Source organism: Pristis pectinata, chromosome 34, assembly GCF_009764475.1.
Source record: "Pristis pectinata isolate sPriPec2 chromosome 34, sPriPec2.1.pri, whole genome shotgun sequence".
NCBI lineage: Eukaryota > Metazoa > Chordata > Chondrichthyes > Rhinopristiformes > Pristidae > Pristis > Pristis pectinata.
In genome coordinates this window covers 3421132-3563160 of record NC_067438.1, presented here as the reverse complement: position 1 = coordinate 3563160, position 142029 = coordinate 3421132, and the positions used below count along the sequence as shown (strand labels likewise).

Genomic DNA, 142029 nt, shown 5'->3' with positions numbered 1-142029 from the left:
TGCTGAATCCGCGGAGCCCGCGGGAATGGCGATTGTTTCAACCTTTGTATTTTCACAAAAGTATTTCTGTTCCGCTGACGGATGCGGTTAACGCGTGAAAATTAATGGGTCGACAGTTCTAATGTCAATTCGTGTTCATTTCACTCTCCATACATTTATATTTACACTGACTTCCTCCTGACACTGGTCCCGGGACCCGACCCGGTTACAGACCCGGAGCGGACCCGGAGCAGATTCTCAGCCACTTGTTTTCATCCCAAGTCCAGAAAAAAGGATAAAGTTTCTCCGTGAATTTATTCCCAGTGAAGGTGTGGAGATGGGAATTGGTGTCCGCGCTGTAAAATGACACTGTCCCGGACTCGTAACTGAGATAAACTCCCACCCTCCCGGGGATGGGACCGGCAGGGAGAGGGGATCGGCGCGGGGTGTTCACATAAAACTCGTCACTATCCCGCCAGATGATCCATAATCCGGTCTCCGGGATCAGTTCGGTCCCTCCCTTCCTCTCCACAGACTCTGCGGCGACTCCCAGCCTCCAGATCTGATTCCCCGCCACCTCCACCTCCCAGTAATGTCTCCCCGATGTGAATCCCTCCGATCCCATCACACAGGACCTGAATCTGAACCTGCTCCCGGTGTCGGGGACGTCCCTCCGTGTCCGTGTCCGTCTCACACTCTTCCGATCCTCAGACACCTCCAGCCACGGGTACGCCGATTCCACATCCAGGGTCACAGAGACTGGGCGGAGAAGCAGAGGAATTAGAGAGTCGCCGGGGGTCGGAGGGAGACTCGGGCAGCGCAGTCCGGCGACCGGGGAGAGGCCGCTCGGCCTCAGGCACAGTATGCCGTCCGACACAACACTTTCCCGGGGTTTACATCGGATGGACAAGAAATGCTCCTTTCGACGTTTAACCTCAGCTGTTCGTCTTTCCACAGATTGCGCCTCGCCTTTCAGGATTTCATGCTTTTATTTGGAATATCGTCAATGATTTATTTTTGGGCTTGAGAGCAGGAGTGAAGAGGCGCCGGCTGTGGTAGAGGACAGAGGGCAGGGAGAGAAGTAACGAGAGAAACAGGGAGTGTCCGAGGAAGCGATGTAGGGCGTATTTACCTCCACCCAATGCTGGATGTGAGTGACAGAGAGAGAGAGAGAGGGGGGGGGGGGGGGGAGAGAGGGAGAGAGAGAGACAGAGAGAGAGGCAGAGAGAGAGAATGTGTGTCCGTGTGAGCGCCCACAATTGCAATAGAGTGCGGCTAGAAGCAGAGAGGTTGTACTGGCTATTGAGATTTTGATAAGCGCTCGGACTTATCTTTGCATCTTATCTAGACTGGGCACCTAGTTATGAATAGGATCAGACACAACTCTCGACAACAGCGAGAGTTCTTAAAGAGAAATTGACACACAGGGATCCAGCAGAGAGGCTGACTGAGAAAACTTCGGAAAATTCACTGAGGATTTGAGGGAGACATTCTGGGGATCCTGAAGAAATGCCTGGTGAATTTTGGGGAGCTGTTCTCAGCCCAGCAGGAAACAGCGAGGCTTCCACAATGGGAGACAAATCATAGGATTACCATCAGATCACTGGCACAGGTGGATTTCTATGATAAATAAATCTATACGATATTTACCAGGATGAATGTCATCGAACATTTCCCGCCACACTGGGAAAGGTAAACGTCCTGCGAATTCTTCCATCGGCAGAGCCCCATCCGTGACTGTACGTGTCTGGTCATCTCCAACCCTGAAAATAGTAAACAGTTTAATTGAACGTTGACAATTTCCTGAGTTAATGTTACAAAGTTCTGAAGGGCTTCAGCTAAGAGTATATCCTACCTCCTCTTCCGACAGGATTCTTCCTGAAATAAACAAAACAAAAATCACAATAGAGACACTGGCCAAATTTGGTACATGAAATGTAATGTTATAATATTATATACAAAATGTACTTATGCTGTCAGTGTGGTTGATATAGTTTACATGGACTTCAGTGAGGCCTTTGATGAGGCATCACATGAGAAACCGGTCCAGCAGCTCACGAGATCCAAGACATGCTGGTAAATTTTGTCCAAAATTGGCTCAGTTATTGGAGGTTGTGGGTGATGTTTGAAAGTGTAATGGGTTCATCAAAAGGAAAATAAGGGATGTTTTTTAGGTTTGGAAACCTGTGACAATTTTTTGTTATATAGATTAATATTTTTTCCAAATGTAGTAAGTATTATTTGTAGTTCAGAAATCTTCGTTCCACGAACTCTATCACCTGGATTCTCCCGGTTCCCCTTGTTGTATAAAACAAAACTTGTATTGTTGACAGCGAGGAGGATGCAGCATGATATTGATGAGTTGGTCGGATGGATAGAGTGATGGTGGATAGATTTTACTCCAGTATGAACGACGGGAAAACCAACACAATGAACTCTAGGGCCTTCGTGAGCAATGAGGAACAGAGGGAGCTTGCTCCACGAGTCCAAAGATTGCTCTACTTTGTTACTGAACAAAGCACATGGGATACTGTGTCATTGGCTGTGGCAGAGATTACAGCAGATGGGAGGTCGTGGTGAAACTTTATAAAACGTTCAATAAGCCACATCTGGAGGATTGTGAGCAGTTCTGGTTATCACAGTATAGGAAGGGTGCATTTCACCTGGAGATGGTGCGGGGAGGAGATTCACCAGGATGTTGCCTGGGATACAGAGATTCCGTTTTGAGAAAAGATGGGATTAGTTGTCTTTGTTGTTGTTTGTGTACGAGGAGGTTGGGTGTGGGGTGACCTGAGAGAGAGATGTAACATTAGTAATGACTTGATTTCTGGCAGAAACTCTTCTTCTTTACAATGTCTAATACTAGTGGCAATATTTTTGGTGAAGATGCAAGAGGTTCAGAGGGGATCTGAGGAGGATATTTTATTGCACCTTGAATGTTCTGCTTGAGGGATAATGGAGAGAGGCACTCGGAGTACATGTAAGACGTATCTGTTCAAGCTGCTGAATGGCTATGGAACAGAACGCCACAGATAATGTGTTTGGAATTGGGATTCTTCTGGATGCGTGTTTGATGGTCAGCATGGACATAGTGGGCCGAAGGGCCTGAGTTGTGTTCTATAATTGTATCGCTCTATGTTTACTGACAGGTAATCCCTCACTGCTCAAGAAGTCTCCAGACCAGATCGTGAATGACAAAGCCAGCGAGGGCTAAAAACAAAGTGCTGGTCAATAGCATTCGTCTGGGTGGCTACCTGTTATTCAGCACGATCGTAGATTCTCGTGGGCTGAAGTGCCTGAGCTGTTCTCTGCGATTCTATGACTCCATGACTTACTGTGTAATTTCTCCAGGCAGCAGGAGTTATTCCCGAGAAGTTCTGCACAGTTGACAATTACAAATTCTTTCAGCTGCTGACACGCAGACAGAAAGCTGACACAGCAGAGAGGACACAAAGGCACAGGGGAAAGTGCAGAGAAGATTTATAAGAACGAGGCCTGAAGTGAGAGGGGCAACGAACAGGAAGGACTCTGCCGGCTGGGACAGGTTTATCTGAGGGTGGGCAGGAGGATGGGAAGGAAGTTGTCTCACCTGTTCTGGTTAACAGCAGACAGAGCATAAGAATAATAAAAACTGTTCCTTATTCTCACCCATCACCAATGTCTGCGTCCACTTACAGTGAACTGAACTGAAATATACTTCCTCACCTTCAGAAATATCACTCCATCTTTCTGCTCCATCTGTTTCTGCAACATTGAGATTTCCTCCTCAATGGAAGTTAAATTCTTCTGAATCTCCAGTAGATTTCTCTTCATTGGATCTAGAACTCTTTCTTCTCGTTTTCTGATATCTCCGATTAAACGCTGCTCTTTCTCCGTGAGACTCTGATGGATTTTAGTGAACTCGGATGAGATGTGGGACTCCAGACTGCGTGACTGATCCTACCGAATGAAATGTGAATAGTTTTACATAAGGCAATACTGGAACAAAACTAACTGAGATCGCAGAATGTCAGAAGGCGAGACTTTACCCGAATCCCAGAGATTTTCTGTTTCTGCTGCTGTTCCATTTTGAGAATTGCAAATTTCCTCTCAGTGAGCGATGTCAGGGAAGATTTCACCTGTTCCTGGGATACGGTAGAAGATCATGGAACAAAAATGTTAGAGGATTGAAATTCATGATATTAATTGGCTGATCAAATGTGTCTCCATTTTTTTACCTTGTAGAATTCAACAGCTTCTTTAATCGGCAAGAAGCGGTGCTCTCTGTGTTCCCGCGCACCGGCACAAATCACACAGATCAATTTCTTGTCCGTTTCACAAAACAGCTTCAGTTCTTCCTGATGTTCCTCACAGTGAAGTTTACTTTCCTTCCCTGTCTGGTTCAGCTTCAGTTTTCGAGCTTTCTCTGCCAGTCTCGCTAAGGCCCGATTCGCTCTGAGGATTATATCCTGAATCTGCTTTCTACATTCCGGGCAGGAGTGTTTCCCCGTCCTTTCCCAACACCGTGTGATACAGGAGCGGCAGAAGTTGTGTCCACACTCCAGTGACACCGGATCAGTGAAGAAATCCAGGCAGATGGGACAAATTGTCTCCTCGGTCCAACTTTCGTCATGGTCTTTGGAAGCCATGTTAACTCGCAACACTTCCTGGTCGAAATTGCTTTCACTTTCAGGGAGCTGCTGACCCCTGCAGTACTGCGACTGTCCACCAAGCGCGCTGCAGTCTGCGGGAATATCCCTTGACTACGATCCGTTCGCTGCAACAGTGCAGGGTGAAGGTTCTAGTACTTTTGCCAACGAGCGTCGCATTGAGTCGGGTTCCGATGTCATTAAGCAAGCCTAAATATGAATGAGGGAGGAAAATAACTCAGCAGGGATGTGTGGAGTATCCCATGAGAAGAGACTGAGCAGTTCCAGCAGCATTTATGTCACCCGGAAAATTGTAAAACATGCTTCCCGACTTTTCTAGAACCAATGAAATATTATTGACCTAAATATTAGCTCTGCTTCTCTCTCCACAGACGTTGCCACAGCGCCACTCACCATCCTGGACACAGGTGCAAAAGCTTCCTGCCAACCGACCTTGTGGATCGAGCTGCTGTTTTGGAAGCTGCCTGATGATCAGTGTCAGGCCGGGCGGGAAGTGGGGAATTTATCCTAGTGTACCTATTCTCAGGGGCTGAACAGTTGAAGGAACAGGCAGATGGAAACCATTTCTACACACGGACCCAGAATAAGAGAGAGTTGGACCTTACGTTACAGGTGACCATGCAGGGATGAAGTCAGGAGGTTTTTTTTTGCTGTAGCCTAGGCTTAGTCACCCCAATTATATCTGGCAATATGTCATGCTATATTGCTTTTAGATCCTCTGATTTATTTTGAAAATTGTTTGCAGTACTGTACAGACAGATTAATTATTTCAATAGAACTTCCTCAATTTTTCCATTTAACTATTGTTTACACATTTTTCCCTGGCGCTTTATTGTCCTCAGGTTCGTCCACCCGTTATTCTTCAGAACATGGGAACTCGAGTAGGGAGAGGGCATTCCTCGTTCCTGCTTCAGGGTTCAATAAGAGCATGTTTGTTCTTTTTAACTTAGCGCCACTTTCTTGTACTCACTCTGTAACATCAAGTTCATTATCAAAAAAAATCTACCAGTCTCCGTGGAGACACAGGAGACTGCAGATGCTGGAATCTGGAGCAACAAACAATCTGCTGGAGCAACTCAGTGGGTCAGGCAGGATCTGTAGAGAGAAATTCACAGCCAAGGTGCTGGTCGAGACCCTTCACCTGGGCAGTTAGTTTGTTGCTATCAGTCGCCGTGTTGTGCATATTCATCAGCTGAGCCGCCACAGCCCTCCTATGTGAAGTGCCCTCCGAGTGAAGAAATCGTTTTGCAATCTCAGTCCTGAATGGTCAGTCTTTTTGATGGATACAGTGACTCCTCTGGTTCTCACCCATGCATTAACCCTGGTCTGCTTAATCTGTCCAGTGGGATTTTCCCAAATACCCTGGAACCAATCTGATTAATCTCTTCCTGCTTCATTTCATGTTTGATTGTGTTTTTTGATGATGTAGCTAAGCAGGTCGATAAGGGCAGGGTGGTAGATGTGGTTCATATGGACTTCAGTAAGGCATTTGATAAGGTCCCACAAGGGACTGCGTTGGAAGGTTAGAAAGCATGGAATCCAGGGAGAGATGGCTAATTGGATACACAAATGGCTTGATGGTGGAAAAGCAGAGGGCGCTGGTGGAAGATGGTTTCTCAGACCCGTGACTAGTGGTGTGACTCAGTGATCGGTGCAGGGCCCTTTGCTGTTTGTCATCTGTCTCAATGACTTGGATGAGAATGTACAAGGCATGTTGAGTAAGATTGCAGATGACACTAAAATAGGTGGTATAGCGGAGAATGAAGAAACTTATCAAGAATTACAGGGGGATCCTGATCAGCTGAGTAAGTGGTCCGAGGAACGGCAAATGGAGTTTAATTCTGCTAAGTGCGAGGTGTTGCATTTTGGAACGTCAAATCTAAGTGGAACTTTCATAGTGAATGGCAGTGCCCTGGGGAATGTTGCAGAACAGAGGGACCTTGGAGTACAAGTCTATGGTTTCCTGAAAGTGGAATCAAAGGTAGATAGGGTGGTGAGAAGGTTTTGGGGACCGGCAATCATAAGTCAGGGCATTGAGTATAAAAGTTGGGAGGTCACAGTGCGGTTGTACAGGACGCTGCTGAGACTGCACGTGGTGTATTGTGTTCAGTGTTGGTCGCCCTGCTGTAGGAAAGATGTCATTAAACTGGAAAGAGTGCAGGAAAGATTTACAAGGATGTGGCCAGGAATTGAGGGACTGAGATATAGCGAGAGTTTGGACCGGCTAGGAGTTTATTCCTTGGAGCATTAATACTAAGAGGTGATCTTATAGAGGTCTATAAATCACGTGGGGCATGGATAGGGTGAATGCACTCAGCCTTTTCCCCAGGGTCGGGAATGAAGAACTAGAGGGCACAGGTTTAAGGTGAGAGGGGAAAGATTTAGTAGGAACTTCTGGGGAACTTCTTTTCCAGAAAGGGTGGTATGCACGTGGAATGAACTGCCAAAGGAAGTGGTTGGGGCGGGTACAATAACAGGTCCATGGATTGGAAAGGTTTAGAGGTTATTGGCCAAAAGCTGGCAAATGCGATGAGCTTGGATGAGGCATCTTGGTCGGCATGGACCAATTGGGCCGAAGGGCCTGTTTCCGTGCTGTATAACTTTATGAAGCTATAAAAATATTGTGACTTGTTTTGTTTTTCCCCTAGTTCTGATGAAGGATCCTGGACTTAAACTTTGACTTTGTTTCTCCTCCCACTGATGCTGACTGACAGCCTGAGTGTTTCTCTTTTTAATACAAATTTCTAACCTCTGCAGGTTTTCTTTTAAATCATGCTGCAAAGTTCGGATGGACTAAATAAAAGAGTTTATTCATGTTAGTTTGCGGAAAGTAGGCTTCGAAATGATTCACCGGTTTTTAGGACCCGAGGGACCCTGGTACCTCAGGACCCGCCGCCCGAGGCTTCTGCTGAATCCGCGGAGCCCGCGGGAATGGCGATTGTCTCAATCTTTCTATATTCACAAAAGTATTTCTGTTCCGCTGACGGATGCAGTTAACGCGTTAAAATTAATGGGTCGACAGTTCTAACGTCAATTCGTGTTTAGTTCACTCTCCGCACGTTTATATTTACACTGAATTCCTCCTGACTCCGTTCCTGGGACCCGACCCGGTTACAGACCCGGAGCGGAACCGGAGCAGATTCTCAGCCACTGGTTTGCATCCCCAGTCCCGAAGAAAGGATAAAGTTTTCCTGTGAATTTATTCCCAGTGAAGGTGTAGAGATGGGACTTCGTGTCCGCGCTGTAAAATGAAACTGTCCCGGACTCGTAACTGAGAAAAACTCCCACCCTCCTGGGGATGGGACCGGCAGGGAGAGGGGATCGAGGGGACGTGCTCACATAGAACCCGTCACCATCCCGCCCGATGATCCAGAATCCGTTCTTCGGGATCAGTTCGACCTCTCCCTTCTCCTCTCCAGACTCTGCGGCGACTCCCAGACCCCACCACTGACTCCCCGCCACCTCCACCTCCCAGTAATGTCTCCCTGATGTGAATCCCTCCGATCCCAGCAAACAAGACAGGACTGTGAACCTCTTCCCGGTGTCGGGGAGATCCCTTCCGGTCTGGGACAATCTCACACTCTTCCGATCCTCAGACACGTCAAGCACCGGATGCTCCGTTTCCACATCCAGGGTCACAGAGACTGTGGGGAGAAGCAGAGAATTAGAGAGTCCCCGGGGGTCGGGGGGAGACTCGGGCAGCGCAGTCCCAGCACCGGGGGAGAGGCCCCTCGGCCTTAGGGACAGTCGCGCGGCCGACACAATCCTTGCCCGGGGTTTACATAGGCTGGACAGGCAATACTCCTTTCATCGTTAAAACTCAGCTGCTGGCCTTTCCACAAATTGCGCCTCGCCTTTCGCGATTTCATGCTTTTTATCGAATATCGTCAATGGTTCCCTTTCAGGGCTCCAGAGCAGGAGTGGAGAGGCGGCGGCTGTGGGGACGACAGGGGGCAGGGAGAGAAGTAAAGAGGGAAACGGGGAGGGTCAGAGAGAGGGAGAGATCCTGGGAACAGCGAAGGGGAGGCCGTGGACGATACGACCGAGAGGGTGAGAGGCACTGAGGGAAATTAGGTAGAGGTGATTTATTTTGGAGGCCGATTCCTAGGTGGGGATGACAGGGTGGCAGGAAGCTTGAGGAGTCTGTGAAGGAAAGGGATGGAGGAAGGGGTGAAGGGCGTATTTACCTCCACCCAATGCTGGATGTGAGAGAGCGAGCGAGGGAGAGAGAGAGAGAGAGAAAGAGAGAGAGAGAGAGAGAGAGAGAGAGAGAGAGAGAGAGAGAGAGAGAGAGAGAGAATGTGTGTTCGTGTGAGCGCCCACAATTGCAATAGTGTGCTGCTAAGTGCGGAGAGGTTGTACTGTCTATTGAGATTTTGATACGCACTCGGACTTATCTTTGCATCTTATCTGGACTGGGCACCTAGTTATGAATATGAACAGACACAACTCACTATAACAGCGACAGGTCTTAAAGAGAAATTGACACACAGGGATACAGCAGAGAGGCTGACTGGCAGAATTCGGGAAAAATTCACCGAGGATTTGGGGGAGACATTTTGGGGATCCTGAAGAAATACCTGGTGAATTTTGCGGAGCTGCTCTAGCCCAGCAGGAAACAGCGGGGCTTCCACAATAGGAGACAAATCATAGGATTACTATCAGATCACTGGCACAGGTGGATTTCTATGATAAATAAATCTATATGATATTTACCAGGATGAATGTCATCGAGCATTTCCCGCCACACTGGGAAAGGTAAAGGTCCAGCGAATTCTTCCATCGGCAGAGCCCCATCCGAGACTGTAAGTGTCTGGTCATCTCCAACCCTGAAAATATTAAACAGTTTGATTGAACGTTGACAATTTCCTGAGTTAATATTACAAAGTTCTGAAGGGCTTCAGCTAAGAGTATATCCTACCTCCTCTTCCGACAGGATTCTTCCTGAAATAAACAAAACAAAAATCACTATAGAGACACTGGCCAAATTTGGTACCTGAAATTTACTGTTATAATATATAAAAAAATGTACTGATGACGTCAGTGCGGTTGACGCAGGTTACATGGACTTCAGTGAGGCCTTTGATGAGGCATCACATGAGAAACCGGTCAGCAGCTCACGAGATCCAAGGCATGCTGGTACAAAGGCTAAAAACCAAGTGCTGGTAGATGGGATTGGTCTGGGTGGCTACTGGATAGTCAGCATGAACGTAGATCGCAGTGGGCTGAAGGGCCTGAGCTGTTCTCTACGATTCTGAGTCCATGATTTACTGCGTAATTCCACCAGGCAGCAGGAATTACTCCTGGGACGTTTTGCACAGCTGACAATTACAAATTCTTTCAGCTGCTGACAGGCAGACAGAAAGCTGACACAGCAGGGAGGACACAAAGGCACAGGGGAAAGTGCAGAGAAGATTTATAAGAACGAGGCCAGAAGTGAGAGGGGCTACGAACAGGAAGGACTCTGCCGCTAGGACAGGTTTATCTGAGGGTGAGCAGGAGGATGGGAAGGGAGTTGTCTCACCTGTTCTGGTTAACAGCAGACAGATCACAGGAATAAAAAAAAAACTGTTCCTCATTCTCACGCATCACCAAAGTCTGCGTCCACTTCCAGTGAACTGAACTGAAATATACTTCCTCACCTTCAGAAATATCACTCCATCTTTCTGCTCCATCTGTTTCTGCAACATTGAGAGTTCCTCCACAATGGAAGTTAAATTATTCTGAATCTCCCGAAGATTTCTCTCCATTAGATCTACAGTTCTTTCCTCTTGTTTTCTGAGATCTCCGATTAAACGCTGCTCTTTCTCAGTGAGACTCTGATGGATTTTAGTGAACTCGGATGAGATGTGGGACTCCAGACTGCGTGACTGATCCTACCGAATGAAATGTGAATAGTTTTACATAAGGCAATAACTGGAACAAAACGAACTGAGATCACAGAATATCAGAAGGCGAGACTTTACCCGAATCCCAGAGATTTTCTGTTTCTGTTGATGTTCCATTTTGAGAATTGCCAATTTCCTCTCAGTGAGCGATGTCAGGGAAGATTTCACCTGTTCCTGGTAAATGGTAGAAGATCATGGGAAAAAAATGTTAGAGAATTAACATGCCTGAAGTTAATAAGGTGATCAAATGTGTCTCCATTCTTTTTACCTTGTAGATTTCAACAGCTTCTCTAATCGGCATAAAGTTATGAGACTTGTGTTCCCGCGCATCTCTGCAAATCAAGCAGATCAGTTTCTTGTCAGTTTCACAAAACAGCTTCAGTTCTTCCTGATGTTCCTCGCAGTGAAGTTTTCTTTCCTTCTCTGTCGGGTTCAGCTTCAGTTTTCGAGCTTTCTCTGCTAGTCTCGCTAAGGCCCGATTCGCTCTGAGGATTATTTCCTGAAACACCTCTCTACATTCCGGGCAGGAGTTTCTCGCTTCCCTTTCCCAATACCGTGTGAAACAGGAGCGACAGAAGTTGTGTCCACACTCCAGTGACACCGGATCGGTGAAGAAATCCAGGCAGATGGGACAAATTGTCTCCTCGGTCCAACACTCGTCCTGGGGTTTCGAAGCCATGTTAACTCCCAGCACTCCCTAGTGCTGACCCCTGCAGTACGGCGACTGTCCACCAAGCACGCTGCATTCTCCGGGCATGTCCAGTGACTGCGATCCGATCGCTGCAACAGTGCAGGGTGAAGGCTCTCGGGCTTTTGTCAACGCATGTCGTATTAAGTCGGGTGCAGATGTCGTTAAACAAGCCTAAATATGAATGAGGGAGGAAAATAACTCAGCAGGGATGTGTGGAGTGTCCTATGAGAAGAGACTGAGCATTCCGATCCATGTTAACCAGGATTCAAAACCAATGAGGGGAGACTTCATTCAAACGTTCAGAATTCTTCTGGACCTCGACAGGGTGGATGCAGTAATGATGTTTCCCCTGGCAGAGGTACTTAAGGCCAGCGATCATACTCTCAACGCAGGACTTCAGCACTCAGGACTAGGCTGTAAAGAAATTTCTGTACCGGCTGCGAGTGAACATTTGCAATTCCCCAACCAGAGACAGGTAGGCGGTATGTGGACCCAGCTGGGAAGGGGATAGTGGGCAAAGAGAAGCAGGTGGGGAAAGGGGAGGGGGCCCTGAACAAAGGGAGAAACATACTATGTGCGAGGGTGAGCGTATGAGGTCGAGGAAGGCCGCAGGTGTGGGTGACCTGCAAATGGAAAATTCATTGATCATACCATTGTCTTTTATGCTCCCCAAGCGGAAAATGTGCTATTGCTCTGCCGGTTTGCTCTTTGGCCTCTCCACAGCAATGGAGAAGACCGAGGTCAGACAGGTCAGTGTGGGAGTGGGAAGCATCCACAACTGGAAGGGTAAGATGGCCGTTGTGGACAGAATGCACGTATTCTGCGAAACAGTCGCCTCGTCCGTACTTGGTTCCTCAAATGTCCACAACGTGACCAGTGAATGCCGTAGACCTGGTCGGAAGAAGTGCTGGAGAACCACTGCCTCACTTTTTCGTCGCTGGATGGTGGTGAGGGAGTGCTGAGCGGCTAGGTACAGCTCAAACGCCAGCTATAAATTCGCCGATGACACCGCCGTTGTTGGCAGATTCTCAGACGGGGTTGAGGAGGCGTACAGGCGTGAGATAGATCGGCTGGTTGAGTGGTGTCTGTCTGGGGAGAGGGGCGGTGAATGCAGATGTGCGGGAAATGGAGACAATGCGTATGAGGGCTCCGTCCATTTTCGCAGCGGGATGACACATTTGTGGAAGAAGGAGGAGATTTCTGAAGGCTCAGATCAGAAGGCCTCATCTTGAGATTCAGTGCAGTCAGAAATATTGAGTAAAAGGGATGGCATCCTTGCAGGAGGCAGAGTGGGAGAAGGTATGGTCGAGGTAGCTTGGATTCCGTGGGTTTTATAGAAGATGTCAGTGGCAAATCAGTTTTACTGCGGGAGGCCACTTAAGAGATTTGGTTTGGGAACTGACAGGCCGTCGCTTCTATTGATACTTGTGAACCGATACTCTATAAACAGTGTAACATCCCCTGATACATCAAGGCCGTCGAAACCAGGCACGGAGCGTGGGATATCCTGATTCTGCACCATTGTAACAAGGCAAGAGAAGAGAAGAAATAAATCTTCATGTTAATTGGTCCTCATCAATATTGCAATGTTGTGGAAGTATGGTTATCGTGTGGAATGATTTTGTATATTTTCCGACTTAGACAAGATCGACTCATGGACGTCTGCAAAAACGGAACTCTTTTGCAACATGTTGAGGGCCTGTCATGTGATTGTTCTGCCGGGAGCTGGCATGGACTCAATGGGCCAAATAGCCTGCAGTGTTGTAGTCAGTGAGCACTGCTGTGGCTTCAGAACGTGGCTCACCACCACTTTCTCAGTGCAACGAGGGATGGGCAGGTTGAAGAATTAGGGGGAAATAGAATGAAGGAAATTTGCAAATAAACCAACAGGAGGAAAAACATCTTTCAGGCAGCGGGTGGTCGGGGTCCGGAATGCACTGCCTGGTGAGATTTAATTGTTAAAAGCATTTGGGTGAGTATCTACATGGAAGGAGTTTGCAGGGATGTGGGGAGAGCGCAGGGGAGTGGGACCAGGGCAAATGCCCTTACATCGAGGCGGTATGGATTCGACGGGCTGAATGGCCTGCTTCGGTGCTGCAATCATCCTGTCATTCTGTAGGGAGAATAAGCCTTCAGCACGGCGTGAGCATAACTCCTAGACAGCAGTGTTAGTGTTGGGCACTCACAGTAACGGGGGATTCATTGTTGACCGGCGAGTTTAAGAGTTCGCTCTGACCCTCACCCAACAGAGCAATTCCTGTCCAAAACCCTAATAACCAAGTAACTAACTGAAAGGCGAGGGCTACCCTGTGCAGAAACGGAAGACGGACATTAAACAAACAAACAACGGACATTGGAAAGCGTTTCTTTGATGGGGAAAGAAACGTGAATGCTATGTTTACGTAAGTTCAGACCAGGACTCTACTCGGCTGTCCGGGAATTAACCTTCGACTCCCGCACACTTCTGTGAGAAATCCTGAGAGAAAATACTTCGGAATTTTAGGTCGTTTAGTCCCAAATTTGTTCTCTTTGATTTACCTCTCCCGGGAGCTTTGTAGGACGGTTTGTGCGAAAGGTGGGTCATTGGAACTTAGGTCAAGATGGGGATAGAGAAGGACTGAGCGAGTCCCGCCCAGTCTTTACGCTCCGTTCTCCTCCAGGACATCACTGAATGTATTGACCATGAACGTAAAATGTTTGAAAATGTGTTTATTCTTTTGTATATATATTTATTATGAATAATGTATGGCGTTGAAATAAAAACGGACTCCTACCAGCTCGTTCACTGCCTGCCTGAACCTTCTAAATCCGCAGCCATATCCTTAACCTTTCCTGCACTAGAGACAGGGGAAAGATTCCAAGATTCGGCAATATCTTTTTTTTATTTCCCCAAAATTAACTTTATTCATAAAGTTACCATTTAAATAACACAACACGGGAACCGCACAAGGCACATTGTTCGATTTGCTTGCATACTCAGTACAAAAGCAACTTTTCTTTCATATACATTAGCAATAAGTGCGAGGTGTTTATACACAGGTCTCAGTTCATCAGTATCAAATACAGCTGTGGATCAGGATGGATTTCTGATCCATGTGGATTTTAGATGCCGAGGAAACAGGTTGGAACATTAATGACCCTCTGCTCAAGCTGATAATTAATTCTCCATAACTTGCTCCCAGTAGTCTTACTAACAAACGGTGTCTGCCTCCACATTCGCGTCAGCTTCTGAAATGCTGTGGGGTGCCCGCTCAAAGGACATTTTCTAAACGTTATATACGACGTACCTTCACATTCTTAACACACCAGCTGTCCTTCATAGTGACACATTGATCCATTTCACGTTATTGCCACACGGAGACTCCTGCAGTCTGTTCAGACGTTGGATTTACTTCAGGCCGTTCACAGAGTGGCGTCTCCTTTTTATATTAAGAAATACACCCTTTGTTCCCCAAAATAGACACAGGAAATAAAGTACAATTAGCACACGTCTTTCCTTCCATTCACGGGGCCATCAACTCAACACATTCTATGCGTCAATGCCACTCATGTTCTCTCTTGAAATAACACACAAATGAAGCAGTTGGTCACACACAGCAAAGCGACGGGCTACACCCCCAGAGTGAAACCAAGAAATTTCACTGTTGAAGGTACGATGAACCCGTTATACCGACAGACACAAGAGACTGCAGATGCCGGAATATGAAGCAGAAAAAAACGAGCTGCTGTGGGAACTCAGCGGGTCAGCGAGCACCTGTGGGGAGAAATGGACAGTCGATCTTTCGGATCAAGACCCTCCAAGTTCACAAGAATTCTAAGAGCATGTATGATTTCTGCTTTATTGAACATAAGGACTAACTCCACGGGTTCTCATTCATGCTGTTAACACACTGTCAACGTCACATTGTTAATATATAGAGTCTTTGGACTGTTAAGACTTTATGTATCCTTTACGCTTTTAACGCACAAATGTGCCCCTTGACGAACAGCAAGGTTGTACGTGTATTAATGAGGAACAAACATTGTCACTTCTGTGGCATCAATCCTGTGGCATTCTGTGGCATGCAGTACTTATTGGGGGACTGAAGTGGGGAGACTTAGGTTTTAACTGTCACATCCTGCGACAGCTGACCAGTGGGTGTTTACCTTAGGTGTAAAAGCCACCTCATCACCAGCACTGCCCTCCCCAACATGGTGATTCACTTGGGTCAACTAGAGACAAATCGCTGCCTGCCTTTACTTGACTGTCTCCTGTAATCTATAATGAAGTATCGCAAGGAATATGTGGCTCTTGAGATACTTCATGGGGAGAGAATTCAAAAGATTCGCCAACCTCAGGGTGAAAACATTTCTTCTCACCCCACCCGAATGACCAGCCCCTGTGTTGAGAGTGTGACCCCAGTCAGGGTAAGAATTACAGTCTCCCTGCTTCACCCTGTCAGGTCCAGTAAGAATTCTGCACGTTCTGAAGAAAACTAATAAAGGTCAGCCATTTTGACCTTTTCTTCCCTCATTTCTTCATTGCCCCAGTTTAAGGGCCTCATTGAGAAGAAGCGCTCCAGAGATTTGATTTCATTTATTGCCCTCTTTCTGATGCCTCGATTAACTCTCCTCCAGACAGATCAGTTGTGATTCTCCCGCATCAATCTCCCTGTCTGACGTGGCACCAACAGCATTTATGTCACCCGGAAAATTATAAAACATGCTTCCTGACTTTTCTAGAACCAATGAAACATTATTGACCTAAAAATTAGCTCTGCTTCTCTCTCCACAGACGCTGCCACAGCACCACTCACCATCCTGGACAATGTTGCAAAATCTTCCTGCCAACCGTCCTTGAGGATCGAGCTGCAAGCTGTCTGACGATCAGTGTCAGGCCGGGCTGGAAGTAGGTATCTCTCCCAGTGTGCCTACTATCAGGGGCTGAACAGTTTAGAGAACAGGCAGAGGGAAAGAATTTCTAAACACGATCCCAGAATAAGAGAGAGTTGGACCTTACGTTAGAGTTGGCCATAAAGGGGTAAAGTCAGGTAGTTTTTTTGCTTCAGCCTAGACTTAGTCACCCAAATTATATCTGACTATATGTCATGCTATATTGTTTTAGAAAATTGTTTGCTGTGCTGTACAGACAGATTTCAACAGAACTTCCTCTATTTTTCCACTTAACTATCGTTTACATCCCTCTGTTGTCCTCCCTCGGGTTCGTCCACCCGTTGTTCTTCAGAACATGGGAACTAGAGCAGGGAAATGGCATTCACTCCCCGTTCCTGCTTCAGAGTTCAATAAGAGCATGTTTGTTCTTCTTACCTTAGTGCCACTTTCTTGTACTCACTCTGTAACATCAAGTTCATCATCAAAATAAAATCTACCAGTCTCCGTGGAGACACAGGAGACTGCAGATGCTGGAATCGGGAGCAACAAACAATCTGCTGGAGCAACTCAATGAGTCAGGCAGCATCTGTAGAGAGAAATTCACAGCCAAAGTTGCGGGTCGAGACCCTTCACCTTGGCAGTTAGTTTGTTGCTACCAGTCTCCGTGTTCTGGCTTTTCATCAACTGAGCCGCCACAGCCCTCCTCCGAGAAGAGCTGCAAAGTTTTAGTACCCTCCGAGTGAAGAAATCGTTTTGCAGTCTCAGTCCTGAATGGTCAGTCTTTTTGACTGATACAGTGACTTCTCTGGTTCTCACCCGTGCATTAACCCTGTTCTGCTTCATCTGTCTAATGAGATCCCAATATCCCAGGAACCAATCTGGATAATCTCTTCCTGCTTCATTTCACGTTTGGTTAATATTTATTATTCCACCCCCTATCCGAGATTAGATGCAATTTGCCAAGATAAATTCACGCCGTTGTAAAGTGATCGTGTTTGGTGCTCATTCTCTCAGTATTACAGCGTGTACAGAGGGCAATCGCGGCAGTGAAGGAGTTTAGAAGCTCTCCGGAAGTGAAAGGGTTGTGAATCAGGAAGTGCTGGGAGTTAACATGGCTTCGAAAGGCCAGGACGAGAGTTGGATCGAGGAGGTAATTTGTCCCATCTGCCTGGATTTCTTCACCGATCCGGTGTCCCCGGAGTGCGGACACAACTTCTGCCGCTCCTGCATCACACGGTGCTGGGAAAGGGAAGCGAGAAACTCCTGCCCGGAATGTAGAGAGGAGTTTCAGGATATAATCCTCAGAGTGAATCGGGCCTTAGTGAGACTGGCAGAGAAAGCTCGAAATTTAAACCTGAACCCAAAAGAGAAGGAAAGTAAACTTCACTGCGAGGAACATCAGGAAGAACTGAAGCTGTTTTGTGAAACTGACAAGAAACTGATCTGTGTGATTTGCAGAGATGCGCGGGAACACAGAGAGCACCGCTTCCTGCCCATTAAAGAAGCTTTGAAAACATACAAGGTAAAATGGAGTTCAGTCACTTGAATACTCTGCCACATTTTTATTCTTTAACTCTTTGTTTCGATGTTTTTTCATACTCCAGGATCAGGCGAAATATTCCCTGAAAACACTTACACAAAAGATACTCAAAATTCTAGAAGTGGAGAAGCAACAAAAAGTGAAGATATCTGAGGTTAAGGTAAAGTCACATTGCTGAGTTTCTAGGATCTCGGTTGGTTATTTCATTTATGGCACTGCGTTATAATGTTTGCGTTTTATTTCTAGGGTCAGTCACGCTGTCTCCAGTCCCACATCTCATCTGTCTTTGCTGAGATGCACAGGAGACTATCTGAGAAAGAACAACTTTTGATCAGAGATCTCAGGAAACAAGAGGAAAAGATTGTAGATAAAATGGAGAGAAATCTTCGAGAAATTCAGGAAAATTTGAATTCCATTCAGGAGGAACTCTCGTTGTTGCAGGAACAGATGGAGCAAAAAGATGGATTTGTATTTCTGAAGGTGAGGGATTATATTTCAGTTTAGTTGAGTAAAAGTGGGCACAGCTATTCTATTAAGGGTGAGCGTGCAGAAATATTTTACTCATTTTTCTGCTGTGGGAAGCTCTAACAAGGCCCTTTATTGCCCTTGTTTTGAGTGGCTGGTTGGGCCATTTCAAAGAGCAGATATGAATCAACGACTGAGGATCACAGTCAGCAAATGATCAAAACACATCAGGTTTGATTTTCCCCCAAACATTTGCTGTATTTATCTGTTTTACAGTAAATACAATTGGGGCATATAATAATATTCATTCACTGCACCATGATCTGCATCCATTGCCTTATAATATCAATGCCACCAGATTTCTTTCCCCAAAGGATGTGATTTTACAACAGGCTGGCAATTTTGAGGACAAGTCGTGTAGGACTGGAGTCTCCCCTCCCTTTGTTGTTTAGAACGTGTCAGTAATATAATATTTGCCAGCTGTCTAAAAGTCCTGATCAGGATCTTTTTAAAAAATGAGAACAAATGCCTTTTATATGGGGTTGAAAGATTACAATAATCTTAATGTAACCGTTCCCATTTCTCTGCCTCTTCTCGCTACGAACTAAGCCCTATTTATACTTGTGACTAACCAGGGGTCAACCCACCAATGATCGGATGAGACACAACTCACAGTGAGTGAGCAGTTCACCTCCCTAGTTCCAGTCTTTGTCCCACTGGTCCAGCTGCTGACATCTGCTGGTGACTGACCAGTTCACCATTCCAGAGTGGCACAGCTCGATGCCTCCCTGCTCCAGCAAATCCTCCAATTCAATCTTTACTTCCAGAGCTGTCTGTGTGGAGCTTGCACATTCTCCCTGTGATCCTGTGGGTTTCTGCCATGTCCTCCAGTTTCCTTCCTCATCCCAAATACATGCAGATTGGTAGGTTAATTGGCCACTGTAAATTGCCTCTCATGTAGCTGAGTGGTAGAATCTGGGTGGAGATGATGGGAATGTGGGAGAATTAAATGGGATGGGACTAGTCTAAAAATGCATTTGACTCTGTGGGTCTAAGGACCCGTTCCCACACTGCCTTTCTCAATGACTCCATGACATGAACTCTGTGACTAATGTAACTCTGCCCTAAAAGCAGTAATCCTGAACTGACAATAGCCTCTGTCCTGACTGCAGTTACTCTGTGGCTGAGAGGTCCCAATTTTAAGGTAAACTCCCACTGCCACAGCCTGTAGAAACAGTAGAATTCCTTTCGATCCAACAGTCTTTCACACTCCTCCTTTCCTTGCTGACGTGAGCAAACAGTATTTCAGCCCCTTTTCCATCTGGGACCTGTTTCAACTGATTGATACAATATCACTACTTACAATGGGAGTACATTGCAAGTGAGGAAATAAAAGCTTTTATAGTTCCCAGGACCTCCTTTATACTGTTGAGCCAAGCCAAACTCATACCACGTGTAGACAAAACATTGGGCATGTCTATTCCTGGACAAAATTCAAACATAATGCAGCTCTATTTCACAGCCTTACTGTGCAGGCTGTTTGGATAAGCAAACACCCCAGGTGGCCAACCTTGTCGATCCCCAGTGTCACATTGCTACTCTGTTTCTCACCGCCCATAGCTCCACTCAGAGCCTTGTAAAAGTTTGGTTCTTTCAATGCATGATGCAGAGCTGCTATTTTTCTCAATTTCAACCACAAGCTTGCTTTAACTGCACAATATCTGCTCAGTCTTCCAGCCCTGTTATTGTGGGTACAGTCCAGTTACTATTCCTGCAGGTATTGCTATGTCATCAGATATGCTGGCCTTTCTGAAACCAGATTTATTCAATTCACAGATTTTCTATTCCCCAGCTCTTGCAGTGGGACTTGTACACATCACCAAACCATTAACTCAGATTGCGAGGTTACCATTCTGTAATTTATCCACTCTGCTGCATGTAAACGTCCACATCTGTGCTATCAACTCTATTTATAATTTTGAAGTCTTCTATCAGTACATTAATAAAACTAATATTTCCTCCCTTAAAAATGTATAATCCTGTTAGTTGTATTCTCTAACTTTCAATATCATTCTTGTAAACCTTCCTTACACTTTCTCCTGTCCTTCTGTATCTTTTCTGCAGTATTCCAGTTCTATCTGTGTGTTGCTGGCAGAAAGCATTTGGGACGATCAGCAGCTTACAACAAGTACGGTGTCATTCCTGCTGCCTGGATGTGGCCGGTCTATACACACTTATTCCAGTTCGTGTTTTATTTATTTCAGGGGGAATCCTATCAGAAGAGAAGGTAGGACATGTTCTTTTTTTTGTACTGTGAATCTGCATAACTTTGTAAAAAAAAGTCATGGAGACAGGAATCTTTAGTTTATAGCCAACTGTTTTCTATTTTCAGGATCAGAGATGGCCTGACAGAGACAGCCACAAGTGGGGCCCTGGCTGTGGAAAAATCCATTGATCCTCCATCTTTCACAGCTTTGTGGGAAATACTTGATGACATTCAGCCTGGTAAATATCATGGATTCGTATCTTGCAATATAATTTATTTTACTTAAAACTGTCATATTGAATGTTCATGCATTAATTTGTTAAGGAATGTAAGCCAATCCTAATTGGCATTGATAATTTACTCAGGTACCTATTCCCCCTTCAGTTGAGCAGGTGGAAGTTTAATTCCTTCAAGTATCCAAGATAGTGGATAACCAATAAACCACTGATCTGAATGACCTTCCTTTCCCAGTGATCTCATGGCCACATGATAACGATTGCAATAATATCAAAGTCACTGTATGATCTGTCTGTCCAGCTAATTTTATTCTCACTATGATTTATTGGTTGCTCTCTGTGGAAGCCCCAGTGCATTGCCTTTGGGATGAGAACATCTCTCACAAACTCCCGGAAAGTCCATACCAGATCCCCAAAGATTTTCTCCCAGGTACTCAGAGAGTCTCTGCTGTGTGCCTTTATTTCTTCAACAAGTTTTGACCCTGAATTATAAAAAAGAGTTGAGCCCATTCATATTCATAAATAGTGAGCTCAGTCCAAATTTGGTGCAATGAAAAACCTCTGCATTATTTAAAGAACAGGAATAGACAGCACAGGCTTGCTGAAATGAGAGATTTTTTCAAGTTCTTTCTTGTAAAAATTGTGTTTATTTTATGTTTAATTTACGTTTTTCGTGTGAATGCTGCTTACCTGATGCTGTATGCCTGTGATGCTGCTACAGGTAAGTTTTTCATTGCACCTGTGTGCACATGTACTTGTGCAAATGACAATAAACTGGACTTCAAAGTTGAAATGACAAATTCCCATTAAATTCCTAGAAGACAGGAGTCACATGATCTTCCCACTGATCAATGACACCAAGATTCTTTGGTGACGTCAGAGAGCTGTGACATCTTTGTTTTTTATAAACGGAAACCCATCAATAAGCTTCAGGCAGTTTCAGCAGCTGCTGACGTTCACTAAATTTCTTTCTTTTCTTTTTCAATAGTTTTATTAATTCCAAATAGAAAATACAAAGTACATGAAACAAAAGACACAATGTTACAAAATACATTGCATTGAATCACACTTGAAATCACAATACCTCATATTCATAAACAGAATTGATATCTAATTAATATTAATAAATTGGAATAACTTTATTATATAAAAAAATCTAAACCCACAACCAAAACTGAAGCTGTTTGGTAAGAAAAAGGACAAAAAAAAGCCCTAAAGACATAATAGTATTAGCCAGTATCTGTATTTTCAGCACCAAATCAATGGTTTTATAGTAGTTCAAAAAAGGTCCCCATAATATTTGAAAGTTCTAAATTTCTTCTTGCCTTGGAGTGCAGAAGGCTGAGGGGTGATCTTACAGAGGTGTATAAAATCCAAAGAGGGATAGATAACATGAATGGTGATAGTCTTTTTCTCAGGGTAAGAGACTCTAAAGCTCGAGTGCATAAGTTCAAGGTGAGAGGGGAAGGATTTAAAGGGGACCCGGTCAACTTTTTTTCACACAGAGGGTGGTGGGTTTGTGGAACGTGCTGGCAGAGGAAGTGGTAGAGACAGGTACAATTACAATGCTTAAAAGATATGTGGACAGGTACATGGATAGGAAAGGTTTAGAGGGATGAAAAGCACAATGATGCTGGAGGAAATCAGCAGGCCAGGCAGCATCCGTGGAGAAAAGCAGGCGGTGAAAGTTTCAGGTCAGGGTCCTTCTTCAGGACTGAAGATAGGAAAATGGGAAGTCCAATATATAGGAGGGGAAAGCAGACCAGTGACAGGTGGACAAAAGAGGGGAGCCGGGGTGGGCACAAGGTGGTGATAGGTAGATGCAGGTAAGAGATGGTGATAGGCAGGTGCAGGGGAGAAGGGGAGAGCAGATCCACCAGGGGATGGGTCAAAGGTAAGGAGGGAAAAGAAAAAAGGAGTAGAAAAAAAGAGAGAGGCTGGGAAAGGGAAGAAGAGAAGAAGCAGGGTGGGGGGATTGTGGGGAAGAGGGGTGGGGATTACTCAAAGTGGGAGAATCCAATGTTCATGTCATTTGGCTGCAAGGTTCCAAGACAGAAAATGAGGTGCTGTTCCTCCAGTTTGCACTTGGAATTAATCTGACAGTGGGGGAGGCCGAGGACTGACATAGCAGTGATAGTGTGGGAGGGGGAGTTGAAGTGACTGGCAACTGGGAGATGCAGATCACGGTTACAGACAGAGCACGGGTGTTCTGTGAAATGGTCACCTAGTCTGCCTTTGGTCTCACCAATGTAGAGGAGGCCACACTTGGAGCACCGAATGCAGTAGATGAATTTAAGGGAGGTGCAGTTGAAGCGCTGTCTCATCTGAAAGGACTGTTTGGGTCGCTGGATGGAGGTGATGGAGTTGGTGTAGGGGCAGGTGTTGCACCTATGGTGGGGGCAGTGGAATGTTCCCGGGGTGGGAGTGGGATGGGTGTGGGGGGTGAACTAGGGAGTTGTGGAGAGAGTGGTCCCTGCAAAAGGCAGAAAAGGGTGGGGAGGGGAAGATATTCTTGGTAGTGGGGTCCTGTTGGAGATGGCGGAAGTGGCGGAGAATGATGTGTTGGACATGTAAACTGGTGGGACGAAATGTGAGGACAAGGGGGACCCTATCCCTGTTGGGCCTGGGAGGGATGGGGGTGAGAGCGGAGGTGCGGGAAATGGCAGAGATATGGGTGTGAGCTCTCGACCACAATCGGGGGTGGGGGGGGGGGTGTGAGTGGGAAGCCCCAGTTAGAAAAGAAGTTGGACATCTGCGATGTTCTGGAGTGGAAAGCCTCATCATGGGAGCAGATGAGCTGGAAGCAGAGAAATTGAGAAAAAGGGATAGCGTCCTTGCAAGGGACAGGGTGGGAGGAGCTGTAATCGAGGTAGCTGTGGGCGTCTTTGGATTTGCAGAAGATATTGGTGGATAAGAAATCTCCTGCGATGGAGATGGAAAGATGGAGGTAGGAGAGAGAGGTGGCAGAGGTAGTCCAAGTGAATTGGAGACCGGGTTGAAAATTAGTGACGAGATTTATGAAACTGTCGAGTTCCGCACAAGTACCAGAAGTGGCACCAATGCAGTTGTCGATATAGCGGAGAAAGAGTTGAGGAACGGGGCCACAGTAGGCTGCTGAGTTCCTGCACGGATGCTGCCTGGCCTGCTGAGTTCCTCCAGCATCATCTAGAGTCCAGCATCTGCAGTCCTTTGTTTCTCAAGGTTTAGAGGGAAATGGGCCAAACGCAGGCAACTGGGACTAGCGCAGGGAGGCAACTTGGTCGGCAATGGACGAGTGGGGCGACAGGCTGTGTGACTCCGTGATTCTAATCCAAGGGTCAGTTTATCGTCGACGGCGAAAACCGCCCCAAAAAGACGGCACTCGTCTCAACCGCACGACCACGCAGCTCCACCGTTCCTTCCTGCACTCGGCACCCCTCACCCCTCTCGGCAAGATTGCTGCATGTGGCTTCTCCCCCGGTCTCGGGGCCGCGCTGCCCGATTCTCCCCCCCCCCCCCACCCCATCCCAGGGGACTCTAATTCTCTGCTTCTCCCCCCAGTCTCTGTGACCCTGGATGTGGAAACGGCGTGTCCGGACCTCGAGGTGTCTGAGGATCGGAAGAGTGTAAGATGGACCCGGACCCGGAGGGATCTCCCCGACAGCGGGAGGAGGTTCAAAGTCGGAGAGTCTGTGCTGGGATCGGAGGGATTCACATCGGGGAGACATTACTGGGAGGTGGAGGTGGCGGGGAACCGGGGCTGGAGTCTGGGAGTCGCTGCAGCGTCTGTGACGAGGGAGGGAAGTGTTCACCTCTCACCGGAGATTGGAGTGTGGACCATCGGGCGGTGTGGCGATGAGTTTTATATGAACACCTCCCCCGAATCCCATCTCCCTGCCGGTCACATCCCCGGGAGGGTGGGAGTTTATCTCAGTTACGAGTCCGGGACAGTTTCATTTTACAGCGCGGACACCAAGTCCCATCTCCACACCTTCACTGGGAATAAATTCACGGAGAAACTTTATCCTTTCTTTTGGACGGGGGATGGAAACTGGCTGAGAATCTGCTCCGGTTCCGCTCCGGATCTGTAAACGGGTCGAGTCCCGAGGCCCGCCTCAGGAGCGGGGCTCAAGGTCTGTGGGGCAGAAACCCCGTTGACAACACGTTGGCGCTGAACGGGTCCCATTTTATCCCCAAATTCCGCATTGTAAAACCCCAATGATCCTGGAAATAAAATTAGGAGAATGTATACGTGGGAAGTGAAATAAACAATGAACGAGATTAAGGCGATCGATGCATTAATTTTAACGCGGTAACTGCAAGGGAACAGAAATACTTTTTAATGAAAATAAAGCTATACAGCACGGAAACAGGCCCTTCGGCCCAACTAGTCGATGGCGACCAAGATGCCCATCCAAGCTCGACCCATTTGTCCGCGTTTGTCCCATAACCTTCTGAACATTTCGTATCCACGTCCCTGCATAAAAATATAACGTTTGAAACGATCTCTCTTCCGGCGCGGATTCAGCAGCATGCCCGTTCCGAAGCTTCCCGACTCCCCCGGGTCCTAAAGACGGTAGTTCATGTGGTCCATCCAACAGATGCGGCATAAATTAGATAGGTGTTGGAAAACTGAAAAAAAAACACAAGCACTCAGCATGTCAATCGGCATCTGGGGAAAGAGAAATAAAGTTAACATTTAGTTCCAGGACCCTTCTTCCGATCTAGGGAAAACATGTTGCAGTAGTTTTGCGTTGCAGTGAGGGTTGGGGAGGGAGAGACAAGTCATCTGGAATATCCCTGATGGGGTTCCCTTGGTGATACGTTGTAGTTGAAGTCTTCTGGATGACAGGTAAATGAGGGCTGCTCCTGAGAGAAAGGAAGTGCAAAGGAATATGAAATGACGGCAGTTGGTGTGGGGGGGGGGGGTGGTGGGTGGAAGAGACAGAACATAAAAGCTGGGTCTACGCTGTGAAAGGCAAAGCTGAAAGAAATGTGCAGCAGGTCAGGCTGTCCTAGCAGACAAAGAAAAACTGAGCCAATGTTGTAAATGGATGTCCTGCAGTCGAACCGGCCCGTTTGATACAAACAGGGAAAGCACGTTGCCTGAAATTACAGGCTTGCATATTGATCCCGGAATGCTGCCCCGTGCCCCGATGAGGAGCTGGTCCTCAAACTTACATTGGGCCTCATTATACTCCTGGAGTGTTCGAATATCAGATGTACCATCCGTTCCTCGTGCCTTCGTTGTATCCTCCTCACACAGGCCTGAGCTTTGAAATAAATCCGTGAGATTTTAATTGCAGCAGCATCACAGGCACACGGCATCAGAGACACAATGTTCACAAGAAAAATAAATTAAACATAAATAATCTGAAATTACGCAAGAAAGAACACAATTAGAAAGAAATGAAGTCCACTGCAGTGCAATGGGGCCATGGCGTTGCTATACTGAGGCAGTGATTAGGGATGTGCAGGTTAGTTCAAGAACTGAATGGTTGAAGGGAGTTAACTTTTCCTGAACTCGATGGCGTGGGACTTCTGGCTTCCGTACCTCCTGCCTGATGGGATTTTCGAGAAGATAGCATGGCCCGGATAGTGATCTTATATGTTGCCTCCTTGAGGCAAGTAGATACTACCGATGGTGGGGAGGGATGTGCCAGTGATGTATTGGGCTGAGTCCACTGCTCTCTGCAGCTTCTAACGTTTCTGTGCTTTCGAATTCTTGTACCAGACCATGATGCAACCAGTCCGGATACTTTCTACAACACATCTGTCGAAGTTTGTTAGAGTGTTTGCTGACCTCCTTAACCTTCTAAGAAATTAAAGACACTGGTGCCCCTTCCTTCTGAGCGCGTCAATGTGCAGGGCCCAGGACAGGTCATCCAATATGTTAACGCTCAGGAATATAAAGCCGCCGACTCTTCCCACCGCTGATTCACCTATGTAGAATGGCGCATGATCGCCCTCCTTCCCCTTCCTGAAGTCAACAATCAGTTCTTTAGAGTTACTGACATTGAGCGAGAGGTTGTTGTTGCGGCACCACTCGACCAGGTGACCCATCTCGCTTCCAATTCCACCTTATGGAAACCGCCCCGAATTTCATTCCCATTCAACTTAGGCGAATGGCGTTTCCATATTGAATACTGGTCGGCACCTCCCTAAGCCTCACAAAAACTGGTCACAAACAGATCTCTCTCAGGTTGACAACCGGTGACTTGTGGGAAAGCACAGGGATCAGTCCTTGGGCCCCAGCTTTTCACAATCTGTATGAATAGTTTGGCTGCGGAGACTAAATGTCATGTTTCCAAGATTGTTGACAACTCCTACAAGGTGGAATTGTGAACAGGCAGGTGGTTTCAGGGCAGGTTAGGTAAGGTAGGGCAGTGGGCAGTGACACTGCTAATACAGCATAACCGGAATAAATGTGAAGATTAAAGGACGTATCAGAGCAGCTCAAGATTTTCTAGAGGGGGGATTGTGCACAGCTGTTTCTCCTGATACATGGCAGTACCAACGATATTGTTGCTGATGTGGAGTCATGGCTACAGCGTGACAAGGATGGGAACAGAACATACAGGGGTATATATTTTGTAAGGATAGAAAAATAGAAAAAGACATGGGTGACGCTGTCAGTAGAGGAGGAAATCAATGCAGTGATAAGGGGTGCCATGCCTTCCTGCCAGCCAGCTCATTTGTAGCTTCTGAAGAAGCTGTCTGATGATCAAGTGTTGGGGTCTGCGGCAAGGGAGGAATCTAATCCAGTGTGCCTGCTCTCTGGTACTGAAGGCAGAAGGAAACCAGTTACACTTGTGGGCCCAGTGCAGAACAATGGGGAGCAGGACCTTGTGTTAGAGCCGGGCTGTACAGGAGTGACGTTGGGAATTTTTCTGCAGCTGTGTTACGGACTCAGTGAAAGTCCCTTTAAGATAGAGAGTGTGTGTGTGTGTGTGTGTGTGTGTGTGTGTGTGTGTGTGTGTGTGTGTGTGTGTGTGTGTGTGTGTGGGGCGTGCTTACGTCGATAGAAGATAAAGGACGTAATGACGTTGTTGAAGAAGTTAGAAGGAGAGAGAGAGAGAAGGGAGAGAGACACCAGCCTGCTTGTTTTCTCTATCGATGGATGGGAAACAATAACTGTGTCTGCCACTGAAATCCATGTATGGAAGTTGGAAGTAATCCGGTGGAGTTCACTTTGTTGCTGACCTGTAGAAGGAAACAGATATTTGTGTGTGGACGACCACGGTTCGGATGCTTTTCGGGGTGAGGAAGTCACTACCGAGTAAACACTGAAGTGTCGTTTGGGTTCCATCGTGGAACATTTGGATTTCGTAATTACTCTCTATGTTTTTCTACATCTACGTCTTATCTTCAGACAACGGTGGTTGTTGAAGAAGCCCTTGCTCATGTTTCACCTTATGGCTTGCGGAACTGAACTTTAAGAACCATTCCGGAACTGGGAGTTTTGGACTTTGCCACACACACACACACACACACACACACACACACACACACACACACACACACACACACACACACACACACACACACACACACACACACACACACACACACACACACACACACACGAAGAGTTTAGTTTTGGGGTTAACGTTCAAAGTTTAACATTTTTGAATTCTAACATACTAAGATTTTTACTTTTATTTTACGTATTATCATAAGTAGTGATTAATAAAATAGTTTTTAACACTGAATCATGCTCAGTGTGTTTCTTTTGTTGCTGGTTCGTGACAAGCTGTGTCTCAGTTATCCCTTCCATGTCAGACCACTCACCGTGTAATGTCATCTGCAGGTCATCTGTTTTATTGCGGAAATTTAAACTGTGTCTATAGACATGAAAAAAATAGTTAATAGCAACTCCCCTAAACTTGTATTAAAGTCTCATTTTACACTCCTGCTCGGTACCTCTATGTATTTCCTGGGCCTTTGTATCCTCCCTCAGTTTAGTCCGTCCTGTTGTCTGAGGAATGCAATAAATAGGAAAATGAGGCTGCCATTCGCCACCCACATGCCCCACTCCATTTCACCATTTAATGTCGCCATGGTTAAACTTTAACCTGAGTGACACTTTCTTGTACAATTGCAATGTTATTTGAGTCTGTTATATCCAAAAATCAATCAATCTCTATCTTGGAGACACAAGAGACTGCAGCTGCTGGAAGCAACCTCTGCCTATCACCCCCTCACCCGGATCCACACATCACCCGCCTGCTCTTTCCCCATCCCTTCTCTCCACCTTTTTTATACTGGATAACTCCCCTCTTTCTTTTCTGTCTAGATGAAAGGTCTTGCCCTAAAATATCGACTCTCCATTTCCCTCCACAAATACTGCCTGACCTGCTGAGTCCCTCCAGCACTTGAGTGTTGCTCCGTCTCTGGCTTGAATATGCTCAGGGACTGAGGCTCCGCAGGCCTCTTGAGTGGAGAATTCCAAACGTTCCCTGGCTGCCGGTAGGGAAATTTCTTTGCATCCCAGGATGTAATGGCTGATCTCTTACCTTGACCTTGTGAAGTATTCTTGAAATATATCTGTATCCACCCTGTACGTTTGAATGAAGTCACAGAGTCACGGACTCGCAGAGCACGGAAACAGACCACTCGGCCCAGCTCGTCCACACCGACCAGTGACCACCCTTCTGAATTAATTCCATCTCAAGCAATTGGTCCTCGTCCTCTAGATGCTCATCCAGACAGTTCTTAAATGCTGTCAGCCACTCAGTTTCAACCACTCTCTCAGACACAGCATTCCAGGTACTTACCACTCTCAGGGTGTATAAGCACCACCCCCCCCCCCCCATGTCCCCTCTAAATCTCTACCCCTTATGCTAAATTTATGTCCTCTAGTTTTACCTCCTTCTAATATGGGGGAACGTTTCCTGCATCTTGCCTTTCTGTACCCCTCAGTCTTCTATGTATCTCAGTCATGTTCCCCACTAACCTCCCCCTCTCCAGGGAGAACAGACCAGTCCTCTCCTCATAACTGAACTGCTCCATTCCCCCAGTCCGCTCTCATTCATTCTAAACTATGGATGGCGTGGCTTCAGTTTGTTTACTTTCCTCTCACAAGACCCTCCACACATCCTTACTCGGTGTTTTCATCCCTCATTTATATTCAGACGTTTAATTTCATCTCGACCAAACGCCATGTGGGATTCTTTGGCAGTTGCCCGGGAACCCTCACCCTGCACTGTTTCAGCGAACGGATCGTGGTCACTGTTGAATCCAGCGTGCTTAGTGGACAATCGCGGTACTGCAAGGGTTCAACTGCTCTTGAATGCGGAACTATTTTCGACCAGGAAGTGTCAGGATAAAACATGGCTTTGAAACACCAGGTCGAGAGTTGGACCGAGGAGACAATTTGTCCCATTTGCTTGGATTTCTTCACGGACCCGGTGTCACTGGAGTGCGGACACAACTTCTGCCGTTCCTGTATCACACGGTGCTGGGGAAAGGAGGCGAGGATCGCCTGCCCGGAATGTAGAGCGGAGTTTCAGGAAATCACCCTTAAAGTGAATCGGGCCTTAATGAGACTGGCAGAGAAAGCTCGAAAACTGAACCTGAACCCGACAGAGAAGGAAAGTAAACTTCACTGCGAGGAACATCAGGAAGAACTGAAGCTGTTTTGTGAAACGGACAAGAAACTGATCTGTGTGATTTGCAGAGATGCGCGGGAACACAAGTCTCACAACTTTACGCCGATTAAAGAAGCTGTTGAAGCATACAAGGTAAAAAGGAAGCAGATTTGATCACCTGAGTAACCTCATGCGTTTTTATTCTCCAATACTTTTGTTCCATGATTTTCTACCATATTTCAGCACCAGGTGAAATCTTCCCTCACATCGCTCACCGAGAGGCAACTGGCAATTCTCAAAATGGAACAACAACAGAAACAGAAGATTTTTGAGATCCAGGTAAAGTCTCCTCTTCCGACTTTCTGTGATCTCAGTTAGTTTTGCTCCAGTGATTGCGTTCTATAAAAATATTCATATCTTATTCGGTAGGATCAGTCACGCAGTCTGGAGTCCCACATATCAGCCGAGTTCAGTAAAATGCACCAGAGTCTCACTGAGAAAGAGCAGCGTTTAATCAGAGATCTCAGAAAACAGGAGGAACTAAGTGTAGATCTAATGGAGAGAAATCTTCGGGAGATTCAGACGAATTTAACTTCCATTGAGGAAGAACTCTCAATGTTGCAGAAACAGATGGAGCAGAAAGATGGAATGATATTTCTGAAGGTGAGGAAGTATATTTCAGTTCAGTTCAGTATGAGTGCACACGGACATTGATGATTGGGGAGAATGAGGAACAGTTATTTTTCTATTCTTATGCTATGTCTGCTGTTAACAATGCCTGGTTTGTTGCCCTCGATCTACGTGACCGACTGGGCCATTTCAGAGGCAATTATGTCTCATAGACTTTGCTGAGGATTTCGAGTCGCCAAATTGTCAAGACAAGTTCGGATAACTGATTTCCGTCCGTCGCAAAGGAACGTGATTTTACAACAATCCAACGTTTGTTTCCCAGTAGCTTTTCTACCACTGTCATTAGATCGTGGATCTCTAAATACCCGGTTTATTCCCCCATGTGCACAAAATTATGAGGGGCATAGACAATGTGAATCCACAGTGTTTTTCACAGGGTTGGGGAATCAAAACCTGGAGGGCGTAGTTTTGTGAGAGGGGAGAGATTTAATAGGAACCTGAGGTGCAACTTTCTTACCAAGAGTGTGGTCAGTATATGGAATGAGCTGCCAGAGGAAGTGTTTGACACAGGTACATTAAAAATATTTAAAAGGCACATGGACAGGTACGTAGTTAGGAAAGGTTTAGAGGGACATGGGCCAAATGTGTGTAAATGGGACGAGCTTAGATGGTAATCTTGGTTGGCATGGACCTGTTGGGCTGAAGGGCCTGTTTCCGTGTGTATGAATCTATGACTCTACGTGCCGTTCTTGAATGAAATTCCCACACTTGCTGACCTCCAGTCATCTGACACCTCACCTGTTGTCACTTTAGATTTAAAAATCTCCTTCGGGCCACCAGCAATCTCCTCCCTTGACTCCCATAGCTGCCTATGATATATCTTAGCCGGCCCTGAGGAATAGATTGAATTTTCAGCTTGCCAAGACCTCCGATATCTTGTCATTTTAATGATAACATATTGTGGAATTTCCAACAACAATATCCTTGTCAGTGAGCATGGGTGAGAAATATTCTCTTATCATCTCACCTTGTAAAAGTTGTTAGCTTGAGAAAATGTGAATGAATTAATGTAACCTTACAGCTAACTTACCAATTTTGGTCAGTGTCTCCATTGTGTTTTTTGTTCTTTTTTTTCAGGAAGAATCTTGTCGGAAGAGGAGGTAGGACATGCTCTCAGCTGAAACCCTTCAGAACTTTGTAACATTAACTCAGGAAATTGTCCAAGTTCAATTATACTGTTTAATATTTTCAGGGTTGGAGATGACCAGATACTTACAGTCAAGGATGGAGCTCTAACGATGGAAGAATTCGCAGGACCTTTACCTTTCCCAGTGTGGAAGGAAATGTTCGATGACATTCATCCTGGTAAATATCATATAGATTTATTTGTCCTGGTTCAGAACTCGCAGTTTAATTCTAGTTCTACAGGAATTATTATTTAATGTATTAAGTACTGATAAGAGACATGGTCCATTTGGACCTAATTAGTATTAGCATTTACTTATGCAGCAAATAATTTCATCAGGTGCAACTTCCATTTCCCCAGACATCCAATACAGGGGAACAGCACTGAACCAGTGGATCGACCTGCCCCAGTCAACTCATAGTAACTATGATTTGTCTCCCTTCCTGGAAGCCCCACTGTTTTCTGGTGGGCTGAGAGCAGCTCCCAAATTCACCGGGCGTTTCCTCAGAATCCCCAGAATATCTCCCTCGGATCCTCATTGAATTTTTCTGAATTCTCCCAGACAGTCTCCTCCCTGGATCCCTGTGTGTTGCTTTCTCTTTAAGAATTGAGTCCCATTTCTGGTGAGTGTTGTGTTTGTTCACATTCATAACTGGATGCACAGTCCAGATAAGATGCAAAGAAAGGCCCGAGCGTATTTTAAAAGCTCAATGGACCTCAATCAACCTGTCTTTTTCAATCTTTTTATTAATTTTCAAATTAATACAGATTGATACATATAACATCGGTGATTATATACGTAATACAAAGAGATCGGGAGGACAATCATGATATATATAGTCATAAAGAATAAAAAATATATTCTAGGTTTCTTAGTAAACGAATATATTACAAAAAAATCAAAAAGAGAAAGAAAAAGATTTATTATATAAGAAAGCCCCAAATCGAAAAAATTATGTAATAAAATGAGACAAACTAAAAAAAAAATTCAAAAGCAAAAAAAACTGGACTGATATTTCTCGATGAACAAAGGGCATTACTATGTCGTCAACTCCGCTCCTCTAAGTTCAAAGATTATTGAGAAGGGATCTATATCATGTGAAATATTGAATGAATGGAATCAACAGTGCCCCTCCCGTCAATCAACCTGTCGGCAATGACGAGCACACTATTACGACTATGCCCGCTCGCAGGCGCAGACACTATCTCTCTCTCTCTCTCTCTCTCTCTCTCTCTCTCTCTTTCTCTCTCTCTCTCTTTCTCTTTCTCCCTCTCCCTCCCTCAACACCCCTCCCGCCGCTCTCTCTCTCTCTCTCTCTCTCTCTCTCTCTCTCTCTCTCTCTCTCTCTCTCTCTCTGTCGCTCTCGCGCTCTTTCAGTCACTCTCACTCACATCCAGAATTGGGTGGAGGTTATTATGCCCTTGGTCACTCCCTCCCTCACAAACTCCCCAAGCATCCTGCCACCTTCTCACCCTCGAATCCGCCTCCAAAATCACTCACCCCTACCCAGTCTCCCTCGGTCCCTTTTCACCCTCTCGCTTGCATCGACCACTCGGCCTCTCCATCCTTTGCTGTTCCCAGTACCTCTTGCTCTCTCTGACACTTCGCCATGTTTTCTTCTCTCCCTGCCCGCTCTCCTCCACCATGGCTCCCACCACTGTCTTCCTGATCCACAAGACAAACAAAGAAATCATTGGTGATGTTCGACATAAAAACAGGAAACCCTGAAAGGTTTGGTTCAGTCTTTGGAAAGACCAACAGCTGAGCTACAACTTCGAAAGGAGTATTGCTTGTCAATACGATAAAGTTGGCCGAAAACTTGGAAAGGTGTCTGTTGGCTCGCCCGATCTTGCCTGAGAGCCGAGCGGCCTCTCCCCCGATCCCAGGGCCGCGCTACCCTAGTCTCCCCCCAACCCCGGGGACTCTCTAATTCTCTGCTTCTCCCCCCAGTCTCTGTGACCCTGGATGTGGGAACGGCGGGTCCGGGGCTCGAGGTGTCTGAGGATCGGAGGAGTGTGAGACGGACCCGAACCCGGACAGAGCTCCCTGACACGAGGAAAAGGTTTACGCTCTGCCCTTGTGTGCTGGGATCGGAGGGATTCGCATCAGGGAGACATTACTGGGAGGTGAAGGTGGCGCAGAATAAGGGCTGGGGTCTGGGAGTCGCCGCAGAATCTGTGAAGAGGGAGGGATGGGTCGAACTAAGACCGGAGACTGGATTCTGGATCATCGGGCGGGTTGGTGACGAGTTGAATGCATTAACCTCCCCTCCATTCCGTCTCCCTGCCGGTCCCATCCCCGGGAGGGTGGGAGTTTATCTCAGTTACGAGTCCGGGACAGCTTCATTTTACTGCGTCGACACCAAGTCCCATCTCCACACCTTCACTGGGAATAAATTTACGGATAAAATTTATCCTTTCTTCGAGACTTGGGATGAAAACCAGTCGCTGAGAATCTGCTCCTGTTCCGCTCCGGATCTGTTAAAGGGTCGGGTCCCTGGACCGGCGTCAGGAGCGGGGCACCGGGGCTGTGGGGCAGAAACCTCCTTGACAACAGGTTGGCGCTGAACGGGTCCATTTAACCCCCAAATTCTGCATTGCAAAATCCCAATAAACCTGGATTTTTTTAAATGGAAGAATAAATAAAAAGTAATTGATACTCGAACTCTCGATCCATTAACTGCGTCCGTCAACGGAACAGAAATACTTTTGTGAAGATTGAAACAATCGCCCTTCCGGCGGGCTCCGCGGATTCAGCAACGGCCGCGGGCGGAGGGTCCTCAGCTCCTCGGCTTCCCAGGGTCCTAAAGACCGGTGAATGCCTGTGATTCCCACTTTTCGCAGACTATCAACAATAAATTCTTTCATTTGGTCCATCTGAATGTTGCAGCATAATGTTGTTTTAGCATATTGCAGGTGTTAGAAATCTGAAATAAAAAAAACCGAAGCACACAGGTGGTCAGTCAGCATCTGTGGAAAGAGACAATTGAAAGTTTAGGGTCCCAGGTAATTCATTCAGATCCGGGGGAAAAGAGAAAACAAGTTACAGCAGTTTGATGTTGCAGTGAGGGTCAGTTGGAGAGGGACAGACAAGTCATCTGGAATATCCCTGATGAGGGTGCCATGGTGATACGTTGCAGATAATGGCATCCAAATGATGGCTAAAGGAGGGCTGCCCCAGAGAGAAAACCAGTGGAGAATATAAAATGACGCCAGTGAGAAGGGGAGAGAGAGAGAGAGAGAACTTAAAAGCTGGCTAAAGCAGAGCTGTAAGAAATGACCAAAGTCAAAGTCAATATCAACTTTATTGGATGCACAGGTGCAATAAAAACTTACAGCAGTATTACAGGCACATAGCATTGGAGACACAACATTCACAAGAAAATCATAAATTATACACATGTATACAAGAACGAACACAATTAGAACAAAAAAAAGTCCACTGTAATCCAAAGTGGTTATACTGTTACTAAACTGTAGTGACTAGGATTGTTCCGGTTGGTTCAAGAACCAAATGGTTGAAGAGAAGTAGCTGTTCTTGAACCTGGTGATGTGAGACTTCAGGCTTCTGTACCTCATGCCTGACGGTAGCTGCGAGAAGATGGTATCGCCTGGATGGTGGGGATCTTTGATGATGGATGTTGCCTACTTGAAGTAGTGCCTCATGTAGACACTACTTCAAGAACAGGAACACCAAGGACTTTAAAGCTGCTGACTCTCTCCTCCGCCGATTCCCCAATGTAGACTGGCGCATGTTCGCCCTCTTTCCTCTTCCTAAGATCAACAATCAGCTCTTTTGTTTTACTGACATTGAGTGAGAGGTTGTTACCACATCACTCAACCAGGTGTCCTATCTCGCTCGTGTACGCTGATGAATCGTCCAAGAGTGGTGTCGTCGGCGAATTTGTATACGGCATTGGAGATGCGCTTAGCCGCACAGTCGTGTATGATAGAGAGTAGGGCAGGAGGCTAAGCACACAGCATTGAGGTGCACCTGTGCTGATGGTCAGCGAGGAGGAATTCAGGCGTCTGTAATCTTTCCCGATGGTAGCTTCAAGATGATGGCATGGCCCAGATGGTGGGGATCTTTGATGTTGCCTTCTTGAATGCAGCGTCTCATCTAGATACTGCGGGTGGTGGGGAATGATGTAGTCGTGGTGCACTGGGCTGAGTCCACTATGCTAAGGCTTCTTATATTGCTGCACATTCGAATTTGCCCAACCAGGCTTTGATGGAACCAGTCAGGATACTTTCAACAAGACATCTTTCGAAATTTGCCAGAGTGTTCGGTGACCTACCAAACCTCATTGACCTTCTAAGAAAGTAAAACTGATAGCGCACCTTCCTTTTGATTGCATCTATGTGCTGGGTCCAGGACAGGTCATCCAATATGTTAACGCCTGGAAATTTAAAGCTGGTCAACAGGTCAGGCTGTGCTAATGGAGAAAATAAAAGCTGAGCCAATATTGCAAATGGATGACCTACAGTCGGACTGACCCATTATGAGACAAACAGCCAAAGAAAGTTGCCTGAAACCGTGGACTTGAATATTGAGTGTAGAAGGCTGCCATGTGCCCAGATCTAGTGCTGGTCCTCACACCAATATTGGACCTCATTATAAGTCTCTTGGAGAGCTTGAATATAAATTTACCATCCGTACCTCGTGCCTTAGTTGTTAACTCCTCACATAGGGCTGGTTTTTTGGTAAACCCATCAGGTTGCGCTCAGTCTAAACTGTCCTTCAGAAGTTGGGAACTGCTACATTTCCAGAGTTTTATTTCTACATGCAACCATTTACATCCAGGAGGATACTTTGCTGAGGTGCAGAACTGAAGAATTTTACAAGGATAGGTAGATGAGCTGGTCATTAACTCATAGAAACATGATACAAATAAAGGACTGCAGATGCTGCACATTGGAAGAAAACAAAATGCAGCAAAAACACAGTAGAACAGGCAGTGTCTGTGGAGGGAGAAACAGAGCTAAGGTTTCAGGTCAATGATATTCCATTGGAACTAGAAAAGTCAGGAAGGATGTTTCAAGGTGGCATAAATGCTGCTATTGCCACATCAGAGAGGCAGATGAATGCCTGACAATTATAGCTGATCTCACTGGAGGAGAGTTAACAGAGGGATTTGAATGAGGGCAATAAAGAAAATAAATTCACTATTTAAAATCCATAATTTTAATCTACAGGACCTGAAGGTCAAGCTTGTCCAAATATAGCTGGAGTGCTTCGTCTGAATGAGGCCCTTAAACTGGGGCAATGAGGCGATGGCGGAAGGAAAGGTCAAAATGGCTGTCCTCTCATCCCTCAAAGGACATTCCTTTATTGGTCTTCTTTAGAACATGCAAAATTATTGCTGAGCCTGACAGGGTGAACATAGAAGATAAAACATAGAATATTACAGTACTGTACACACCCTTCGGCCCACAATGTTGTGCCGACATTTTATCCTGCTCTAAGACCTATCTAACCCTTCCCTCCCACATAGCCCTCCATTTCTCTATCATTCATGTGGCTATCTAAGTGTCTCTTAAATGTCCCTAATGTATCTGCCCCACAACCTCTGCTGACAGTGCGTTCCACGCACTCACCACTTGCTGTGTAAAAAACTTACCTCTGACATCCCCCTTATACCTTCCTCCAATCATCTTATAATTATGCCCCCTCATGTTCGCCATTTTCGCCCTGGGAAAAAGTCTTTGACTGTGCACTGGATCTACGCCTCTTATCATCTTGTACACCTTTATCAAGTCACCTCTCATCCTCCTTCGCTCCAAAGAGAAAGCCTTAGGTCGCTCAGCGTATCCTCATAAGACATGCTCTCCAATCCAGGAAGCATCCTGCTAAATCTCCTTTTCAGCCTCTCTAAAGCTTCCACGTCCTTCTTATAATGAGGCGACCAGAACTGAACACTATACTCCAAGTGTGGTATAACCAGAGTTTTATAGAGCTGCAACATTACCTTGCGACTCTTGAACTCAGTACCCCGACTAATGAAGGCCAACACTCCATACACCTTCCGAACATGCATGCCAACCTTGAGGGATCTATGGACGTGGACCACAAGATCCCTATGTTCCTCCACACTGCTAAGCGTCCTGCCATTAACCTTGTATTCTGCCTTCAAGTTTGATCTTCCAAAGTGAATGACTTCACATTTTTCTGGGTTGAACTCCATTTTCCACTTCTCAGCCCAGCTACAGCAACCTCCAACACTATACACACCACCACCAACCTTCAAGTTATCTGCAAACTTACCAACCCACCATTCCACATCCTCATCTAAGTCATTTATAAAAATCACAAAGAGCAGGGGCCCCAGAATACTGGTCACCGATATCCAGGCAGAATATGCTCCATCTTCCGCCACCCTCTGTCTTCTATGGGCGAGCCAATTCTGAATCCACACAGCCATGGTTCCCTGGATCCCATGCCTCCCGACTTTCTGAATGAGCCTTCCATGAGGAACCTTTATTAAACGCCTTACTAAAATCCATATACACCACATCCACTGCTCTACCTTTATCAATGTGTTTTGTCACATCCTCGAAGAATTCAATTAGGCTCGTGAGGCACAACCTGCCCCTCACAAAGCCATGCTGACTGTGCCTAATCAGCCCATGCTTCTCCAAATGCCCATAAATCCTGTCTGTAAGAATCTTCTCCAGTAATTTGCTCACCACTGAAGTAAAACTCACTGGCCTGTAATTCCCAGGGTCATCCCTACTCCCTTTCTTGAACAAAGGAACCACATTTGCCACTCTCCAATCATCTGGCACTACTCCTGTGGCTAGTCAGTACCCAATGATCATCGCCAAACGCACAGAAATCTCTTCCCTCACTTCCCGTACAAACCTTGGATACATCCCGACTGGCCCTGGTGACTTATCTATCCAAATGTTTTTCAATTGTTCCAGCATGTCGACATGGTCTAGCGTATCAGCCTCTTGTACGCCATTCTCACAAACGTCAATGTCTCTCTCACTGGTGAATACTGAAGCAAATTATTGACTAAGGACCTCCCCTACCTCTTCCGACTCCAGGCACTTTTCTCCCTGATCGGTCCTACCGTCACTCTAGTCATCCTATTCTTCACATAGAGTAGGTATAGAATGCCTGGAGTTTTCCTTAGTCCTACTCGCCAAGGCCTTGTCATGCCTCCTTCTAGCTCCCCTAATTCCATTCTTAGACTCCTTTCTGGCTACCTTGTAACTCTCCAGAGCTCTGTCTGATCCTTCCTGTCCAAAAAAGCAGAACTAATAAATAGCTCTTAGAATTCTTGTTAACGTGCAGATGACTTTTATACGGAACAAATAAAAACTAGCTGCTGGAGGAACTAAGCGGTCAGGCAGCATGTATAGAGGGAAATGGACATTAGCAGCTTCGGATCGAGACCCTTCATCTGTATTCCCCAGATCTTTTTACAATTAAATCTCACCAGGTCGTGCATTCTGGACGCAGAAACACCCGCTGATAGAAAGATGTTTTTTTCTCCTGTCGCTTTTGGTTCATTTGAAACCTCCTTGGTGGCCCACTTTCCTGAATAGCAGCAGTGCTCACTGAATACAACACAACAGGCCATTTGGCCTATTGAGTCCATGCAAGCTCCCAGCAGAGCAATCCCTCGACAGGCCCTCCACAAGTTACCAATGGGTTCCGTTTTTGCAGACATTCATGAGTGGATCTCGTCCATAAGTTGGAAAATACACAAAATTATTCGATACTAAACATAGTACCACAATATTTTACTCATCGGTGTTGATGAGTGAGAATTAATAATTTCTTGTCTTCCCCTGCCAGTTACACTGGTGCAGAATCAGAATGTCCCACACTCCATGGCTCCATGGCGATTGCCTGGCCTGTCAGTTTCCAAAGCAAATCTCTTAAGTGGCCTCCCAATGTGAAACTGATTTGCCACTGACATATAAACCCACGGGCACCCAAAGCTACCTCGACCATACCACCTCCCACCCTGCCTCCTCTAAGGATGCGATCCCTTTGACTCAATATCTCTGTCTGCTCTGAATATGTTCTCGATGAGACCTTCTGCTCTGGGGATTCAGAAATCTCCTTTATCCAGAAACGTTGCATCCCCCCCCCCCCACCCCGCAAAGGTGGACAGAGCCCTCACACGCATTGTCTCCATTTCCTGCACATCCGCTTCCACCGCCCAGACTCCCCCCCCCCCCCCCAAGACAGAACAGTGATAACATTTCCTTGGTCGTTATCTTTTTCTTTAGCCGGCTCCACATCCAACATATCACCCTTTGCTAACTCTGCCAGCTCCAATATGAACCCACCACCCGTCACACCTTTTAAATCCCCCACCTACTTCTGCTTTCCATAGTGATCCCTCTCCTTTCGACTCCCTGTTCCACTCATCCCTTCCCATCCCCACCCTTCCTCACGCTCTGGCACTCTCCCCTGCAAAGGTAGCAGGTGCAACACCTGTCCCTTCACCTCCTCCCTCATCACCAATCAGGCATCTAAACGGCTCTTTCAAGTGAGACACTGGTTCCCCTGCACTTCTTCCGACCGGCATCCGTGGTCACGTTGTGGCCAAATCTACATTTGAGGAATCAAGTATGGACGAGACGACCGTTTCGCAGAACACCCGCGCTCTGTCCACAACGGCCATCTTGTGCTTCCAGTCGTGTCTCCTTCCTGCTCCCACACTAACCTGTCTGATCCCGGTCTTCTCCATTGCTGTGGAGAGGCTAAATGCTAACCGGCAGATCAACGGCTCATATTCCGCTTGGGTAGCATACAACACAATTGCATGAACATTGAATTTTCCATTTTCAGGTAACGCACACCTACGGCGTTCCTCTCCCTCACACACTCACCTGTCCACCTAGTTTGCTTCTCCCTTTGTTCGGGGTCCCCGTCCCCTTCCCCACCTGGTTCCATTTGCCCACCATCCCCTCCCCAGTTGGGTCCACGTATCCCCGACCTGCCCATGTCCCACCCTGCTACATACTGGCGAACTTTCCTCTTCCCAGTCCTGATGCAAGATCTCGATAAGAAAAAGAAGCAGGCGGATGCTATTCAATCCAAACGCACCTGCTTCACCATTTGATATGCAGTTGACTAATCTCTAATCTGATTGACACCTTCATGTACCATTGCAATATCACGAGAGTCCCTTATATCCAAAATTCGGTCAGTGGCTGAGCCTCCGCAGGCCTCTCGAGTGGAGAATTACAAATATTCAGCAGCCGCTGGTGGAGAAATCTCTTCGCAGCTGATTCCTCACTGGCTGATGTCTTGCGTTGAGACTATGATCCCTGACTTGACACACGTCTGCCAGGGGAAACATCATTACTGCATCCACCTTGTCAAGCGCCAGGAGAATTCTGAACGTTTCAGTGAAGTCACCTCTCATTGTTTCGGAGCTCTGGATGATATGGCTCTGGAGTGCTCAGTCTCTTTTCACGGGGGACTCCACATATCCGCGCTGAGTATTTTTCCTCTCTCATTCCTATTCAGGCTTGTTTCATGTCAATGGGACCCGACCCCATGGGAGATTCGTTGACATGTGCCAGAGAACCTTTCACCCTCCACTGTGGCAGCGGATGGATCGTGCTCACTGGACATTCCCGGAAACTGCAGGGGTTCAGCAGTTCCCCGAAAGTGAAAGCATTTTGGACCAGGAAGTGCTGGGAGTGAACATGGCTTCGAAACACCAGGTCGACAGTTGGACCCAGGAGGCAATTTGTCCCATCTGCCTGGAGTTCTTTACCGATCCGGTGTCACTGGAGTGTGGACACAACTTCTGCCGCCCCTGTATCACACGGTGCTGGGAAAAGGAGGTGAGAAACTCCTGCCCGGAGTGTAGAGAGGAGTTTCAGGAAATACTCCTCAGAGTGAATCGGGCCTTAGCGAGACTGGCAGAGAAAGCTCGAAAACTGAAACTGATTCCGATAGAGAAGGAAAGTAAACTTCACTGCGAGGAACATCAGGAAGAACTGAAGCTGTTTTGTGAAACTGACAAGAAACTGATCTGTGTGATTTGCAGAGATTCGCGGGAACACAAGTCTCATAAATTTCTGCCGATTAAGGAAGCTGTTGAAATCCACAAGGTAAAAAAGGAGACAGGTTTGTATACTTGATTAGCCTCATGCATTTTTATTCTCTAACACTTCTGTTCCATGATCTCCTGCCATATCCCAGGAACAGGTGAAATCTTCCCTCACGTCGCTCACTGAGAGGAAATTGGCAAATCTCAAAATGGAACAACAACAGAAACAGAAGATTTCTGAGATTCGGGTAAAGTCTCCCCTTCTGATTTGCTGTGATATCAATTATTTTGCTCCAGTTATTGCGTTAAATGAAAATGTTCACTTTTCATTCGGTAGGATCAGTCACGCGGTCTGGAGTCCCATATCTCATCCGAGTTCACTGAAATACACGAAAATCTCACGGAGAAAGAGCAGCGTTTAATTAGAGATCTCAGAAAACAAGAGGAAAGGGTTGTAGATCTAATGGAGAGAAATCTTCGGGAGATTCAGAGGAATTTAACTTCCATTCAGGAGGAACACTCAACGTTGCAGAAACAGATGGAGCAGAAAGATGGAGCGATATTTCTGAAGGTGAGGAAGTACATTTCAGTTCAGTTCACTATAAGTGCACACAGACATTGATGATGGGTGAGAATGAGGAATTTTTTTTTCTAATGGTATGTCTGCTGTGAACAATGCCTGGTTTATTGCCCTCGATCTAACTTGCTGACTGGGCAATTTCAGAGGCAATTATATCTCATCGACTTTGCTAAGAATTCCAAGTCACCAAATGTTCTAAACAAATCCGGATGACTGATTTCCGTCCCTCAGGAATGTCATCTTACAACAATCCAACAGATGTCCATGTCTAACTTTATCAAATTCATTCGTTTCAAAATCCTCAACCAGTTCACGCATGAGAAAAATTCCTGCCCAATCTTCCTGCCCACCCTCAAACAAACCTGTCCCAGCCTCTACAGTCATAGAATCATGGAGCACAACTCAGGCCCTTCGGCCCACTATGTCGCTACTAAACATCAACTACCCATCCATACCAATCCCATTTACCAGCACTGGTTTTAGCCTTTTATGCCTTAGCTATTCAAGTGCTCGTCTGATACTTCTTAAACATTGTGAGGTTACATTCCAGATGCGAAAAACATCCTCCTCAGTTCCCCTCCGAACCTCTTGCCGCTACACCAATATTATTGCCTCTAGTTTTGGACATTGTCATTGAGAAAAGTTTCTCGCTATCTCCCATACCTCACACCTTTCATAATTTTACATACCTCTGTCAGGTCACCCAACACCCATCCTCCTCAAACAACAACAAAGACAACTTATCTCGTCTCTTCTCATAACTGAATCTCTGTATCCCAGGCAACATCCTGGTGAATCTCTTCTGCACTCTCTCCAGCTGAAATGCATACTTCCTATGATGTGATCACCAGAACTGCAGACAGTACTCCAGATGTAGCCTAATGAATATTTTGATAAAGTTTTACCATAACATCCCAATTTTTATAATCTCTGCCCCAGCCAATGATACAGTATCCAATGTGCTTTGCTCACTACGTTATTTACCTGTTCTACAAATTTGAGCAACCCTTGGTCTTGTGGAACAAGTTCCCTATGTTCCTCAATGCTCATTAAGGCCCTACCATTCATTGTGTAAAGTTCTCCTTTTGTTCGTACTGGAGTATAATCTAACCAACTAATCTGTATCATCCTGCATGCTCCTCGCTATCAACAACACTGTGTATTTTTACACAACAAGGGCAACAGGGAGAATTACAGTCGAACGTTAGTGATGGGAGAATTATGGAAAGAAGGCTTCTGATCCTACTAATAATACTTTCTGCATTCATGAAAATTATTCATCTGCATAACAAACAATGGTCACAGGTTTTCAATCCTAAAAAGCAACTCTTTTTTTCTTTTTCAAGAACCCATTACACTTTCAAACATCACCCACAACCTCCAATTGCTGAGACAATTTTGGATACAATTTACCGACATGTCTTGGATTCCATGAGCACTAAGGTGCTGGACTAGTTTCCCATGTGAAACTTTATCAAAGACCTTACTGAAGCCCATGTACACTACATCAGCCACACTGACATCATCAGTATATTTTGTTACCTTTTCGAAAAATTCGGTCAAACTATTCATCCATGAACTTCCCCAAACAATCCTTGCTGACTACTTTTGATTAATCCCTACTTTAACCTTAACCATCAGAACCTTTAATTTCCAGTAACTTTTCTACCACTGACACTGACTGATGGGTCTCTTATTACCTGGTTTATCCCCAGTGCTGCTGTTCTTGAATAATGTTACTACACTTGCGGTCCTCCAGTCATCTGGCACCTCACCTATTGTGATTGAAGATTTAAAAATCTCTTTCAGTGCACCAGCAATCTCCTCCCTTGTCTCCCACAGCTACCTATAATCTAATTTTCCCAGCGAGGCTCTAGGGATTGAATAAATTTTCAGCATTTCATGACCTCTTTTTTTAACGATGACATATTATAGTTTCACAAACCCCAGTGAATATTCAAACAACAATGTCCTTCTCCTTAGTGAATACCGATGAGAAATGTTCACTTATCACCTCACCTAGCTTTAATTATAAAAGATGCTAGCTTTATTACCCTGCGGAGTCCGACCCTGCGGCGCATCCGGGCCCAAGTCCTGACGTCGAGATCCCTGTGGACACCTCCACTTGCCTGATGGAGCAGCTATCTCCTCTCCAGGACTTCCAGACCTATATGGGAATAACAGTTTACCTTACATCTGATTCGACTCCAGGTGTTCCAGGTCTGTCCAGAGAAATCACTTACCTTGGCAGGCGAGTTGAATGCGCACAAGGTTTTCCTTAAGCAGTCACTTACCTTCCAGTCCAGGTGACTCTACTTCAAGACCGACCAGACGAGCCACTTACCTCAGAAGCGTGGTAGCAGGGCTGAGCTGCAGGTGAGATTGAAACAGTGCAGATTCAAGCACCTCTTCCCCCCTCCCCCCAACCTCCAGCATTCTGCTAGCCGACGTCAAAGCCATTGAGAACAAAGTTGAAGAACAGCGAGACTGATCTATCAAAGGGAACTGAGGGACTGCGGTGTGCTCTGCCTCACTGACACGTGGTTTATACCTGCTTCACCTCAATGCGCCATGCAACCTGATGGCTTCTCAATTCACCAGATGGACCATACGGTATCCTTGTGCAAAGCAAGAGGTGGAGGGGTCTGTTTCCTAATCAACTCCTGCTGGTGCTCAGACGTGACTATCCTGGCGAATTCCTCCTCAACTGACTTGGAATATCTAATGGCGAAGTGTCGCCCGTACTACCTGCCACGGGAGTTCACTTCAGCTCTCCTGACGGCAGGCTACATACCACTCCAGGCGGACTTGGAGCCACACTTAAAGAACTATTCTCCGTGATCAACAGCCTTGAAACTGGATACACTGAGGCCCTCTTCATCATGGCTGGTGATGTCAACCAGGCCAACCACAAGAATGTGTTACCAAAATACTACCAGCATGTCTTCTGTCCCACCTGGGATCCAAACACCCTTGACCATTGCTACACAACCATCAATCCAGCCACCCACTAGCACTTTGGTAAATAAGACAAGCAGGCTGTGTACCTTCTCTCAGCGTACAAACAGAAACTGAAACGTGAGGATACAATACACTAAGTCATACAGTGCTGGTCTGATGAAATAAATGATCTTCAACACAACTGTTTTGAGTTGGTAGACTGGTCAATATACAAATACTCAGCAGCCAACTAGATGAATATGTCACCACCATCATGGACTTTATCAGCAAGTGTGTTGACGATTGTGTACCAAAGAGGTCGATCCAGGTGTTCCCAAACGATAAACCATGGATGAAATGGAAGATCCATTCCCTACTGAAGTCCAGGACTGTGGTGTTCAAATTGAGTAACCCTGGCTCATACAAGAAAGCGAGATGCAACCTTTGTAAAGTGGTCAGGGATGCCAAGAGACAATAGCAGTCCAAAATCGAAGTCCCAGACCAACTGTCAGTTGTGGCAGGCTTAAATGCTAAAACAAAGTCGGGCAGCATCGACAACAACAGCACATCCCTTCATGCTGAGCTTAACGCATTCTATGCACACTTTGAACAGAAAGGGAATTGAACGTCACCACAAGCCCTGACACCCTTCAATGCACCTGAACCCATAGTCACTGTTGCAGACGTTAGATCAGTCTTCTGGAGAACATCTGGCCTGGATGGAGCCCCCGGCCATGTCCTTAGATCCAGTGCAGATCAGCTGGCGGGGGTACTTGCAGACATTTTTATCCTCTCCCTACTTCAATCTGAGGTCCCCACCTGCTTTAAGAAGACAGTACCTAAGAAAAACAAGGTAACGTGCTTTAATGACTACCGCCTGGTGGCTCTGACATCCACCATCAATGAAGTGCTTCGAGAGGCTGGTCATGGCACACAGCAGCTCCAGCCACCCAGACAACCTAGACCCACTGCAACTTCCCTACCACCGAAACAGGTCCACAGCAGACACAACCTCCTTGGCCCTACACTCATCTCTGGAGCATCTGGACGTGAAAGACACCTACGTTAGACTATTGTTTATTGACAACAGCTCCACTTTCAATACTGTAATTCCAAGCAAACTCATCTCCAAACTTCGAGACCTGGGACTCAACACCTTCCTTCCATCTAACTTCCTGACCAACAGACCGCAATCAGTGAGGATCGGCAGCAACACCTTCGCCACGATTATCCTCAGCACTGGTGCCCCACAAGGCTGCATCCTCAGCCCTCTACTGTACTCCCTGTACACTCACGACTGCGTGGCCAGATTCTGCTCTCTCTCCATCTCCGTTTGCAGATGATCCCACTGTAGTGGGCTGAATCTCAAAAAACGATGAGTCAGAGTATCTGAAGGAGATAGCCCACTAGCATGGTGTCATGACAACAACCTTTCTCTCAATGTCAGCAAAACCAAAGAGCTGGTCATTGACTTCAGGGTGGGGGATGGTGCACACGCTCCTGTTTACATCAACAGTGCTGAGATCGAGAGAGTTGACAGATTTAAGTTCCTAGGAGTGATCATCACCAATAACCTGTCCTGGTCCAACTGCATGGACACCACAGCAAAGAGGCGCACCAAGACCACTAAATAAATTTGGCATGTCCCCTTTGACAGTCACCAATTTTTATCAATGCACCATAGAGAGCATTCTATCCGGATGCATCACGGCTTGGTGTGACAACAGCTCTGTCGGAGACCATAAGAAACCAGAATTGTGGACATAGCTCAGCACATCACGGAAACCAGCCTCCCCTCCATGGACACTGTCTACACTTCTCGCTGCCTCGGTAAAGCAGTCAATATAGCCAAAGACCCCACCCACCCCGGACATTCTCTGGTCTCCGCCCTCCCATCGGGGAGAAGATACAAAAGTCTGAAAGCACGTATCAGCAGGCTCAAGGACAGTTTCTATCCCGCTGTTATAAGACGATTGAACCATCCCCTCGTACGATAAAGATGGACTCTTGACCTCACAATCTACCTCGTTATGACCTTGCACCTTTTTGTCCTGACGCACTGCACTTTCTCTGTAACTGTAACACGTTATTCCGTATTCTATTGTTGTTTTCCCTTGCACTACCTCAATGTACTGATGTGATGAAATAATCTGTATGAATTGCATGTAAAACAAAGTTTTTCACTTTACCTCGGTACATGTGAAAATAGTAAACCAAACTTACAATGCCATTAACTTATGTTAATGAATTAATATAACCTTACATCTAACTTACCAAATTTGGTCAGTGTCTCCATTGTGGTTTTTGTTTTGTTTATTTCAGGAAGAATCCTGTCGGAAGAGGAGGTAGGATGTGCTCTCAGCTGAAACCTTTCAGAATTTTGTAACATTAACTCAGGAAATTGCCCACGTTCAATTAAACTGTTTAATATTTGCAGGATTGGAGATGACCAGACACTTACAGTTAGGGAAGGGGCTCTGATGATGGAAGAATTCGCTGGGCCTTTACCTTTCCCAGTGTGGAGGGAAATGCTAGATGACATTCATCCTGGTAAGTATCACATAGATTTATTGGTCTGATTCAGAACTTACAGATTGACTCATGCTATACAGGAATAACAGAGTATCATTTCACGTATTAAGTACTGATAAGGAACTCGCTCCACTTGGACCTAATTAATATTAACATTTACTAATGGTCCAAATCAGTTCATCAGGTGCAACTTTCATTTCCCTAGACATCCAATACAGGGGATCAGCACTGAACCAGTGGATCAACCTGCCCCAGTGATCTCATGGTAACTATGATTTATCTCCCTTTGTGAACCCCCACTGTGTTCTGTTGGGCTGAGACCAGCTCCCCACAATTCACCCGGAGTTTCTTCAGGATCCCCAGAATGTCTCCCTCAAATCCTCAGTGAATTTCTCCGAATTCATCCAGAAATTCTTTCTCCTGGTTCCTGTGTCGAAATCTCTTTAACCAGTGTGTCCCCTTTGTAGAGTGAGTTGTGTGTGTAAATATTCATAACAAGCGGCAAGTCCAGACAAGATGCAAAGAAAAGCCAAAGCGCTTTTTTAAAAAACTTGAATAGACATTACAACCTCGCTGAAATCAGTTTGTGCTGTACGACACTTAATACGCGTGCGCATACTCACACACACGTGGGTTGAGTTAAATACTTCCTTGCCCACTGTCTACTTCTAGCTCCCTTCTTCAGACTCCTCAAGCATCCTGACACTCACGATCCTCCCCAGCCTCGAATCTGCCTCCAAATTCACCAACCTCCTCCCAATCGCCCTCAGTCCCTTCTCACCCTCTCGCTCGCATCGACCACGTGGTCTCTCCTTCCATTCCCTATTCTGAGTACCTCTCCCTCTCTGTGACCCCCTCGGCTTTCCCTGCTTCCCTCTCTCTCTGCCCCCGGCCTCCACCATAGACCCCAGCGCTCCACAAGCCATGAAAAGATATTATTGACGATATTAGAAATAAAAACAGGAAATCCTGAAAGGTAAAGCCCAGTTTATGGAAAGAGGAACAGCTGAGGTTTAACGACGACAGTACGAATTGGTTGTCCGTCAGATCTAGGTAAGTGAAACCCGAGAAAGGTTTGCATCGGCCGTCCGACTGTGCCTTAGACCGAGCGGCTTCTCCCCTGATTCCGGGGCCGCGCTACCCAAGTCGCCCCCCGATCCCCGGGGACTGCCTAATTCTCTGCTTCTCCCCCCAGTCTCTGTGACCCTGGATGTGGGAACGGCGAATCCGTGGCTCGAGGTGTCTGAGGATCGGAAGTGTGTGAGATTGACCGGGACCCGGAGGGATCTCCCTGACACCAGAAAGAGGTTCACATTCTGGTCCTGTGTGCTGGGATCAGAGGGATTCACATCAGGGAGACATTACTGGGAGGTGGAGGTGGCGGGGAGTCGAGGCTGGTGTCTGGGAGTCGCCGCAGAGTCTGTGGAGAGAAAGAGGGAGTCCCAACTGACACTGGAGAACGGGGTCTGGACCATCGGTCGGTGGGGTAACGAGCTTTATGTCCTCACCTCTCCTCGATCCCGTCTCCCCGCCGGTCCCATCCCCGGGAGGGTGGGAGTTTATGTCAGTTACGAGACCGGGACAGTTTCATTTTACAGCGTGGACACCAAGTCCCATCTCCACACCTTCACTGGGAATAAATTCATGGAGAAACTTTATCCTTTCTTCGTGACGTGGGATGAAAACCAGTGGCTGAGAATCTGCTCCAGTTCCACTCCGGGTCTGCAAAACGTTCGGGTCCCGGGACCGGCATCAAAAGCGGACCTCAGGGGCTGTGGGGCAGTAACCCCGTTGACAACAGGTTGGCGCTGAACGGGTCCCATTTAATCCCCAAATTCCACATCGTAAAACCCAAATGAGCCGGGAAATATAAACGGTGAAGATTTAAATGTGGGGAAAGTGAAATAAAAAGGAATTGATACTCGAACTGTCGATCCATTAATTTTAACGCGTTAACTGCATCCGTCAATGGAACAGAAATCGCCCTTCCCGCGGATTCAGTCGCAGCGGCGGGCGGCGAGTCCTGAGCTCCCCGGGGTCCTAATGACCGGCAGATGCCTGCTTTGCCCACTTTCCGCAAATATTAATGCATTCTTTCACTTAGTCCTTCCGAACGCTGCAGCAGGATGTTTGTTTTTAAACAGCTGCTGTTGGAAATCTGAAATCAAAGCAGAAACACTCAGGTGGTCAGTGGAATGAGAAATAAAGTCCTGGACCCTTCAACAGATCTCGGGAAAAAGAGAAAACAACTTACAGTAGTTTTACGTTGCAGTGAGGATTGAGGAGGGACAGACAAGTCACTTGGAATATCTCTGATGGGGTTGCCATGATGATACATTGTAGATGATGTCATCCAAATGACAGTTAAACGAGGGCTGCTCCAGAGGGAAATCATGTGCAAAAGAATATGAAATGAAGGCAGTGAGAGAGAGAGAGAGAGAGAGAGAGAGAGAGAGAGAGAACATGATGGTGGGTAAATGCTGTGAAAGGCAGAGCTGTATAAAAAAGGTCTGAAGTCAAAGTAAAAAACAGAGTTTAATGTCAAATGCACAAGCACATGTGTGCACAGATGCAATGAAAAACTTACTTGCAGCAGCAACACAGGAACATAGCTAAGAGACACAACATTCAGAAAAAAACAGAAATTATACACAATTTTTACAAGAAAGAACACAATGAGAACAAAAATAAAGTTCATTCTCGTGCGAAGTTGTCACAGTGATGGACTCTGACCTCACGATCCCTTGCACCGTATTGCACTGCACTTTCTCTGTAGCTGTGACACTTTGCTCTGTATTGTTAATTGTTCTTACCTGTACTACATCAATGTACTCTGTACTAACTCAATGTAACTGCACTGTGTAATGAATTGACCTGTACTATCTGTAAGCAAGACAAGTTTTTCACTGTACCTCGGTACAAGTGACAATAATAAACCAATATCAATATTCGTTAAGGGACGCATTGGTGTGTTAAAAGCGTAAAGCCGACATATTGTGTTAAACATTCTGAAGATTCCATATGTTAACAATGTGACGGAGACCCAGTGTGTTATCAGCATGAAGGAGAATCAGTTTTACGTTCAAAAAAGCAGAAATAATAAATGTTCTCAATGTCAAAGTAATTGATACTCGAACTGTCGACGCATTAATTTTAACGCGTTAACTGCATCCGTCAACGGAACAGAAAAACTTCTGTGAAAATATAAATATTGGAACAATCGCCCTTTCCGCAGTCTCTGCGGATTCAACAGCAGCGGCGGGTATCGGGTCCTGAGCTCCCCAGCTCCCCTGGGTCCTAAACTCCGTTGAATGCTTGCGATGCCCACATTCCTGAAACAAGCAATTCTAACTTATCTCATTTGCTCCAACCAGGTCATGCAGCATGAAAACAACTGTAGAAGCTAGAAACCTGAAATAAAAATAGAAATTGTGGAAAACACAGAGTAGGTCAGCAAAATCTGTGGAAAGAGGGACAAAGTTAAAATTTCGCGTCGAAGACCCTTCCACAAAACTGGACAAGGAAGAAAATAAGGGGGCTTGAATTTGCAGGGAGGGTTGGGGAGGGATAGACGGGGATATCCCTGATGGGGTGAGGACGCCAATGTGCACAGGCCCGCCTTTCCTCAAATGTCAGCCCTTCGTCGCCGGAAACAACCGAGTGAATCTTCACTGCACTCCCTCATCCTGTGCGTTACTTTCACCTCGCGTCCCCACTCGACCCGCCCAAAACCAATTTGCCCAGTTGCCCAGTGAGGAAATACTTCCTGAATATCCCGCAAAGCGGGAAGGGGAAAAGGGAGGAGTGGGTGTTACAGTGGGGAGAAATACTGCAAATGCTGGAATCTAGATGAAAAACACGATGATGCTGGAGGAACTCAGCAGGCCAGGCAGCATCCGAGGAGAAAAGCAGGCGGTCAACGTTTCGGGTCAGGACCCTCCTTCAGGACTGAAGATAGGAAAAGGGGAAGCTCAATATATAGGAAGGAAAAGCAGAGCAGTGAATGGTGGACAAAAGAGGGGAGGCGAGTGGGCACAGGGTGGTGATAGCTAGATGCAGGTGCGAGGGAGGAGGGGAGAGCAGATTCACCGGTGGATAGGTCAAAGGTAAGGAGGAAAAAGGGGAGGGGGGTAGAAAAACGACGGAGAGGGAATAAAAGAGGAATGGTTGGGGGTGGGTGGGGGGCGACGTGCGGATTACTTAAAGTGGGAGAATTCGATGTTCATGCCGTTAGGTTGCAAGGTTCCAAGACGGAAAATGATTTGCTTTGGAGGAGGTCGAGGACTGACTTATCTGTGATGGAGCAGGAGGGGGAGTTGGGAAGTGACGGGTAACTGGTGACTGGTAACGGGGAGATGCAGATCGCGGTGATGGAAGGAGCGCGGGTGTTCTGCGAAACGGTCACCTTTGGTCTCAGTGGAGAGGTGAGTGGGCGCGTGTTCCTGACCCGCAGGCGGGGTGTGCGGCGGCACACCCGAACTTATCCAATCCCCTCTGCTTGCAACAAGGTGCAGCGACTGACTAAAAAAACGAGAGCTGGACCCACTTCTGGCAGCTCGATTTTTGCTCCAGCTTGCAGCGTCTGCAATTGATTGGCCCCTTGATTCTCCGATGCGTCCGGCAGGGTTTGTGTGTCTTCCATTGAGACCCCATCAGCGGCCGCTGCGGTGCAGCTCCCGTCTCCCAGCAGCAAGAGGCGGGTTCAGGAGCCAACTGCAGACAACAGGCCCCGATCCGCGGCGGGGAAAGGCTGCTGACCCTTAGTGTAGTTGAAAGATCTCACGGAATCTCCGCCACAGTCTCTGCACCCCCGGCACGGAAAGGTTTCGCGCCCCCGGCCGGTGTTGTTTCTCCAATTCCCTGATCGCACTTGGGTGTGCAGCGTCTGCAGTCTGCCGTGTCTCCAAATCCTTCAACACATATAAACAGGATTTGGGTGTGCAGATGAAGAGCCGGAACCCACAAGGCTGCGGATATCGCGCTGGAAACTGCGATTAGACTGGGTCACTCATTTCCAACGCAAGCACGATGGGCAGAATGGCTTCTCAGCGTCTGTGAACAAACTCCGCCTTCCATCAGACTGACGTCTGTGGTCACAGATCTGTCCCGCCCCTGCTCCATTGCAGCCAATCATCAAACCATTCGGCAGCCAGGTAATCCCTAATTGGTTGGCGTGTGAGCCCCGCCCCGTGTGAGTGGGCGGGACGCTGAGCGCTGGGAGCGGACCGCGGGGCGGAGTTTGGAACAGGGAGCGAGTGGGCCCGGGGAGAGACCGAAGATCGGGAGCTGCAGCTCGGGCAAAGAATACAACACCGGCCGGGGCCGCGAAACCTTTCCGTGCCGGGGGTGCAGACACTGTGGCGGAGATTCCGTGAGATCTGTCAGCCACACGGAGGGTCAGCGGCCTTTCCCCGCCTGTTGTCTGCAGCTGCTCCTGAACCCGCCTCCTACTGCTGGGAGACGGGAGCTGCACCGCAGCGACTGCTGATGGCATCTCAATGGAAGACATACAAACCCTGCCGGATTCATCGGAGAATCAAAGGTGCAGCCAAAATGAGCAACTGAAGGAACTAAGTTATTCGTCAAAAATAGTTCCAGAAAAGTTGGCGAGCATGAAACCTGATAAAGCCCTGAGTCCGATGATTTATATCCCAGAGAGTTGAAGAAATTGAGCTTTACAGATAACAAATGTCCTTCCAAGGTTCTGTCGACCCCTGGCCTGTTCGTTTTGATTGGATGGTGGCAAATGTGACCTCACTGTTTAAGGAAGGATGGAGAGAGAACGCAGGGCAGATAAGGCTGTGTACCTGATGCGGGTAAGTGGGACCAGTGCAGATGGGTGCAACGGACCGCGTGGACGTAGTGGGTAGAAGATCCAGTTTCTGTGTCAGTCGACTCTCTGAGTCTCTGATGCTTTGACCTGTTAGCCGAACATCAGCAGCAGAGAATATGCTGGCAGCTTTAATGAAGCCGTAAGAACAGGAGATCTTGAAAAGAATAATAGAATTGAGCCAACTTGGATTTATGAAAGGAAGAATCACATTTAGCTAATCTTGTGTGCTGTGACTCATAGAATAGATAAGGGGGAAACCAGTGGATCTGCATTTTCATAAAGCTTTTGATACAATCTTATTGAATAGTCTGATTAACAAAGTTAGAGCGCGTGGAATCAGGAGTAATGCACTGACATGGAACGAGAATCGGACCACGGGCAGAAAGCAAAATGTAGAACATAGAACAGTACAGGACGAGAACAGGCCCTTCAGCCCAGCATGTCTGTACTAACCCTGATGCCAATCTAATCTTATCTGCCTGTACATGTTCCATATGCCTCTATAACCTGCCTCCTCACGTGTCTGACTAAACACCTTTGAAATGTGACTATCGTATCTGTTTTTAGCACCTGTCTGTGCATTCCAGACACCTCTGTACAAAAAAAAACTTGTGTCACAAAATCCTTCAAACTTTCACTACCTACGTGTTTGACATTTACACGCTGGGAAAAAGATTCTGAATACCTGTGTCTCTCAAAATGTCATGTACATCCATCTGGTCACCGCTTAGTCTCTGAAGCTCTAGAGAAAAGAATCCAGGTTTGCACGTTCTCCTGATAGCAAATAAGATAAGATTTCTTTATTACTCACATGTACATCGAAACACACATCTTTTTGCGTAGAGTGTTCTGGGGGCAGCCCACAAGTGTCGCCATGCTTCCGGAGGCAACATAGCATGCCTACGACATCCTAACCCGTTCATCTTTGGAATGTGGGAGGAAAACGGAGCACCCAGAGGAAACCCACGCAGACACGGGGAGAACGTACAAACTCCTTACAGACAGTGGCCAGAATTGAACCCGGGTTTCTAGCGCTGTAATAGCGTTACGCTAACCACTACACTACCTCGTCTGCCCTCTCATCCAGCCAACACTCAGGTGAACCTCTTCTGCACCCTGTCCAAAGCCTCCACATCCGTCCTATTGTGTGGCAACCAGAGCTGCACACAGTCGTTTAAATGTGGCCGAACCGTAGAATTCTATAGCTGCATCATGACTTGCCAACTCCTAGGCTCAATTCCTGTTGAATCTCTCCCTTGCCACTCTGTCCACTTGTGTGGCCACTTTCATGGAACTATGGACTTGCACCCTAAGATTCCTCTGTACATCAATGCTCCTAACTCTCCCGCCATTCACTGTCTGCTTTCCTCTTGAATTTGACCTCGCAAAATGCATTATGTCACACTTACCCAGGTCAAATTGCATCTGCCATTTCTCTGCCAAGATTTCCAAGTGATTGAAATCATCACCTGTTGCATCACTTGCAAACTTCTTCACTATCCACAACTGCACCAACTTTCATGTCATTTGAAAACCTACTAATTAGACCACCTATATTTTCATCCAAATCATTAATATATATTGCAAACAACAGACATCCCAGTGTCATCCCGAAATCAATTCTCCCTTTCCGTCCGCTGTAAATAACACAGTGCCACGAGGTCGATTCGAACAAATACCTTTATTAGCAGTGCACCGCTAGGAGAATTCTCTTCAGCACTCACTAAGAGTCGCTTCCCGAGTTCTCCCCGAACAAAGGGTAGACAGACATTTATACAGGAATTGTCACGCACATCCCATGCAAACGGCGCCGCTAGTTTCAGTCAAGTTATAGAGATCCCGAGACAGCTATCACACCTTTTGTCTTAGTGTAATTGAGTTATAATCAAGGCTTTCAAAGGCAGGTATCACCCTTCATTGTTCAGACCAAGCCTTCACCTCAATGTTAATTACACCCAGTATCGCCACCGTCTGACATATCGGAATGGTTCGTTACCCAAAACAACCTAACTAGTGGGTCAGCAGCTTGCTAGTCCTTGCTAAAGAAATATAAATGCATATATATATATATATATATATATATATATATATATTTTATTTGCCAGTTATAGGTATGGTTGCAATTCTTAACCCTTCACTTCCTCACCAGCACTGATCCTTGTGGTCATAGACCTCTGGTCAGATAAACTCCCTGCTCCCCACCACCAGGCTCTGTCATCTACAACCAAGCAAGTTTTATCTCCAACTTACTAAGTCACTGTGTATCCTATGTGGCTTCATCTTCTGGACCAGCCTACCATGTGAGGGATGTTGTCAACTGCTTTACTAAAGTCCATGTAGACATCATCCACTGCCCTACCCTCATCTATCATCTTTGTCACCTCCTCATAAATTTTGAAACAGGACCGCCACCGTACAAAACCATGATGACTATCCCTAATAACTAAAATCTTTTTCAAAATACAAGTAAACCCCGTTCCTAAGAAACTTCTCCAATAATTTCCCTACTGCAGATATAAGGCACACCAGCAAACCAGCCTTTTATTTCCCAAATTATCCTAGTTGCCTTTCTTAAACAAAGGAACAATATTGGCTATTCTCTCAACTTGTGGGACCTCACCTATGGCTAAAGAAGATACAAACACCTCTGCCAATGCCCAGGCCATCTACTCTCTTACTTCCCTTAGTATCCTGGGATAGATCCCATCAGGCCCTGGGGACTTATTCACATTAATGTTTTTCAAGACTCAATACCTCCTCCTCCCTCCTTCTCGATAAACACTATAATATCAACCCAACCCTCCCCATCTCACCATCATCCATGTCCCACTCCTTGCTGAATACTGATGCAAAGTACTCATTAAGTATCTTCTCCCCTTTCTCTGCCTCCATGCATAAATTCCCTCATTTGTTTTTGAGGGCACCTACCCTTTCTCAAGCTACCCTCTTGCTCCTGAGATACATTCAAAATGCCTTGGGGTTCTCCTTAATCCTACAAGCCTAGGCCACTTCTTGACCCTTATTAGCTCTCAAAGGGGAGTCCTCCTAATTCCTTGTTTAAGTTATTTCCTGATTCCTTTATATTCCTCAAGGGCCTTGTTCAATTTCCACTTCCTAACCCTCACAAAAACTAACCACCATCAGATCTCTTTCAGGTTGACAACCTGTGACTTGTGGGAAAGCACAGGGATCGGTCCTTGGGCCCCAGCTTTTCATAGTCTGTATGAACAGTTTGGCTGAGGGGACTAAATGTCATGTTTCCAAGTTTGCTGACAACTCTCATATGTGGAATTGTGAACAGGGAGGCGGATTCAGGGCAAGTTCGGTAAGTTAAATCAGTGGCTAATGACACTGCTGATACAGCATAACAGATAGGGTTGTTAAGAAGGTGTATGGAGTGTTGGCCTTCATTAGTCGGGGTATTGAGTTCAAGAGTTGTGAGGTGATGTTGCAGCTCTATAGAACTCTGGTCAGACCACACTTGTGTTCAGTTCTGGTTGCCTCATTATAGGAAGGATGTGGAAGCTTTAGAGAGGGTACAGAGGAGATTTACCAGGATGTTGCCTGGATTGGAGACCATGTCTCATGAGGATAGGTTGAGCGAGCTGGGGCTGTTCTCTTTAGAGAGAAGGAGGATGAGAGGTGACTTGAGAGAGGTGTGCAAGATGATAAGAGGCATTTATCAAGTGGACAGTCAGAGACTTTTTCCCAGTGTGACAATAGCTAACACAAGGGGTCATAATTTTAGAGTGATTGGAGGAAGGTATAAGGGAGATGTCAGGGGTAAGTTTTTTACACAGAGAGTGTTGGGTGAGTGGAACGCACTACCGGCAGAGGTTGTGGGGACAGATACATTAGGGACATTTAAGAAACTCTTAGATAGACACATGAATGATAGAAAAATAGGGGGTTATGTGGGAGGGGTTAGATAGATCTTAAGAGCAGGATAAAATGTCGGCATAACATTGTGGGCTGAAGGGCCTGTACTGTACTGTAATGTTCTATGTTCTAGATAAATGTGAAGTTATCCACTGGTCAGAAAAATATAATGTTATTTCAATGGTCATGGAGTGGGAAATACAGATGGGCAAATGGATTTGGGTTCCCTTGTACACCAGTTTATTGAAAGCAAACATGCAGGTGACGCAAGCAGTTAACAAGACTGGTATTTGGATATCATTGCAAGAAAAGCAAGGATATCCTGCTGCATTTTTCCAGATGTTTGCAGAAATCACACCTGGAGTAGTGAGTGCAGTTTTGCTCTCCTTAACTTGGTAAAGATGGTATGTTGTTCCCTGTTGCTGGATTGAAGGATGTGCCAGAGCAGCTCAGGACATTCTGGAGGGGGTTGTGAACAGCTGCCTCTCCTGGTACATGTTAGTACCAGTGAACTAAATCAGAAAAAAAAGCAACAAGATCCTACAATCTGAATACACTGAGTTAGGCAGCAATTAAAAAGGGGGATTTTAGAGGTGGTAATCTCAGATTGCTTCCAGAGAATCATAGAGCACAACAGCACAGAAACAGGCCCTTCGATCCACCTAATCCATGCTGACTTGATCTTCTGCCTAGTCCCATCTTCCTGCACCTGGACCATATCCCTCCAAGCCCCTCTCATCCTTGTACCTATCCAAACCTCTCTTAAATGTTACAATTGAACCCACATTTACCACTTCGTTCAGCATAATCGTATAATCAATATAATTGTACATTTCGGTGCACAATGACCAATGGACACCCTTCCATCTTAATCTCATCTCCCAGCACGTGGTTCATAGCCTTCTACTTGGAACGGATTCAAGTGCTCATCTAAATAATCCTTAAATGATGTCAGCCACCCAACTTCAAGCACTCTCTCAGGCAGCGCATTGCAGATACTTAGCACTGTATGGGTGAAGAAGTTCTCCCTGATATCTCCTCTATATCTCTTCCCCCTTATCCTAATTCGATGATCTGTAGCTGTATTTACCTCTGCAGTTTCCTGCAGTCTGCCCTGTCCATATAATTTTACTGATCTCTGTCATATTCTCTCCTAGCCTCCCTCTCTCCAAGGAGAACACATCAAGTTTCTCTATTCTGTCCTCATAACTGAACTGCTCCGTTCCAGTCCAATATCATTGTTTCTGAACTTTGGGCGATATGCTCCGGTCTGCTTAATCTCTTCCCACAGGGCACAGCACACACCACACATCCCCGCTCAGTCATTTTACTCCTTATTCTATATTCAGGCTTGTTTAATGTCATCTCGACCCATCCCCTACATGGGATTTGTGGGAAGTTGTCCGAGGACCCTCACCCTGCACTATTGCGGCGAGCAGATCGTGGTTCACTGAGTACTGCAGCGTGCGTAGTGGACAATTGCGGTACTGCAGGATGTCAGCTGCTACCCGAAAGTTGAAAGGTTTTGGACCAGGAAGTCTTGGCTGCGAACATGGCTACAAAACAACAAGTAGAGAATTTCACCGAGGAGGTAATTTGTTCCATCTGCCTGGATTTCTTCACCGATCCGGTGTCGCTGGAGTGCGGACACAATTTCTGCCGCTCCTGTATCACACAGAGTTGGGAAAAGGAGCAGAGTAAATCCTGTCCGGAATGCAGAGAGGAGTTTCAGGAAATAATCCTCAGAGTGAATCGGGCCTTAGTGAGCCTGGCAGAGAAAGCTCGAAAACTGAACCTCAATCCGACATATAAGGGAAGGAAACTTCACTGCGAGGAACATCAGGAAGAACTGAAGCTGTTTTGTGAAACTGACAAGAAACTGATCTGCCTGATTTGCAGAGATGCGCGGGAACACAAGTCTCATAACTTTATGCCGATTAAAGAAGCTGTTGAAATCTACAAGGTAAAAAAAATGGAGATACGTTTGATCACCTGATTAACCCCCTGCATTTTTATTCACCAACACTTTTGTTCCATGATCTTCTGCCATATTCCAGAATGAGATGAAATCTTCCCTCACAGCGCTCGCCCAGAGGAAATCAGCGATTCTCAAACTGGAACAGCAACAGGGAGCAGAAGATTTCTGAGATTCGGGTAAAGTCTCCCCTTCTGATTTGTTGTGATCTCAATTAGTTTTGCTCCATTTATTGCATTCTATAAAATTGTTCACATTTCTTTCGGTAGGGGCAGGGGTGACCTGTACAAGAGGGACGGGTTGCACCTCAACTGGAGGGGAACCAATATATCCTGGCCAGGAGGTTCGCTGGTGCTACTAGGGAGGGTTTAACCTAGTTTGGCAGGGGGGTGGGAACCACAGCACAGGGCCAGTAAAAGCAGGCAGGAGCAAAGTAATGGACACGATGGGAAGGACGGTTTGAAGTGTGTGTATTTTAATGCAAGGAGTATTATGGGTAAGGACTTAAGAACATGGATCAGGACATGGAACTATGATGTTGTGGCCATTGCAGAGACTTGGCTGAGAAAGGGACAAGAATGAGTGCTTAATGTTCCAGGTTTTTGATGTTCTAGGAAAGATAGAGAGGGAGGTAAAAGGTGGGGGGGGGGGGGGAACGTTGCACTGCTAATCAAGGAGGATATCACAGCTGCGGCTCATCCACTGAGTCTGCACTGGGTGGAACTCAAAAATAAGAAATGTGCAATCACTCCAATGGGATTATACTACAGACCCCACAATAGCCACCGGGAAATTGAGGAACAGATACGCAGGCAGATTAGGAAAAGGTGTAAAGCCAATAGGGTTGTTGTCATGGGGGACTTCAACTTCCCTAATATAAACTTGGATCTCCTTGGTGTAAGAGGTTTAGATGGGGCAGAATTTGTTAGGGGCATCCAGGAGGGTTTCATAAATCAATATGTAGAGAGTCCAATGAGAGGAGGGGCCATACTGGACCTGGTGTTGGGTAATGAGCCCAGCCGGGTGACTGACCTTTCAGTGGGAGAACAGTTAGGGAACGGTGACCACAACTCCTTAAGCTTTAAGATAGCTATAGATAAGGATAAGCATGGACCTTGCAGGAGAGTATTAAATTGGAGCAGGCCAAATTACAAGAGCATTAGGCAGGAACTAGGGAGAGTTAGTTGAGTTAATATGGACTTGTTTTGGGGCATTTAGAGACCGACTGCACAGAGTACAGGACAGGTATGTTCCAGTAAGAAGGAAGCACAAGGATGGCAGAGTAAGGGAACCTTGGATGTCGAGAGAGGTGGTGAATTTAGTCAAGAAGAAAAAGGAAAAGTATGTACAGTTTAGGAAGCTAGGAGCAAACTGAGCACTTGAGGATTCTAAAGAAGCCAGAAAAGAACTCAAGAAGGGAATTAGGAAAGCCGGGGGGACCATGAAAAGTCCTCGGCAACTAGGATTAAAGAGAATCCCAAGGCATTCTATACATACATCAAGAGCAAGAGGATAACTAGGGAGAGGGTAAGACCATGCAAGGATAAAGGAGGGAACATGTGCTTGGAAGCGAAGGATGTGGGTGAGGTCCTAAATGAGTACTTTCCATCAGTATTTACCAAGAAGAAGAACATGGAGGATAGGGGGATCAGTGTGGAGCATGTTAATACGCTAGGGCATTGTGAAATATAGGAGGAAGTAGTGTTGGGTCTCTAAAAGAGCATGAAGGTCGATAAGTCCCCAGGACCTGATGGGATATACCCCAGGTTATTGGGAGTGGTTATTGCTGGGGCCTTGAGCAATATCTTTGTGTCCTCTATAGCCACAGGCAAGGTCCCGGAGGACTGGCGAGTAGCTAATGTTGTTCCATTATTCAAGAAGGGAAACAGGGATAATCCTGGAAACTGTAGACCAGTGAGTATTGTGTCAGTGGTACGGAAGTTACTGGAGGGGATTCTTGGGGATAGGATTTATGAGCATTTGGAAAACCATGGCCTAATTCGGGACAGTCAGCAGAGCTTTGTGAGGGGCAAGTCGTGCATCACTAACTTGATTAAGTTTTTTGACGAGGTGACGAGGGTGATTGATGAAGGTAGAGCTGTGGATGTTGTCTACATGGATTTTAGTGAGGTGTTTGACAAGGTCCCTCATGGGAGGCTCCTCCAGAAGATTAAGATGCATGAGATCCAAGGTGAATTATCTGTTTGGATTCAGAACTGGCTAGCCCATAGAAGACAGAGTGTAGTGGTTGATGGGACTTATTCTAGCTGGAGGTCTGTGACTAGTGGTGTTCCTCAGGGATCCGTAGCGGGAACTCTGCTGTTTGTGATGTATGTAAATGACCTGGATAAAAATGTACATGGGTAGGTTAGTAAATTTGCAGATGATACAAAGATTGGTGGTGCTGTAGGTAGCATAGAAGACTGACAAAGGATACAGCAGGATACAGATCAGTTGCAGATATGGGCGGAGAAATGGCAGATGAAGTTCAACCCAGCCAAATGTGAAATGTTGCACTTTGGGAGATCAAATGTAAAGAGACAGTACACTTAAGACTCCTTAACAGTGTTGATGAGCAGAGGGATCTTGGGTTCCAAATTCATAGCTCCCTGAAAGTGGCTGCACAAGTTGATAGGGTGGTAAAGAAGGCAGATGGCCTACTTGCCTTTTTAGTCGAGGCACTGTTTGAGAGTCAGGAAGTTATGCTGCAGCTTTATAAAATTTTAGTTAGGCCACATCTGGAGTATTGCATTCAGTTCTGTTTGCCCCATTATAGGAAGGATGTCAAGGCTTTGGACAGGGTGCAGAAGAGGTTTACCAGGGTGCTGCCTGGATTAGAGGGGGTGTACTATGAGGAGAGATTGGACAAACTTGGGTTGTGGGGAGACCTGATAGAGGTTTATAAGATTATGAGAGGCATAGATAGAGTAGACAGCCAGTATCATTTTCCCAGGGTTGAAATGTCTAATACCAGAGGGCATGCATTTAAGGTGAGAGGGGATAAGTTGAATGGAGATGCGTGGGGCAAGTTTTTTACACAGAGAGTTGTGGGGGCCTGGAATGCGCTGCCTGGGGTGGTGGTGGAGGCAGATACAGTAGGGGCACTCAAGAAGCTCTTTGATAGGCTCATGAATGTGAGGGAAATGGAAGGATATGGACATTGTGTAGGCAGAATGTATTAGTTTAGTTGGGCATGTGATTACTAATTTAATTGGTTTGGCACAACATTGTGGGCTGAAGGGCCTGTTCCTGTGCTGTACTGTTCTATGTTTTATGGTAGGATCAGTCACGCAGTCTGGAGTCCCACATCTCATCCGAGTTCACGAAAATACATCAGAGTCTCACTGAGAAAGAGCAGCGTTTAATCAGAGATCTTAGAAAACAAGAGGAAAGAGCTGTGGATCTAATGGAGAGAAATCTTCGGGAGATTCAGAAGAATTTAACTTCCATTGAGGAGGAACACTCAATGTTGCAGAAACAGATGGAGCAGAGAGATGGAGTGATATTTCTGAAGGTGAGGAAGTTTATTTCAGTTCAGTTCACTATAAGTGCACACGGACATTGATGATGGGTGAGAATGAGGAACAGTTTTTTAAAATTGATTCTTGTTTTGTGCATGACATTGCCAAGGCCAGGTTATAACCCTTGACATAAGTGGCTGGCTGGGCCATTTCAGAGGCAACTATGTATCAATGACTTTTCTGAGTATCTCAAGTTGCCAAAAGATCAAAACAAATTCAAATGACTTATTTCCATCCCCAAAGGATGTTATGATCCAACAATCGAACAGTTTCAAGGCCTCTGTGGGGAATAATTGTTTTTTACAGCAACTTTAATTAGCTCACGGATTTTGTGTTTCTCAGCTGCAGTGTGTATCACCAGATCGTTAGCTCATTTGCTGGTTATCTGTTCAGCAATTTAGCCTCTTTATTAATGCAAATGTCACATCTACCTTATCAAATCCAGTCATTGTATCAAAATCCTCAACCAATTCACCTATGAGATAACTTCCTTCCCATCCTCTGGGCCCCTGCCCACCCACAAACCAACCTGTCCCAACCTGTATGGTCTTTGCTGTTTGTTGCCCCTCTCACCTCTGTCATTGTCCGTATAAGCCTTCCTTGCACTTTGTCCTGTACCTCTGTATTCTTTCTGTTATAACCTATTTCTGTGTATTGGCAGCTGGAAGAATTTGTAACTGACAGCTGTACATAACATCTTGGGTGTAATTGGTATTGGTATTGGTTTATTATTGTCATTTGTACCGAGGTACAGTGAAAAGCTTGTCTTACAAACTGATTGTACAGGTCAATTCATTACACAGTGCTGTTAAATTGGGTTAGTACAGAGTGCATTGAGGTAGTACATGTAAAAACAATAACAGTACAGAGTAAAGTGTCACAGCTACAGAGAAAGTGCAGTGCAATAAGGTGCAAGGTCACAACAAGGTAGATCATGAGGTCATAGTCCATCTCATTGTATAAGGGAACCATTCAATAGTCTTATCACAGTGGGGTAGAAGCTGTCCTTAAGTCTGGTGGTACGTGCCCTCAGGCACCTGTATCTTCTACCCGATGGAAGAGTAGAGAAGAGAGGATGTCCCAGGTGGGTGGGGTCTTTGATTATGCTGGCTGCTTCACCAAGACGGCGAGAGATAAAGACAGAGTCCAAGGAGGGGAGACTGGTGTCTGTGATGCGCTGGGCTGTGTCCACAACTCTCTGCAGTTTCTTGCAGTCCTTGGCAGAGCAGTTGCTGTACCAAGCTATGATACATCCAGATAGGATGCTTTCTATGGTGCATCAGTAGAAGTTGGTGAGAGTCAAAGGGGACAAACCAAATTTCTTTAGGATGTAGAGGCGCTGGTGAGCTTTCTTGGCCATGGCATCTACGTGATTTGACCAGGACAGGCTGTTGGTGATGTTCACTCCCCGGAACTTGAAGCTCTCAACCCTCTCGACCTCAGCACCATTGATGTAGATAGGTGCATGTACACTGCCCCCTTTCCTGAAGTTAATGACCAGCTCTTTTGTTTTGTTGACATTGAGGGCAAGGTTGTTGTCGTGACACCATTCCACTAAGCTCTCTATCTCCTTCCTTTACTCCGACTCATCACTGTTTGAGATACAGCCTACAACGGTGGTATCATCTGCAAACTTGTAGATGGAGTTAGAGAAGAATCTGGCCACACCGTCACAAGTGTATAGGGATTAGAGTAGAGGGCTGAGGACACAGCCTTGTGGGGCACCAGTGTTGAGAATAATCGTGCCGGAGGTATTGCTGCCTATCCTCACTGATTGCTGTCTGTTGGTTAGAAAGTCAAGGATCCAGTTACAGAGGGAGGTGTTGAGTCCTAGGTCTCGGAGTTTGGTGTCAAGCTTGCTTGGGATTATTGTATTGAAGGCAGAGCTGTAGTCAATAAACAATAGTCTAACATATGTGTCTTTACTGTCCAGATGCTCCAGAACTGAGTGTAGGGCCAGGGAGATGGCATCCGCTGTGGACCTGTTTTGGTGATAGGCGAATTGCAACGGGTCCAGGTCGTCTGGTAGGCTGGAGCTGATGCGTGCCATGACCAACCTCTCAAAACACTTCATGATGGTAGATGTCAGAGCCACTGGTCGGTAGTCATTGAGGAACGTTACCTTGCTTTTCTTTGGTACCGGGATGATAGTGGTCTTCCTAAAACAGGAGGGAACCTGAGATTGAAGCAGCGAGAGGTTAAATATGTCCGCAAATACTTCTGCCAGCTGATCAGCACAAGATCTGAGCACACGGCCCGGGACACCATCTGGGCCAGGTGCTTTCCTCGCGTTCACTCTCTGGAAGACTGATCTTACGTCCTCCACTGTGATCACAGGTTCAGCTGTGTTGGTGGCTGTCAGGGTGGGTGGTGACAATCCACTTCCCTTTTGTTCAAAACGCGCCTACAATGTGTTTTCATCAGGAAGGGATGCACTGTTGTTAACTATGCAGCCCATCTTCGTCTTGTAGCCTGTTATGGCCTGTAAGCCCTGCCATAGCTGACGGCTGGTCAGGGACTCTATTTTGAGTCGGTATTGCCTCCTGGCATCCTTGATAGCTTTCCGAAGGTCGTACCTCGATTTCTTGTACAGAACAGGATCACCAGATTTGTGTGCAGCAGTCCTCGACTTCAGTAGGAAGTGGATCTCCCAGTTCATCCCTGGTTTCCTGTTTGGGAACACTCATATTGTCCTGTTTGGTACACAGTCCTCCACACACCTGCTGATAAAGTCTGTGATGATGGTGGCATACTCATCAAGGCTGGCAGCTGAGTCTTTGAACACTGTCTCAAAGCAGTCACATAGGAGCTCATCTGCTTCCTCAGACCAGCACTGCACGACTCTCCGTACCGGATCCTCCCTTTTCAGTTTCTGTTTGTATGCAGGGGAGAAGGAGCACAGCCTGGTGGGTCTGATTTCCCAAAGTAATTCCTGCTGTTTGATACAGCTACAAAGTAATCGTAGAGTCAGAGCATCATGGAGCACAACACAGACTCGTCAGCCCACCATATCCATGCCAACCATCAAGAACCCACCAATAGTAATCCTATTTACCAGCATTTAGTTTTTAGCCTTCTATGCCTTAGCCAGTCAAGTGTTTATTTGGATACTTCTTATAGATTGTGAGAGTACCTGTCTCCATCGTTCCTCAGGCAGTACATTCCAGATTCCAGCCATATTCTTTTTGGGGGAGAAATGCTCCTCAGATTCCACCTGAACCTTTTGCCCCCTTGCACCAAAACTCTGACCTCTTGTTTTCGACAATCTGTCACACAGAACATTTTCTCACTGTCTGCCATGTCCATGCTCCTTCTGTCAGGTCACCCCACACGCAGCCTTATCCGCTCCAAGGAAACCAACCCCAATTTATCCAGTTTCTTCACATAACTGAATCCCTGCATCCTGGTGAGTCTATTCAGCACCCTCTCCAGAGCAAATGCATCATTCCTGAAATCCGAAGATCAGAACTGCACACAGCACAGCACTCCAGATGTGGCCTAAATCATGTTTTATAAAATCATACCATAACCTACCCTCGCTTATAATCTCTGACCCAGCTGAAGATGGCAGCACCCATATGCTGCCCCCAACACCTTATTGACCTGTGCTACTTCAGGAATCCTTGGACTTGTTCCTGCCAAGGGCACTATCATTCATTGTGTCAGAGCTCCCTTCATTCTTGCATCATGTTACACCTTACAAGATTAAAAATGTATCCGCCACTGGTGTGTCCACCTTATCGACTGGTTAATGTCATCCTGCATCCTCAACAGCACCACTTTTATGTTCTTCAAAAAGATCACCAGGGATAAAGCAGGTAATTACATGCCCATGAGACTATTGTCACTGATAGGAAAGTTATGAAAACTTCTGAACCTACTAATAATACTTCCGACATTTATATCCACATCATTAGTATACAGTATGTAATCAACAGTACCAAGCACAGGTTTCCAATCATAAACAGCAATGGTTTTCTCTTCTAGCAGCACCCACTACACTTTCAAACATTACCCTCTACCTCCTATTACTGAGCCAATTTTGGATCCAATTTACAAACATGCCTAGGAATCCCGTGAGCTCTATGCTGTTGGACCAGTTTCCCTTCTGAGACCTGATCAATGATCTTACTGATGACCGTGTAAGCTACATTAACCACACTGATTTCATTGGTACATTTTGTTTGCTTTTCAAAAATTTCAATCAAAGTTGTTCATTTAGGATCCCCTTTAACAAAATCATGATTAATCTTTCATTAATCCCTACCTTTTCAAGTGTACCTTAATCTTGCCCCTCAGAAGTTTTGTTTTCCAGAAACATCTTGTCACTGACATAGGATTCACGGGCCTATAATTGCCTTGTTTATCCATACTGCTGTTCTTGAAGAGATTTACCACGTTTACTGTCCTCCTATCATCTGGCACCTCACCTGTGGTCAGTGACAATTTAAAAATCTCCCTTAGAGCACCAGCAATCTCCTCCCTTGACTCCCACAACAGCCTGGGATACATCTCAGCAGGCCCCGGGGATTGAATAAATTTTCAGCCTGCTAAGACCTCAGATACCTGCTCATTTTTAATGTTACCACATTGTAGAACTTCACAAATCCTCAATGAATATCCCACCAACAATGCCCACTCATTGGTGAATATGGATGAGAAATATTCTTTTGACACATTATCTGGATTTAGCTATAAAAGTTACTAGCTTTGATTATTAATTTAGAAAATGCCAATGAATGAATATTTCCTAACAACTAACTAAACAATCTTGGTCAGTCTCTATCCATTCTGATTTCTATTTTGTTTATTTCAGGAAGAATGCTGTCAGAAGAGGAGGTAGGACACGTTCTGACCCGAAACAGCATAACTTTGTAATATTAACTCAGGAAATTAGTCAATGTTCAAATACTTTCAACTAAACTGTTTAATATTTGCAGGGTTGGAGATGACCAGACACTTACAGTTCAGGATGAGGATCTAACGATGGAAGAATGTGCTGGGCCTTTACCTTTCCCAGTGTGGCAGGAAATGTTCGATGACATTCATCCTGGTAAAGATCATCGAGCTTTATTTTTCCTGATTCACAACTTACAGTTTGACATGTTATGCAGGAATAACCGAATATTATTTCATGCATTAAGTATCATTAAGGGACATGCTCCAAATTGGACCTAATTAGTATTGCCATTTTACTCATGCACCAATTCCACCTTCAGTTCATCAGGTGGAAGCTTCGTTCTCTCAAACATCCAATGCAGGGGCTCAGAACTGAACCACTGAACAAAACGATTTACCTGCCCTGGTGATCTCTTTCTAACTCTGTGATACGTCTCCCTGCCTGGAAGCCCCACTGTTTTCTGCTGGGATGAGAGCAGCTGCCCAAAACTCCCCAGGGGTTTCTTCACAATCCCACAAATCCACAGTGAAATTCTTCAAATCCACTCCAGACAACCTCTGCCCCAAATCCTCTGTGTGTTGCTATCTCTTTAGGAAATTTCTTATGGAGAGATTTATGTCTATTCACATTCATAACTAGATGAATGGTGCAACTAAGATGCAAAGTCCAAATGTTTTTTAAAAACTTAAATAGACAGTCCAACCTCACTGGAAGTTAGTTTGTACTGTACGACACAATCCCATACGTGTTCTCTCGCTCTTGCTCTCGCTCTGCCTTCCCTTCCTTTGTTTTCTACTCTCCCTGCCACCTATCCGACACAATGGCCCCAACCTCTCCAACCCTCTCTCATTCTGATCCTCCTTTGGTCCTCCTATTTTTGTCTCCTTTCCCTCAACCCCCCCCCCCCCCCCATAGACCCCATCCATCTTCATCCCCCTCCCTTCTTGGTTCCATCCACACACACAACACACACACACACACACACATACACGCACACACGCACACTACACACATACTCTAAACACACACACTACACACAATAGATACACTACACACACACACACACACACACGCACACTACACACATACTCTAAACACACACACTACACACAATAGACACACTACACACACACACAGACACGCACACACGCGCGCGCACACACACACACACGCACACTACACACATACTCTAAACACACACACTACACACAATAGACACACTACACACACACACACAGACACGCACACACACGCGCACACACACACACACGCTGCTGGACCTGCTGAGTTCCTCAAACAGATTGTCTGTGGCATCCAATCTCTCCGCTCTTGCTCTCAAGCATTACCAAGGAAACATTGAGAAAATTAGAAATAAAAACAGAAAATCCTGCAAGGCCAGGCTGCGTCTGGGGAAAAAGAAAGCACTGATGTTTAATGTTGAAAGGAGAATTGCTTAGTCTATTTAATGCACTTGTGTGGAACTCCAAGGAAGGTTAATGTTGGCCGCCTGTCTGTGCCTGAAAAAATATCGTCACCAGTCCCAGGGCCACGCTGCCCGAGTCTCCTCCCGACCCCTGGGGACTCTCTAATTCTCTGCTTCTCCCCCCCAGTCTCTGTGACCCTGGATGTGGAAACGGCGAATCAGCGGCTTGAGGTGTCTGAGGATCGGAAGAGTGTCAGACGGATCCGGACCCGGAGGGACCTCCCCGACACCGGGAAGAGGTTCACAGTTGGGGTTAGTGTGCTGGGATCGGAGGGATTCACATCGGGGAGACATTACTGGGAAGTGGAGGTGGCGGGGAATCGTCGCTGGAGTCTGGGAGTTGCTGTGGAGTCTGTGGAGAGGAAGAAGTGGGTCGCACTGAAACCAGCGACTGGAGTCTGGACCATTGGGCGGGGTGGTGATAGGCTTTTTGTAAATGGCTCCTCTGAATCCCGCCTCCCTGCTGGTCCCATCCCCGGGAGGGTGGGAGTTTATCTCAGTTATGAGTCCGGGAGAATTTCATTTTACAGCGCAGACACCAAGTCCCATCTCCACACCTTCACTGGAAATAATTTCACGGGGAAACTTTATCCTTTCTTCTGGACTTGGGATGAAAACAAGTGGCTGAGAATCTGCTCCGGTTCTGCTCCGGATCTGCAGAGGGTTGGGTCCCAGGACTGGCGTCAGGAGCGGGGCTCAGGGGCTGTGGGGCAGAAACCCCATTGACAACAGGTTGGCACTGAACAGGTCCCATTTAGTCCCCAAGTTCAGCATTGTAAAAACCCCAGTGAGTCTGGAAATAAATCCAGTCGAAATTTAAATGGCTGAAGTGCAAATAAAAAGGAATTGATATTCCAACTGTCACTCTATTAGTCTTATCGCGTTAACTGCATCCATCAGCGAAACAGAAATACTTTTCCACAAACGAACATTAATAAACTCTTTCATTTGGTCCATCCGAATGTTGCAGCATGATTTAATACAAAACTGCAGGTGCTGGAAATATGAAATTAAAGCAGAAACACTCAGGACGTCAGGCAGCATCTGCGGAAAGAGAAACAAAGTTAATGTTTAGGTCCAGGACGTTTCGTCAGGTCTGGCGAAAAGAGAAAACAAGTTACAGAAGTTTTATTTTGCCTTGAGGGTTGGGGAGGGATGGACAGGTTATCTGGAATATCCCTGACGGGGTTGCCATGGTGATACGTTGTAGATGAAGCCATTCAAATGATAGGTAAACGAGAGCTGCTCCAGAGAGAAAATCTGTACAAAAGAATATGAAATGACGGCAGTTAGAGGGAGAGACAGACAGACAGACAGAAAAAGTGGATAAAGGCTGTGAAAGGCAGAGCTGTAAGAAATGTCCAGCAGGTCAGGCTGTGCTAACGGAGAAAGAGAAGCTGAACCAATGTGCGCTGGTTATTAAGTCACTGAAATGTGATACAAATCAAAAGACTCCAGATGCTGGAAATTGAAAAACAAACAGAAAAACTCAGCAGAACAGGCAGTGTTTGTGAAGAGAGAAACAGAGCTAATGTTTTTGTTCAATAATACTTGGAATGTGAAAAGTGAGATAGCCTGTTTTGTGGTTTTCTGTGTGACATAGATGTTATTGGTGCTATCTCAGAATGCTTGATAATCATAGGTGATCTCTTTGGAATTGGTTTATTATTGTCACTTGCACCGAGGTACAGTGAAAAACCTATACTGCATACCGTTCACACAGATCAATTCATTATGCAGTGCATTGAAGTAGTACAGGGTAAAACAATACAGAATACAGAGTAAAGTGTCACAGCTGCAGAGAGAGTGCAGTGCAGGTAGATAATAAGGTGCAAGGTTATAACGAGGTAGATTGTGAGGTCAAGAGTCTATCTTATTGTACTGGGGAACCGTTCAATAGTCTCATAACAGCAGAATAGAAGCTGTCCTTGAGCCTGGTGATACGTGCTTTCAGGCTTTTGTATCTTCTGCCTTAAGGGAGGGGAAAGAAGATAGAATGTCCGGGGTGAGTGGGGTCTTTGATTATGTCGGCTGCTTTACCGATGCGGTGAGAAGTGTAGACGGAGTCCACGGAGGGGAGGCTGGTTTCCGTGATGTGCTGAGCTGTGTCCACAACTCTCTGCAGTTTTTTTTGCAGTCCTGGGCAGAGCAGGAGAGTTAATAGAGGGATTTGAATGAGGGCAGAAATGAGGAAAACTGAGTTAATGTTATAGATGGGTGGCCTTATATTCGAACTAGCCTCCCCTGCTATTAAGAGGAAAGGCAGATTATCTGGACCCATTTGATTCAATATTGGGTCCCAAGGACTGCAAAGTACCTGGATGAAAGATAGATGTGCTGTTCTTCAATTGGACTTTGGAACAGTGCAAGAGGCCAAAGGCAGAGAGGTCAGAGTGGGAATACAATGGAGAATTAAAGGGGCAGGCAACTGGTGGCTCATCATCACCCATGCCCACTGAACGGCAGCGTCTTGCAAAGCTGTCACTCAATCTGTGTTTGGTTTCTCCAGTGTAGAGGAGACCATATTGTGAGCATCAAGTGAAACAAAATAAATTGGGAGAGGTGCAAGTGAATTGTTGCTTGACCTACAAGCACACTTTGTATTCACTTCTCTTCATGTATTCTCTTCTATATCAGATTTGAAGTAACTCCCTATATGGTGGATATCTAAGGAATAAAAATGAAAGGTCACAGGGAAGCTTCTTATTTTTACTTAATATCACACACTGCATTCTAGAAGCATTGTGTAACACAACTGACTACCGAGCAACATGTTCATGCATAACCTGATTTCACCAGACAGTAAAAGTTAATCATGTTGAGGCTCGTGGGGTTGCAGCACAAATGATGCACTATTTCAAGATATCAGTGGTTTACCATGATACAAACATACAGAATAGTTCACAAAGTTGTAATTGTTGTGTGCGTATTGAGAAAGCAAAGCAGCCCTTTTACCTCCTTAAAGGAAATTGGAGTTTATCAACCGTCCTTTGGTCAATGGTTTCCCACACTGCTGTGTGTGTGACGGTGCACTTCAGCAGTGCAACCAGTGCAGAGACCCAGTCGATGTTGTTCACATTACCTTGGAAATAAGAATCACGTCTGTGTTTGCAAAATCATTTTTTTTCCTACACATCACGTCTAGGCTGCATTAAAATCTTGCCAACTTGTGGAAACATGGAGGGTTGAGCCTGTCCAATTTACCCACGCGAATTGCACTGCCTGTTGCCTTAGAAACCGAAGAGCAACACCAATCATTGCCTGTTGTTCATCAGTTGCAATGTTAAACCTCTTTCTGACCAAACCAGAGGGGCGCTGAGCAAGAAACCCTCGGGGGAAGAAATTTGCCGTCCTGAACCCATTCCAGGCCCATGGCAATGTGCCATTTCCCTCTAAAATCACCTCAGCAGCCATTCAGTTTGAGCATTTGGTCGTGGGCACTAATCCTGCTGTGGTCTCCACATCCATTAATTCATTTTAAAAAGAGCATCAGGATCCTTTTTTGAACATGCTTCCATCAGGTGGGATTTTAATTGGAGAATCCCACTGGACAGAACCTGAACTTGGAAGTAACTTAAATCTGCAGGGGTCAATGTGTCCAAATATCGCTGAAGTGCTTCCCTTCAGTGAAGCTCTTAAATTGGGGCAATGAGGAAAGGGTGTAAATGACCAGCCACCCGTCCCTCAAAGGATGAGCTTTATCCACTTTCTTTAAAACATGCAACATTCTTACTGGACCTGACAGGGTGAATGCCAGGAGACTATAATACTTGCCCTGGCTGGGGTCTCAGTCTCAAAATAGGGGCTGGCAATTCGGGTGGGGACGAGAAGAAATTTCTTCACCTAGAGGGTGGTGAATCTTTAGAATTCTCCACCCAAGAGGGAGGTGGAGGCTTGATCACTGAATGTATTCAAGATTGTGATCAGCAGAGTTTGGAATATTACCACCAACCCCCATGCCCCCCCCCCCCCACTACACCCCATCTCCACAAAACGCTGCTTGTGTCTAAAGAGCGACGACCACTATCGGAGGGTGGTGAAGTGTCACGGAGATCAAGTCCACTTTATGGAAACCGTCCTGAATTTCATTCCCATCCGACTTAACCGAAAGCATTTTCCACATTGGAGACGAGTCCCCACCACCCCGCCCAGGATTGCGACTGGAAATGTCACCTGTAACCTATAAGCAGGTATCGGGAGACCCACATGTTCCCAGTGATGGATTACAGGAGACCAATCATTTAAGGTCTCTCGCTGAACCAAGTGAATCACCATGATGGGGAGTGCAATGCTGGTGATGGGGCGGTTTTTTCACCCAAGATAAACACCCACTGGTAAGCTGTAGCGAGATGTGAGAATAAACCAAAATCTCCCCATTATTTTCCCCCAATAAGTGCCACACTCAGTGATATTTCCAAATTCTCTGGTTGATGCCACAAAGCTGACAATGCTTGTTCTTTATTAACACACTCACAACCGTAGTATTCGTTAAGGGGTTTCACGTTTCTCTTCTTTTTTTGTCTAAAAGAACAGAAATGATATATACTCTTAGAATCTTCGTTAGAACCTGCGGTTGCCATTATAATGGGCTCATTACAGTTTCAACGGTGAAATTTCTGTGAACAGTGAAAAAAAAGAGACTCATGATGTGAACGTACGGAAGTACATCCAGTGTGTGAACGCCCTGCAGGAGACCCCGTGTGGCAAAATGGGTATAGGGCATGAAAATGGCATGCAGATCACCTGTAATCTGATAAATGATGGAACAGGCTGGAAAGGCCCAATGATCTGCTCCCAGTTATGTTGGTATTGGTATCGGTTTATTATTGTCACTTGCACCGAGGTACAGTGAAAAACTTGTTTTGCAAACCGATCGTACAGGTCAATTCATTACACAGTGCAGTTACCTTGGGTTAGTACAGAGTGCATTGATGTAGTACAGGTAAAAACAATAACAGTACAGAGTAAAGTGTCACAGCTACAGAGAAAGTGCAGTGCAATAAGGTGCAAGGTCACAACAAGGTAGATTGTGAGGTCAGAGTCCATCTCATAGTCATTCCTGGAGGTCGGAAGATCGCCAGCCCTGTAAGAAGATTTAGAGGAATATTATTACTAATAGTTAGTGACATAGAGTTTAAATTTAAAAATGTAGAACGATTATAGTAAGGGTAATGAGTAGATCTGTAGGGAGCAGCTTGCAACGAGTCGCCACGCTCCGGCGCCATCTTTAGGCCCAATTCCTCCATGCCGACCAAGTTGTCCCCCTCAGATGGTCCCATTTTCCTGCATTCGGCCCATATCCTTCTAAATCCTCCCTATCAATGTACCTGTCTAAATGTCTTCTAAACATTGTAATTGTCCCTGTCTCTACCACTTCCTCTGGCAGCTCGTTCCATATACCCACCTTAAACCTATAGTTTTCGGCTGCCCTACCCCAGGAAAAAGTCTGTGACCATCCATCTTATCTATGACCCTCATGATTTTATATACCTCCATATAAGGTCTCATCCTATCCAATCTCTCAATAACTCAAGCCCTCTGGTCCGGTAGTATCCTTCCTATAGCTGGGCAACCAAAACTGTACACACTACCCCCAAGAGTGGTCTCACCAACGTCTGGTACAGTTGTAACGTGACGTCGCAGCAACTGTACTCAATACCCTGACCGATGAAGATGAGCATACCAAATGCCTTCTTCACCACCCTGTATACCTGTGATCTTTTGGGTAGCTGAGTGGCACCTCAGGTAGATCAGCTGCCTCACAGCTTCAACGACCCAGGTTCAATCTTGGCTTCCAGTGCTGTCCGTGTGGGGTTTACACGTTCTCCCGGTGACTGCGTGCATTTCCTCCTGGTGCTCTGGTTACCTCCCATAGGCCAAAGGTGTGTGGGTTAGTTGGTTAATTAGCCATTATAAATTACCCTAGTATTCAAGTGAATGACAGAGTGTGGGGGAAATTGATGGGAATGTGGGGAGAGTGACGCAAATGGATGTCGGCTCCTTCTCTGTGGGTCTAAAGGCCTGTGTTGTGCTAAGTAACTCTATTACTAGTAAAATATTGTGACTCATCTCCCTCTTAAGTGGGTGTCCCCTTATTTTTAAATGGCATTTCCTTGTTCTACAATTTAGATCACTTGGTTGCTGGTATACTCTAGCTATCGACCAGCATTAATTATAATTTTCCACATTTCATTTCACAAGATCAGTCCCTTAACATGCAGAGCAACATCAAAACTGAGGATGAAAGTATGCACTAAATTCTCATGGAGAAAGAGCGATGTTTAATCAGAGTTATCAAGAAATAAGGTGAGAAAATTTTGGAAACAATGGGGAATCTTCAAGAAATTCAATACTGCTTAAATTCTGCTTATGCGAAACCATCAAAGTTTCACTAAAGAATGTATCTAAGAGGCGGTTTAACACTTCTGAAGGTGGGGATTTAGTTTCAGTTTTGTTCTGAGTGTTGTGACTGACTAAACAGAGCCACACAAAAGCTATAACTGGGAGATATAGAAGTCTTTATTGAACACAGCAGATCTTCTGGAGAGAATCGAAGACTATCTCCTCACACAATGTTTAAGACTTTTTAAACACAAAGATAACATTAAAGAATTAACTAGTTTCAATGGCTGTAATCACCCACTTTAACATTTTGAATGTAGACAGGTAACTGCAGAATTACATATTCTGTACCTTACAGGGTACTGAAAATCTGTGCCAACCAATTGGTTGGAGTGTTCAAGGACATTTTCAACCTCTCACTGCAGTCAGAGGTTCCCACCTGCTTCAATAAGGGCAGCGGTACCCAGAAGAGCAGGGTGAGCTGCTACAACGACTGTTGACTGGTAGCACTCACATCTACTATGATGAAGTGCTTTGAGAAGTTGGTCATGGCTAGAATTAACTCCTGCCTGAGCAAGAACTTGGACCCACTGCAGTTTGCCTACCACCACAACAGGTCTACAGCAGAGACAATCTCACTGGTTCTCACTTGGCTTTGGAGCACTGAGACAACAGCAATACATATGTCATTCTGCTGTTTATTGATTACAGCTCAGTGTTGAACACCATCATTCCCTCAGTACTAATCAACAAGCTTCAAAACCTGGGCCTCTGTACCTCTCTCTGCAACTGGATCCTCGACTTTCCTATTGAGAGACCACAGTCAGTGCAGATCAGTAGTAACATCTCCTCGCCGACAATCAACACAGGCTCACCTCAAGGATGCATGCTCAGCCCACTGCTCTACTCTATCTACACTCATGACTGTGTGGCTAGGCACATTTCAAATGCTATCTATAAGTTCACTGATGACACCACTGTTGTTGGCAGAACCTCAGATGGCGATGAGGAGGCGTACAGGAATGAGATAGATCGGATGGTTGAGTGGTGTTGCAACAACAACCTCACACTCAACGTCAGCAAGACCAAGGAATTGATTGTGGACTTCAGGAAGGGGAAGTTGGGAGAACACACACCAATCTTCATTGAGGGGTTAGTGGTGGAAAGGGTGAGCAGCTTCAAGTTCCTGGGCATCTATATCTCAGAGGATCTATCTTGGGCCCAACACATTGATAATATCATGAAAAAGGCATGTCAGTGGCTCCAATTCATCAGGAGTTTGAGGAGATTCAGTATGTCACCAAAGACTCTTGCAAATTTCTACAGATGTACTGGACAGCATGCTGACCAGTTGCATCACTGCCTGGTATGGAGGTTCCAATGTACAGGATCGAAAGAGGCTGTAGAGGTTTGTGGATTCAGCCAGCTCCATCATGGGCACAACCCTCCCCACCATCGAGAACATCTTCAAGATGTAGTACCTCAAGGTGGCAGCATCCATCATCAAAGACCCTCACCACCCGGGACATGCCCTCATCACATTACTACCACGGGGAAGAGGTACAGGAGCCTGAAGACCCAGACTAAATGGTTCAGGAACAGCTTCTTCCCCTCCGCCATCAGTTTTCTGAAAAGTCCATGAACCCATGAACACTACCTCGTTATTCCTGTTTAGCACGATTTATTTATTTTTGTAACTTATAGTAATTTTTATGTCTTTATGTCTTGCTGCTGCTGCCGCAAATCAACAAATTTCACGATATATATCAGCGATAATAAACCTGATTCTGATTCTGAGTCTGACACATTTACAGTGGTAGAACATCCTAACTAGCAGATCGCTTTGAATATTCAAATCCTGTGGCTGCTCTGAAAGCTTCTGAGCACAAACCCCAGACACCCAAAATTATCCCTTTTTGTTACGGTGTTGAGGGATGGCTCCCTGAATATACAACTAGCCAGAAGATTGTGACAAAACAGACCTGTCCTGAACTCCGCATTAAGTGGCAGGGATATGCCTTTAACAATGTGCTAATACAGGAGGCCACTTAACGCCTCCCCTGATCTCCTTCTGAAGTTTTCAATGAGCACCAATTAACATGACCATTCATCTATTGTCTTCACCTGTTTCAATGGTACACAATCAGAATGTCCCACACCCGGTAATTGGTTCAATAGCCTAAACGTATCAGTTGAAGTTAAATTGTGAACAGGTTTTATTTTTTCTTTCTTTTCCCCCTCCCCCCAACTCCTTTGTCTTCCTTTATTCCTGTGGCCCCCATCCCCCTGCCCATATGACCTGCCCATCTACTTCCCACCTCCATCCTTTATTCCATGATCCACTGCCCTCATCCTACTGGATTCCTCCTTCTTCAGCCCTTTGCCTCTTCTACCTTTGAACTGTCAGCTTCTTGCATCTCCACCCCCCCCCCCCCCCCCCCCGCCACCCTCTACTTTCCCCCTCTCATCTGGACTCGCCTATCACCTGAACTCACCTATCACCTGCCTGTGTGTGCTCCTCCCCCTCTCCTGACCTTCTAATTCTGGCTTCTGCCATCTTCCTTTCCAGTCCTAATGAAGGGTCTCAGCCTGAAACGTCGACTGTTTATTTCCCTCCATAGACGCTGCCTGACCCGCTGAGTTCCTCCAGCACTTTGTGTGTATTGCTACAGATTCCAGCATCTGCAGAATCTCGTGTCTCTCTTTTATTTCATGAAGACTGGTTCCCATTTTTAATTAATATCTGCCATCTATAATTTCATACGTTCAGAATAATCCTTAACACTGAGGAAGTGCACACATTCACGGGATGAATGTGGAGATCAATGCAGCACTTTTCTATTTAATCAAAAATGATCTAAACTGATGAATTGCTTGTCTTTTCTGGAGCAGAATACTGTCACCATAATAATCTGTCCCCAGGAACACCTTCCACCTCAGCAGGCTCTGCATCCAACATATCATCCTTGGTCATTTCTGCCAGCTCCAATGTGGTCCAACCACCAATCGCGCCTTCTATTTCACTGGCCCCTTCTGCTTTCCACAGGGATCACTCTCTTTGTGTCTCCCTGCTTCACTCATCACTTCCAAACGATCCTCCCCGTCCTCTGGCACCCTCCCCTACAACCGTAGGATGTGCAACACCAGTCCCTTCACCTCCTCCCTCACCACCATCTAGTGACCTAAACAGGCCTTCCAAGTGAGGCATTGTTCACCTTCACTTCTTCCAACCAACTCTATGACTTTCAGTGCTCACGTTGTGGCCAACTCTACAATGGAGGAACCAGTTATCAACCAGGCGAATGTTTTGCCGAACACTAGCACTTTCCCCACAAGCTTCTAACTGCGTCTCCTTCACACTCCCACACTGAGTTTTCTGACCTCATGAGACTTATTGCTATGGACAGGTCAAACGCAAGCTGGAACAACAACATTTCATATTTTAGTTGGATAGTTTACAACATAATGCATTGAATTTTCCATGTTCGGGTAATCCACGCCTGCAGTGTTCTTCTCTTTCACACACCTGTCAGCCTAGTTTGCTTCTCCCTCTGTACAATTTGCCCACCACTCCCCTTCCCCACCTGGTTCTATCTGCCCACCATCCTCTCCCCAGCTGGATTCACCGATCACCTGTGCCACCCTTCCTTCTCAAGAAATAGAAAGGTCTTGAAAAGAAATAGATGCACGAGGATCCCATTTGGACATAAAATATATTCCAAGTGTGACTGAGCCTTCACAGGCCACTTGAGTGGAGAATACCAAATATTCACTATAAGAACTTAAGAAACAGGAGCAGGAGGAGGCCATCTAGCCCGTCGATCCTGCTCCGTCATTCAATAAGATCATGGCTGATCTGGCCGTGGACTCAGATCCACCTACCTGCCTTTCCCCCCATAATGCTCTACTATGCAAAAATCTATCTAATTGTGTCTTAAATATATTTAATGACACAGATTCCACGGATGAGAATGCCAGATTCACTGTCTCTGAGAAAAGCAGTTCTCCTCTTCTCCGTCGTCAATCTATTCTCCTGAATCTTGAGGCTATGTCCCTTAGTTCTAGTCTCAACTACCAGTGGAAACAACCTTCCTGCGCTTAATCTATCCCTTTCATAATTTTATATGTTTCTTTTATTTTACAGTGTGGTAACCGGATGAGGGAGACACAGGAGAACGTACAAACTCCTTACAGACAGCGACGGGTATCGAACCTCCATCGCTAGCGCTGTAATAGCGTCGCGCTAACTGCTACGGTACCATGCCGCCTCTCTCGTTCTTCTGAATTCCAGCGAGTATAGTCCCAGGCGACTCAATCTCTCCTCATAGGCTAACCCCCCTCATCTCTGGAATCAACCCGGTGAACCTCCTCTGCACCACCTCCAAAGCCAGTATATTTTTCCTCAAGTGAGGAGACCAGAACTGCACGCAGTACTCCAGGTGCGGCCTCACCAGCTGCAGCATAACCTCCCTGTATAACCTCACGAGTGCTGGCGGAGAAATTTATTTTCATCTGAGTCGCGAATGGCTGATCTCTTGCCATGACGCCGTGACACCTAGTTTTAAACACCTCACACAGGGGAAACATTAACCTCAAAGAAGTTTTGTACTTTTCAATCGTTACCTTTCATTGTTTCTGGTTTCTGGATAAGTCTGCTCAGTCTCTTCTCACAGGGCACTCCACACGACCCTGCTCAGCTTTTTCCTCCCTCGTTTATATTCAGGCTTGTTTAATGTTATCGCCACCCGAACCCACCCAGATTCGTTGGAAGTTGCCAGAGAACCGCTAACCTGCATTTCTGCAGCATTCGGCTCGTGAGTACTGCAGTGTCTTTAGTGGACAATCGCGGTAATGCAGGAGTTCAGCAGCTCCCCCAATGTGAAACGATTTTGGACCAGGAAGTATTGAGAACTAAAATGGCTTCGAAGTACCAGGCTGAGAGTTGGACTGAGGAAGCAATTTGTCCCATCTGCATGGATTTCTTTACCGATCCGGTGTTACTGGAGTGCGGACACAACTTCTGCCGCTCCTGTATCACACAGTGTTGGGAACGAACGAATGGAAATTCCTGCCCGGAATGTAGAGAGGAGTTTAAGGAAGTACTCCTCAGAGTGAATCGGGCCTTAGCGAGACTGGCAGAGAAAGCTCGAAAACTGAAACTGAATCCGATAGAGAAGGAAAGTAAACTTCACTGCGAGCAACATCAGGAAGAACTGAAGCTGTTTTGTGAAACTGACAAGAAGCTGATCTGCCTTATTTGCAGAGATTCGCGGGAACACAAGTATCATAACTTTATGCCGATTAAAGAAGCTGTTGAAATCTACAAGGTAAAACGGAGACAGATTTGATCATCTGATTAACCTCGTGCATTTTAATTCTCTAACACCTTTGTTCCATGATCTCCTGCCATATCCCAGAATCAGGTTAGATCCTCCCTCACATCGCTCACTGAGAGGAAATTGGCAATTCTCAAAATGGAGCAGCACCAGAAACAGAAGATTTCTGAAATTCAGGTAAAGTCTCCCTTTCTGACTCCTCTTCTGATCTCAATTAGTTTTGCTCCACTGATTGCGTTCTATAAAAATATTCATATTTTATTCGGTAGGATCAGTCACGCAGTCTGGAGTCCCACATCTCAGCGGAGTTCACTAAAATACACGAGAGTCTCACGGAGAAAGAGCAGCGTTTAATCGGAGATCTCAGAAAAAGAGAGGAAAGAATTGTAGATCTAATGGAGAGAAATCTTCAGGAGATTCAAAAGAATTTAACTTCCATTGAGGAGGAACTCTCAACATTGCAGAAACAGATGGAGCAGAGAGATGGAGTGATATTTCTGAAGGTGAGGAATTGAAAGCTGGGCGAGAATGAGGAAAGACTTTTTATTGATTCTTGTGAATTGCATGGAGTTAACATGTTTATTGCCCTCGATCTAAGCGGCTTGCTGGGCCATTTCAGAAACAATTATGATTCCTCTATTTTGCTGAGGATCTGAAATCAAAAGATCAAAACAAATTCGGATGACTGATTTCTTAAGGAATAGAATTTTTCAACAATCCCATCGTTTGAAGGACTCCACCCGGACTCCACAGATTTACTTAACTCAAAAATATTGTATTCCTCAACTGCAGTGTATCTCACATTAGACCACATTGCTTACTTGTTCTGCAATGTCTCCACTCTGCCAACAGAAGGTCCACAGCTAACTTACTAAATCCATTCATTAGTAGAAATTTCTCATGCAATTCACCCATGAGCCTAGTTCCTTCCCAACCTCCTGCCCACTCAAACAAATCTGTCAGCCTGTACAGTCTTTCTTGTCAGTTGCACCTCTCATCTCCGGCATCATTCTTATAAGTCTTCCTTCCGCCTTTTCCTGTGCCTCTGCATCCTCTCTGTTATATCCTCTTTCTGTCTGTGTGTCAGCAACTGAAAGAATTTGTGATTGTCAGCTGTGCACAATGTCTTGGGTGTAATTCCTGCTGCCTGGAGGAATTTTGCATAAAGTCATAGAGCACAACACCTCAGGCAGATTCCAACCTCATTCTGTGGGGGAAAAATCCTCCTCAGATTTTCTCTGAACCTCTTGCTCCCTACACCAAAACTTTGGCCACAATTTTAGACAGTTTGTCATAAAGAATAGTTTCTCACTGTCTGCAAGTTCCATGCCTCCAATGATTTTGCATACCTTCATCTGGTCGCCCCACATCCAGCCTCCACTGATCCAAGGAACACAAGATCAGTTTATCTTGCCCCTCCTCCTGTCTGAATTCTGCATCCCAGATAACATCCCGGTGAATGTCCTCTGCACCCTCTTCAGCAGAAGTGCCTTCTTTTACAATGTGGTGATCAGAACTGCACACCGTGCTCCAGATGTGGCCTAATTAATGTTCTATAAAGTTGTACCATAACCTCCCATCTCTTATAATCTCTGCAGGCTAGGCAGCATCTGTGGAGAAAAGCAAGCCGTCAATGCCTTGGGTCAGGAACCCCTTCCCCTGATCCTCATATCCCCTTTAAATCTCTTACCCACCACCTTAAATCTATGCCCTCTGGACTTATCTACCTCTGATATGGGGAACTTTCTCCTGTAAGCTTCTGTCTGTACCTCTCATGATTTTACATACCTGAATCATGTTCCTTCGTAGCCTCCTCCACACAGGGAAAAAGAGACCCTGCCTCTCCAGTCTCCTCCTCATAACTGATATGCACAATCCCAGTGAATTTTCTGGTGAATCTTCTCTGAACCCTTTCCAACAACTATCACATCCTTCCTATAGTGTGGTGACCAGAATTGTACACACTGCTCCATCTGAGATCTGACCAATTTTTTTAGAGAGTTGGTGAATCCCAACTGCATTATTTAACTGTGCTACCACCTTCAAGGGTTTTTGGACTTGTACATGAAGGTCCCTTTGTTTCTCAGTACCGCCTGGAAGCCACCATTCATGGCATATGTCCTAGCTTCATCAGTTCTCCCAAAATGCATACCCTCCACACTTTCAATAACTCCACTAATCTTTGTGTCATTGACAAACTTAATGATCATGTGTCCTAGCTCCACATCCAAATCATTCACATATATTGCAAGCAGCAAGGGTCCCAGCAACGATCCCTGTGGGAACACCCATAGCCACAGGCATTCAATCACAAGAACAACCCACTACCATCACTATTCTACATTCTGTCGTCTATTGACAATCCAATTTGCTAATTTGCCCTGGAGCCCATAGGCCCCAGACCTTTTGTGCCAGTCTCCCATGTGAGACCTTGTCAAAAGCCTTCCTGAATTCCATGTAAATCGCACCTACTGCAAATGCTGTCATCAAAGCACTTTGTTACCGCTTCAAAAAATTCAACTGATTAATCAGACAGGATCTGCCCTTGACAAAGCCATGCTTGGTTATTTCTGATTAGTCACCAACTTTCCAAGTGATCATTAATTCTGTCTTTCATAATATTTTTCCAATAACTTCCTGACTACTGATGTTAGACTCACAAGTCTGTAGTTACTAGACTTTTCCCTGCTGCCTTTCTTCAAAGAGGTGGTCACATTTGCCATTCTCCAGTCATCTGGAACCTCACTTGTGGCCAGCAGAATTTTAAGATGCTCAGCCACAGCCCCAGCAACTTCTTGCGATCTCTTCCATTGCAATATGGAATAAATCTCATCCAGCCTTGGGTATCCATCCATATGTAAGCCTGCTGGTGCATTGAGTACCTTTATTTATGGAGACTTGCATGAGAATTTCTCTTTCCCTTCACTGAATTTTTCAACTGCAAAGTCTGATTCCCTTGTGAATACTGACGAAACACGTTCACTCAGGAGCTCACCTCTTCTTCTGGCTCTGTCTACAGATCGCTCTGCTTGTCCCGAATGGGCCCTACTCTTTCCATGGTTATTCTTTTACCCTTAACATACTTTAAAAAGGTTTTCAGATTTACTTTAACCCTGTCCAGCAATGATATTTTGTGATCCCTCTTTGTCTTCCTAATTTCCTTCTTAAGTGCCTCCCTATACCTTTTATATGCTTGACGGGCTTTCCCATCTTTAGCCCTCTATACCTGCCATGGGCTTCCATTTTTCTCTTTATCTAACCCTTGATATCCTTCGACAGGGTTAGATATAGAGAAAAAGTGTTCCCTGTACATTACCCTTGGCTTACACCCTTACAGGAACATGTTTGCCCTGAACTCTCACTGTTTCTACTTTGAGTGCTTCCAGTCTACCGTTGCCAGGGTCTGTCTTATTTTAATGAAATTGGCCTTTCCCCAATACTGAAATACATGGAGACTACATCAGCCACACTGAGTTCATCAGTAATTTTGTTACCTTTTTGAAAAATTCAATCACGTTTTTCAGACAGGATCTTCCCCCAGTTAAACCATGCTGGCTTATCACAGGTAGATTTTTTTCCCCAACAACTCTCCTACCACTGACATTAGGCTCACTGCCCTGTAATTACCCTGTTCATCCCTGCTGCCCTTCAATAAAATTACCGCATTTGCTGTCCTCCAGTCATCTGGCACTTAACATGTCAGCGGTGAAGATTTAAATATCTGCCAGGGCCCCAGCTATCTCCTCCTTTGCCTCTGAGAGTAGCCTGGGATACCTCTCAGAAGGCCCTGGGGATTTATTCAATTTTCAGCCTGTGAAGACTCAAATACTTCCTCATTTTTAATGATAGTATATTGTAGCATTTTGCCTCCCAACCCTGAATACTCCAACTACAATGTGCTTTTCCTTGGTGAGTACAGGCGACAGTACACATTTAAAACATTATCTAAATTTAACAGTAAAAGTTACAGCTTTGATTATTAACTTAAGAAAATGGTAATGAATTAATATAATCTTACAGCCAACTTACCAAATTTAGTGAGTCTCCATCCATTCTGAATTTTGTTTTATTTATTTCAGGAAGAACCATGTCGGAAGAGGAGGTAGGACATGCTCATTGCTTAAACCCTCCATTTGTTTGTAAAATAAACTCAGAAAAGTGTTCATATCAAATTTGTTTAATATTTGTTAAAATTAATATAAACCATATTGTTTAATATTTGCAGGATTGCAGGTGACCAGACTCTTACAATAACAGATGTGGCTCTGACGATGGAAGAATTCAATGGGCCATTACCTTTCCCAGTCTGGAGGGAAATGTTTGATGATATTCATCCTGGTAAATATCATATAGATTTATTTGTCCTGATTCATAACTTACAATTTAATTCATGGTGTATAAGAGCAACAGAGCATTATTTCATGCATTATGTATTGTTAGGGAAAATGCTTCAGATTGGACCTGATTGGTATTCACATTTTACGGGTGCACCAAATCCAACTTCAGTTCATCAGGTGGAACATTTCCCAGTGACCACATGGTAACTCTCTGTGGACGCCCTGCTGTTTTCTGCTGGGGCGAGGGCAGCTTCCCCAAGTTCCCCAGGAGTTTCATAAGGATTGCCAGAATATCTCTCACAGATCCGCAGTGAATTTCTCCGAATCCCACCACTTCCCCCTCCTCAGATACCCTCTTTCCTGAACATTCCCCTCACCCCCCCCCCCATCAGCCTACATCTCTCAGAAGATGTGTCCCTGTGAAGGAGAGAGTTCAAATTCATATACGATCTCTCTCTGTTCATAGTCAAAGCAAGAAGCAGAGTCCAGATAAGATGGGATGAAACACCCAAGCATTATTTTTAAAACTTGGACAGTAAACCTCATGCAAAGTAAACAGCCTTTTTCAGAATTCATTTCCAAGTTCTAATGGAATCCCCACAAGAAAGCTGTCACCTGACCCACCCACTGACCAATGGCTCGGTGATTACTCAGTGACGTCAGGAATTTACTCGGTGATTACTCAGTGACTGCTGCAGTTTCGGGAGCTGCGGGAGGACAGCTTCACTTAACCCACAGGGGGAGTCACTGTGACTGCGCAGAAGTTCGTTCTTGACGCCGAAACCCAACCTATCAATATAACATCACCTCTTCCTGTTTTGCCCCCCAGGTGAAGGTGCACTCCCTGTCCTCTTCTTCCACCTGCTTGCCCCTTCCCGTCGGACTTCACTCAGGGCAGTGGTTAACTTCAGAGTGTCTGAGTCCCAGCCTAAGACAGAGGGCAAATAGGCCTTTCTCACTGCCTCCATTTCATCCCCTGCCCGCTCAAAGAGTCCCCAAGAACCCCAATGCCCTCAGTACTTCCCACCATAGTTTCTGCCTCCAGAATCATTAACCTCCTCCCAAACTCCCTCAGTTTCTCTCCCGTTCTCTCTCTCAGGCACCAGACAATTCAGCCCCTCTGCCTTTCCCTGCTGAACTCCTCTCCTTCTTGCTGACCCTCCCAATAGATTGTTCTCTCCCTGCCACCTGCTCAATGCACGCAACCCCACCCCCCCACTCCCAACACCCCCTCCCCACCTGCATCGGCACCTCCAAACTCCTATTCTCCAGCCCTGAAAAAAAACTTGATGAAATTTGAAATAAAAACAGCATTCCAGGTGGTACCTGTAAAAAAAAGAGAAACAGTTGAAGTTTATGATCAAAGATATTGTAGAAATTTATTGTCCATCCTATGCAGATGGGTGATGCCCCTAGAAAGGTTTCCCCTGGCTGCGCCACTGTGCCTGAGGCCGAGCGCCTTCTCCCCTGGTCCCCCCTGCCCGAGTCTCCCCCCTCCAACCCCCAGGGACTGTCTAATTCCTTGCTTCTCTCCCCCCAGTCTCTGTGATCCTGGATGTGGAAACGGTGAGTCCGGGGCTCAAGGTGTCTGAGGATCTGAAGAGTGTGAGATGGACCCAGAAACTGAGGAGGCTGCCTGACACCGGGAAGAGGTTCACAGTCCGGGCTTGTGTGCTGGGATTGGAGGGATTCACATCGGGGAGACATTACTGGGAGGTGGAGGTGGCGGGGAATCAGGGCTGGAGTTTGGGAGTTGCCGCAGAGTCTGTGGAGAGGAAGAGATGGGTCGCATTGATACCAGAAAATGGATTCTGGACCATCGGGCGGTGGAGTGACGGGTTTTATGTGAACACCTCCCCTCAATCCCCTCTCCCTGCTGGTCCCATCACCAGGAGGGTGGGAGTTTATCTCAGTTACGAGTCCGGGACAGTTTCATTTTACAGCGCGGACACCAAGTCCCATCTCCACACCTTCACTGGGAATAAATTCACTGGGAAAATCTATCCTTTCTTCGGGAATTGGGATGAAAATAAGTGGCTGAGAATCTGCTCCGGTTCCGCTCCGGATCTGTAAAAGGGTCGGGTCCCAGGACCGGCGTCAGGAGTGGGGCTTAGGGGCTGTGGGGCAGAAACCCCATTGACAAACAGGTTGGTGCTGAACGGACCCCATTTAGTCCCCAGACTCCACATTGTGAAACCTCAATCAGCCTGAAACTACAGCCAGTGTGAACAAAAATGTATGAAGTGTAAATAAAATTCATTGTAATTGATTTTTTTAAATGGAAGCTAATTGTCGTTGGAACTGTAGATCCATTAATTCGAGTCAGTTAACTGTATCTGTAAAGGCAACAAAAATACTTCTCTGAAAATATAAAGATTGAAACAACCACCCTTCTCACTGGCCCCGTGGATTCAGCAGCAGCTGAGGGCGGCAGGTCCTCAGACTGCTTTCCGTAAAAAAAAATTAATAAATTATTTTATTTGGTCCAGCCGAATGCGCCAACACGCACAAGAGAAAAACAAAGTTAACGTTTAGGTCAAGGATCTGAGAGGGAGAAAACAGTAGCTTTACGTTGCAATGAGGGTTGGGGAAAAAATGGGCAAGTCATATGAAATATCTCTGATAGGGTTGCCATGGTGATTTGATGCAGATGGAGTCATCCATATGACAGGTAAATGAGGGCAGCTCCAGAGAGAAAACATGTGCAAAGGAATATGAGAGTGGTGATGAGAGAGAGAGAGCATAAAAGGTGGGTAAACACTGTGAAAGGCAGAGCTGTAAGAAATGTGCAGCAGGTCAGGCTGTCCTAACGGAGAAAGAAAAGCAGAGCTAATATTCCAAATGGATGTCTTGCAAAGGAACTGACCCGTTTTGATACAAACAGAGAAAGCAAGTTACCTGAAGTTGTAGACTTGGCAGCCATCCGGGCTCAATATCCAAGTGCCCAGATGAGATGCTGGTCCTCAAACTCACATTGGGCCTCAATATAAATCTCCCTCAGTGATGCTAGAGAAACAAAGAGCTGCAGATGGGCAATGGAGGGGTAGAGAGACTGGACATCCATGATAATGACCTGTCGGTTGGAACCAGGAAATTGGAAGTCAAGTAATCCCCACACCCCTCCCCCCCGCGCACCCCCCCCCCCCATCACAATTTGATAATGTAGTCATGAGTTTGATGTTCTAAGCAATCTCAGAATAATAGGAACGAAAACAGAAAATGCTGCAAACATTCAGCAGGTCAGGCAGCAGATGTGGGAAAAGAAAGTGTTAATGTTTCGGGTTTAAGCTCGTTCACCAAAACCAAGTAAAAGAGTTTATCCTGGATAAATTCTTGGGCAGCACAGTGAAGGTAGTGCTGTACTGCCACCAGCTCCCGCAAACCTGATTCAATGCTGAACTTTATTGTTAATGAGCAATTTGCACGTTCTCCCTTTGATAATGTGGGTTTGCCTTCTGTGCTCTGGTATTATTATAATGTTATAAATTATTCCTCATCTGGGGAAGGGGGGTGGGGGGCAGGACAATCAGGATGCAGTTGTTGGGTGGAGAGACTGAGAAGGTCGTGGGGGGGGAATGGGGGAACGGCAATGAAATTACTCTGACAGCTGGCATGCAATCAGTGGGCCGAATGGTCTTCTATGCCATTAGGAAATATGAAAAATAGAAGGATTCCAGGTTTGGTTTATTAATGACTGTCTGACATTTATTCCCACCCAACAATGGAATTCTCAAGTGTTTTACTGGTAACCATTCATGGGCTGTAGATGCCGGGCAGCTATGGCCCATCACTGATTGCGCTGAGAAGGTGGCAGGAGAATGGGTGGCAATTGATGGGGATGAGGGGGGATAAAAATGGGATGGGTGTAGGATTGGTGTTCATTCCTGAATGATAGTCAGTGCGAAGATGATGGGCTGAAGGTCCCGTTCCTGTGCTGATACGAACTGATCACCTTGACTTCTCCATTCCCCTCATCCACTCCAGCCTTACTCCCACCGAACGTGCAACACTCTGTTCACTTCAAACCAATCGAGACCTCCTCATGAAACCCACAAATAAGGGAAGGTTCTGTTCTAGTCTGGTGCACTGACGTCTACCTTGCAGAGGCTGGATGACAGATTTCTGACATGTTCATAGAACCATAGAACAATACAGCACAATACAGGCCCTTCAGCCCACCAAGCTGTGCCGACCTTCAAACCATACCTATCTAACCCCTTCCTCCCACATATCCCTCTATCTTAAATTCCTCCAAATGCTTATCCAACAATCTCTTGAACTTGACCAATGTATCAGCCTCCACCACCACCCCAGGCAGCGTATTCCATGCACCAACCACTTTCTGGGTGAAAAACCTCCCTCTGATATCTCCCTTGAACTTCCCACCCATTACCTTAAAACCATGTCCTCTTGTTTTGAGCATTGGTACCCTGGGAAAGAGGCGCTGGCTGTCCACTCTCTATTCCTCTTACTATTTTGTACACCTCTATCATGTCTCCCCTCATCCTCCTTCTCTCCAATGAGTAAAGCCCTAGCTCCTTTAGTCACTCCTCATAATCCATCCTCTCTAATCCAGGCAGCGTCCTGGTAAATCTCCTCTGCACCCTTTCCAACACCTCCATATGCTACCTATAATGAGGCGATCAGAATTGGACACAGTTCACCTGACTTCCCCTGGACCACGACGCCACCAACGAACACCAGGCCACCATCTCCTGGATGATTACAGATTTCATCACATCAGAAGATCCCCTCCACAGCCTCTACATGCATACTGCTCCTGTCCCTCACTGACCACTTCTATCTCGTATGTAAGATCCACTAACAGGAACTCCCTGGTCAGCCCGTTGCTTTTTTTACCTGCTCTTACCCCACCGAACTCATTTCTTCATACCTGGACTCCATCCTGTCTCCTCTTGCCCAGTCCATTCCCACGTATGCGGGACACCCCTCCCGTCCTCCATTATTTCTATAGCTTCCAATTTCCTGGTTCTAACCAGCAAATCATTACCAGGGACGTCCAGTCTCTCTATCCCTCCATCGCCCATCAAGAAGGTATTAGGGCACTCCATTTGTTTCTTAAACAAAGACCCAAACACTTCCCCTCCACTAACACACTCATCCACTTGGCAGAACTTGTCCTTACCCTCAGCAACTTCTCCTTCCACTTTCTGCAGATCAAATGGGTAGCCATGGGCGCTCGCATGTCCCCAGCTGCACCTATCTTTTGGCTGGCGATGTGCAATGATACTTGTTCCGAACCTGCTCAGCCCATCCCCTTCCAACTCATTGTCCGTTACAGTAATGACTGCATTGGTGCCTCTTCCTGCACCCGTGCAGAATTTGTTAATTTCATCACATTCCCTCCCTCGTTTATATTCAGACTTGTTTAATGTCATTGCCACCCGACCCCACATGGACCTCATTGGAAGTTGCCAGAGAACCTTCAACCTGCACCGTTTCAGCGAACGGATCGTGTTCATTGCTCATTCCCTGAATACCGCGGCGTGCTCAGTGGACAGTCGCGCTACTGCAGGGGTTCAGCAGCTCTCCCGAATGCGGAAGGATTTTCGACTAGGAAGTGTAGAAATAAAACATGGCGTCAAAACACCAGGTCGAGAGTTGGATGGAGGAGGCTATTTGTGCCATCTGCCTGGATTTCTTCACCGATCCGGTGTCACTGGAGTGTGGACACAACTTCTGCCGCTCCTGTATCACACGGTGTTGGGAACGAACGATGAGAAATTCCTGCCCGGAATGTAGGGAGGAGTTTAAGGAAATAATCCTTAAAGTGAATCGGCCCTTGATGAGACTGGCAGAGAAAGCTCGAAAACTGAACCTGAACCCAGCGGAGAAAGAAAGTAAACACTGCGAGGAACATCAGGAAGAACTGAAGCTGTTTTGTGAAACTGACAAGAAACTGATCTGCCTGATTTGCAGAGATGCGCGGGAACACAAGTCTCATAACTTTATGCCGATTAAAGAAGCTGTTGAAATCTACAAGGTAAAAAGACAGATTTGGTCACCGATTAACTTTGTGCATTTTTTATTCTCTGACACTTTTGTTCCATGATCTTTTGCCATATCCCAGGATCAGATGAAATCTTTCTTCACATCATTCACTGAGAAGAAATTGTCAATTGTTGAAATGGAGCAGCAACAGAAACAGAAGATTTCTGAAATTCGGGTAATGTCTCCCCTTCTCACTGTCTGTAACATCAACTAGTTTTGCTTCAATTATTGCGTTATGTTAAAATGTTCACATTTCATTTGATAGGATCAGTCACGCAGTCTGGAGTCCCACATCTCATCCGAGTTCACTAAGATACATCAGAGTCTCACTGAGAAAGAGCAGCGTCTAATCAGAGATCTTAGAAAACACGAACAAAGAGTTGTGGATCTAATGAAGAGAAATCTTCGGGAGATTCAAAAGAATTTAACTTCCATTGAGGAGGAAATCTCAACATTGCAGAAACAGATGGAGCAGAAAGATGGAGTGATATTTCTGAAGGTGAGGAAGTATATTTTAGTTCAGTTCACTATTGGTATTGGTATTGGTTTATTATTGTCACTTGTACCGGGGTACAGTGAAGAACTTGTCTTGCATTCGGATCGTACAGGTCAATTCATTACACAGCGCAGTTACGTTGAGATAGTACAGAGTGCATTGATGTAGTACAGGTAAAAACAATAACAGTACAGAGCAAAGTGTCACAGCTACAGAGAAAGTGCAGTGCAATAAAGTGCAAGGTCACAACAAGGTAGATCGTGAGGTCAGAGTCCATCTCATCGTATAAGGGAACCGTTCAATAGGCTTATCACAGTGGGGTAGAAGCTGTCCTTAAGTCAATCTTAGAGCAAAACACAGGCTGTGTGGTCCACCATGTCTGTGCCACCCACCAAGTACCCATCCACACTAATCCTATTTACCAGCACTTAGTGTATGTAGTCTTCAGTGCCATTCAAGTGCTCATCCAGATACTTCTTAAATGTTCTGAGAGTTCCTGTTCCCAAGATCCCCTCAGGCAGTATATTCCAGATTCCAACAACACCCCATGTACAAAAAAAATGTTCCTAAGATCCCCTCTGATCCTCTTGCCCCCTTACACCAAAACTTTGACCTCTAGTTTTCAACATTCCATCATGGAGAACATTTCCTCACAATCTACCAGATCCATAATTCTTTATCCTTCTGTTATGTCACCCCACACACAGCTTCCTCCGCTCCAAGGAAAACAACCCCAATTTATCCAGTTTCTCCAACTAACTGAAGCCCTGCTTCTCAGACAACATCCTGGTGAGTCTCTTCCATATGCTCTCCAGTGCAAATGCATTCTGCCTATCATCCCATCACTAAAACTGCACACAGTCCTCCATATGCAGCCTTCTGCTTAGTGACTACAGGTGAGAAGTATTCATATAATACTCCGTCTAGATTTAACTGTAAAATTTACCAGCTTTGATTAAAGTTAGGAAAATATTAATGTTCCCTTACAACTAACTTGCTAGTTTTCATCAGTCTCTATCTATTCTGATTTATGTTTGTTCTTTCAGGAAGACTGCTGGCAGAAGAAGAGGTAGGACCATTGTCTTCACTGAAACCCTGTGTAACGTTGGAATATCAGCTCAGGAAATAGTTCATGTTCAAATACCTTCAATTAAAATGTTTGGTATTTGCAGGATTGGAGATGACCAGACACTTACAGTCATGGATGGGGCTCTAACAATGGAAGAATTCATGGGGCCTTTACCTTTATCAGTCTGGCGGGAAATGTTGAATGACATTCAGCCTGGTAAATATTAAGTAGATTTATTTATCCTGATTCAAAACTTGACTCACTTTATACAAGAATAACAGAGCCTCATGTCATGCATCATGTATCGATAAGGAACATTATCCAAATTCTCCAGGGCCACGCTGCCCTATTCTCCGGGAACTCTCTAATTCTCTGCTTCTCCCCCCAGTCTCTGTGACTCTGGATGTGGAAACAGCGGCTCCGTGGCTTGAGGTGTCTGATCATCTGAAGAGTGTGAGACGGACCGGGACATTGAAGACACTCCCTGACACGGGGAAGAGGTTTACAGTACAGGCTTGTGTGCTGGGATCGGAGGGATTCACATCGGGGGGCCATTACTGGGAGGTGGAGGTGGCGGGGAACATTGGCTGGTGTCTGGGAGTCGCCGCAGAGTCTGTGGAGAGGGCTGAGCTGGTCTCACTGACACCTGAGACTGGCGTCTGGAGCATTGAGCGATGGGATGACCAGTTTAATGTAAAGACCTCCCCTCCACCCCATCTCCCTGCAGATCCCATCCCCGAGAAGGTGGGAATTTATCTCAGTTACGAGTCCGGGACAGTTTCATTTTACAGCGGGAACACCAAGTCCCATCTCCACACCTTCACTGGGAATAAATTCACAGAGAAACTTTATCCTTTCTTCTGGATTGGGGATGAAAACAAGTGGCTGAGAATCTGCTCCGGTTCCGCTCCGGGTTGCTAAAAGGGTTGGGTCCCAGGACCGGCGTCAGAGGCGGGGCTCAGGCTGTGGGCCAGAATCCCCCGTTGACAACAGGTTGAAGGGGGCCAATTTCATCCCCAAATTCCACATTGTAAAACCCAAATAAGCCTGGAAATAAAACTGGTGAAAATATTAATGTCGGAAGAATGAAACAAAAAATGTAATTGACATTAGAACTGTCGATCAATTAATTTTAATGCGTTAACATTTGCACCTGCCAACGCAACAGAAATCCCATTCTATTGAAATAATCGCTCTTCATTGGATTCAGCAGCAGCCGCTGGCACTGAGTCCTGAGCTCCCCGGGTCCTCAATTCCATCCAATCCCTTCGATGGCCACAATCCAAGACAAACTATTTTAAATTCTCTCACTTGCTCCAACCGGGTCATGCAGCGTGTAAAATAAAATCTGTAGCTATTGAAAACCTGAAAAAAAATGACAGTTATGGAAAATGCTCAGCAGGGAAGACAAGCAGGGAAGAATCAAGATCAATTCTTGACCTCACACTCTACCTCATCATGCCTTTGCACCTTATTGCCTGCCTGCACTGCGCTTTCTCTGTAATGTAACACTTTATTCTGCATTGTTATAGCTTTTCCCTCGTACTACCCCAGTATACTGATGTGATGAAATGATCTGTATAGATGGCATATAAGACAAAGTCTTTCACTGTACCTAGGTACTTGTGACAATAATAAACCATTTTACCGAAGTTAATATTTCACGTCAAAAAGCCTTCGTCAGAACTGGGCAAAGGAGAAAGTAAGGTGGTTTGAAGTTGTAGGGAGAGTTGGGGATGTATAGACGGTAAGTATGTCTGATGGGGCGAGGACACCAATGTGTACAGGCCAAATCTGCTCAACCTTTCTTCAGATGTCAATCTTTCATCCCGGGAAACAACCACTGCCTCCCTCTGTGCGTTACTCTCTCACTTCCCTCCACTCTCCTCCCGACCCGACGAAAATTAATTTGCCCAGTTACCCAGTGAGGCAATACTTTAAGAACATCCCGTGAAGCGGAAAAGTGTGGGTGGTACAGTAGAGAGGAGAGAGTGTTCGTGATTCTGACTCGCAGGCGAGATGTGCTGTGGACGCTGCCGCTCACCCGTCCTGCGGCCTTTCAGTACCCGAACTCATCCAATCTCCTGCGCTTGCAACAGGCCGCAGCGACTGACTGGAAAGCGAAAACGGAACCCACTCATGGGATCGGAATCCTGTTATAAATCCTGACTGCTTTCATTTATCGCGCATATGAATAAATACACCAGGGAAACAGGTTTCCAAGGCCAGGCTCTGTAGTTAACACTGGGATTCACACGCTCAGGGACCTTTTTCTTGTAAATTGCTGTACTTCTGATGAGCACTGTCTATGGTCTGGTGGCTGTGTCTGAAGCCATCAGAATTGACTCCCTCCACTGAGCTCGGCGATAGACAGACTCAGTTCGGACATCTGTTCTGAGGCCGAGGGCTGTGGCTTGAAGTTCCATTGCACAGACGGAGTGCAAACATCCTGGCTGAAGCTTGCAGTGGGTGCTGCACAATCGGATTCAGACGAGCTGTTAATAAATTAAGAGCACCACAGAAAATGCTGGAGGAACTCAGCGGGTCAGGCAGCGTCTATGGAGGGAAGCGGACAGTTGACATTTCGGGTCGGGACCCTTCTTCAGGACTAAGAGCCCCTTTCCCTGCTGGTGTCTGACTCCCTCCGTCTGTTTCTTCGACAAACATGGTTGATCACCGGGTCCCTCTCTCTGCCACTGAAGCCTCTCAGTTTGAATCGAGCTGAGGAACAGTCTGTGAGTGAGAGAGGGGCAGGATTTGTCCACCCGCCCCGAGCCCGTGCTTCTTCCCCTCGGCGTGACTGGCACTGACCCAATCAACCGCTCTCTCCGGACTCAATTCCCTCATCGCTTGTAAATAGGGCTTTGGTGTGAAGGTGAAGAGCCAGAGTCCACAGAGTTTAGTGCTGGAAACTGGGATTAGACTGGGTCACTCATTTCCAACACAGGCACGATGGGCAGAATGGCTTCTCTGATTTTTGTGAATGAGCTCCGCCCTTCCATCGGGCTGACGTCATCAGGTCACAGATCTGTCCCGCCCCCTTCTCCCCTGTAGCCAATCATCGACACCACTGGTCAGCCAGGGCGTTCCTGATTGGTCAGTGTGAGTGGGCGGGACGCTGAGCGCTGGGAGCGGAGGGCGGGCCGTGGTTTGGAACAGGGAGCGAGTGGGCCCGGGGAGAGGCCGGAGATCGGGAGCTGCAGCTCGGGCAAAGGCTACAACACCGGCCGGGGCCGCGAAACCTTTCCGTGCCGGGGGTGCAGAGACTGTGGCGGAGATTCCGTCAGATCTCTCAGCTACACGGAGGGTGAGCGGCCTTTCCCCGCCGTGGATCGGGGCCTGTTGTCTGCAGCTGCTCCTGAACCCGCCTCCTGCTGCTGGGAGCCGGGAGCTGCACCGCAGCGGCTGCTGATGGCGTCTCTGGGCCTCTCACCGCTCCCCTGTGGGATCCGACAGGCTGAAGGCCGAGTGAGAACAAGACGCAAAGGTAAAGTCGCGTTTTAGGAAAATAAGAACCAGGTGTGGGCTGTGGAGGCTCAGTTTCTGACTGTGTTTAGGACGAGGACACAAATGTCTGGATGTGAAGAGAACGATGTTACTAAACTAGCACTGGAAGGTGGAGCTGAGGTAGAATCAGCCGTGATATTATTGAATGCAGCAGCGGGTAGACGGGGAATGGCCTTCTCCTGGTTCTATTTCTGAAGAGCACAGGACAGGTTAAGCTCAGGGAGGACAGAAAGCACCATGGAATAACTGGACATGTCGAGCACGTGTTTAAAAAGTTGCTTTAGCATAAATTTTCAGGAACCGTTATCTATTTTTTTTAATTATTTCAGTTGCCCGTACAGACATAGATATGATTCCATAATGACGCAAGGGAAGATGTGCTGTACTATGTCGTGAGGTGCCAGATGTAGTCGAGGTTTGTGAGCTATCAGAATCAGGTTTATTATCACTGACATGTGTCGTGAAATTTGTTTTTTTGGCAGCAGTACAGTGCGAGACATAAAAATTACAATAAGTTACAAAGCCATATAAATAGTGCAGAAGAGGAATAACGAGGTAGTGTTCGTGGGTTCATGGACCATTCAGAAATCTGATGGTGGAGGGGAAGAAGCTGTTTTTAAGATGTTGAGTGTGGGTCTTCAGGCTCCTGTACCACCTTCCCAATGGTAGTAATGTGAAGAGGGCATATCTCGGATAGTGAGGGTCCTTAATGGTGGATACCGCCTCTTGCAGATGTCCTCTGGTGGGGAGGGTTGTGCCTGTGATGGAGCTGGCTAAGTCTGCAACCCTCTGTGGCCTCTACCTGTATGGCCTGACTCTGATTTAAGGTCCTGCTCTCACTTCTTATAAGGAGAAAACATAACATAAGGAATAGAACTATATAAAATTTATAATTTCACATAATTATATGACTACAATTCCAGTGTGGTAACTTTGTTCAAGTGCCCTTGCACTAAGGGCTGACGTACTGTTACCTTTGCTTGCTATCTTTGCTTGCTAGAAGTTTAATTTTCAAAATTCAGATACGAGGCCTTAATTATTGTCATGTGCCTCCATTGAGCAGTCTGTCATTTTCATGCTCTACAAAAGACTCCTGAAACAGATATTCTATTCAGAGTTTTGTCCTTACTTAGTGAACAGAGGAGATTGTTCGGGAACATTCTCAAAGCTTCCTTGACAAAGTACAGCAACCCCACTGACTCCCAGGAAACCCTGGCCTATGACCACACCAAGTGGAGAGGAAACATTTGTAGTGGCACTCAGGATTTCAAGTCCTGTATTGACACTGAGCACACAGTCCAGTGTAAACAATAAATGTGGTGCACCCAAATCTGTAGAGGCCTCATTTCTTCTGTGTCAGGAACACTCAAGCTACAGGAAGGCTGCGAGCATTCTGAGGCTCCTGGATGGGAGCATGCGGAGGCTGAGCACAAATAGCAGAAGGAATGAACAACAGTAAAAGCAGCAGATGCCCCCCCTCCCACCCCCTCCCAAACCCGTCCTATCAAACACTTCTTGCAACCATCTGAGTATCAACTGGACTGGAGTGGAAGCAAGTCATCCCCACTCTGGGGACTTCTTCTCAGGCAGCCTCTGTGTTTCCCCAAGTCATTTACTCATCTCTCCTAACATCTCTGCATGTGACTTGCTGTCATGTCTTGATTGAAAAACATACCCATGTAAGTGCTTGGGACATTTTCCTGCATTTACTGTCTGTAAATGCCAGTCGTTGTTGTTGACTGCTCCCTCCACAATTACTGCTTGAACCTCTGCGTTGCAGACTTCCTGCTATTACTTGTGACCTCCCCAATCTGCTGATGCTCCCTCCCTGGTAAGGAGACAGGAAACCATCACAAGGGGGTGTGGACCGGAGTAATTCTCCACAACTGCCGTTGGACAGGGGGGAGCACTGAGTGTGCACTTGGCGTCTGTTGGCACATTCGGTCCCGACTGGGTGAAAGCAAAGAGCTGAGAGCGAATAACTGGACCAATTCCCCCACCTGCTGGCTGCACAATATTGATCCCAGGGAGATTACATTTGAATTAAACTTTGATTTGTTGCTGATCCTGCAGCACAGGGGAATGCCACTGGCCCGTTGCACATCACCAGACAAGCTTTCCAACCCTGGAATCAAGGGATGGGCAATAAATAAACACAGAATCTTCTAGAAATACTTAGCAGGTCAGGTAGCATCTTCATAGTAGTCATAGTATAGTACAGCATCTGTGGAAGGAGAAACAGAATTAACGTTTCATTTCAGTAACCTTCCATCAGATGACAGGTTATCGGCCTGAAAATTGGGCCCTGTTTCTCTCCCCACAGATGCTGCTTGACCTGCTGAGGTTTTCCAGCTTTTTCTGTTATTATTTCAAATTTCCTGCAGCTGCAGTATTTTGCTTTTGCCTGAGCAGTAAAATGCTGTCCTTGATAGTGACACACTCATCACGGGAGTCAGTCACGGAAGGTGCAAGGAGTCAGTCACGGAAAGTGCAAGGAGTCGTAGGGTCACTGTAAACCTGAGACTGAGATTCTTTCTTCAGTCAAAGTGTGATCAGCATTTGGAATTGACCCTGAAAGAATTGGCAGTGGAAACACATATTATGACAGCAGCAACACTCAGATTATCTGAAGCAGGAATGCCAGAATTGAGGCCTGTAGGTCAAATTTTGGCCAGTGATACCTTTTGATTTGGTTTTTGAAAGGGATGCAGAAATAGTGCTTCTGCACAAGGCCTCAGTTTAATGAGGGACCCCCTGGCATTATGGAGATGGCAGAGGAAGGAAGTTAGGGTGAAGATTGTGCAGAGTTTGGGGGGAGTGACTTGTGACTGACTAAACTGAGCCAGACGGAAGCTGTAGCTGTGAGATTTAAAAGGTTTATTGTACACGGCAGATCTTCTGGAGAGAATCTAGTTCTCCTCTCCCAACACGATATTTTTATACTTTTGAACACAGAGACCACCAATAAATGATTAACTACAGTTTCAGTGGTTATAATCACCTACTTGCTTTTAACATGATGAATGTAGATGGATAACTTTGCAGAATTACTTATTTACAATGGGAGCCTATCCTAACTGGCAGAACTCATTGAACCTTCAATACTGGTGGTTGGTCTGAAAGTTTCTAAGCACAAACTCCAGACACCCAAATATATCTCTTTTGTTAATATTGATGGATGGTTCCCTGAATGTACAATAAGCCATAATATTAAGTCCAAAACAGACCTGTGCTAAACTGCACATTAAGTGGCAGGGATACACCTTTAACAACATGTTTATACAGGAGATGGCCACTGCCTTCCCTGATCTCATCCTGAAGTTTTCAATGACCAATTAACATGAACATTCATCGATTGTCGTCCCTTGCATAATTTCAATGGTACAGAATCAGAATGTCCCACACCAAATGATTGGTTTCAATAGTATTATAATATATCAGCTGAAGTTAAATTGTGAACAGGTTTTATTTCCTGAAGACTGGTTCTCATTTTAATTAATATCTGTTATCCATAATTTCATAACTCCAGAATAATCCCTAACAGGGACATTACAGGGCAGGTCAGAGGTTACTGTGATGTGTGATGTCCAACAGATCATGGGGGTGGATCAGACAGGTCATTTGAAGATTGTCATGTAGATTACAGGGATGTACCTAAGAAGATGAGATGGTGGTGGACCAAATGAAGGAGGGTTGTGTGATTGTTTGGGGGTGTTACTTTCAGGCGTGTGTTTGAGGGATGGGATGGAGAACTTGTGGGTCTGTGGTGGCTGCCAAGTAGATGGCATGAGAGTCTGGAAGATTCTCTAGTGTCTAGTCAGTCAGATGATTTGGAGAGATGGTGGACAAATGAGTCGACAGGGGAATTGAGGAGATTGGGTCCCACCTCTACCTTTGACGACCAATCAGCAACAGTGGAAAATGAAAGGAGGTGCCCACCTGGAAGAAGAAGGACAGTGTGGACTCTCCAGCAACACCGAGTAAAATGAAGCTTCTCAGCTAATGCTGAAGAAGGTGTTGGTCTTTCATTTAGAGTCGTGTAAGTGCTATAGAACCTTGGGATCCCATGGATCTTTATTGTTGGAAGCTGTTGTTTACACAGGAAAGACAGGTTGGTAGGGGCAGGAGCCAAGGTTGGAATCAATGACGATTCCGAGCTTGGCCCCTGAACACGTCTGTAGAAGTGTTTGCGTACTCCAGCTCGATGAGTGAAGTCAGGTCGACCTTGGTTCTGGGCTGTCGGCAGCATAGTTTAACGGTTTCCCGTTCTCTGTAGATTAGTTCCACGCCAGCAGGAAGCTTGTTAAAGATGAGGTGAAGCATTTTGGTGAGAAGGATTGAGAAAAGTGTTGGGGTGATGATGCACTCTTGCTTGATCCCAGCCTGCTCTGAATACCCATTGGTTTGGAGGAGTTTGTGAGCAGATGGAAGAAGGTGATTTCCTGCAGGCAGCCAAATTTGTGGAGGATACTCCAATGTCCCACTTGATTGGTGGAATCGAGAGTTTTAGTGAGATTAAAAAAAAGACCATATATACAGCTGATGTTGCTTTCTACCTGTATTTTGTAGTTGTCACACAGTGAAGATCATGTCTATTGTGCCTGCAGATTGACAGAATCCACACTGTGATCCAGGGAGCATCTCTTTGGCCAGGAGGTGGTTCTGGATGACCCTTATTGGCTTTGGTAGACTGCAGGAGACTCTCTAGTTATAGCAGCTGGATTTGTATCTTGAAAATGGTCATGATTACAATAGCTCTGAGGTCTACTGGCACATTTCCACCCCCCCTGTGCCCCCCCCCCCCCAAGATAAACGCAGACATCAGTGATAAATAGGCCAAGGCCATCTAAGGAAAAGTGTGCTCCAAGATCTCAAATGCAGCACAAAGCTAATAAACTACTGGCAGCAGTGATCCCTGTCCTTTGTATGCTTCTGAATCATGGAGTTCCTAAATCAGGCATTCAAAAGCTTGAGAGAGATATCACCTATGATCTCAGGGTTCATAAATATAAGCATAGAGTGCAAAAACCTGTGTAAAATACAAGTTGGACTACAACTGGTGTTTTGCATCTAATTCTGGTCACCACGGTTAAGGAATGATGTGAAGCCTCTAGAGGGTGTTGAAGATATTTATAGGGAAGGTTCCAAGGAAGAGAGGATAGACCAGGGAAGCTGGTGTTCCATGGAGCAATGAAAATTACGAGAATTAATAGAGTTGTCCATGATTATTAGTGGTTTAGAGAGGGGTGACAGGAGGAAGATGTTTCCGTTGGTGAGTTGTTTAAGGACCAGGAGGGGACTGACTTTAACAGATACGAGGGGGATGTGAATAAAAAAATTTTTTTTCACACAATATGTAGTTGAAATTTGAAACACGGGACATAAAGGGGTGATGGAAACACAGCCGATCAGGATTCAAACTACTCTGTTTCTGTGTTCCTGCTAAGTAGAGATTACAGGGATTTAAATGAGTCCAGTCATGTACAAGAAATGAAAGTTACTGTGAGCATATTGGAGTAAACGTTACAGGAACATCGTGAAATAATGCACTGTGAATGAAAACATCATTTGCATTGAAGCTTGTTGCATCAGAAACAAGTGCATAAATGGAGATTGAGGTTAATTTAAGCTTTATTTATGATACTGATGAAACATACTCTCAAAGTTTTAACACTATCATAGTTATAACTAGACTTTGAGCATGATTCCCACAATCTAACAAACACCTATAACTCAAATTTCCCTCAGCAACTTGGAATGCATCATGTTTGGTAACTGCACTCAGTGAGCAGCACAATTTGGGACAACGTCTGAGGAGGTCAGTTGAAAGTTAACTATCTGCTCCCAGAATGATTCTGCTGAGATTTCTGGGCCTGAGGATTTACTTGAAACAAATGACAAATGGAAAAAATGCTGAAAATTGTCTGGTGTAACAAAAAACAAAGTGAAGTCTGCTCAGTTACTTGCAACTGTGTAGTGTAGAGAGACAACCATTTTGCTAATAGAGTGAGGTGTTTAATGGTTGGTATTAGGAAGTGTGTACCTACCTGTATTAATTACTGTCAGCATCTTTTTCCACCTGTTTATTAAAAGGCAAACCTTCTGCGGCTCTGGGAGAACTCGCTTTGCTCTGGAACAGGAGATGTTGTCAGTTTCGATTCATTCCAGGATGAGCAACAAAAGTAATCAAAGTACAAAAATTCAACGCAAATCAAACTGTAAGTAAAATTTACTTATTCTCAATTTCTGTGGAAGAAAATAATTATTAGTATTTGCAAGTAAGGAACTTGCTGAGCAAACAGCAACACAGTAGTTGTTCGTTGAGTACACAAAACGATACGGATCATGAAGGTGGTGTGATTAGTAAGTCTGCAGAGACACAAAGAATGATGGTGTTGTTGAAAGGAGGGTGGTCTTTGGCTACAGAACAATATTGGTGAGTTGCTAAAATGGGCTGCGAAATTGCAGGTGGAATTTAATCCTGAAAATTGTGAAAAATGTTTCAGTTCTTGAACCAACCAGCAAAACCAAAATCAGATTGATCACTTTGTACTAAAATGGATTTTTTTTGTTCTAATTGTTATTTCTTGTAAAAAAAATTGTATTTAATTTATGTTTTTCTTGTGAATGCTGCTTAGATGATGCTATGTGCAAAAAATCAGATAGTAGATCATCAGAGTTCTTTGTTTTGTGTGTTTTCTTTCTTTCTTTCTTTTTCAATCTTTTTATTAGTTTTCAAATTAATACAGATTAATATATCAATGTTTATACGTAATACAAAGATCAGGAGAACAATCATGACATGGATAATCATAAAGAACAATAGAGTATAAAATAAAATCTGTAGATCCAATGATCTGTTAGTGAATGAATATAATATAAAAGAAAAAGATTTATTATAAAATATAAAAAAAGAAAAAAAAACCCAAAACAATAAGAAAAATTATAAACAATATATCAAACCAAACTAAGCTAAAGAAAAAATATTTCAAAAAAACCCCAAAAAAACTGGACTAAAATTTCTCAATAGAAACAGAGCAATATTATGTCATCAACTCCGTTCCTCTAAATTGAAAGGTTATTATAAGGGGATCTATATCATGTGAAAATATTGAACAAATAGACTCCAAACTTCCTCAAATTTAAGCGAAGGATCAACAGTACCACTCCTAATATTTTTCCAAGTTTAAACATGATATAGTTTGAGATAACCATTGAAAAGTAGTAGGGGGTATTGGATCCTTCCATTTAAGCAAAATGGATCGTTTGGCCATTAATGTAACAAAGGCAATCATATGGTTAGCGGAAGCAGATAGATGGCCAGATTCTATCCTTGGTAAACCAAAAATTGCAGTGATAGGATGAGATTGTGAATCAATCTTCAATACATTTGAAATAATGTTAAAAATATCTTTCCAATATTTTTCCAAAAGAGGACAGGACCAAAACATATGTGTCAAAGAAGCCACATTCGATTTACATCTGTCACATATAGGATTTATATGTTGATAAAAACGAGCTAGCTTATCTTTCGACATAAGGGCCCTGTGAACTACCTTAAACTGTATCAAAGAATGCCTGGCACACATTGGAGATGTATTAACTGAATGAAGAATTTTCCTCCAAGTCTCTGTAGGTAGAGATGTCTGGAGTTCACTTTCCCATTCATTCTTAATTTTGTCCAGTGGTTCTGAATGAATTTTCATAATTAAATCATAAATTATTGCTATCAAGCCCTTCTGACAAGGATTAAAACCAAAAATTTTTTCCGTAATTTCAGTTTTGTAAGGTGTGGGAAAAGAGGGTATAGTAGCTTTTAAAAAAATTTCTAATTTGCAAATATCGAAAAAAGTGTGATCTAGGCAAATTGTATTTGTTAGACAATTGTTCAAAAGATGAAAAACAGTTATCAATGAATAAATCACGAAAACATACTATTTCCTTCCTTTTCCATATGGAAAAAAGCTGAGTCAACTCTAGATGGATAAAAGAAAAAATTAGATTGAATAGGACTTGATAGATTAAATTTATTCAATCCAAAAAATTTACGAAATTGAAACCATATTCGTATTGTATGTTTAACAATTGGGTTAATCATATGTTTACTTAATTTGGTAAGTGCAAAAAGGAGTGGATCTCCTAAAATAGAAACTAATGAAAATTCAAGTACTGATTGGGATTCAGGGTGTACCCATTTGGGGCATTGAATTACATCTGAATCTTGTGTCCAAAAAATTAAATATATTGATTGCCCAATAATACAATCTAAAGTTAGGCAAGGCAAGGTAGTTTTTGTAAATATTTCTTACTTAGCCTTGGGTTTTTATTCTGCCAAATATATGAAAGAATTTTAGAATCAATAGTGTCAAAAAAAGATTTCGGAACAAAAGTTGGAATCGCTTGAAATATATATAAAATTTTTGGTAAAATAGTCATCTTAACCGCATTAATTCAGCCTACCAATGATAGAGACAGTGGGGACCATTTAGTAAATAATTGTTTAACATGGTCAATTAAAGGCAGTAGATTAGCTGTAAATAAGTCCTTATGTCTCTTAGTAATTTTAACACCTAAATACATAAAATAGTCGGTTACCAATCTAAAAGGTAATTGGCTATAAATTGGAATTTGCATATTTAATGGAAAAAGTTCACTCATTAAAATTTAATCTATAGCCAGAAAAAACACTAAACTGATCTAATAGTGATAGTACTGCGGGGATAGATTCCTCCGGGTTAGAAATATAAAGTAACAGGTCATCTGTGTAAAGAGATATCTTATGAATCTTCTGTCCACGAGTAATACCACTTATATTTGAAGAATCCCGAAATGCAATAGCCAAAGGTTCTAAAGTAATATCAAATAATAAAGGGCTTAATGGGCAGCCTTGTCTAGTACCTCAAAAAAGCCTAAACAAAGGAGATCTTTGATTATTAGTAAGTATTGAAGCCATAGGTGTATAATAAATTATTTTAATCGCAGATATAAATTTAGGACTAAAATTGAATTTTTGAAGTGTACTGAATAGATATTTCCATTCGACTCTGTGAAACGCATCTAGTGAAACAAATTCTGGAATTTGGGATGAAGGGGTATATATAATATTCATTAATCTCCTAATGTTAAAATGTAGATAATGGTTCAGAATAAATCCTGTCTGGTCTTCAGAGATAATTTGTGGAAGAACCTTTTCCAATCTAAAGGCCAATATTTTGGAAACTATTTTGGAATCTACATTTAATAAAGAAATAGGTCTATAAGATGCACAATCAGTGGGATCTTTATCCTTCTTAAGAATTAAAGTAATAGTTGCTTCATAGAAAGATTGTGGTAGTTTAGCCACTGATAGGGCATCTTTAAAAATTTTGGCTAACCAGGGAACAAGATTATCAGAAAAGGATTTTAAAAAAATTCAGCTGTGTATTCATCAGGGCTGGATGCTTTACCCGAATTCATTGAAAATATTACTTTCTTTATTTCTTCCTCCGAAATGGGAGCATCTAATATAGACCGTTCATTTAAAGATAACTGGGGAATCTCTTAAAAATTCATGTATTAAAGTATGATCCTCAGGGGATTCTGATTGGTATAAAGAAGAATAAAATTCTTGAAAGGATTTGTTAATTTGAACTTGATCTATCGTGTAGGTACCATCCGGTTTACGAATTTTATTAATCTGACGTTTAGATATGGTAGCTTTCAATTGGTTGGCCAATAATTTACCAGATTTGTCACCATGTATATAAAATTGACTTTTGTTTTTAAATAGTAGATTTTCAATTGAAGATGTTAATAGTAAACTATGTTGTGGTTGCAGTTCTGTTCTCTTTTTTAAAAAACTCCAGATTAGGACTAACAGAATATATTTTATCGATTTCTTTAATCTTGTCAGCTAATGTACGTATTTCATTATTAGTTCGTTTTTTTCAATCCAGCAGAATATGAAATAATTTGACCACGGATGTATGCTTTAAACGTATCCCATATTATCCCACTGGAGATTTCTTCAGTAAAATTAGCTAAAAAGAAAAATGAAATCTGTTCTTTCATAAATTGGACGGAATCTAAGTCTTGTAATAGCGAAGGGTTAAATCGCCATTGTCTGACATCAAAGGATACATCTGGTAATTTAATTGATAATCTCAATGGTGCATGATCAGAAATGGCAATTGCATCGTATTTGCAGTCCGTAGTAAGTGGAGCTAATCCAGCATCAATAAAAAAAAATCAATTCTCAAGTAATTATGGTAGACATGAGAAAAGAATGAAAATTCTTTATCAACTGGGTGTAGAAATCTCCAAACATCTAAGATTCCGGATTCAACTAAAAAGGAATTAATAAAGACAGCGGATTTGTTTGGAAGTGTAGGATTTGACACAGATCTATCCATCGAAGGGTTTAGACAGCAGTTAAAATGTCCACCCATAATCACAGTGTATTCATTTAAATTAGGAAATAATGCAAACAAATGTTTAAAAAATTCAGGGTTATCTACATTGGGTGCATAAACATTAACCATAACAACTTTTTTTATTATGAAGTAGACCAGTAATTAATAAAAATCTACCATTTGGGTCTGATATTGTCTCATGATGAGCAAACGAAATTGAGGAGTCTATAAAAATAGAAACTCCTTTCACCTTTGCTTGTGAATTTGAATGGAACTGTTGACCCCTCCAAAATCTAAAAAAGAATGTTGATTATCTTTCTTCCTGGTGTGAGTCTCCTGAACAAAAATGATCTGAGCATTTAATCTATGAAAAACTTTAAAGATCTTCTTGCGCTTAAGCAAATTGTTTAAGCCGTTAACATTCCATGAAATAAAATTAATAGTCTTATCCATTTTAACAGATTAAAAAAACATATGGTATGTAAAAGGTTAATCTTGGTATATACGGATCTTACCAACAGGAAGAAGTAAAAAAGTTCAGAGGAAATGGATATGATGGCATTTTAGGAAAATTTGTTGTTTAGCCCAGAAGAAAAAAACTAGAAACAGCCCCATCCCCCTCCCCAACAGCCGGAAAACTGGCCAATAGACAGCCAGAAAGCTACCCTCTAATTGAACTAACCCCAATTCTATTGGTGGCGGTAGTCCAAATTAACAAATATATAAACCACTCATGTTTAGACTAAGAATGAAGAAGATAACTCAAATAGAGATATCGAAATAACAACAAAGTTATGGAATTAAAACAGAGCCAGAGGGCGTTAACAGTCAACATTTAAAGAATACAGTTTAATAATTATTTCAGAAAGAAAGCAAACAATCAGTCATTTAGTTAAATTCTTAATTATAATAAAAACAAAACATTAAAAATATTAAAAGAAGAAAATAGGGAGGTTTAAATCTAAAAATTAATTAGATAATAAAGTGAGTAAGTATTAAATCAAAGGAAAAACACTGTATCTCTTCCGCATTCTTAGCTTTTAAAATTAAAAGCTAGTTCAAAAGAAACTGCTCGGCCTCTTGAACAGATCTAAACCATTTACGAGATTTATCAGGTAGTGTAATCCTGAGCCTTGCTGGGAATAATAGTGCAGGATGATAATTGCTTTGATAGAGACGAGCCATGATTGGTTTGTAGGTCATCCTTTCTTTCATAACTTCTGGGACGTAATCTTCAACTATTCGAAACTTCCATTGTTTAAATTGAATCATTCCACGTTGACGAGCAGTATGAATTAAGAGTTCCTTGAAGCTGACAAAATGAAATCTCAAAATTACTGGCCGAGGTTTTTGATCCGGAGCAGGTTTGAATCTTAATGCTCTATGAGCTCTGTCCAGAATGGGGTCAGCAGGAAACATATTGGAGCCAAACACATCGACCAAAAGTTTAGAAAATAATTCTGTGGGGTTACCAGTCTCAGCGTCTTCTGGAAAGTTGATGATTCTTAAATTTTTCCTCCTGCTGCGTCCTTCCAGGTCGATGATCCTCTGTTGTTGCTTTTCTAGGTTTTGCTTGGTCGTAATTAAAGCTTTTTCAAGTGAATGAAGTTTGGCATCTCTCTCTTTACCAGCTTGGTCGAGTTCAGCAATTAGTTGCCTTTGTTTGGCATTCTCCTGGATGAGAATATTTTGTTTTTCTTCAAAGTCCTGTAAAATGGACTTCAATTTGGCAAAGCTCTGGTCAAACTTTCTATCCAGGTTAGAAATAGCTTCCAAAGTAGGTTGGTCTCCATTACCTTTACCATTAGCTGACGCTTTAGATCTGGTATTCATTTTAGCAGTTAAAAATCAAGATTAAACTTGTGCCAGTATTGTAAAAGACTTATTAAAGAGTGGTAAATAATAGAGTGAAAAGTACTTGGACCAAAGCCAAGTTACGACTTAGTCCATCGAGCGCCACCAAAAGACTCGTGCGTTTTCAGATATAATATAATACAGTCACATATATTGCATACAATAAAACTACAATACCATTCTTTAGCAAGGCCTTCGACAAGGTCCCGCATGGCAGTCTGTTCTGGAAGCTTGGTTCCATGGAATCCAGGGAGAGCTGGTTAGGTGGGTTCAAAATTGGCTCGGAGGTAGGAAGCGGAGGGTGGTGGTTGAAGGTTGTTTCTTGGAATGGAGGCTGGTGACTAGTGGTGTGCCGCAGGGGTTGGTGTTGGGACCCCTGTTATTCGTTATTTATATAAATGATTTGGATGCAAATGCACAAGGCTTGATCAGTAAGTTTGAGGATGACAAGAAATTAGGTGTTGTTGATAGTGAAGAAGGTTGTCATAGATTACAGGGGGATCTTGATCAGTTAGGGCAGTGGGCCGAGGAGTGGCAAATGGATTTCAATGCAGATAAGTGTGAGGTGATGCATTTTGGAAAGTCAAACCAGCATAGGACTTGTACTATGAATGGTAGGGCACTAGGGAGTGCAATGGAACAGAGGGACCTAGGAGTACAAGTGCACAGTTCATTGAAAGTAGTATCACGGGTAGATAGGGTGGTGAAAAAGGCATTTAGCATGCTGGCCTTCATCAGTCAAGACATTGGGTATAGGAGTTGGGACATTATGTTGCAGTTGTACAAGTCGTTGGTGAGGCCGCACTTGGAGTACTGTGTACAGTTTTGGTCACCCTGTTGTAGGAAAGAAATAGTTAAACAGAAAAGAATGCAGAAAAGATTTTCAAGGATGTTGCCAGAACTAGAGGGCCTGAGTTATACGGAGAGGTTGGCTGGGCGAGGTATTTATTTCTTGGAATGTAGGAGAATGAGGAGTCACCTTACAGAAGTGTTTAAAATTATGAGAAGCATAGATAAGGTGGATGGTAAGTCTTTTTCCCCAGGGCAGGGGAGTCCAAAATTAGGGGGCATAGGTTTAGGGCAAGAGGGGAAAAATTTAAAAAGGAACCTGAGGGGCAACTTTTTCACACAGAGAGCGGTGATTACATGGAACGAGCTGCCAGAGGAAGTGGGTGAGGCAGGTACAATAGTATCATTTAAGAAGCACTTGTATAGGTACATGGAGGGGTGGGTCCTGGAGGGATATGGCCGAACATAGGACATTGGGACTAGCTGGGTGGGCACCAGGTTGGCATGGACTCATTGGGCCGAAGGGCCTGTATAGGCTATATTACTCCTTGAATCCGCTGAGGCAGTGTTACAGTTGATGTGAGATCTGTGTATTTAAACATAAACACATGATCTGAAGGAGAATAAAATTAGATTAGTGTAAATGGGTGTTTGATGGACTGCACGGAGTCAGTGGGCCGAAGGGCCTGTTTCTGTGTTGTATGACTGTGACTAAGTATTGGCTCTATTAAAAGGCGATTAAAATTTTAATCCTTCTCAGTCAGGAGTTCTGCCTTTATTCTACTCACCTTTAACTCTTGAATAGCCTCTTCCAGTGGCAGCAGCTCATGGCCGCGATGATCTTTTGAATATTGATAGACCACACGGGGGCTGACTGTCATTCTTACAAAACAGTTTCATCGTCTCCTTGTGACGTCTGCATTGCTGCTGACAGCTGCCCCTTTTTGCAAACGACTCCACAATGTTGGGGAGGGTGTGATTTTTGGCCTCAGGGCTTCAGAGGGCGATGTTCTTCTCCCGATGGGAGACCGTTCCTCTCCAACAGTTTCAACACTCTCCCAGTACTGAGTAATACAGGATCAGCAGAAGCTGTGATCACAGTTGATTAAGACAGGGTCTTTAAACAGATTGTGGCACACAGCATGAGAGATCACCTTCCATTGCAGAGGGCTGTTTTACACTGTGCTCCCATCAAAATGGTGCCCAGAAGATTATGAAATGTTCTGGATTGCTTTTCCTGTTTTCCAGCAGGAATATTAAAGGCTACACCCCAGAAGTAAATAACCAATTAAAGGCTTCCAAAACAACTCGCTCAATGCTTCTATCTGCATCAGAACAGGTCACTCATCTGTGTTTCCTCTTTGTACAACCTGAGTTGGTGTCTCACAGCCCTGCTATTAGCAACACATAACACAGTCAAAGGTGCAAAATCTGCCACTTTAAGACATTTAGCCTCACCCTATCAGAGATATTGGCTTCATCCTTTCCTTTCCATTCCCTCCCCCAAATTCTCTGCTATATAAAAAACTCTTTTATTCTCTTTCCCAGTTCCGATGAAGGGTTTTCAATCTGAAATGTTAAGTGGTTTTCTTGTGTCTGATCTGCTGAATGTTCCTAGCACTTTCCTGTTTCTTTTATTTCTTGAAAAAGGACATACAAACTGGTTTATCAACTTCCTCAGAAACCCTTTATCCCTCATCAGATCTGAATGTCTAAGTGCTAAACAAACTCCATGTAACGGAACAATAGAATAGAAAAATGAGCCCAGTTGTTACAAGTCAGAAAGGGCAACTCTGTAAATCCATCATCCTCTCCCAAGGAATGACTGTCACAACTGGAGCAGCAGGTCCACAGATAGGTGGGAAGAGACTGTGATCTGCCAGAGGTTGGATCCGAAACAAGTTCAAACTTCATTCCAGAGCTGTGGAAATTGTAATTCAATGTGTCAACATTGCCAATGTATTAAATTGCTTGGTAGAGCGAGTGATGACCATGACTTGTCCCAAATGTATTGTATGTTTTATGAATAAAGTGTATTTTTTAGAAAAATAAGCTGTAGTGAGTCAGTTTCTGTTGAATTTAGGATGCATACAAGTTATATTATCCAATAACATCATTAACCACAGACATGATCTTCACTGTCTTCTATTTGGCCATACATGTTAGCTCTGCTAGGCAAGTAGACCTTCACACACTATATGTACTTCATGTGTTTATTTACCAAATTGGTATCTGTCACTAGTCCTTAATGCACAAACTATTTGCAATTCAACAAAGTCTCATATTCTGTTTAACCTTTTCCCTTCTCACCTACTAATGCAAACAATTTAAGATGTTTGCTTACACTGTATGAATGAGTATTATCTATTATTTATTGATCCCATACATTGCCATGTCAAAATACTGAGTGCTAGTAGCAAAAATAATTAACAAATAATCCCAAGATAAGCAACCAGCTGAATGGAAATTCCATTGTAAGGTGTACTTGGTTTCACCTGAGACGTTAAAAGTCATAGAATCATATAGAGATACAGCACAGAAACAGGCTTACAGCCCACCAAGTCTGCACCAACCATCAACCCATCCATTTGCACTAATCTTACATTAACTCCATTTTTATTCATCCCACATTTTCATCAACTCCCCCTAGATCCTCCCACTCATCCACACACAATGAACAATTTACTCTTGCCTATTACACAACCAACCCACATGTCTTTGGGACATAGGAAGAAAGCAGAGCACCCACAGGAAACCGAGAGAGCAGCAAACTCCACACAGAAGCACCCAAAGTCAGGGCCAAACCCAGGTCACTGGAGCTGTGAGGCCGAGGCTCTATTAGCTGTGCCTCTGTGCTGCTAGCATGACGTTAAAAGAACCGAAACTGACATGAAGAAAAACTTTATTTACCAACAATTGGTTGGGGCCTGGAGAACACTGCCTGAGGGAGTAGTTGAGGCAGATTCAATTGCAGTGTTCAAAAGGTTACTGGAGACGTATCTGAAGAAGAATTTTCAGAGATATGGGGAGAGGGCTGGCTGGATTCCTCTTACATAAAGCCAGCATGGATTCAGTAGGCTGAATGGTCTCCTGCCTGCTGCAACTGTTCTGAAATTTTACAATTATGATGATCTGAGACTTTGGGGAAACTCTAGGCCTTAACTTTCCCCAAAGACAGCAAAATGCCTCAACAGAATCCCCACAGACCATGGATAATGTGGTGTGACCACAAATGGAAGTTGCTAGGAAAATCAGAGTGTGGAACACATCACATCAATCTGCCCACTAAGATTGGCATCTCATTTCTCCACTTAGCATCTCAAGAGGCCATTGGCAAACTGGACATTCCAGGGAAGGCCTTATCTCAGAAGAAGAAAGAGATCCTGAAAAATATTAATACATTGTTGAATTTCCCCAGGAACACAGACATGAACTGTCACTCAGATATTTGCAAATACACTTCAATAGCTTTTGCAAAATGGAATGACGAGGTGTATTGTGATCGGTACTAGAATTGCCAAATTGTTTGAAATCACCTTTTGTCTGCAATCTATTATCAGAACTTGCATCCACAAGGAGAGGAATGAAGTAGGTGCTTTGCACTTGCCGAGCGTTAAACCTTGAATTTGACAAATAAAGAGAAATATTTTGGGACTCTTTCTCCTTCCACAGAGGCTGGCCTGCTGAGTGTTTCCAGCACTTTCCGTTTTTGGAGACACAAGAAAGACTGCGGATTCTGGGAATCTGGATCAATGCACAAAAAAGTGCTGGATGAACTCAGTGGGTCAGGCGTCACCTTTGGAGGGAAATGAACAGTTGACGTTTTGGGCCGAGACCCTTCATCAGGACCGGAAAGAAAGAGGGCAGAAGGCAGAATAAAAGGGTGGGAGGATGGGGAGGAGCACGAGCTGGCGGGTGATAGGTGAGGCCAGGTGAGAAGAGGCAGATAGGTAGGTGGGGGAGGTGGCAGAATTAGGAATTATATTTTTGGTTTTTGTTTCAGGTTTCCAGCATTTGATTTATTATCATTTTCATTGTGTTATCTATATTTCACATGAAAAATAATCAGAGAGAGATAGCATGAATATTTTACCGATGATCCTACATCGTGTTGCTGATGCAACAGTTCAAAGCAGTATGGAGCCAGAGGGAAAGGGGGAGAAGGAATGAGCTGTAGGCTGGACGGCAGGTGAGATTAAATAACAAAAGGAAGGAATGGGCAAGGGAGTGGCAATGAAGCAAAAGATGTCTGGAATTCCCAACAGCCATCTCTCCAACCTTGGTGACTCGTAGCACATTCACCTTCAGTTCCCACTCAAGAATAGCAGCAGTAATCCAGTGGTAAAACTGTCAAATTCAAGGTTTAACACTTGTAAAGTGCCAAGCACCAACTCTACAGGTGCTGATTAAATCCAATTATATATTGTTTTTATTTCGGATTTCCACCATCGATCAAAACCAAAACCTATTCTTCTTGAATTGTTACTTTTCGAGGACAGATTTTCAGCGGCTCAGCATTCTTTCCGCCATAATTACGACCCGGACTAAAGTAGGGATAGAGCCTCTTGGTGAACCGGTCGGTGAAAGTGAAGATAAGGGTCTTGTTATCTGCATTGTAAAAGGAAATCTTCCCTCCCTCATAATCCAGACAGACTTGAATCTTCTTTGGTTTCTCTGGCAGATCTAAGTGTTTCCATGTTTTTGTAGCAGCTCGGTACTGGGTTCCATCCCTCAGTGCTATTATCCAACATCTGTTGCTTGGATTCAGATCAGTGACCTCTTTCCTGTTGATGGATTCTGTGACCAGACCCACATCCCATTCCGTCTTTTCACCCACCACCACTTCCCAGTGGTGCTTCCCCGACGTGAAGCCCTCGCGGCCCAGAACGGAGAGGCACGGATTGAATCTCTCTGGGCAGTCACAGAGCGGTTGTTGCCTTTGCATGGTATGACTCACACTGCTGAACCCCTCAGAGAGTAGAAGATAAGGGTGAGCTGTGCAAGGGTCCAAGACCACAGGAGCTGGGGACATGGATTAAAACAAAATGCGAGGAAGCTATTAGTTAATGGTAAACACCTACTTGGCAAAAATTAATAAAAAGAATCTCATAATGTGTACACCAGTGAGTCAGAAATGCAAATACGGCAACATTACCATCAGCTAAAAGAATAGAAAATGGTGGACATAGTAAGTCAGGCAGCATCCATAGAGAGAAAAACAGAGTTGATGTTTCAGATCAATGACCCTTCATCGTGGAGAGAGTCAGAGCCAACATTTTAGCTCAATAACAGATCCTTGATCTGAAACATTGGTTCTCTTTCTATCTCTGTGAAGAGGGTGTCATTAACATGAACTCTGTTTCTCTCCCCACACATGCTGCCTGACCTGCTGCGTATTCCCGGTATTTTCCGTTCTTACTTTAGCTTTCCATAATCTGCAGGTTTTTGCTTTTCAGTTACCATCAACTTCCATCGGATCGGATTCATTCATTTCCTGTAATTAGCTTGTGAGTCCCAACAGTGATAGCTTTATACAAGTTGAGATGTGGGGCAGAAAAGATTTAACATTGCATTAATTCACACATTTAATTCAGTGAGTATAGTGCTTATGTCACTGTTTGTGCCCCCAGATCCTATTGGTCCAGACTGAGAATCTAAAACTCAGGTATTGTTGTAAATTGCTGGATGGTACATAATGTCTTGTAAGCAAGGAAGCAGGCCAGCCCTAGCTTGTCAAGTCTTCAGATGTGCAGCAGTGGGTCTACTGGAAGAAAGGCCTCTGTGTCGGAAAAGACCTAATCCATTGCATACGACATATTGGTGCTTGTGTGTGACAGAATAGGACTGAGGGAAGCCCATACACAAAACATGAACACCACCCCCTCCTCATCTCCCCTCCTGCACTTCACCAGTTTAGCACGGAGGAGTTTCTGGCCCCATTGGAGAAAGGGAAAAAGCTATTGGAGAAAGGGAAAAAGATTTAGAATACACTTAAAAGATATTGGAAGCCAATTCAACAGGAACTTCAAAAGTAATTGAACTTTTATTTTATTCACTTGAACAGAGGGGGATGCTGACAAGACCAGCATTTATTGCACATTGATAATTGCCCATGGAAAAAGCCCCTTCTAGAACCACTCTAGTCCTTCCCGAGTTGGTTCTCCAATACTGCACATGTGGACTTAGACCCAGCAACAGCGATATAATTTCAACCCATAATTGTGTGAGATCTGGAAATAAACCCAATTGGCTGGCACTCCCATATGCCTGTCATCCTTGCCTTTAATTGTGATAGCGGTCACAGGTTTGGGGGAAACTTCTGAGGTAACAAAGGCAATTATTGGAAGCTGTGATATATTCTTTGAGGGAACTTACTTAATGACAAACCATAATGCAAAAGGAAAATGGTGTCACATTGCCACACAGCTCCAGGGACCCAAGTTTGATCCTGACCTCCAGTGCTGTGTGTGTGTGTGTGTGTGTGTGTGTGTGTGTGTGTGTGTGTGTGTGTGTGTGTGTGTGTGTGTGTGTGTGTGTGTGTGTGTGTGTGTGTGGAGTTTGCACATTCTCTCTTTAGTCATGTGGAATCCCTCTGGGTGCTCTGGTTTCTTCCCACATGCCAAAAGATACTAGTAGGTTAAAAAGCAACTGTAAGTTACCCCTTAGTGCAGATAAGTGGTAATATAATCAAAGGGGAGTTGGTGAGCATGTGAGAGAGATGTGCAGAGGAAAAGGGAAGGGGACTGGGTTTACTCTGTTGGGAGCTGGAAAGGGCTGGATGGGCAGAATGACCTCTTTCTGTGCTGAGATTTGGTTAGTTGAGCAAGTGGAACAGTGGTGGAGCAGATACTGCTGCTGCCTCACAGCTCCAGTGACCCGCCTTCAATTCCGAGCCCCGGGGCTGTCTGTGTGGAATTAGTATGATCCCCCTGTAACTGCATGGTTGTCCTCCAGGTGCTCTGGTTTCCCCCATCTCCCAAAGACACGCGGAGACGTGAGAGACAGCAGATGCTGGAATCTGGAGCAACAAACAATCTGCTGGAGGAACTCAGCGGGTCGGGCAGCATCTGTGGGAAGGGGGAGAAAGGAACTGTTGATGTTTCGGGCCAAAACCCTGCATCATCCCAAAGACATGCAGTTGGTAAGTTAGTCTACATTGTAAATTGCTCCAAGTGTGTAGATGAGTGGTAGAATCTAGGGGCATCGATGCAAATGTGGCGAGAATAGGTTATGGAGGAAGTAAGAGGCAAATGGGATCGCTCTGTGAGCCTCCATAGCATTGATGGATTGAAATGGCCTCCTTCTATGTCGTAAGGAAACCTGGAATATTTTCTCCTGGTCTTGATGCTGGGAAGGATGCTTTGCTTCTACGACACATACCTGTATTGATCACGGTCAACATCTTCTTCCAGACTCTGTACTGGAGAGATACAACGCAATTCCCTACATTCACCACAGGACAAGCCTTGATGGTATCAGTAACAGCTCTTTTTGCCCTGAAACAAGAGATCAAGAATGAATTGCACCAAAATGTGATAGAATTGCAAACAAAGTAAGGAGAAAAAGACTCAGGGCAAGTATTTAACCTGTAGTTTTTCTCTGTTTCCGGAAATTCCTGCAAGAGAAAAGAAAACACAATAACTGATCTTGTAGGTTGTCCGAAACAAAATTTAACAAATAGAATAGGATCTAGATTCTTTACTGGCATTGAATATTACTGAAAATGGAAATGTTATTTTAGGGTACAGCTCACCAGTTTATAATCCAGGATATAATATCCAGATGTAAAAGTTAATCATACTTTCAGACATCTGTGTTAAAATTTGACCATGCTGATTGCATGTATCTCAAAAAAAAATAGTAAACTATCTTTTTTCTCCTTCACTTCTCTGCTCCTGAAGGCATTGACCCCTCACTGGCACACAGTTCTGTGAGCAGCAGGAACCCCTGTGCTCATTCAACCTCTTGCCTAGGTTGTTTTATTTAATTAATAGCAGTTGAATGAAATGAAACCACTATACATCAGAAACACCCTATTAGCCTGTTTGAAGCAGGTAGGCATCTTTGTGATACAGTGGGTCTAAAGAACAAACAACAGCATGCTGTTCAACTACAGTGTGTGGGTGGCACAACCATGATATGGCCATTCCTAACTTGGACGCTCAGCACCATTCTAACTAATGCCCATGACAACAACTTTGAATCAGATCATGGAATCTCTAACACACACTTGAGAGGGCCTTGCTTTTACACTCAGCTCCAGCTACCCAGCACTGTCTTGGTAGTGCACTGAGAGTGTCAGGCTAGATTACACACTTGTGTTTGTGCACCTTGCCTAGATTAGTTAAAGGGATACCAGATGTGTCATGTACAACTGGCTAGGACTTTTATCCTTGGAGCGTAGGAGACTTGAGGGGTGATCCCATAGGGGTGTCTAAAATCATGAGGGGCATAGATAGGGTCAGTCTTTTTCCTGGGGTTGGGGAATCAAGAACTAGAGGGCATAGGTTTGTGAGAGAGGAGAGATTTAATAGGAACTTGAGGAGCAACATTTTATGTTACACAGAAGGTGGTCAGTATATGGAATGTGCTGCCTGTAGAAGTGGTTGAGGCAGGTACAGTAACAACTTTTAAAGGACAGCTGGACGGGTACATGGATTGGAAAAGTTTGGAGGGATATGGGCCAAATGGGACTAGCTTGGACAGGCATCTTGGTCAGCATGGACCAGTTGGACCGAAGGGCCTGTTTCCATGCCGTATGACTCTGTGACTCTGAGCACAGAAGCAGGCTCTAGGGTCCACCAAGTCTATGTGAACCATTCATTTACACTCATCCCATTTTATTCTCCATGCATTCCCATCAACTCTCCCCTGATTCTACCACTCACACTTCCTCGGGGTAATTCACATCGGCTAATTAACCTACGTACCCACATATATTTGGGATGTGGGAGAAAACCAGAGCACCCAGGGCAAACCTATGCAGTCACTGGGAGAACATGCAAACTTCTCATCAACAGCACCGCAGGTCAGGATTGAACCTGCGTCATTGGAGCTGTGAGGCAGCAGCACTACCTGCTGTGCCACTTTAACTGGAAAGGAAGTGAGAGACTCCTACCCTTAGAAAATTGACCCCATCCATTTCACTCAGCTTCTGCTCAAGTTCCTGAATATTAGCCGAAAGCGACGCAATTTCTTCATTTATCTTCTCAATTTTTCCCTTCGTTGCCTGACATTTTTTCTTCTTATCTTGTTTCAATTTTTGCAGAGCCTTTTTCTCCTCCTTACAAAGAAATTGGTGAAGTTTGTCAAATGTTTTCTTAATTTGCTTCTCTGCCACATCAGTTCTCTCCTGTGGAAATAAAGGAAGCCTTGGGTTTATATAGGGCCTTTGACACCGTAGGATGTCCTGAAGCTTTTTGAAGTCACTGCAATAGTTTTTGCAATGCACTCAGTGTTGTAACGTAGTGTGCTGGACCGCTTGTAGCTTTAAAGTGATCATTAGCCCATACTATATTTTAATGATATTGATTGAGGTTTGCATGTTGGACAGCAATAATCTCCTTGCTCTTCTTAATAACCATCAGGCCATACAATCTTCTCGCAGCGACCATCGGGCAGGAGGTACAGAAGCCTGAAGTCCCACACCACCAGGTTCAAGAACAGCTACTTCCCTTCAACCATTCGGTTCTTGAACCAACCAGCACAACCCTAATCACCAGAGTTTAGTAACACGCTGACACCTTTGATCACTTTGTACTAAAATGGACTTGGTTTTTTTATATTCTAGTTGTGTTCTTTCTTGTAAAAATTGTGTTTTATTTATGTTTAATTTATGTTTTTTCTTGTGAATGCTGCTTATATGATGCTACGTGCCTGTGATGTTTCTGCAAGTAAGATTTTCATTGCACCTGTGCACACATGTACTCGGGCAGATGACGATAAACTCGGCTTTAACTTTGAGAATAAGGAGCGGGAGTTGGCCGCTCAGCACCTCAAGCCTGCTCTACCTTTTTAATCAGATCATGGCCGATCTGATTGCATTCTCAACTTCGCATCCCACCTACCTGCAGTAATCATTCACCTCTTCACTATCTACATCTGCCTTAAAAATACTCAAAGATTACATCCAAAGGGCAGTTTGGTTGTGTGATTGGCCACTGTAAATTGCCCCTAATGTTGAGATGAGTGGTAGAATCTGGAGTTGATGGGAATGGGGTGGGGGAGAATAAACTGGGTTTAGGGTTGGACAAGTGTAAAAGTGGGTGTTGATGGCTTGCAGAGTCTTGGTGGGCGAAGAGGCCTGTTTCTGTGCTGTATCTTGCTGTGACTCTGCTTCCACTCTCCTTTGATTAAGAGAGGTCCAAAAGATCTGTCTTAATGGGCAACACTTACTTTTAAAACAGTGAATCCTTGTTCTAGGTTCTCCTACAATAGGAAATATCCTCTCCACATCCACCTTGTCAAGATACCTCAGGATCTTAACTATCACTCTTCTGTGCTCCAGCAGATACAAGCCCAGCCTATCGAACACTTCCTCATAAGGCAACCCAACATCAAAATGGAGTCTGCTGAATCTTTTTCCATATTCACACAAGGTCTCTCTTTAACATCCCTCCTGAATGACAGCCTCTGCAAATGAGCAACACTGCCTCAGTGATTGTCTTTGGATACTCCCTGGAGTATCGACTCTGGTTTATGTGTTCACATCTCCATGTTGAGGTTTCAATCCATCGCACCCCAGGGCACAGCTGACAGACCTCTCTGGAGAAACAGTCAAAAGATACAAGATGCAAAGTTTTAAAAGCAAAACTGCATTTACTTGAGGGACCAAATTTTGATGCATGTGAGGGTAACCACTCTCTAATGGACAAATAAATCATGTGATGCATTCATATTGTATTGTTCGCATTTTGCTGAGGTGTTTTGACACAGAAACTGCAGGCTGGTTTTAGAATCAGGGTATATTGCAGCGCCAAACAGGATTAATTCTATGGAGGAGTCTATAGTCTCTTATGGACTCCTCTATAGGAGTCTCGCCACAATACGTGCAACTTAACAGTCAACCTGTAGTGGAGTCTCAAAGCCTGTTTTTCAACACAAGAAAAGGAAGGAAATTTCCTCAGTTCCCGAACATAAGCTGAACTTTGGTTGAAGAAAGAATTGGCATTTTTAACATGACAAGATATTCCAAAGTGCTTTACACCCAATCTGGTGGCTTTGAAGAACAGTTACTTTTGTAATGTAGGAAATGCAGCAGCAAGCTCCCACAAACAGCAAAGCAGTTCACCTATTTCAGTGATCTTGTCTTGAGTGATAAACATGGGCCAGGACCCTGGGAGAACTTCCCTGTTCCTGGAAATAATGCTTTGCGATCTTTTACATTGGTGTTTATGAGCAGGTGGACCGTCGATATAACATGCCATCTAAAGGACAGTGTCTCTGACAGTGCCTCTGACAGTGCACCTCTCCCTCACATGAAGAATCTCAGGTGTTGTAGTCAAGCCTACGGATTGGGATGTGTACCCAAGATCTTCTGACTGAGCGGTCAGAGAGCCACAGTGAAGACCCAGAGATTGCAGGATTCCTTCCTGGACTCTCATAATACCCTTCTTTGGGTAAACACCTTCTCCGAAGATCCTTGTGGGATTTGTTAGTGACTCATAAATATGACCATCCATATGGGCAGCCTGCATTAAACTTGTTATTGCTGAAAATGGCCTTTGCTATAGGACGTAAGAACATAAGAAATAGAAACAGGAGTAGGCCGTTCAGCCCGATGTAAGGCCTGATCTTTTACCTTAGCACTACTTTGCTGCACTAACCCCACACCCCTTGATTTGCTTGACATCTAAAAATCTGTCAGTCTTTGCCTTGAATATGCCCAGTGACTAAACCTGCACAGCCCTCTTGGGTAAAAGATCCACTGACTATGGGTGAAGACAGAGAGCAAAGATAGTAATCTTTGGTTTAATAAAAGTTTTTTTTTTATGTTTCTAATAGTATTAATATGAAATGAATTAAACTTACTTGAATAGTGGTTAATGCTTTCTCATAGCTCCTTTTTGAGGTTTTGCATTCATTCATCCTGTTTTGAAGGGGTCTCAGTAACATTTGCAGCAGTTCCTGAAAAGAGTATGACATGTCTGCTAATAATTGACCATCTGTGGTGAAATGATATCATTTATAAAATGAATGTTGAGATGCAAATTATTACAAAAACTGCAACTTCTTACTGCAAAGGCTCAGCTTCATCACTATTGTCCTTATCAAGGCCTGGCTTCTCATACAGTCAATCAGCATAGAAAGAGGTCCTTTGGCATACTTCGTTCAGACCTATAGTCAAGCACCTATTTACACTAAATCCCATTTTATTCTCCCACATTCTCATCAGCTCCCCCCAGATTCATTCACTCACCCAAGGCCAATTAACCCACCAACCCACATGTCTTTGGGATGTGAGGGGAAACCAGAACACCCGGGGGAAACCAACATCTTCATAGGGAGAACACACAATCTCACCACAGACAGAACCAGAAGTCAGGATCAAAACCAGGTTGATGGAGCTGTGAGGTAGTGGCTCTCTTAATGGTGCTGCTTCCAGCAACTTCAAATACAGCCTCAGTCACATGCTTTGTGGAGATAAGGTCATGGTCTCTCTGATCATTCCACTGGTCATAATCACATCCACAGTTTGCTGCTCGTTGCTGCATTAGTGATGTTGCCAAGGGAAACCAGCTGCTTTTACCTCAACCCAGAGGACAGAATCAGGTTTATTATCACTGACATATGTCGTGAAATTTGTTGTTTTGCAGCAGCAGTACAGTGTAAGACATAAAAAATACTATAAACTAGAAAAAATAGGTAGTGCAAAAAGAGGAATAATGAGGTAGTGTTCATGGACTGTTCATAAGTCTGATGGCAGAGAGGAAGAAGCTGTCCCCAAAACATTGAGTGTGGGTCTTCAAGCTCCTGTACCTCCTCCCCAATGGTAGTAACATGACAAGGGCATGTCCTGGATTGTGAGGGTCTTTAATGATGGATGCCACCTAACTGAGGCACCTGCGCTTGAAGATGTTCTCAATGGTGGGGAGGGTTGTGCCAGTGATGGAGCTGAGTCTACAACCCTCTGCAGCCTCTTGCAACCAGGTGGTGATGCAACCAGTCAGAATGCTCTCTACTGTACATCTGTAGAAATTTACAACAGTCTTTGGTGATATACCAAATCTCCTCACACTCCTAATGAAGTAGAGCCACTGGCATGCCCTCTTCGTGATTGCATCAACATGTTGGGCCCAGGATAGATCCTCTGAGATGTTGACGCCCAGGAATTTGAAGCTGTTCACACGTTCCACTGCTGACCCCTCAGTGAGGATGGGTGTGTGTTCTCTCAACTTCCCCTTCCTGAAGTCCACAAATAATTGTTGTTGCAACTCCACTCAACCAGCTGATCTATCTCACTCCTGTAAGCAGGAGTAGGCAGGGTGGACATCTTTGCAGGCTCCCCTACAGTGCAAGCAAATCATAGACTCCTGGCGTAGAATGACAGATGGGGAACTTCATGACAACCGTCTCCAAGGAGTGCCTTTGTGTTGCCGTGAGGGGTTCCCTGATCACACCAAGAACCCTTCACCAGCCCGTCCAGCTCCCTCCGAGCCCGCGGGAGGACTCTCCCTCTCTTCATCCATCACCTTCACTCCCGAAGTGGCAGCACAATCCAGGAGCTAGTGATGCTTGTATCATATGCGTGTCCTTCAAAGAATTGGCCCCAAAGGCCACAGCTGGCGCAGCTGCCAGATATTGCAACATATCAATACAGTGGTGTTCCTTGGAACTGGAACAGCTCTGCCTTACATGGTCTGGAGACTTGGCAATGGAAAATTGTAACCTTTATGTGACTTTCAAAAACAGCAGTAGGGGGGCACACGATTCTGTACTTATATCAGTAGAAGAAAAGGAATTGCTAGGCCTTTATGCAGCGACAATACTACTCCCAGACAGGGTGCATATGATTGGATAATTGCACTGTCAATCAAGCCCAGTGACCTAGACTGAAATGAAGCACAGAACTGTGACCAACTATCCTCCATGCACTCCTTTGATGGGGAGAAGTTGCTGGACTTTATAAATTGTTTCCTCCCTTCTTTAACAGATTGTTTTGTTTTGAAATTGTCAGTAGACTCTGTTGACTAGAATATGAAAACAAAAATGGGAAATGCTGGATACACCCACTTTTCTGACTGCCCTCTGCTCCATTTACCTCCTGGGAATCAAAACCTGAGCTGCTGAATAATTCACCTTGCACAGACAGCAACAATAAAGTCGGTGCAAGGATCCAGCGAGCTCGATCCCGAAAGGCTTGGCCAGTAAAATCCTTCCCCAGGATTCGGTGCAGCTCTCACCTTAAACTCCTTGACGGCTTTCTCAACAGTCACCACGTCATGGTTTTTGTGCTCCTTTGAACCCTGACAAACCACACAGAGGAGTTCCTTGTTGGTTCTGCAGTAAAGTTTCAGCGGCTGCTGGTGTTTCTGGCATTGCTGCGGAGAGCAGCCTTCTTCCACCGACTCCTGTTCGTGGTCGTTCGGCTGCACGACCTCGGTCGGAGACTTCATTCCGCACGGCCGCCTCTCACCCCCCTCTCTCTCTATATAATCTCCGGCTCGACTCCTGCAGGTCAGCGAGACGGGATCCTGACAGACCCTGTAACAGACACAGCGACAACCCGGCTGTGAGATCGGATAATCTGCAGGTAATTCCTGTAAAATACCATTCAGTACAAACACTTCCTGCTCAGATCATCATTCGCAGTCTTAAGTTTCAATTCCTGCTCGCATTAATGAAATGGGCTGCTAAGGGGCGGAGCAACATTACACCCGGAAAAAACATGCAAACATTAAAAAGATCTAACAAAATATAATTTGCCCATGTTTCAAATAACCGGCTTCATACACCTGTAACATGAAGCAGAATCGTAGCTCGAGTGATTGTGGGAGGGAAGGGTTAGGTAGATCGTAGAGCAGGATAAAATGTCGGCACAACATTGTGGCCCGAAGGGCCTGTACTGTGCTGTAGTGTTCTATGTTCATGTAAATGCTCTAAATAGTAATCAACAAATGAATCAAAAAGGGACTTTTTTTGTTTTGAGTGCAGTGAGCAAGTTGCCATTTGGAATGTATTGCTGGAAAGGATGTGGAAGCAGATTTGTAAAGATTGTAGAGGAATAAGTATTTGAAAACATTTGCCAGGAAATGGGGAAGGGAAAGGGAGTCCAATCAAACACTTCCAAAGAACACCTCCTGTGCTGCAGCATTCCTAAATATACTGGCCTGGAATGGAGAGCACCAGATAACAAGCTGGGATAAAATACAATACAAATCAAGTGTGAAAGGTACTGGATACCCCGTTTCAGCTGTAGACTGTGGTTTAAGCATTCATCTGCTGTGGCATCCCTTCCATCGATCTTCATTTCCAAGATAGAATCCCGTATCACCCACACAAAGGCTGGAAAGATCTTCAGCGAGTATCGTTCTACTTCTTCATCCTCTTCCTCATTGGCCTTCACTTTGATTAGCTCTGTCAGCTTGGAAGTAAAGTTAACATTGTTCGTTAGGAAGCCAACCACAATGCAGCCCTAGGCAATTCCTTTAGTGCAGCATAGAACTCTATTGTCTGCAATTAGACTGTATTTGAGAGGGTAGACACAGTAAAAGGCATTAAAACAAATGAATGTCAAGTGCACAGAGCAGGACCTTGGAATTAATGTCCACAGAGCAGGAAGGTAGTAAAGGAAGCAATGTGGCAACTATACAAAACACCAGTACAAGCACAGCTAGATTAGTGCACATTACAGGAAGGATATGATAATGCCAGAAAGTGAGCTAATGGCATTATAGTGGACATAACCAGGACTGGAGAATTTCAACTATGAAAAGAGATTGGATAAACTGAGGCTGTTTTCATCAAGCCAAAGGGTGATCGGAGCTTTAATAAAAGCAAATTAGGGGCATTGATAGATTGACAGGAAGGACCCATTCCTCTTCGTCAGGAGGTCAATAAATCAGGGCAGATATTGAAAATAATTTGTTGAGCAAAATATTTTTTACTCCAGAGAACGGCAAGAGTCTAGAACTCACTGCCTGAAAGCAGAAACCTTCATTGCATTTAAAAGTACTTTGAGTTTTTGAAGCGATGCATCGTACAAGACTGGACCCAAAGCAGTGATATAATGAGAAAGGGCAGGGAAGAAAAGCCAATGGACAGGATGGGCTGAATGGCCTTGAGCTGCAAGTTAAATTTAAAACAACAAAAGTCAGAGTCACATAGCATGGAAACAGGCCCTTCAGCCCACCAGGTCTGTGCCAGCCATTTACACATCCCACTATATTCCCCCACATCAACCCCCAGGTTCTACCACTCACCTACACACTGAGGACAATTTACAGGGGCCAATTAACCAACCAGCATGTGTTCAAAAGATCAGCCACTTGGCACAATGAAATACTCCAGATCAGCACCAAACAGATTAACTAGAAAGTTGAGGTTAAATACCCCAGATGAGAATTCAAATTTGCCCAATGACAAATTGCATGATACATACATTATTTCCACACATTCTTGCTTCCAATTTACAGACCCTCTTCAGTTCTGCAAGTTATTTAAATCAATATTTGCCACCAGTTGACATCATACAATTGTAGACATAGGTTAAAGTTTCCAAATGTAACTCAACTTGTATCAAAAAAATGTTCCAGGAACAGTCAGTGCCAGGAGGCCAAGACCATGACTGTTCTGTTTACCAGTGCATTGTACATTTCAACAGGTGGTGTAAATGTAATTCTCTAAAGCGTTAGATTGACCTATCTTTTAGCAATTGTTCCGTGTTGGTATTGGTTTATTATTGTCACTTGTACCGAGGTACAGTGAACATTGCACAGTGCAGTTACGTTGAGTTAGTACAGAGTGCATTGATGTAGTACAGGTAAAAACAGTAACAGTACAGAGTGAAGTGTCACAGCTACAGAGAAAGTGCAGTGCAATAAGGTGCAAGGCATTCATTGACCACCTCTGTGACAAACCCAAGAACCACCAATCCAACCCATCTGATAATGGCACAGCTGGCCATCTGGCATATCCCAGTTTACAAGGGAATAAATCTCTTCCGTCTCATTCCTCCTTGCATTTCCCTGTGCCTCTGAAAGATTTTCTCACACGTGCCCATCCCCTTTGATCCCCTTTGGATAAATTACAGGCGTCAGTTAACCTACCAGCACATCTTTGGGATGTGGGAGGAAACATGGAGCACCCAGCAGTTGTGGCGAGAATGTGCAAATGCCACACATACAGCAGCCAAGGTCAGGATCAAATGGTGGTCCCTGGAGCAGTTAGGTAGCAGCACTAACTGCTGCACCACCATGCCAGCCCTGTCAGTTCTCAAACAATTTACTGCACTTGAGACGAAATCAGTGGGGCAAATCTAAACATGGGTATATGCATTCCTTAAATTTCTTTTGTTCTTGATCAGACCAATAGGCTCCAGGGAACAGGCTGGTACTAACAGCCATGAGATTACATGCAAATATATAACAAACAAAACAGCACTGCTTCAGTGGTTTTAACCAAGATAAGGAGCATTGAGGAGCCTAGTCTCAGGTTGCATCCTCAACATTGGAGGCTACCATTCAGCCCATAAAGTCCATGCCATCAAGAGCCATCCCATCAATCCCGTTCCCCTGCTCTGGAAGGGAAGAGGTGGGTTAGATGTCAGGTGTGGGATCACCCCCAGCAAATGGTGAAATTAGTTGTTGGCTTGTGCACCAAGAGGTGATTTGCCAACTTCTCAACAGCTGGACCCCATTAAGGATGTTTTACTTATTCCATGGTGCCAGTATCCCGCGTGGCAGCCCACCATTGCCCACAACACCCACTCACTGCAAATGCCCAATGGTTCCACTTCTATCATGTCCCTGACCCCACCGAAAGGGCCATCCTATTGCCCAATCACAGTTCTCCCCCCACCCTTCTGCTGTCCCAGGATTTCCCCTTGCAAAGTCACCCTTACTTAGGGTTGCTTCAACTGCACCCATCTTCTCCCACCCACCACCTCCAGAATGGAGGAGTCACCAGACAAAGGGCTTGTGGATGCAAGGCCCAATTATATTTTCCCCAGGCAACACAGGACTGACATGCAACATCAAATGTTTGTGAGGGAGAAGTCCAGCTCATCAGCTGCCCCATTTGTGACCAGATTAACTAGACTAGGGACCACTTCTAGACTGTAGGCACCCTCACAAATCAGTTTGTAGGTCCCCTGTTCACTCAGGGCATTAAACACAGAGGCACAAAGACATTTTTAAATCCAGGCTGCGTTAGGCAGTGCCAGTTTGTCAAAGCTCTTCATACGTTCCTATTGTCCCCAGATTTTGAAAGAACACAATCCTGTTGGTCGTTGTCAATAGTTGTCAGGTGCACACCGAATTGCAGGAGGCTCACATGTGATGCCTCCCATAGTCAACATCTAGATGCACAACTGAAGTCAGGCACTGTGTGGGGGTGGGTGGAAGCAGAAGGTGACAACATGCAAAAGGTTAGGGACCATTTCTGGACTATAGCAAATCCAGGTTCCAAAGCAGAGGAGACGGATGCAAGCCACAATAAGGATATTCCCTCCCCATCCCAAGGAATGTCAAGCACTCCAGGCATGTACCCCAGCAAGTGTTAGCATCCAAAGAGAGAAACCAATATGTACTGAAAGTTTGTAAGTAACTTTTGATGTACAGAGGGATCTTTGGATCCAAGTCCACAGCTCCCTGAAAGTGGCTACAGGGTTGCTAGGCTGGTAAGGTGGCATATGGCATTCTTGCCTTTATTAGTTGAGGCATTGAGTTCAAGAATCAGGAAATTATGTTGCGGCTTTATAAAACTCTGGTTGGACCGCATCTAGAGTATTGCATTCAGTCTGACTGCCCCATGATAGGAAGGATGTGGAGGTTTTGGAGAGGGTGCAGAAGAGGTTCACCAGGATGCTGCCTGGATTAGAGGGCATGAGCTATAAAGGAGAGGTTGGACAAACTTGGGTTGTTTTCTCTGGAATGGCAGAGGCTGAAGGGAGACCTGATAGAAGTTTATAACATTATGAGAGGCATTGATAGGGTAGACAGCTGGTATCTTTTTCCCCAGGGATGAAATGTCTCATGCTAGAAGGCATGTATTTAAGATTTAAGGTGAGGGGGGAAAGTTCAAAGAAGTGCAGAGCAAGTTTTTTTGTAAAAATATACAGAGAGTAATGGGTGCCTGGAATGCGCCACCAGGGGTGGTAGTGGAGGCAAATATGACAGAGGCGTTTAAAAGGCTCTTAGATAAGCACATGAATGTGCAGAGAATGGAGGGATATGGACATTGTGGAGACAGAAGAGATTCATTTAGTTAGGTATTTAATTAGTTTGGCACAACATTGTGGGCCAAAGGGCCTGTTCCTGTGCTGCACTGTTCTATGTTCTAACTTCTTCAGACAGGGTTAGACATCAGCTGTGTAGTGACAGGTGAATTTAGAGGTTTTACAATACATTTCCACATTCTACCTTTCAACCAAAGATTGAAAGAGACAATCACCCTCAAGAAATTTGCAGCAATAAATTTTTTAAAAACTACAGGTTCATTTGGTTTAACCTTCCATTACTCCACAGAAGAGCATATGTCACCCAGTCAACATATCCTTTGTGTACTAGTCACAAGTACAGGGTCAGTGGGAGATAGCTAGAGCACTGCATCTGGTTTAGTTTCTTATTTAAGTTTATACTTGTGTAGGAGGCAGTGCAGAAAGGGTCAATACCTAGAATGAAGGGGTTGGTTCATGGAGGAACCGTTGAGCAAGTTGTGCCAATACGCATTGGAGTTCAGAACATGTGAACTTAATGAAACAGGATTCTGGACCTAAGAGGAGAGACATGGAGAGGATGTTTCACCCTTTAAAGATAAGGGTCACCATGCAATACCAAGACAAAACTTCTCAGGAGCTCTTGTCTTCAATGGTCAGTGGAAGCAGAACCTGAGCATTTCCTTTAAAATAAAGACTCGTTTAGATAGATTGTTGATAAGAGGGTGAATGGTGACAGGGGGCAAGCAGGAATGCAGAGCCGAGGTTACAGTGAGATCAGGCATGATGTTATCAGATGGTAGAGCAGGCTTGAGTGTTCATGTGACCTATTCCTCATTATATTTGTTTCTTATGTTTTCCTATTGGCATAGGAGACCACCATTCAGCCCATCAAGTTAATGCTAACCCATTAGTTGCCCCATAACCTTTTCTCTCTCATGCTCATCCACGACCTTCCCACCCCCAGTTCTCCCACCGCCTACAGTACCTGCACCAGGGACCATTTACAAGCAGCCAATTAACCTACCAGCCAACACATTGTTGGATGTGGGAGGAAACCAGAGCACCCTGGAGAAACCCAGGCAGTCACAGGGAGAACGTGCAAATCCACACCAGACAGCAGCAGAGATCAGGATTGAACTCAGTCACTGGTGCAGCAAGACGGCAGCACTACCTGCTGTGCCACACCAAACTAATTTGGGTGTATTCCTCACAATATGCATTGAGATGACTTTTTCATTTGGTGTGGCGTGGGGTGCAGAGAGAGAGTGCAGACAGGTCCTTGCGTAACTATCCCTCAGATCTGATGTGGAGATGTCAGTCTGAATTTAATTCTTGGCCCTGGAGCAAGACTTATCTGAACATGTACCCTTTTTAAACCAGTTACTTAAGTAACAATTGCAGAAGATAGGGACAGAAATTTGGTCTTAGTGCTTGGTGCCCAATATGTGCTGCAGCCATGGCCCCATTGCCCTCGGCTTCAGAAATGCTGCTTCGTCCCAGGTCAGCGAAAGCAACATCATGGATGTGCCTGTCACACCGGTGATCCGGGATGAAAGTCGATTGGGTTTCTTACCTTCTCAATGTTCTCCAGGAGTCCTCCATATCCAAGAGTACTGGGCAATGATAGTGTTCCTTCGGGTGAGGCAGACACCACATCAGATCCCCTTGGTGTGAGATTGTACAGTGGATCCGAGGGAGAATCACTAACATCACCTCAGGGAACTCTCAGCCATTTGCTCCATCTGTCACTTCTCTGCCCATATCTGTATCTGATCTATATGCCACTGTATCTTTTGATAGTCCTTTACACTGTCCACAACCCCACTGGTCTTGGTTCATCTGCAAACTTACTAATCCACCCATTTACATTTTCATCCAAATCATTGATACATAACCACAAACAGAGGTCCCAGCATTGACCCTTGTGGAACACCAATGGTCATGGACCACCAGCCAGAATAACAGCCTACCACCCAACTCTCTGTCTAGGGGGCAAGCCAGTTCCGAAACCAAACTTAAAATTCACCCTGGATCCCATGCATCTTTATCTTCTGAATCAACCTACCATGGGGTACCTTATCAAATGCCTGCAAGTCCATGTAGATTTTAGCCTCATCAAGCTCCTTTGTCAGCTCAAAAAACTTGTTTGTAAGGCATGACCTGCCCCGCATAAAGCCATGCTGACTGTCCCGAAGCAGACCATGCCTTTCCAAAAGCACATAAATCCTATCCCTCAGTATCCACTCCAATCCTCTCCCTACCATTGCTCACTGGCCAATAGTTAACTGGGTTATCCCCATTTTCCTTCTCAAAGAAAGGCCCAACATTTGCCACTCTAGAGTCCTCTGGGACCATGCCTGATGCTAGTGAAGACACAAAAATCTTTGTCAAAGCCCCAGCAATCTCCTCACTAGCATCTTTAAATATTCTGGGATATATGCCATCAGGCTCTGGGGACTTATCCACCTTTAATGCATTTCAGAAGCTCCAGCACTACCTCCTCCTTAATCTCAAAGTGTTCCAGTACATTATCATGCCCCACTCTGCTTTCACTGTTCTCCAAATCCTTCTCCTTGGTAAATGCAAAGTTCTCATTTAGTACCTCAGCCACTTGCTCTGACTCCAAACACAAATTCCTCCTTTATTCTTGAGTGGACGTACCCTCTCCTTAGTTATCTTCTTTTTCTTAATATGTACAAAGTGCCTTGGGATTATCCTTGATCCTGTTCAACAACACTTCATGGCCCCTTTTGGCCTTCCAAATTGTCTGCTCCAGCACTTTCCTGCGATCTTTATATTCCACAAGGACCCAGTCTGATTTTAGCTTCCTAAACTTTACGTATGCTTCTCTTTTCTTCGTGACTAAATTTAGGACCTCCCGTGTCATCCAAGGTTCCCTTAATTTACCATCCTTGTCCTTGCTCCTTACTGGAACATTCTGATCCTGAACTCTGATCAGCTAGTGTTTAAACAACTCCCACAAGTCAGACATGGACTTGTCCAACTGTAGATGCTCCAACTAATGCCTCTTAGCTCCTGTCTTATCCTGTTGTAATTTGCCCTGCCCCAATTTAGCAACTTCCCACAAGATCCGATTTTATCCTTACTCATAACTATATGATAATATAATGAGCTGTGGTCACTATTCCCATAATGTTCACCCACTATCAGGTCTGTCACCTGGCCTGGCTCATTTCCCACAACCAGGTCCAGTGTGTTTGCTCCTTCAGTTGGACTCTCTTCTAGTTGAACCCCTCTTGGATGCACTGAAGAAATCCCACCACATTGTATTATGCCTCTTGTATTATGGAAGTCCAATCAATACTGGGGAAGTTAAAGTCTACACTAAGTCAAAGGTCACAGATTAACAGGAAAGTTAAAACCTTATCTGCTCCTTGTCTGTGCCACCTCACCAGAGCCTCAGCTCCCCGCTCCTTAGTATCCTTAGAGTAGACAAACCGACATAAGGGCATCAGCATTATGATTGATCTGCTGCCAAAAAGGAAGCAGATTCCACAATCACTGTGCAATGGTGATTGATTAAGTAATTGGACAAGGAGAATCGCTGAGCTTTGGTGGTGGGGGAGAAGAGAAACTTGAAATGAAAAGTTCTTTCAAGCGCCACAGCCTCTTTCAGTGTTTTTGTATTTTTATTTAAATCTCTACATTTTATTGTGCTGGTCAGGTGTCGTCAAGTTTCATCGAACCCAGGTGATGTTCATCTCCCTTGTGTTTGTGCAAAGGTTTTTTTCCCCACAGGCCAAACAGAACTAGGAATTTAAGGAGCAGGGAATGCAACACGAGAATTCTTTTCCAGTTCCATAATGAGCATATAAGCAGAGGGGAGACAACAACTGGTTCATGAAGGCGCCTCTGATTGGCCGTGTAATTCAGGTTAATATGTGACATTAAATGTATGTATTACTTGTTCAGTGTTAATTAGAAATAATATGAATATGAATAACAATAATATTAATGCTAATTTTACAAGTAAAATTAGTTAATTTTATCATTATTAACAATGATAATATTAACACTAAGTTAATAGGATTATCTAAATAAAATTGATTAAGTAATTCTGTACTTTTCCTTGTTTCAGGGTGTGGGTGTGGCTGCAGGACCGGCATTTATTAGGATCGCTTATCACCCTTTGAGTGGTTTGTGTGGCCATTTCAGAGGACATTTACGAATCAACCACGTTGTAGTGCTCTGGATTCACAGGCCGGACTGGGTAAAGACTGCAGATTTCGTCTCCTGAAGAGCATCAGTGAACCATTTGGGTTTTAAACAGCAATCTGTCGGTTTTGTGGTCAAGATACTCAGATTGATCTTTTAAAACTTCGAGATTATTAACTTCATTTAAGCTGCCGTGGAAGCTTTGAATTGGTGTCTCTGGATTGTTCCGCCGGCCACTGGATTCCCCATTTGGTAACTTAATCATTGTGCCGCCAATGTACCACAGCTTCCCATTAGGATCCTGATATTGTGTCCCACCCGAAACATTGATGTGTACCTCCACAGATGCTGGTTGACTTGCTGAGTTCTTCCAGCATTCTGTTTGTTGTTCCAGATTCCAGCATCTGCTGTCTTTCAATCGATGCTCCGTGTTAACCAGTTCTTATTGGATAAATTGATAATCAGGTTTAAAGTCTGGGGTTAAAACAGCACAGCCCTGTAATATAACACAAACCCGCTAACCCCCGGTCTGTGACAGGCAGCTGCCTGGCTCAAATTCCTGAAGGTAAAACTGTCTAAAGGCTTGTTCCAATCCCAGAATAGTGCATGTGTTTGGCACAGCGCTATCAATTTATAGATTAATTGGACGTGTGATGCACATTTCATTCAGCCTTATCATTCTCACAAATGTTACTTTATTCCTAATATTTCCAAATATTTAATAATGTGTTGCCATCGTCAGCATATGGTAAACCTATAGCTCACCGCTCTTCAAACACACTTAGGTAATGTTTACATGTGATGAGGGTTTCTGACTCTGCCACCTTTCAGATAGTGAGTTCCAGACCCTCTACACCTCTGGGTGGAAAACATTTTCCCATCTTCCCTCTAATCCTTCTGCCAATTGCATTACATCTCTGCTTATTGAGGTGTGGAGGGTACATAACATTCATCCGTGTTAACAAATAGCAGGTCTTGCAAGATCTCTCACAGTGAAATATCTCTTTCTAGACTAGATCGACAACTCTCATATCCCTGCCTGCTTTCTGTCCTATCGAGGGAAGCCAAACAGTTCGAGTTTATATTGCTTGGGGTTTAGAAGAACGAGACGTGATCTTATTCAAATACTGTAAGACCCTGAGGGGAATTGACAGGGTAGATGTTGCGATGTTTCCACCAGAGGGATAGTCGAAAACAATGGGACATAGCAACAGAATAAGGGGCCGGTCATTTAAAACTGAAATGCTTAGTAATTTCTCCTGTCAGGCGGTAATGAAACTCTGGAATTCCCTGCGGCAGAAGGTGGTGAACTGGCACAGAGGCGGAGTTGAGTCCAGCAGAGATCAGCTATGATCACAGCTAATGGCGGGGCAGTCTTGATGGGCCGAGTGGCCTACTCCGGCTTCTATTTTCTTGCGTCTCCGTGTATTGTCCGAGGCTTCTGTTGCCCGTTTCATTTATATTCAGGTTTGTTTCGTGTCTTATGAACCCCTCTGTCATGTGGGTTTAGTTAAAAGAAGTCAAGATACCTTCACCCTGGACACTTGCAGCAAAATAACACTGATTCCCCGAGACTGCAGCGTGTGTAGTGGACAATCGGCGTACTGCAGCGGTTCAGCAGCTCCCCGAAAGTGAAAGGATTTTGAGTCAGGAAGTGCGGGGGAATGAAAATGGCTTCAAAGCAGCAGCTCGAGAGTTGGACCGAGGAGGTCGTTTGTCCCATCTGCCTTGACTTCTTCACCGATCCGGTGTCACTGCAGTGTGAGCACAACTTCTGCCGCTCCTGTATCACACGGGTTTGGGAAAGGGAGGAGAGAAACTCCTGTCCGGAATGTAAAGAGGAGTTTGTGGACGGCACCCTCAGGGCAAGTCGGGTCTTAGCACGACTGTCTGAGAAAGCTCGAAAACTACACTTGAGTCGGACAGAGAAGGGAAGGAAACTTCACTGCGAGGAACATGAGGAAGAACTGAAGCGGTTTTGTGAAACTGACAAGAAACTGATCTGTGTGATCCGTGTCGGTGCCCGGGAACACAGAGAGCACCGCTTCCTGCTGATTGAAGAAGCTGTTGAAAGCTACAAGGTAAAATCAAACCTGACTACTTTGAGCACCCGATTACTTCATCGCATGATTTTTATCTAATTCTCTGATTCTCAAACCCAATCCCAGGTTCAGGTTAAATCTTCCTTAGAATGTCTCACAAAAAGGCAACAAATAATGAAAGAAATGGAACAGCAACAGAAGCAGAAGATTTCTGGAGTTCGGGTGAGCCTTTCCAGTTCTGATTTCCTGATCTTGGGCAGACTTGTTCCCTGTCATGCGTGTCAGATCAGGGCACAGCAGGTAGCGCTGCTGTCTCACAGCTCCAGCAAGCCGGGTTCGATCCAGACCTCTGGGGTTGTCGGTGTAGCGTATTTACGTTCTGCCTGTGACTGCGTGGGGTTTCCCCAACGTCCCGAAGTCATGCTGACTGGGGTTAATTGGCTGCTGTAAATGAACATTGTGGAGTTGGCTGGGAGGTGAATTAGGCGGGACCTAATGGGCATGTGAAATAGAATGCAGGAAAATAAGTGGGGGAATGGGATTCATGGGATTGCTCTGAAAGCTGGCACGGACTTGTTGGACCCAATGGCCTCCTTTTATGTTTTGAAGAAATATAATACAATAATTATATTAACCTTCACCTTTCATGTGACAGGAACCGTCACACAGCCTTCAGTCCCACATCACTTCCCAATTTGCTGAACTGCAGCAGATTCTCACTAAGAAGGAGCAGCACTTACTCAGAGATCTCAGGAAAGAAGAGGAGAGGATTTTAAATCCAATGGAGAACAATCTTCGAGAGATTCAGGAGAATTTAAATTCTATTCAAGAGGAACTCTCAAGGTTACAGAAACAGATGGAACAAAAAGATAATGCCATGTTTCTGAAGGTGAGGGATTACATTTCAGTTTGATTCAGTGTAAGTGCACAATTACAGGCACAGGCTGTGAGTATGTCAGTTACGGTGATAGTGAGGGTATCTGAGTCTGAGCGAGAACTAAGGCTGAATGCCAGAGGGCTATACACGGTCAGGTTTGCCATCTAGGTCGGATTTCCATCAGCCATAGTTAGTTATTTTGGGCAAATTTACACACTTTTTCAGATTTCACAACATAGAAAAACGTCTTGTCCTACATCATGGACAGGCCATTCGGTCCATCTGCTCCACTCAAGCTTCCTCTTATCCCACTCGCCATATCCATCAAGAATGCCCTGAAATCCCTGGTCCCTCATGTGTTCTCTCTTGTACAAATTGTATTTAATTGTTTTTTTTTGTGAATGGTGCTTATATGATGCTTTGTGCCTGTGATGCTGCTGTAAGCGAGATTTTCATTGCACCTGTGCACACCTGACAAAAACTCGACTTTGACTTTGTTTATCCGGCTTCATCTTAAATTTGTCCCTGATATTGGTTTCAACCTCTCCTGTGGCAGTGAGTTCCACATTCTCTTCACTGAATTTCTTGTGGGATTTATTAAAGACCACCTGACATTTTATCTTTGACTTTTGGTCTCCCCACAAGTAGAGATACTTTCTTCACCCCCACCCAATCAAATCCATCGATCATCTTAAAAATCTCACCTGATCATCACTAATATGCAGATAAAAGTGCACAACCCGTCCAGTACTTGCTGTAAGTTTTATCCTCTCAGTTGTGGCAGAATTTTCACAATTCCTTGTTCTTTTCCCGTGGTTCGATGTCCCTTCTGCATTATCCTCTTTCTGTCTGCGTGTCAGCGGGAGTGAGAGTCAGAAAATGGGAATTTTCAGCCAATGGGAATTTTACCAATTTGGGTGAAATTCCTGCTGTTGGGATGTGGATGGTCAGTCTCAGTCAATTCAGATTTGTTGTTTTATTTCAGGAGGAAATTCGTCAGGAGAGAAGGTAGGACATGGTCTTCACCGAAACTCTGCGTGGATTTGTAACATAATTCAAGTATTACTGATGCTCAGTTTATAACCCACTCTTTAATATTTGCAGGATTGATGATGAAGCCAAACCAATGTTGGTGTCAGGTGGTGCCCTGCCGGTTGAAAAATTCGATCATCCCTTATTGTACATAGTATGGAGAGGGTTGTTTGATGGAATTAAGCAAGGTGGGATTTATACAGATTCGTTTATTCGACAATTTTAAGTAATAATTAGATGCAAATATCGACTTTAGCAATGGGTTGGAAGGAAACTGAAGTTTTATTCCAGCACCAACCCCCGCTGCTGGGAACCATCACTGTCACATGGTCAGCTGGAGATGTTACATCCCTGAACACACCGACACAGGAGCACAATACAACCAGTACGCGGGTTGTTAGATGAACAACTGCATCCTGAATCTATCCACATTTCGCAAATACCCCAACGGATGAGGATGTATCCCACCACAGCAGCCGGAAAATTAAAGCTGGGCCAAGTAAACAAGAGGCAGTAAAAAACCAAACTCATTGTGGTTCCAGTCTGTCGCTGCTCGGATAGTCCATGAATGTCCTGGCATTCCATGTCCTAACCTTCATGTCGGGGGTGGAAGAAAGCTGTGAGTGATTTAGTTTAATGCGGGTTGCCTGTTGCGTCCCGGCTCCCACAGCGCGAGGTCTTGGCCCAGTGACAAGGTGATCCAAGGTGATTGCAGACCAGCCATACAGGGACAGGCAATAACACGTCGACATACACAGATGCATTCTGCCTGTCAGTACACAGTGCAGTGTCTCTGTATCTCCTCTCTCTCTCTCCATCTCTCTCTCTCTCTCTCTCTCTCTCTCTCTCTCTCTCTCCCTCTCTCTCTCTCTCCCTCTCTCTCTCTCTCCCTCTCTCTCTGTCAGCCACCTGGCTACAAATGTTCCCTTTATAATATTAAAAACTGCAATGGCATTTGATCGACACTAAATCCTTCCCCTATTTTTGTGTCTACTCGGTTCCTTAAAAGGTGCTTATTGTGAGAGGATAAGCGGAGCGGCTTCTGCCCCGGTGGCGGGGCCGCGCTGCCCGAGTCTCCCCCTGACCCCCGGGACTCTCTAATTCTCTGCTTCTCCCCCCAGTCCCTGTGACCCTGGATGTGGAAACGGCGAGTCCGAAGCTTGACGTATTGCACGACTTAAAGGGTATGAGATGGACCGGGTCCTGGAGGATTCTCCCCGACACCGGGAAGAGGTTCACGGTCTGGGACTGTGTGCTGGGATCGGAGGGATTCACATCGGGAAGACATTACTGGGAGGTGGAGGTGGCGAGGAATCAACGCTGGGGTCTGGGAGTCGCCGCAGAGTCTGTGGAGAGGAAGAGACGGGTCGAAATGATCCCGGAGAACGGATTCTGGACCATCGGACGAATTGATGACAAATTGTATTTAAACTCCTGCCCCAAATCCCGTCCCCTTGCCGGTTCCATCCCCGGGAGGGTGGGAGTTTATCTCAGTTACGGTTCCGGGACAGTTTCATTTTACAGCGCGGACACCATGTCCCTTCTTCACACCTTCACTGGGAATAAATTCACAGGGAAACTTTATCCTCTTTTCTGGACTAGGGATGAAAACTGGCTGAGAATCTGCTCCGGTTCCGCTCCGGGTCTGTAACCGGGTCGGGTCCCGGGACCGGCGTCAGGAGGAAGTCAGTGTAAATATAGATGTGGGAAGAGTGAAATAAACACGAATTGACATTAGAACTGCTGACCCATTAATTTTAACGCGTTAACTGCATCCGTCAGCGGAACAGAAATACTTCCGTGAAAATGGAAAGATTGAGACAATCGCCCTTCCCGCGGGCTCCGCGGATTCAGCAGCAGCCGCGGGCGGCGGGTCCTGGGCTCACCGGGTCCTAAAGTCCCTGATTCAATTGCTGAACCATGGCAACATTGTGCTCCTTAAATGCACCCCGTGGAGCCTCTCATTTATTTCAGATAAACAGAAGATACTGCAAATAATCAGCTGGGCTGCATCTGTGCAGACAAACAGATTTGACGCTTCTAATCGATTACCTTTCATTAGAACCAGGAAGAGTTAGAAATGAGCAAGTTTAAAGTTGTAGAGCAAAGTGGGGAAGGGGCGCGAAGAGCCAGTTGGGGAGGGGGGGGGCGGTGGTCAGTGACAGTGATTGGGTGAAGTCCAGGAGAGTGTGAATGACGCAGTTGTTGTTGGCGCAGGCTGCAGGTCGGTGGAAAAGGCGAGTGTGAGAGGCGAATATGGAGGGAGCAACGAAATGGGAAATTAGCAGGAGAAAAAGAAAACTGAACGAGGGGAATGCGATACAGAAGGAATAGCTGATTATCTGAAATAGTTCACTGATTCTCGATGGCTACAAGGCGCCTCCCACAAGATTGGGTGCAGTTACTCGCGCTTTGCTGGTTCTCATTGGAAAAGTGCTCTGTTTCCCTCCGTGGATGCTGCCTGACCTGCTGAGTTCCTCCAGCACTTTTTGTGTATTGCTCCAGATTCCAGCGTCTGCAGAATTTCTTGGGTTTCCGTTTTGCTGCTCCATTGCGAAGTCTCTTCCAGGGATGCCTACCCTGAAGAAGTTTTCCTCCTCCCTTCGACGGGACTTCTGTGAGGGGCTCCCTCACTGCTCCCCTCCGCGCTCTGGGCTGCTCTGCAGCTTTCGACCACGTGATCATCCAGACTCTCTTTCACAACCACGTGGCCCTCCTGGGCACTTGCGTCCGCCGCCACCTTCTGCCACATAGCCTCCAGCTCCTCTTCCAGGACTCCCAGTCTGACCCCAACAAGTACCTCAGCTCCTTCTTCTTCAGCCCTATGCCTCTTCTACAGCTCTCTCAGTTTATTATATCTTCCTTCCCCTCTCCCATCCACCACCTTCCCCCCTCACCTGGACTCACCTATCCCCTGCCTGCGTGTGCTCCTCCCCCTCCTCAAGGCTCCTGCCCTCTTCCTTTCCAGTCCTGACGAAGGGTCTCGACGGGAAACGTCGCCTGTTTATTTCCCTCCATTGATGCTGCCTGACCTGCTGAGTTCCTCCAGCACTTTTTGTGTATTGCTCCAGATTCCAGCGTCTGCAAAATTTCTTGTGAAGCCAAGGACAGAATTCAGTTTGGGAGGGGGATGGGGAATCAAAATGTCAGGCAAATGGAGGCACGGTGTGTCCCTGTAGGAACAAACGGAGGTGTCCTGCAAAACGCTCACACCCTCTGCGTCTGGTATCCCCACGCAGAGCGGTCCTCATTGTGAGCACCGAAGGCAGTGTGCGAAACTGTGCGAGGCGCAAGGAACCGCTGCTTCACCCAGAAGGAGTGGGTGGCTTCTCCTGATGGTGGGGAAGAAGCAGGTGAAAGTGCAGGCGTTGCATCCCCTGCCATTGTATGGGGTGGTATTTCAGAAGGGGAGCGGGTGCAGGAGGAGGCGAGAGTGTATCAGTTCACGGCAGAGAGAATGGTCCTCTTCGAAAGGTGAAATGGAGCGGGGTGCGGGGGGTGGGGTGCGGTTGTATTTCGTTGTACGATGAGAACACATTAGATGTGTCATAAGTTACAGGTGGCGATCTATCGAATGTGGAGGCAGGTGGGGCGGAAGGTAGAGATGAAGGAGCTCTGTCCTTGCCCTTGGTTGCCCCTAAAATGGAGACAGAGAAATGGAGAAGGGCAATGGTGGAGTCAGAGATCAACCAGGTGAAAGTGAGTGCTGGTTGGAAGTTGTCAGCGAGGGTGATGAAACTTTCAAAATGTGTACGAGAGCAGGAAGCAGCGCCCATAGAGACGTCACTGGACCAGAGAAAAGAAGCGACAAGGAAAGCTCCAGGTATCCCACAGAGAGGCAGTCCTTACCTCGAACCCAACATGGAACCTGCATATCGGTTATGGACCATTTTTATTTTAAGGTGTGATCGAAAGAAAATGAATCTGATATAAAAAAAGAAAATACTGGAACTAGGAAGCAGGACAGGCAGCATCTGTGGAGAGAGTGACCGCGTCAGCATTCCAGATCCACGATGTCTCATCAGAATTGGTCCCAATGCTGTCTGACCTGTTGCATATTTCCTGCATTTTCTGGTTAATTCAGATTCCCAGCAACCGATATCTTTCTTCCTGAAAGGAATCCGTTAGTCGTAGAACCATAGCATAATCCAGCGCAAAAACAGGCCCTTCGGCCCACCATATCTATACTGTCTATAAAGGACCCATCTGTGCTGACTCCATTTACCAGCACTTGGTCCACAGCTTACTCTGCCTTGGCGATTCTGGTGCTTGTCGAAGTGCTTCTTTATGCTGTGAGAGTAACTGCCTCCACCGCCTTCTCAGCCAGGGCGTTCCAAATTGCAAGCAATCTCTGGGTGAAAAATATCGTAAAAATATTCGCTAAAATAATGTTAAATCAATTATTAATATTAGTAATAAACTATTTAACATTTTTTTGTTAAGAAAACTATTTAAATGGAATATCATTCCTCATGTTTTCAGCCATACGGGTGTTCTTGCACAGTGACAGTTCTTTGCCTGCTCCCAATTACCCTCTGAGTGTTTGTTCGGTCATTTCAGAATTAACTACATCGCTATGGTCTGGAATCAAAAACAGGCCGGACCGGGTAAGGAAGTCCGGTTTCCTCCTTGGAGGTATGAGTGAACCAAATGGGCCTTAAGCAATAAGTCAGATGAGTTTACGTAATTAAAATCGAGATTATTGACGGCATTTAAACTGTCGTGAACCGAAATGAATTTGTGTCTCTC

At 45.0% G+C, this 142029-nt stretch overlaps 8 protein-coding genes across 10 annotated transcripts in view; 5 read left to right on the top strand and 3 right to left on the bottom strand.

Annotated features, from left to right (window-relative positions):
- Positions 1 to 4607, bottom strand: part of LOC127585823 (zinc-binding protein A33-like) — an 8443-nt gene extending 3836 nt beyond the window's left edge. Inside the window, exons 1-6 of the mRNA XM_052043521.1 lie at positions 4197 to 4607; positions 4008 to 4103; positions 3685 to 3918; positions 1835 to 1857; positions 1630 to 1742; positions 1 to 738 (exon numbers count right to left, since the gene is read on the bottom strand). The exon at positions 1 to 738 is cut by the window's left edge and continues 3836 nt beyond it. Of these exons, the coding sequence (XP_051899481.1) occupies positions 206 to 738; positions 1630 to 1742; positions 1835 to 1857; positions 3685 to 3918; positions 4008 to 4103; positions 4197 to 4607 (1410 nt within the window). The 3' untranslated portion in view covers positions 1 to 205. The remainder of the gene's footprint in view (positions 739 to 1629; positions 1743 to 1834; positions 1858 to 3684; positions 3919 to 4007; positions 4104 to 4196) is intronic.
- A 2851-nt stretch (positions 4608 to 7458) lies between these two features.
- LOC127585822 (zinc-binding protein A33-like) lies at positions 7459 to 11195 on the bottom strand. The gene is made up of 6 exons (XM_052043520.1): positions 10785 to 11195; positions 10595 to 10690; positions 10271 to 10504; positions 9550 to 9572; positions 9345 to 9457; positions 7459 to 8272 (listed from the first exon to the last, which is right to left on the bottom strand). The coding sequence occupies exons 1-6, from the start codon at positions 11193 to 11195 to the stop codon at positions 7740 to 7742; spliced, it is 1410 nt and encodes a 469-aa protein (XP_051899480.1). The 3' UTR covers positions 7459 to 7739.
- A 5995-nt stretch (positions 11196 to 17190) lies between these two features.
- Positions 17191 to 24840, top strand: LOC127586013 (nuclear factor 7, ovary-like). Its single transcript, XM_052043783.1, has 6 exons — positions 17191 to 17601; positions 17684 to 17779; positions 17866 to 18099; positions 20349 to 20371; positions 20477 to 20589; positions 24127 to 24840. Exons 1-6 carry the CDS (start codon positions 17191 to 17193, stop codon positions 24654 to 24656), a joined length of 1407 nt encoding a protein of 468 aa, XP_051899743.1. The 3' UTR covers positions 24657 to 24840.
- A 5057-nt stretch (positions 24841 to 29897) lies between these two features.
- On the top strand, positions 29898 to 50014 carry LOC127585821 (uncharacterized). Its single transcript, XM_052043519.1, has 12 exons — positions 29898 to 30308; positions 30399 to 30494; positions 30585 to 30818; positions 31923 to 31945; positions 32038 to 32150; positions 33923 to 34528; positions 41468 to 42060; positions 42152 to 42247; positions 42337 to 42570; positions 47842 to 47864; positions 47957 to 48069; positions 49247 to 50014. Exons 1-12 carry the CDS (start codon positions 29898 to 29900, stop codon positions 49861 to 49863), a joined length of 3159 nt encoding a protein of 1052 aa, XP_051899479.1. The 3' UTR covers positions 49864 to 50014.
- A 9301-nt stretch (positions 50015 to 59315) lies between these two features.
- LOC127585820 (uncharacterized) lies at positions 59316 to 94886 on the top strand. The gene is made up of 16 exons (XM_052043518.1): positions 59316 to 59726; positions 59846 to 59917; positions 68076 to 68098; positions 68200 to 68312; positions 69770 to 70010; positions 80789 to 81311; positions 81402 to 81497; positions 81590 to 81823; positions 85400 to 85422; positions 85546 to 85658; positions 87198 to 87727; positions 91251 to 91661; positions 91749 to 91844; positions 91935 to 92168; positions 93216 to 93450; positions 93623 to 94886. Exons 1-16 carry the CDS (start codon positions 59316 to 59318, stop codon positions 94153 to 94155), a joined length of 3888 nt encoding a protein of 1295 aa, XP_051899478.1. The 3' UTR covers positions 94156 to 94886.
- LOC127586017 (zinc-binding protein A33-like) lies at positions 59582 to 70562 on the top strand. Of its 2 annotated transcripts, XM_052043788.1 has the most exons (6): positions 59582 to 59726; positions 59821 to 59917; positions 63019 to 63252; positions 68076 to 68098; positions 68200 to 68312; positions 69770 to 70551. In XM_052043788.1, the coding sequence occupies exons 3-6, from the start codon at positions 63145 to 63147 to the stop codon at positions 70366 to 70368; spliced, it is 843 nt and encodes a 280-aa protein (XP_051899748.1). In that variant the 5' UTR covers positions 59582 to 59726; positions 59821 to 59917; positions 63019 to 63144; the 3' UTR covers positions 70369 to 70551. The 2 variants fall into 2 exon arrangements, with proteins under 2 accessions (XP_051899748.1, XP_051899749.1); XM_052043789.1 differs by lacking the exons at positions 59582 to 59726; positions 59821 to 59917 and adding an exon at positions 65193 to 65356 and having other exon boundaries at positions 63117 to 63252; positions 69770 to 70562.
- Positions 94887 to 111980: 17094 nt separating the features above from the next.
- On the bottom strand, positions 111981 to 125262 carry LOC127586014 (zinc-binding protein A33-like). The gene is made up of 7 exons (XM_052043784.1): positions 125178 to 125262; positions 124178 to 124478; positions 121806 to 121901; positions 118894 to 119127; positions 117362 to 117390; positions 117156 to 117271; positions 111981 to 114797 (listed from the first exon to the last, which is right to left on the bottom strand). The coding sequence occupies exons 1-7, from the start codon at positions 125207 to 125209 to the stop codon at positions 114241 to 114243; spliced, it is 1365 nt and encodes a 454-aa protein (XP_051899744.1). The 5' UTR covers positions 125210 to 125262; the 3' UTR covers positions 111981 to 114240.
- Positions 124389 to 138992, top strand: LOC127586009 (nuclear factor 7, ovary-like). 2 transcript variants are annotated; one of them, XM_052043776.1, is made up of 8 exons: positions 124389 to 124527; positions 132913 to 133047; positions 133253 to 135410; positions 135498 to 135593; positions 136027 to 136260; positions 137234 to 137256; positions 137353 to 137468; positions 138402 to 138992. In XM_052043776.1, exons 3-8 carry the CDS (start codon positions 134994 to 134996, stop codon positions 138929 to 138931), a joined length of 1416 nt encoding a protein of 471 aa, XP_051899736.1. In that variant the 5' UTR covers positions 124389 to 124527; positions 132913 to 133047; positions 133253 to 134993; the 3' UTR covers positions 138932 to 138992. The 2 variants fall into 2 exon arrangements, with proteins under 2 accessions (XP_051899736.1, XP_051899737.1); XM_052043777.1 differs by lacking the exon at positions 132913 to 133047.
- Positions 138993 to 142029: the final 3037 nt, after the last annotated feature.

What these genes read in the sequence shown, in the direction of transcription:
- LOC127585820 (XM_052043518.1), top strand. Translation starts at nt 59,316, where the DNA reads ATGGCTACAAAACAACAAGTAGAGAATTTCACCGAGGAGGTAATTTGT. An exon ending in ATGGAGTGATATTTCTGAAG is followed by an intron (nt 81,824 to 85,399) that starts GTGAGGAATTGA and finishes TATTTATTTCAG; the next exon opens with GAAGAACCATGTCGGAAGAG. An exon ending in GAACCATGTCGGAAGAGGAG is followed by an intron (nt 85,423 to 85,545) that starts GTAGGACATGCT and finishes TAATATTTGCAG; the next exon opens with GATTGCAGGTGACCAGACTC.
- LOC127586009 (XM_052043777.1), top strand. Translation starts at nt 134,994, where the DNA reads ATGAAAATGGCTTCAAAGCAGCAGCTCGAGAGTTGGACCGAGGAGGTC. An exon ending in ATAATGCCATGTTTCTGAAG is followed by an intron (nt 136,261 to 137,233) that starts GTGAGGGATTAC and finishes GTTTTATTTCAG; the next exon opens with GAGGAAATTCGTCAGGAGAG. An exon ending in GTTTGATGGAATTAAGCAAG is followed by an intron (nt 137,469 to 138,401) that starts GTGGGATTTATA and finishes TTCTCCCCCCAG; the next exon opens with TCCCTGTGACCCTGGATGTG.
- LOC127586017 (XM_052043788.1), top strand. Translation starts at nt 63,145, where the DNA reads ATGGAGAGAAATCTTCGGGAGATTCAGAAGAATTTAACTTCCATTGAG. An exon ending in GAATGCTGTCAGAAGAGGAG is followed by an intron (nt 68,099 to 68,199) that starts GTAGGACACGTT and finishes TAATATTTGCAG; the next exon opens with GGTTGGAGATGACCAGACAC. An exon ending in GTTCGATGACATTCATCCTG is followed by an intron (nt 68,313 to 69,769) that starts GTAAAGATCATC and finishes TCTCCCCCCCAG; the next exon opens with TCTCTGTGACCCTGGATGTG.
- LOC127585821 (XM_052043519.1), top strand. Translation starts at nt 29,898, where the DNA reads ATGGCTTTGAAACACCAGGTCGAGAGTTGGACCGAGGAGACAATTTGT. An exon ending in AAGCTGTTGAAGCATACAAG is followed by an intron (nt 30,309 to 30,398) that starts GTAAAAAGGAAG and finishes ACCATATTTCAG; the next exon opens with CACCAGGTGAAATCTTCCCT. An exon ending in AGAAGATTTCTGAGATTCGG is followed by an intron (nt 42,248 to 42,336) that starts GTAAAGTCTCCC and finishes TTCATTCGGTAG; the next exon opens with GATCAGTCACGCGGTCTGGA.
- LOC127586014 (XM_052043784.1), bottom strand. Translation starts at nt 125,209, where the DNA reads ATGCTTAAACCACAGTCTACAGCTGAAACGGG. An exon ending in AAGCCGTCAAGGAGTTTAAG is followed by an intron (nt 121,902 to 124,177) that starts GTGAGAGCTGCA and finishes TACTCTTTTCAG; the next exon opens with GAACTGCTGCAAATGTTACT. An exon ending in GTTGACCGTGATCAATACAG is followed by an intron (nt 114,798 to 117,155) that starts GTATGTGTCGTA and finishes CCATGTCCCCAG; the next exon opens with CTCCTGTGGTCTTGGACCCT.
- LOC127586013 (XM_052043783.1), top strand. Translation starts at nt 17,191, where the DNA reads ATGGCTTCGAAAGGCCAGGACGAGAGTTGGATCGAGGAGGTAATTTGT. An exon ending in TGAAGATATCTGAGGTTAAG is followed by an intron (nt 17,780 to 17,865) that starts GTAAAGTCACAT and finishes TTTTATTTCTAG; the next exon opens with GGTCAGTCACGCTGTCTCCA. An exon ending in ATGGATTTGTATTTCTGAAG is followed by an intron (nt 18,100 to 20,348) that starts GTGAGGGATTAT and finishes TATTTATTTCAG; the next exon opens with GGGGAATCCTATCAGAAGAG.
- LOC127585822 (XM_052043520.1), bottom strand. Translation starts at nt 11,195, where the DNA reads ATGGCTTCGAAACCCCAGGACGAGTGTTGGACCGAGGAGACAATTTGT. An exon ending in AAGCTGTTGAAATCTACAAG is followed by an intron (nt 10,691 to 10,784) that starts GTAAAAAGAATG and finishes ACCATTTACCAG; the next exon opens with GAACAGGTGAAATCTTCCCT. An exon ending in GAATCCTGTCGGAAGAGGAG is followed by an intron (nt 9,458 to 9,549) that starts GTAGGATATACT and finishes TAATATTTTCAG; the next exon opens with GGTTGGAGATGACCAGACAC.